At 44.2% G+C, this 144,179-nt stretch overlaps 2 protein-coding genes and 1 pseudogene across 8 annotated transcripts; all 3 read right to left on the bottom strand.

Moving 5' to 3' along the window:
* Window positions 1-4,397: 4,397 nt before the first annotated feature.
* CDCA4 (cell division cycle associated 4) lies at window positions 4,398-12,323 on the bottom strand. Of its 6 annotated transcripts, none has more exons than XM_051769997.1 (4): window positions 12,214-12,277; window positions 8,670-8,750; window positions 6,552-6,731; window positions 4,398-6,401 (listed from the first exon to the last, which is right to left on the bottom strand). In XM_051769997.1, the coding sequence occupies exons 3-4, from the start codon at window positions 6,618-6,620 to the stop codon at window positions 5,646-5,648; spliced, it is 825 nt and encodes a 274-aa protein (XP_051625957.1). In that variant the 5' UTR covers window positions 6,621-6,731; window positions 8,670-8,750; window positions 12,214-12,277; the 3' UTR covers window positions 4,398-5,645. The 6 variants fall into 6 exon arrangements, with proteins under 6 accessions (XP_051625957.1, XP_051625958.1, XP_051625956.1 ...); XM_051769998.1 differs by having other exon boundaries at window positions 6,552-6,728; window positions 12,214-12,247; XM_051769996.1 differs by lacking the exon at window positions 12,214-12,277 and adding an exon at window positions 11,365-11,408 and having other exon boundaries at window positions 6,552-6,728.
* A 2,246-nt stretch (window positions 12,324-14,569) lies between these two features.
* On the bottom strand, window positions 14,570-17,817 carry LOC127461796 (SHC SH2 domain-binding protein 1-like; annotated as a pseudogene).
* Window positions 17,818-28,444: 10,627 nt separating this feature from the next.
* On the bottom strand, window positions 28,445-105,932 carry GPR132 (G protein-coupled receptor 132). 2 transcript variants are annotated; one of them, XM_051769986.1, is made up of 2 exons: window positions 105,731-105,932; window positions 28,445-30,825 (listed from the first exon to the last, which is right to left on the bottom strand). In XM_051769986.1, the coding sequence occupies exon 2, from the start codon at window positions 30,799-30,801 to the stop codon at window positions 29,701-29,703; it is 1,101 nt and encodes a 366-aa protein (XP_051625946.1). In that variant the 5' UTR covers window positions 30,802-30,825; window positions 105,731-105,932; the 3' UTR covers window positions 28,445-29,700. The 2 variants fall into 2 exon arrangements, with proteins under 2 accessions (XP_051625946.1, XP_051625947.1); XM_051769987.1 differs by lacking the exon at window positions 105,731-105,932 and adding an exon at window positions 41,383-41,495.
* Between the last annotated feature and the right edge of the window lie 38,247 nt (window positions 105,933-144,179).

Genomic DNA, 144,179 nt, shown 5'->3' with positions numbered 1-144,179 from the left:
TCTTCTGATCACTCATCTCCACACTTAGAAGAATTCTAAAAATGTAGTGACTGTGAGATCTGCCAGATTTGGTTGAAATTAATTAGTTATTCTAAAGCTGAACGGCAGAATGATCCTGTATGCCGTGTTTCCACAGGGAAGTGAGAAAGGCACTAAAGCCTGGTTAGCTTTACCACCTCTTCTTGGTGGTAAAGCCTCTGTGAACAAACTAATCCTGCACTTACTCATGCTTTTTTAAAAAAAGAGCCATGACTCAAGATGGTTATTAAAACACCACCACCACCACCACCACCACCTTACTGAATATTTCTCAAGAGTAGTAAATCAGCCATTATTCTGTCAAAAGAATCACAATTTACAAGAAAAAGCACTTTCTCCCTATACCTTTCAAACAGAGACACAAAAGCAAACCACATTACTGAGCTTCAATTAAAACAAAAAACATTCAACAATTTTATCTTAAACTTGACAGCTCACTGGACACAAAACAATCCCAACACCCAGTTCTTTCCATATCTACCCTTTCCCTCAGTAATGATCTCAAATACAGAAAAGTGAGTTTGTTACAAGTACTGTTTTTTTTTCCCTCTAAGTATTGAACTCTTCTGGGTTTTCTTTGAAGGTTTGACTTTTTTTTTAGAACCATACCTGTTCTTCCCTTCAGAAGTCCTGTTTTGGAAGCTTGCAGAATCCCAATTTGAAGTTGCATTACATTTTCTTGATCTCCTCTTCAAAACTTGTCTGTAATTGGCACATGAAAAATATTATACACTGATCCTTTGTTGCAGCATTTTACTATTGCAGTACATACCTGCCCTTTCCACATGCTCCTAGGGGATTTTCAAATGCAGCAGACATGTGGATACAATTTTTTTTTTAATTCTGTTTTTGAAAGAAATCACGTATTCACCTGTATCTTCAATTACTCCTTCCTAAGAAGATGACAGTTGAAATTACTCAAATGTTTTTCCTGCAATGCAAAGCTGCCTCTAGCTTTAGGTTTTCCTGTTGACATGTTGGTCATGCATGAACATACCACAATAATTCTTCAGGTCATGAACCACTCATTTTGGGGGAATCTTGGTTAAGCAAAGGAGTAATTGTTTTTTTAATCAAGAGCTGCCATACAAACTTATGAAAATCATGTCAGATAATGAAATTTTAGTATTTTTCACTGTTTTTTTTTTTAAAAGAGGCACTACAAACATCTAAAGTAAGTCTCTTTGCTGACAACTTAAATTATTCAATGGGATTTCATCTCTTCACACAACTTCCTTGAAAAAAATAGGAAAATTTATCTTAACTGTCAACTTTGCAAGAGACACCAAAAGGAGTTCAGACAATCCTTGCAAAACCCTGAACAAGTCAGATTGACAAAAATGTGTATGTTCCCAAGATGTTTATTTCATTTCTTTGAAACTTGGTGGCTTTGTACTTTTAGTATTAGCCACAGAGTGTGAAATCACACTCATTTAAGAGTTGATGAGCAAACAAAATTTGTCATCATGTCATGGCTTTTTGCATATGGGACTATACATCCTAGACCTGAGACAGAAGCATACTTACACTTTGAACAGAAGTCACTATTGAAAGCATTTTTATTTGTCTTATCCTAGATGTCAGCAAATAAATGGATTTTTTTTCATTCCACCTTTTGACAGCTCTTTAGTTGTATGGGAATATGGAATAGTTTGCAGGACTGCAAAGCAGCCATAGACTCAAATCAATATTCCGAGGCACAAAAAATCCATAATGGTCTGGTAATTACAATATGAAGCTACACTCTCAGTCAATTTACAATAATGTCTTTTAAGATGCCTACTAAAGCAGCCCAGACATACCTGAGACTTCAAAAAAAGTCTAAGGACAGCTTTCAAAACAGGTAATTCCTGGTTAGTCTGAAGGCTCAGCTCACATGTGAATCCCTACTTTGTTCAAGGCTGGAACCCCTCACTGCTGCTTTCCCAATGCAGTCTGGTCAGGAAAGGTGCTTTTCATCCAAAGAAATTCCCTCTTCATTGACCAAATTTGTCCTTGAGGCAAATATGGCTCTCTTCATAGAGACAGTGACATCTTTTGCTAGACAGGCTCACAGATTAAAAGAAAACAACAAACACTAAGCAAACAGGGAAGCAATAGGCAGACAAGCCCTCGTTACTGCAGCCTGGATCCTCACACTTCTTGCACTTGCTGAACGCCAGAGCTACAGAACCTGGTATTTTCTGGCAAGGGAGAAAGAGAAATAAAACCACAGGCACAGAGGCAGAAGGAGACAGAGAAGGTAACTCGGTTACCTGAGGAAGAAGCAGATTTGATATTAGCTATGTGCTTGAAAGTTTGTTTTGTGCAAGTGTGCAGCCCAGTTACATCATGCAAACCAACAGCCTTGTTTCACACGTGGCATTGACTGCCATGCAAACTCCATGACGCTTTTCCCTAGAAGCACAAAAATGGCAGCAAAATATGTCAGAAGCCTTTCCTAATTTAACAGAGGCTAAATTATTTCCCATTTATATGCAGAAATTAAGGAAATCCCCAGCAGCAAGTATAACCTCTTACCATTTGTATTAACAGCTCACTAAGTAATTTAGAATTTACCATCTTACAGGCACTGTATCATTTTTGATGTCTCTCAGTACCTCAGAGGAACAAATAGAGGGGAAACATTGTATTAACCTTTAAGTGATGCATATTTAACCAGTACCTCTTTAGACTAGCAAACAAATTACAATGGCAGTTAGAAAATAAAGCTCTTTTTTTTAATTCCTTTTTTCCTCATTTTCTACCAGGAGAGGCAAAACACAAGCAGCTGAATTAGACTGAGACACGTTATTAGAGCAGCGGGGACACAAGCTGATTTTATACTGACTGGTCTCTGCAAAATCAGACCAGTTGTAGGCACACATCAGTACAGTGACTGTGCAAGTTTCAGCAACACCAATTCTTATACCTGCCAAGCCAAGATGTCAGGCTTGTAAAAGCACATATTTGGCGTAAGTTTTAAGAACGTAATAAAACAGGATACATATTTCTGTTTAAATGCTTAACTCCATAAAAGCATATTTACCCAATACCTTTCCCGTTAAACCACACAGTCTCTACAAATTGTTTTAATTAGGCACAGCTTCCCCAGTAAAGGAATGCACCCAGATAGATCCATTGTACAGTATAAAGGTATAGAGTCAGAAATACACACACGTGCATCTGACATATATAACAGTTATGAACAAATGATACTAATTCCTACCTGCAACATGCAGACAGTTCAGACTATTTAAAGACAGTTTAGAGTAGTTTCGGGGAACTTTCCAGAGAAACAGAAGATATTTAGTTATTCAATTTAACAATGATGTTCCCTTTATAAAACTGCCTGGCTTTCTGCTTTACCCTAAGGCATCTGCTGTCCAATTCAGTGGTTCACACGCAGAAAAGCATCAAGCAAAAATTACCTGCAGGTTTATAATTTTGGAGCAACCTTTACAACAAACACTACCAAATAAAGCAGACTGTTATTTCATTGGGAGGTATGACAGTTTGATCAACATTTGTAGACTCCTGAAGCAAGATGAACTACTGCAACACCCATCTCAATTGATTAAGACATGTAGCATAGGCTTTTCTTTGGTCCAGCTATATCGTATGGACTGAACTTGCAAGTGCCTATGTGGTATTTCGTCCTTTAATATGAAGTTATTAATCAAGCTTTAATTGAGGAAGCAAAGCTTAACTACTACAGTCACTACAGATTATGTTATGCCAAACTTAATACAAGAAACACTTTCAGATTCACTGAAGACTCACACCAAGTGTGTGGTTTCATGCAATGGAACCAATATTCATGTAACTATTGAGTTTGAAAAATTTAGCTAAATGCTCTAATTTTTCCTCAAAGCACATGATTCTAAAGCACTTGTTTAAAACATAAGCTCAGTGGTCTCCTTTTCTTGATGTGATACTCAAAGGTCCTTAACACCCCCTTGGTACTTCCCCCCCCACCCCCAGTTCCCTTTTCAGGGGTTTGAGGATCTGCCAAGGACAGTGCATAGTAGGGAAGGTCACTCATGGGAAGGCAGAGCTTGTCAGACACAGCAAGGTTTTCTCTTCATGTTCAGCAACTTGCTTGGTTCAGATCTACAGAAAACAACCGAGTCACTGGCAGATGTCTCCCCTGGCAGAGCCAGCGCTAACACATTCCAGAAACCAGTCCATCTTTTCCCCTTTTCTGCTCCCTGCTAGCTTGGGGCTTTTTCCCCAGCAGCAGCTTGTGATGGCAAACATTTGTTATTTTGTAACAAAACCATACTTGAATTATTCCTTTCCCCTAAAAAAGCCTCATAGGAAGAAGTCTTATTATATACATTCTAAACTGAGTGTGAAGAAAAGACCACCATCCCATGTTGTATTATCTTTTGTTATAAAAAAAAAAAGCCAAGAGGAAACCCTTGGTAAGAGTGGAGCATATTAATTATGACAAGACATCATGACATACCAGTGAGATTTAAAGGCCGCTAATAACACTTTTTGTAGTAATTAGTGCAAGATAGTTATCCCATATAAACAAATATTTGATGGTAGACTTCAGTGATAAACAATTCACTTGATGACATTTACATATAAATACACATAAATAAAAACCTACGTAATTTAGGTTTGTAGTTAACAAAAAGTATGGTCTGAAATGAATTAAATGTAATTGTATCTAGCTGGATCAAAGCTCTTCCTATAATGATACTCAAGTATGCGGGGTATGAAAAGCATAAATGTACAATTCTCAATTTAGTAAAGTACTACTCTATAAAACAGAATAATGAAAACAGCTCTTACATTTTAATGTAAAGTATAAAATCGTATATTTACATTTACATACACTTTACTGAACTACATTAGGTAGCTCATGGTAAAAAAACATCCCTTTTTGAAAATCTTGCAAAAAATACATCAACTGCAGATATGATCAAAAGTTACTAAGTTAGCAGCTGACATAACATCTGTAGTAAAAATATATTTTAGGAAAATACCTGGAAAGATCTAAACACCAGTAAACACTTTAAAACTATTTGTGAAGTAAAAATTGTAGCAAAACCCAGAAGAAGCTAGCAAGGGTAACAGGAACTATTGCATACTGCTCTTTAAGAGCCATGTAGAGACTTAGAACAGAAGCAGCAGATATGGTAGGAGTTTTGTGGTGTAACACACCACAAAGTGGAAACCGGAGGAAAATAGGAAACCAGTTATCCAACTTCTCTCTCGGTTTATTATCATTTTTATGGGGAGAAGTATAAGAAGATGACAGAGTTCCTCTCACTGAGCTTATCCTCCATCAAAGGCTAAAACAAATTGGTAAAAGGAACCCAATTTCAAGAGCCTCGGACCCCAAACTTAGAAACATTTACCGTATGTACTTACAGTTCAGTGGACGATAAATCAGATTATTACACTACAAGTTGCAGGTTAACTTTAAGAGTTAACACTATTTTGCAATATGAAGTGCTTCTTAATATATATATCTATATAATATATAGATATTTGTAAAATACTCGTGCAGATTTGATAGAACAAACTATGGAATCTTTTCTTCCCATTAACATTAAACTCTCAAGTCTTTTCTTTGCATTAACAGACCTTTACCTCCTACACAAGGAGTTTCAGGATTCAACAAGGATTTCCACAATATGATCAAGCTCATTAAGATCAGATTTACAATTAGAGTTAGAAGCTGTATTTGTTGGAGAAGAAAATGTTTCAAGCCCATCACAATGTCCCATTTTTGTGTTGCTCATCATGCCTGTTAACATAGTATCAAGATCATAGTAAGAATTGTCAACTTCTGAAAACAGATCTTCAACCGAATTAGGACTTTTATTCTCCAGTGTCTCAAATATTTGATCTAAAGATTTCTGAAAGTTTCCTTTATTTTCTTGTGGATTCTCCATTTCCCACACGTTGCTCTGCAGGTTTCTCGGAGCTTGCACTGAAGAGGCTGTTGACATAGTTTCTGAACTATCTTGTCCCTCGTCACCCTCAAAGTCTTTACTCAGAGTACCATAGCCTGGAACATGCTTTCCCTCAGCTTGTTCCCTAGATGAACGACAGAGGATATCTGTTGAAACAAGACGATCCAGGGATGTCTGCCCTGTACTCTGTGTATTTATCATCTGCCAAGTCCCATCCTGAGTCATTTCCTCTTGGATCTGACGTACCGTGTTGGCTATAAGTACCGAACGACAGAGGTTGGGTTCAACCAGCATGTGACACAGCTGAAGTTTAACCAAGGACATATCTAAAAGTGACTGCCTCTGAAGATTATAGGAAGGAATAGCCTTAATACCAGCCAGAGTCCCTTCAATATCTTCTTCACCATCAAAACATTTTCTCTTTAGTCCTCGAACAAACATTGTGTCCTGTTAAAAAAAACAAACAAATCTTGTACAACATCAACAGCTCAGGAGGGAGGGGAGAAGCAAAAAAAGACTAAAAAACAGAACAGCAAATTTTAATCTTAAATTTAAAAAGCAAATTCTTTAAAGATAGAAACATCAGAATTGTCATACCAGGTTATAGAAAGCCAGTGTGGTACAACATGGGTCAGGAACATATGGACTGGGTCCCAAAGACGGCATTCAGGAACCAGGGGTGAGCAGGTCCACAAGGCATGGCATTGGAGAGAGGCAGGGGCTCCCAGCTCCTGGCTCCCATGAAGCTCCACACTTGATGGAAGTCAGGAGCCGCTGCTTCGCACAGAAGCAAACATCTCAATGGCTGTATTTCACCTACTGGAGAGGCAGTGTCTCCTCGCTCCTCCCGAGTTTCTACTGGCATGCTTAACCTCTAATTTTGGAAATAAAAATACAGCCTGGCATACCATCTTTAAAAGATTTGACCCCTCCAGAACATTAACATGCCTAACAAAGCAACATGAAAGAAAATACTACGGGCAGCATTTGTGAAAAGATTAGCTTATTTTGGCTACACAGAGAGTAGTATCTAGATTTGTTCCATGTAACTTGAGACATTCAGCTGAGGTGCCCAAAGCAGTCCTTCCGGTTCCCTTACTCAGGTGAGGAGGTGAACTGCATAATTCCAATAAGAATTGTGCAAGTCCAATAAGGATAGTAACAGTCATCCTCCATATGGGCTACTATACTCCTTTCCCAGTTGACTTAAGACAGCAAAATTCCTGTATTCCTAGTTTAGGTTCACCAGCTAAAAATACACAGGCTGCATGCAGGCTTCTCATTATTCACATCTAAAAGTCACTTGCTGAACTTTCCAAGGTGTGCCTCTCAAGTACCAGCCTCAGCTCTTCTGAATTGCACTATTTTTGACAACAGTGCCTCATGCAAATATTGCAGCTGATCCTTGGAATACAAAGTAGCTTTTTTTTTTAATGCAGTAGGTATAATTTCTTCTAGTCTTATAAAAAAATCAGGCTGCAAATGAAAGCTGGTATCTGATCTTTCCATTTATGCTTCTTCGTTACTTCCCTTCTAAGTCTTCTGTCCTTAAAATTCCTGTTTGTCCAATATCTGGGGATTTTTTTTTAATGCAGTAACCCAAACAAAACACAGTTTTTCAACTAAAAGCTGATAAAACCAAAATACTATTGCAGTGTCTTTCTATATAATTCCCATTTCCCTTGATAAGCCCTAAACTCTGCCTTGCTTTTCTGGTTGCTACAGTATATTCCATGTATTTTCTGAGAGCTCTCTCTCAGCTTTTCAGAGTCACTAAAAATCCACCAAAGGGCAACAACACTGTTCTTTTCAAAATACATTACATGCTTATCTACTGTGAAAACCCGGGGATAGCACAGTAGCGAGATAAACACTTGGTTTGACTCCGTACAACACTTCTTACATTGCTGTACATATCCATGAAATAACCTTTTTTGGGATTTGCTGACTCTTAAAAGACTCCTTTCCACTGAAGGTACAAAACTCTTTAGAAATCTTAATGTGCAGAGACTACAACATAGAAGACATGAACTTGGTCTTATGGTTATTTTTCATTATTTCTTAAAAAGTTATCCACGGAATAACAATATATTAAACACTTTAGAAGTTTCTTTAAAAATTTTATCCTGTAACCTAACATATTTGCATAACTCTCATTAAATATAACCCGTGTTTCTGCCTGACAGTGCCTTTTCCAGATTTTTAGACATTCCTGCAAACTTCCTATCAGAGGATATCCTATTTATGTACAGCCACTCACCCTCCCCTCCATGTGAAACAACCTCTAGAAAGATCTTTTGGGACTATTAACAAACCATGTCATCAAACATTAAACACTGTGCAGAGTTTGCAGTTTCTTTTATTTCAACTTATATTCTTGTGAAGAGTAATTAAAACTTCAATTGAATGTTAACCTGGTTTACACACACCTAATGTTTGGCATTTAAATGCCTTCGAAGGCACACCAACAGAAAACAGAACACAGCAGAAAACTTGAAAACCTCAATACATCACTCACACACTTGGGCATGTAGGAGCAGAGGAAAAATGTTTATGGATTCTTAAAGGTAAACCTTTCACAGCATTCACTGGGGGTTTTTTATAACACTTGCTTCCAATTAGTCTTACACCATAAAGCCAGCTCTTTGTCGCCCTGTTCTTGCGACTGCAAAATACTGTGTTATGGTTTAATTTAAGAAACAAAAAATGACATACCAGTAACTGTGTTTGATGTAGTCCTTCCTCTTCTCCCATGCTACTGAGCAAGAGTCCATACAGCAAAAGTGAGAGCACCACCTACCAAGTATGGGGAAGTAGGATGTCAGGCAAGGACAGGAGATGAAGAACAAAATAGTTTTGCTTCGATATCTCTATCCTCATGTCATTCCTACAAACTTAAATAGTACTATTAAACCCAATTCACAGCTAGAACACAAATTTGGCCAACAATACACCCAAAATCTGCAGCAGAAGGAAACTGCCAGTTTAATTCCAAGTCCTAGGCTATTACCCTGACCTTTGGACCAGCCTCTCCCTTATCCCTACGCCTTTTGCCATTTAAAGAGCAAACAAAATCTTCAGCGCTCATCTGAAACACTGAAGTGAGCACAAAAGCTACTGAAAGCAAGTTACTTTTGTTACAAAATGATACATTTTTCACCTTGCTGTACAAAGCCGTGCATATCTCTGCAGCATCTAGAGAAAAAGAGCAGGCAGGCACAAACCCAAAACTGAAACACAGCTAAACCAGAGAGAATTTTCCTTTACCACCACAGAAACTTTATGACTAAGATTTACTTTGCAAGATGACAATAATGAAAGTAATGACAGCAACGAAATTGTTTTAACTATAAAGGTTGAGTTTTTAAAACACATTTAAGGCAAAATAAGATTTTATATATCAAACACAACTTCCAATCATATGCAACAATTCCCTTAATTACTGAATCCGAAAAGAATGCTGTTTCAACAGGCTACAAAAACTTTTATGATAAACTATGAAAACAATTCAGATACTTTTCTAGACATGTCTGTACAATACAAGACAGTTCCGTGTCTGCAACTGAAATGCATACCTAGAAAAGAAACAAGTAAAGAGGATGCACATGGATATCCCCTCTTGTTTTCTACTATGGGTAGTAACAAACAATTTTTCAAGGGTGTTTGCTCTCAATATTGGGAGGGAAGAAGGTGGCCGACAAAGGACTTGCGGGTGGGGGTGTAGAAAACATGTTTTTCCTCAAGAAGCTGCATAGTCATTAAAATACCACAATGGAAAAAAAACCCCACCTTTCAACATTCTCAAGCCAAAATCCTTTGACTTGACCCCAAATATTCAGATTAAATGCTGTTATATCATGGAAACTGTATTTCAACCAACTCATAGTTTCATTCTCTTTTATGGACTGAGCCCACAGCAACATTCAAAATAGTATCTCAAGGCATCTGAACTACAACTTCAGTCGGACACCACAATATCAAAACAATAAACTATTTTTTATTTCTGGCAAACACTTTATGACACTATAAAATGTCAGAAGTTTTTGCTCCCCAGGTATACTTTCAAAACACTCTATAAATGAAAAATTATCTCTTTGAGAGCCTGTATATGGTAACCATTTGAATCCCAAAATTTCTGCTTTCCTGTAGGGTAGCTGACATGGGCATAAACTTCGTTTAAAAAAAAAACCACCCAAACAAAAAACCACCCCACAATAACTACAGGTAAAAACAGTGCAGTCACGAGAAAAACAAACTGAAATATTTTCTGGTGCTATTTGGTTTATCTGACAATTTTCGGGGAACAGGCTTTGGCCGTTCGCCTCCCAGAATAGCGGACCAATACAGGAGGGGACAGTTTAAGGAGCTCTTGGTAAAAGAGCCATTACCATGTTGACAAACTAAATGACAGGAGATGCTGGCAGACCAGTCCAGTCTGTAACCTATTTACATACTAAAGAAGGAAAGTTTTCCCATGCAATATAATAATGGGCATGTGATTCCAGGTTCTTCCCTAGAGCAACTGCCAAACCACGTGGACCTCTGTTAGTATAAACTTATGAGAATATGTCCATCACAGCAATAATTTCTTTAGGTTCTGTTAACTGGCATACATATGTGCACCAGAACCCAAGTTCTCTGTAAAAGCACATTAACTTCATAGCCATTATCAGATGCAATTAAAACCTTGCACATAAATGACCTCCCGCAGGCTTCTCTGCGCTGTCTCCAACAAGCACTCATCTCAAGAGAATGCTGAATTTAAAACTTAATTAATTAAAATCTCAGTACGTTTTCCTATTGATTTATGTATTAAGGTACTCAAAAAGGCATTATCCATTGTGTAAAGACTGCTCCTGCTTCAGAGTCAAGGTGTTCAAAATCCCCCAATAATTTCAAGCATCTGCCTCTGCCCAAGAGGCAATGTCTGGACTAGTTACATCATCTCCCATCTTCCACTGCTATCCCAGTGTTATGAGCTCAAACTTGGTGTGTTAAACTAGACCTCTGTTTGAAACAGCTATTAAAAAAAAAAAAAAAAAGCTGTCAAGGAGACAACAGCCAGCTGCAGAATAACACACCAGGAAAAAGGAATTTTGGTGTTTGCTTTGTTTTTAATAGTAGCACAGGGAGCACAGTATTATGTAATTCATTACAAGTTTTGGTTTTAGGATTGACAAATTCCCAGTCTGCTTTACAAATAAGGTGCTTGAAATCTGATCCGACTCTTACTGGAGCATCAACTTAAGGCATTCCAGATTCACACTCAATTCAGACTCATATAGGGATATGCTGCCAAAGATACAGTTAAGTACTGAAGGGGAAAAGCTGCTTCCCGTTAGTTGGGGTAACAGAGAAGACAGGGAATTTTAGCAGTGCTCATTTTTAGGAGAAAGCAGACAAGACCTACCTAGGCCAGTGCTGGAGGTTCAGTGAAGCACAGTCTGCCTTCTGTACAGCTTTAAGTACAGTGATGATGGCTAGCAAGGGAAGACAAGAAGGGGCTATATCTCCCCTCTACCACTCTAATCCTCTCCACTCCAACACTGGCTTTTCTAAGAACCGTGGGAAGAAACCAAAGCTCTGTGTAATGGTGAAAAAGAGACAGAAAGAGAGCTACTACTCCTCTTTACACACGCACGTGGGCGCATATGGTGGTGTCGAGTTATAAGGTGGGATGCAGACACAGCAGAGGGCTAGCAGGGCTAGAAACATCCCTATTCGGACCGGGACAAAGGACCCTGTAAAGCTCTGGGGTCTGGTCCACCCCCGGGGCGTAGGGGGCTGGCTAGCAGGCACCTCTTCGGGGCACGAGGGATTCGCGAAGGGGCTCCAGCTCCCGAGGAAGGGCAGGGTGGGCAGCTGGGGCAAGAGCTCGCGGAAACATAGACGGGGCCGGGGTGCGCCGAGCGGGGGGAGCTCGGGAGAGCCGGGGGGAGAGGCGGGACCGGGGCGGGGAGCCGAAGGGGAGCTGCCCGGCGGTGGGAGGGCAGCGGGGGGCCCGGGGGTGGAGGCGGGGGCGACGCGGAAGCGCGGCTGGGGACGGGACCCAGCGGAGGAGGAGAGGGGAACGGGGAAGCGGGGGAACGGGGGAGCGGGGCTCTTGTCCCGCCTGCCCCGGCCCCTCAGCGCGCCCGGCGGTTACTCATCGCCGCGCGCTCCCGCCGCCATTTTGAATCGGCTCTGACCCCTCCGCGGGCTCCGCCGGCACCAGCCCCCCAAGGGCCCGACCCAGCCCAGCCCAGCCCGCCGTACTCACTCACAGCCTCGCCGCTGCTGTCGCCGCCGCTCGCGCAGGAACCCTCACCCCGCTCCCGCCTCACCGCCCGCTCCGCGCCTGAGGGACGGGCGGGGCCACCCAGCCCCGCCTCCCCACGCCCGCCATCTTATTGTCAAACCCCACAAAGGGACCCGCGGCCTCGGGGGCGGGCCTTCCCCGGCGGCCACGCCCACCAGGTGCGTAGCGACCGCTGCTATTGGCTACCGCCAAGCTACGCAGCCGCCGCTCAGCGCTGCGATTGGCCATAGAGCCCGTCTGTCCCGCCCCGGGCTCCGCCCCCGGAGGCGGTGGGGTTGCCATGGCGGCCGGGCCCTGCCCCTCGGCCCTGAGAGGTTGAGGGAGGCGGGGGCGGGGGCGAGGCGGGGCCGCCCCGATTTCAAACGGCGGCCAGGGCCCCGCGGCGTGTCTGGGCTCTCGGCCACGGGCTCCGGCGGGAACAGGTTCAGACCTGGCCGTGCTGCAGCCCGCGGGGAGCCGCGGGAGGGGGGCGTTGGCGGCCCCGGCGCTCCCCGCCGTCAGGCGCCGCTTCCTTCAGGGCTGGGGAGCCCCCGGCGCTGCTCCCCGCCGGAATGTCAGGGGGGCCTCAGGACTCCATCAGCAAGGCCTGTGGCGTTTCCTGTTCGGGCCCGGTCGCTCGGCCTCAGGTCTCAGTCAAGCCGGGAACCCGCGTCCTTGGGGAGGGGGCGACGCCTCGCACACCGCGGGGAGCCGCTGTCCGAACACCAGCCCGGGTGGCCAAGAAGGCCCCTGGCATCCTGGCTTGTATCAAAAATAGTGTGGCCAGCAGGACAAGGGCAATGTTCATCCCTCTGTCCACTTCTGGTTCCCTCCGTCCAGGAAGGACATTGAGGTACTGGAGCAGGCCCAGAGAAGGGCAATGGAGCTGTTGAAGGGTCTGGAGCACAAGTCTTAGGAGGAGCAGCTGAGGGAGCTGGGGGGTGTTTAGCCTGTGGAAAAGGAGGCTCTGGGGTGACCTTATCACTCTACAACTCCCTGACAGGAGATTGTACCTGGGTAGGGGTCGGTCTTTTCTCCCGTGTAAGCAGTGACAGCATGAGAGGACATAGCCTTAAACTGTGCTAGTGGAGGTTTCGATTGGACATTGGGAATAATCTCTTCACATCAAGAGTGATTAGACACTGGAACACGCTGCCCAGGGAGAGTCATGTCCCTGAAAGTGTTTAAGGAAATAGTGGACACGGCACTTAGCGCCAGGTCTGTTTGACATGGTGGCATTTGGTCATAGGTTGGTCTCGAGGATCTGTGAGGTCTTTTCCAACCTAATCGCTTCTGTGATTCTGTCCCCAGAGCTGCCGCTGCCCCGCTGAGCAAACCCCCCCTCCCCGAGCCCTGCGCGCCGCTCTGACCCCAGCCCGGTGCAGCTGCACATCTGCAACCACTTAGGCCGCCCCAGCGTCTCCCAGTCGCTCTCCCGGCAGAGCAGCTACGTGCCGGCTGCTCCAGAGCTGCCAGAGGGAAGGAGGGGGGGCTGGCCCAGCCTGCGGCGGCCGCAGAGGCGGCAGCTGCCGCCTCCCGCCCCCGGGGCGCGGCGGGGAGGAGAGGGAATGGAGAAAGGGTGGGATAGGCAGCGGGAGCGGGGACATCAGCGAGGCTTTGGAGCTGAGGTCTCGTAGAAAAGGCTGTGAAACGGCAGAGCTGTAGCTTGGTATGATAAAGCAGGAGGAAATAGCGTTTCCATGGCAAAGCAAGATCTGCCTTTGGGACGAGACAGGTTTCAAAGCGCAGTGTTTCCCCTTGTTTATTTACGGTTCCTGGCACTGCGCTTGTGGCATCCTGGTGCAAAAACATGATCAAAACTGTGCAGGAACAATGCCACAAAGAGATTCTCGTGCTCTGCCCAGCTCGTCATTGAATGTCCTGAGTTGGAAGGGATCCACAAGGATTTTCGAAGTGACAGCTCCTGGCCCTGCGCAGGACAACCCAAAGAATCACACCATGTGTCTGAGAGTGTTGTCCACATGCTTTTTGAACCCTGGTAGGTTTGGTGCTGTTGATTTTTAATGTTGGTAGTGTGATTTGTTTTGGGGTTTTCTTATATTTTATTTTTTCTTAGCCCCTGTCCTTTAATAAGGATTTCACTTGAGAAATAAAGGCATAACATCAAAACATGAAACATGGCTTTGGATCTGATGAATCGATTAAGATTCTCAACTACAACCAGTCTTAGCATTAGGCTTTCACTCGACTCAGGTATTTCTTTAAAAGTCTCTAAGTGACAAACATTTAGGTGTTTTCTACCATGATACCCAGACTTGCAGCAAGGAAGTGAAGTTTCCACATGCAATATATATACTCTTAACACATATTTGTCACTTTATAGTAACAGGACCACACCATATCCTTCATTATTATGGATCACATTATTGACCATGGTTTCCTTGGAAATATCATAATGTTCATCTAAGAAGCTCTTTGTAAGTATTCCCTCCTTGCAGCAGTGCATGCTGTTGTTTAACAGAGTGCATGCACTACCTGGATATATTTCCATACCAGGACCCTTGACACCACACAGATCTGAGTTTTTCATCAGTAGCTAGGCATTAGCCTAGCTGATCAGTTTACACTGTTATGCCTGTGGTTTCACATTGTAACACACAGCTCTCCAGGGTGGTTTTCCCATGTTGGAAATTGAAAATCCCCTCCATGACATCATGTTGCATTAACTTCAAACTAGAGATCCTTACAGTGGCTCCTGGACAGTCGAAACAGTGGTCTGCTTTTCCTTGTTTTTCTATCACAATATTTTCTGGCAGGCCTTAGCCTTTGAGTTCAACTAAACCAACACAGTGACCTGAACAGATGATGACTGTGTCTCCTTCATAACAAGCATTTACAGCTGACAACAGGTCATGGTGAAACTGTATTTCTAGGTTTTCCCCACGATCAGCTACAAGCCCAGAAGACACATGGTGTTCAAGGATGTCACAATGCAACCTCAGTCAAGGCTCAACACATCACACAAAGCAATCAAAGTCATCCTCCTCATCCCAGTCCTCCAGATGCACTGGTAGAAGAACCTGACGTGCTCTATAGCTTGTGCTGTCTGGTCAAGCTCTCCTGATTCATACACAATCCACAGCTCCTGCACTGGTACCTGACATCCCTTCAGCTTCAAGGGTTCCTGCATGTGCTCCAAGGCAAAGCTGCTGTCCTATGACTTGCACAGGACAGGCTCTCTGAGTTGCACAACTGCTTTAAGAGCTGAGTAGTTCACACCAAACACCCCAATAAGAACCTCAATCATGCCAGATTTCCTGCCATCCACACAGTTCAAGGACTTTTTCCAAGTACTCAGCTGTGAATTGTTTCACCCCAGAAGCTGTACAGTGTTAAGGAAGAGTTTGGACCCTGGGTTGGCAGAGGCAGAGTTTGTTGAGCTGGTGCCTCTGGAGAGGGACCCAGAACAAAGAAATCCAAGGGCCTTTATCCCTCAGAATCTCTGCACCTGATTCTTCCCGTGCTCCTTACTTGCCTAATAGTGTGGAGTTTTCCAACACCTCATTGGATTCTTTCTCCATGTCCATGTGGGCAGGCCATTAATTGTTCTTTTCTTCCAGCTTGGGGCCCTCCAGGGCTTCAACCTTATCTGAAGATAGTCTTTCTCTGTTTACTCCCCTGCTTAGCTCTTCATGCTTACAAACAATGCATTTAAAGTTCCCAGGCTTTGACCAGGGCCCACTCATGCTAAGCTGTAAGCAAGTTACAATTAAACTTAACCCTAGACTACTAATGTCTAAAATTCTATAAGTAAACTTAATTTAATCCCCAACATGCAGTCAGCCAAGATGTAATCCTGGCAAGATCTAAATCACTTGTGAAGCAAAAGATGATTGGTGTGAAAAATATCTGGAAAAAGCACATTCCCGTCTGGCACGGTCCTTCCTAAAAACAGTCCCTGGTTTGTCAGGACTGCCGCAGTCACTCCAGGAGTCATCGCTCCAGACACTGTCAGCATCTTCCTGGAGCAGACTTAGGGCTCCCCTTCAGTGCACTCAGGCAAGCCACCACCTCTCACAGCCAGCAGCAGGGCCTGACCATCCCCCCACAGTCCCCTGGCAGCCCTAGCTCGGCAGGAATTCAAAGAGGTGTTCCCACAACAAATCCTGCAAGAACCTTTGAGCCTCCATGGAGGCCCCTCTCGAGGCAGTATGAGGGCTGTTCCCTGGAGGATCACTGCTAGAAGAGTTCATTTGCTTGGCTCTTTGTAGTGATAGCATCATCTATACAGTAAGGTACTTAAGTCCCCTTTCCTTATCCCTCTTTTTTTTTTTTTCTCCTGATTAGCTACAATGACAGGATCTTGACTGTTTTGTTTGTGGGTTCCCCCCCCCCAGTAACCTCATGAAACAAGAGGATGTCTTATGGCTTAAGAACTACATCATCTATGTTTCTGATTAAACCAGTGAAAGAAAAATTGTGAAAGGCTCTCCATTTTCTTTGAAAAGTTGAGAAACTATTGATGTCTCATCAAGATATGATGAGATTTGATTATTCTCAGGAGAAAACAACTCTCACATCTCACATATGGGAGAAAAAACCTCGAAAACTCAAAATGGAAAAATCTGGACAGACCTATGCAAAACAAAATAGCCTGAAGTATTTACTAGAGAGCAAACAATCTCTGATAGAACTAGAGTTAAAAACAATTTAATTTAATTATAACCACAGTATAATAAAGAGAACAATCAAATTTTAGCTACACTCTAAAAGTTTTCACTCTCCTACTGGTTTCAGTAAATGAAATTTTAACACCACAGTTAAAAAGAACAGATGAAAACCTGGTAATTTCCCAAAGAGATTTTTATATATTGAGAAAGCTATCTCATCTGGGGAAACTTTTGCAGCTGAGATAATCTGCAAGCAAAAGGAAAACTGATGCCGAAGTTAAAGTTTGAGAGACAAAGCGCGGGGCTGTGCTGGACAGAGATGTCTACAAAACAACCTGTCAGGGGAAATGAAAAATGAAGAAAATAACTGCATACAAAGAAAAGCAAAGAAAGGAGGGAATTACTGGTTAGAAGAGTCCGGCAACTTTTAAATGGGAAGGTAATTCAGAGTATCGACCCAAAACTTCTAGACAACTGAGAAGCATTGCACCTAGTGAGACACTGCAGAGCAGCCTACCTGCTGATGAAATGAATAACACGGGGAACAGGGAAAATGATGCAAACCAGCTCAGTAGGTCTGTCCTGCGAAGTCAGGTCACCACTGACACCCAGTAAAACCTTCAGAGTGAGTGACAGTTCTAAAGGGATTTAAAAGCACTGGCAGCCTGTATGAAATATGAATGGGATGCTCTTCTTTGCCTGAAACAGGAGGTACAGGGCTGGTTTAACAGGAACAGGCATCGCCTTGACCTCTCCAAGCAGATCCTCAGCATGTGGTGGGGCTTCATTGAGCTGGAGGACTGTGTCGAGTGGAGCTGCTGCCCTCGGCCCCTTCCCTTGGCTGGGCAGCTGTTGGCTGGTGCTCCGCAGGGATGAAGGACGGGCCTGGCTCCAATCTGTGAGCGCTGCGTGTGCGCACAGGCTCCAGCCGCGCCGCCTCCTCGGAGCGGAGCATCAGCGGCTGCGGGAGCTGTGCTGGCAGCCAGCTCTGGCTCTCCCCATCCCACAGCCCGCCTGCGCTGCCGGGAGCCCTGGCCAGCCCCTTCCTCCGGCGGTGGCTGGTACAGGGTGGTGTGACCTGCGTGCCATGCTGGTTGGAAAGCAGCCACTGCTCCCTCCCTCCGTCCCAGCCCCCTTCCTTCCCTTCTGGACAAGTCTGTGCTGTGCTTGATGCGTCGGGAGCTTTGCTGCTCCTTTCTCAGGGCTGCTCAGCCCCTGCTGTGCTGGCCAGACTTTCGCACATCGGCTGTGACGAGAAGGCCGGTTTTGAGTTGGATAGTGTTTATAAAACCTCAGAAAGTAACACAAACTCAGTGTCCAGGAGCGGGGCTGAAACTGCGCTTTTGAAAGACAAAAAAAAAAAAAAAAAAAAAAAAAAAAAAAAAAAAAAAAGGAACCAGACATGACTCAGCCCTGAGCTGGAAGCTGTGAGCTGTCGTCAGCGCAGTGCTGTGCTCTGGCTGGCGACTCTAACTGGGAGACAAGGTGTGTTAGCTCAAGCTCTGTGCTTTACCGGCACAACTGCATGTGGTTTGGAAGAGTTTTTTGGCTGTGATCCCACTGGTTCAGAACGGGGACGGAGCTTGCTTGCCTCTGCCTGCTAAAGACAATGTGGACTTGCTCTGAGTCTGTATTGTTTCTCTCATAATTATTGTTTGATTAAAGCATTTTAAGATATGTTTGTCTTTTTAATTTGGCTCCAGTGTAGGGCAGAAGGCCTACTCCTAAATGTGCCATTTTTTTAAGCCCAACCTGGCAAATTCTGATTACCTCTCAGATAGGCAGCATTATGAAACAGTCCTGAGTGCTTCTGCAGGCAAGCACATTCCTGCAGCAGAGCTAGCCTAAAAAATCCGGAGGCAGATGGAAGAAAGGCTAAGGAGGGTAATTAAATGTGGCTGTTTCCTAAGAAATAAGCCTGTAGTAGCAGCTCAGCTGGGCCCCATAAGCCAGGTACAGGATACAACTTCACTGCAACCGCAGTGCACTAAATTTAAGAGAAAGCATGTTTGTCTTGTTACAGTGTGTTAATGTGTGGATCAACAGAGGTGGCTGGAAGTTCTGTTCAGCCTTCAGTGAGGGTAAGCTTCTCCTTTGCTGCTCTGAGCCTGGAAGGGCTCTTGCTCTTCCAGGAGGGGTTGGACAAAGAACAGCAGGCCTATAAAACAAACCAAAGCTCATAGTGAGCGAGTGAACATTTGCGGGCTAACTGTAGCCTGATGTTGGATGACAATGATGCTGGCATCAAATGTTAGTGGCCTACAAAATGAGAATAGCATAGTCAGAGCACTCATCACACCAGCTAATCCACACACCAGCTAATACATGTCTGAATATGGCAGTATTGGCTCAGCTGGGTGTTTGTGCTGGCGAGAAGCTAAAGAGCAGTAGCAGGCAGGTGATGGGAGGGGGTGTGTGGCTGTCAGCACAACAATGGCAAAGCAAATCCCTTCTTAGGCAGAAATCTGTCTGCCTCAGGCCACCAGCCTCAGGCCTTGGGTTTTATGGCTGTGGGTATCTGATCTATCTACTAGGAGACCAGGGGGATTAGGGGTGACATGAGCCAAGAAACGAGTTCTTTGTAAGAACTTGTACAGACTAAGATACTCTGTGAGCTAAAAGCAGGACTGTTGTGTTTACCCAAGCCAGCGAGTAACTTTATGGAACCCATAATAAATTGCTAAGAAGTGGTATTAGTATGTTTTGACTGCAGGAAATAGAGTGGAAACAGGACACAGGGAAGCTGTTAAGCTTGTTCTAGTCCACAAACTTTCTTAGCCTGCCTGGCTGACGTATTGTGTTGGAGTTAAAGATCCCTCATGTGCAGGTAGGTGCTGAAATCACTGACCATCAGTTTCCTCTTACAGTGGAAAGAACCTGAAAGGAAGAGTGCCCTCCTGTTACTCTATTTCTTTATGCTCCTAAACCAGCAGGATGTGACAATAAAAATTAAAAAAGTGTTTTCAGCAAGATTTAGAGTTGCCAGACAGTTCAGAGAAGGGATTCTACATGGTGGGTGAGATGCAAAGCTACGAAGGGGCTACAAAGCTACAAAACCAAAGGGGCTACGAAGTACACTTGGGAAATTCCATCTGTGACACCACAAATACTGTGTACGTGCCCTGGCAGGCAGAGGCCAAGAACTGGTGTTGTAGAGGGCGGGAGGAAGAAAGCCTGGATGATACCAAGTTAAGGGCAATGGGAACCTCCAGTGACAGAGCCCCATGCAGTGAACCAAACAGCAAAAATTTCCAGGTTATGTACCAGCAATGATCAAAGATGGATTTTAAAGTGCTGAACGATGTTTGGGGTTTTATTTTAAGGCTTCTAAGCCCTCTCCTGGATCATCATGGTAGTTCTGGTTTGTGTTTGTGAGGGACGAGATTGTTTTGTTGTTGCAAAAGTGCTTCCTTAAAAGGATTTTTAATAACTAGAGGAACACACCTACTTCTTAATAGGGCTTTTCTTTTAAACATACATTTTGGACACTCGAGTGCCATGTTATCTGGTGCTGCTTAAAATATGTGTTCCATATCTAAGCATAAATACCATAGGCTATGACAGTTGCTATAGCAACTAAGCATCTACTATTAAATAGCACCCACAGGCTCAAAACCCATGTGCAGCCTGTCACTACACGAGGTATTCCTTTCTTTGCAGCCAGCTAAGTACCATATTTTCACCTCGGGAGTTAGTCTGTTTCTGATGAATGTGTTTGTGCTGGGCATGTGAAGATCTTTTCTCCCCCACCAGCTCTACCTTCCTTTGAAACTGCAGATACTGTAAGAACAAAATAGCCTGAAGCAGTTGCAAGCTGAAGAAGTTAATGAATAATTCCTTTTTCATATATCCTTGAACATACATTAGAGAGTGGCTTTCAGATCTTTTAGGCCAGATTTGCAGCTTGCACCTTTACTGTTCTGCATCTTTTGATATTACAGTGTTTTGCTCTTGAAACCAGCCTTTTGGAAGGCACCGTGCTGTTCCTAGAAGCCGTATCCTTGAAAATTACAATACCAATGGGAAACTAATTTCTGCAGTCATGGCAAACTGGAGAGTTATAATTCAAAAGCACAGTTAAAGCTAACAAAACTTTTAAGATTATATAGGTCGGTTGTTTATTTTTAAGCTTGCCTTAAAGTTGGTAAGCATTTGGACCATGAAATCTAGGGGGGAAAAAGCAGAAGAATAAGGACACTGAGGTTAATATGCAGTAACAGTTCTGGTAGTTGAGACTTCAGTAACAAGCTGTTGACAGCATTAGTTGTTTTACATTTTCCAAACCAGAAATGTGATTTTCTTTAGATCCATCACAAATAGTAAGGAGAATAAAATTAAGCGTCAGTAAGAAAATTATGCTGGTTATAGAAGTTAATGCTTTATCTGCAAGTTAAAATGACCCTCTGTGCTCCTTGAAGAGTAGATGAAGGCTGTGATGACTTGTTGGAGTGTTTGGATTGTGTCCAAATTTTACTGGAGAGTTTGGTGAATCCATAGGTTAAATGGAAAATGTACTGTATCCACAAATTATTACTGATGTTGATTTGATGTTGACTTAGTAGAATTGCATAGTCTATAAGAAAAAATATGTCCTAAAATATAGTAGCAACATAGCAGTTATAATTTATTGAAGGTATCAGAAAATGTTCATAAGAATTAAGTAAACGAAGGCTTGAAAAGGCATATTAAAAATGTGAATTTTTTTTTAACACTATTTTTTCCTAAGAGAATAATTGCTAAAGCCTGTGTATGCCTTGTCTGGTTAAAGGGTTAACTCAATTAGAACCATGAGTATGAACACAGATAGCAGTCTGTGAGCTGGTCTTGTTCTCTGCTCTGATCCTGCACCTCGATGGGAATGACAGATTTGACTTTTGTAGCAATAAAGGAATGTTAACTCATGTCTTCTAGTGGTCTGTCAGTAGCCAGTGGTTTCCCAGCAATCATTTAACATGTCTAATGTTAATGGAATAATATTTTGGTTGGCATTATTTACAGATAGCACCAAATGCCAGTAGACTTGGGATAAAGTCACCAGAGCTGCAATGAGCAGTAGTGCAGGATGATGTGGAGAGTGGTTTGCTGAGGCAGGGAGGCAAAGTGGGGCTCATCAAAGAGTTGTTCAGAGTTTGCTGGGTGTTTAGATACTGCATGGGGCTCCTCAGCTGAATGTCTTAGATGATCTCTTTGCCTTCTGCCACTTACATGCTCTCCAGGGAATCACGGACAGATCCTGGCAACTTCCATCATCCTCCATTTTTTATTTTAGCGCAAGGGAATTCTCTCTCTCTTTTTCTCCCCATGACTTTCCTGCTTGTTTTCAATTCTGGTTTTTTGGGGTTTTTTTACTTCTTCTTTTTCAGCCTCTTTGTAGCCGTCATTTGGAAAAAGGTTGAGTGTTTTTGCCATATTTGGATAAATATTATAACCCCGTCTTGTGTCTGGCTCAGCAGCAATCAACAGCACACACACACACACACACACACACACAGACACACACATCTGTACGAACTGTTCTACCGAGCAGCACGAAGTCTTACAAACTTATGATTACAGGATGTGAACTTAAGAGATACGAGCGTTATTCATGTTTTTTCTTCTACTGTGAAGTTCCACCATGCCCAGCAGGAGAAATAGGGTAGAGTCTGGTGCCCTCTTGTGACTACACCAAACCCCTGGAAAAACATCATCCCGTGACTTGAGAGAGATCAGGACTTGAATTACGCTGGAAAACACAAAGAGATTTATCCGAAACAAAAGTCGGAATATAGAAAGGGGAAATTAACCTCTCCGTGTAATTTCTGAGATGAAACTTCTGCGTGGTTCACAATAGAGGCAGTAGACTTGCAACCCATACATGACTGTTATGTTGAATATTTCAGTGATATGTTGCTTTCAAAAAGCTTTTCTTCATGGTTGTCAGTTAGATATGATACTGAAGGATGGACAGGTCAGGATTATATATTAATATTGCTTTACATTGTATAATATACTCAAGCTACATTTCTACCTTAAAAAAACCCCAAATTCTCTAGATTCTGGGGGTTTGAAGTCATTATGATCTGAAACTATGGTCCAGCAAAAGAAGTTCAGATTCACATTTAATTTTTCACAACCTTCAGGGAGGAGGAGGAGGAGGAGGTCTGTTTTCACAGCTTTGGTTTAACTTCACGTTTATTTGTTTGTAATGAGTTTCAGTATCTCCAGAGTTTACAAAAAAAAAAAAAAAAAGATTATTTTCTGGGATTTTCCCTTGTACATTGTTATTTATCATCTTGGAATTTTACTGGTTCTAATATCTGAAACTGAATGCTAAGAAAACAAAAAGAAAAATATTTATTATAATTTCCAGCTTCTCCCTTCTCATGAGAGGGGAATATTTCTGGTCAGAAGAGGGAATGACTCATCCTTTAAAAAAGCAAGCAGGGTCCACTCAGCCTCTCATTAGGGAAAGCCCCGTGCTGAGTTACAAAATGACTTTTAATTCTGATTTTGTGGATACTGAAGTGGCCTTCTGACCTTTAGTTTCCCATCAAATCTTTATGACATTACAGTCTGCCTGTATCTGCTTCACACCCCTGTGTACAGAGGAAGTTCCCCATTCGCCCCTTTGTTTCTGATAGAAACTTGAGATTTGTTCTTGACCTGCCTGGAATCTCCTGACTTTTGTCGATGGGCCATTCCCACAGGTCAAGACAACAAGAAGTCAGTGATATCCCTGAGTTCCCTTGTTGTTTAATATACATTTTTCTTCCCTTTTGCATATTGCTGTGTCCAGTCCTGAGTTTAGTTTGAGGCTTGTGCGTTCCCTTAGGACAGAGCAGTCACTGCCAGCAGTGCAGTGAACTCTACCATTCCACTGAGAGCTGAGGACTGTCCATTTTCCTAAGTCTTATTTTAGGGAAGAGTTGAACAAAAGAATTAGAGGTAGACAGAAACTGTACATGCAACTAAATGGAGAATTGCAGGATTTTTTAATAACACCTCATTAAATATCCTTTATCAAACATATTGTCTAGCCACCTATAAATGTCAAGCATACAATAATAAAAACTAGCTGTAGTGGGTAGTGTGAGCCTAGTCTTCTCAACCATATGTAAGTAAGGCAACCACTTCCCCTAAATTAATCAAATAGATAAGCTCAAATAAATAAGAATAGTTCTGTTGTCTCAAGTGTATCAGACTCACATTGTCAGAGACTCATCCCAGAAATCTGGTGCTAAAAAAGTGCTTCCCAACCTATGAAAATAGTACCAGGAAGGGAAGAGCTAGAGAGGCAGAGTCCACTTGGATAGGTCTCCAAGAACTAAGGATGCTGAAGATTTTTCCTGGGGGCCTACTGTGTACAGTAGTGCAATAGCAAATGCCATTAGTGTTACTGATGTCTTCAGTACCTGTACCCAGAGGTGCTATGAGCCTTAAGAGCACTTGACCCTGATAGTTTCCAGTTTGGAAGTCAGCTCTGTAGATCAGTATCACTCTTATATTTTGGAAACAGCAAAACACCTCCAAACACCAAAACATCCCAGTGAAGAAAATCCCAGTGAAGAAAATCCCAGCAAAGTCCCCAAGGGTCTATTGCCCATGTTACCAGAAGGAGACACAAAGTTAAAATGAAAGTCTGCATATTTTTTTTTCTGGTGTCCCAGCATAAATAGAAGCAAATAAAGTACTTTGAATCTGACCCTGAAAGTGCTGACTCATTAGAATTTGTGCTTTAATACCTTATATTTACCTCCATGCTGTTCACTGCTCCATTGCAATAAGCTCTGAATATGCATACCACACACCTGCTCACTCTTTCTAGTATCTCCTGCAAGGGCTGGTATTTTAAACTGAGAAGCCAGACAATGCTCAAGGGAAGAAGTGTCACATTTTACAGATGGGGAACTGTGATACACGCTGCTGCATTTCTAAGTAGCTTTCTGAACATGGATATTTGCATATTTGAACAGAACATCTGCGACTTCAGGTTTAAAAGCCTTTTCAGGACTTTGTTTATCACACAGCACCTTTTTCCCACAGTATCTCTCTTCTCTTTGATTCTTCATTGCCCTCCACAAAATATCTCGAGACAGACCTTTGAACATAGAGGGGATGCTCTGTGATCAAGGGCTGAAATGCACAGGCCCTGTCACAGACTGAGACTACCAAACAGGATGGATCATTTCATGGTGTACTGAGAGCTGGCTCTTGTAGACAATATTCATGTGATATTTCATACAATTCTTACCACGTACCTTATCATCTCTCTTCAGCAGACTTTCTGTCTGTCTGTCTGTCTGCTTTTTGCTTCCTTACCTTAGAGCATTTCTTACGGGATGGAGTAAGAGAGTAAAATCCTAGCAGTTATCCATGATGTGAATTACAGATGATACATAATGAGTTGAGCATCCTACCCTCTCTTACCAATAGCTCATGATGGCAGCTACTAACATCTATTACCACGATATTAGTATTAGTCCCATTTGGGATAACAGAGTTCTCATTTTATGCTTCATATTCTTGTCACTTGAAGATTGAATCATGAGGCCATGCTACATCCCCCTGCTGCAAATATAAGCGCCCTCTCCTGTGCAAAGGTTCGTTTTGCAGGGAAAGAGGGAGTGCAGAGGAGTGAAAACCACCTCAGAAGGCAGAGGACTGGTAGGTATCACATCCTCTATGCATAAGCTGCAGAAGACATACTGGGAGATCCAACTTTGGGGATGCTGACAGCTGTATGCTTCCCTGCACACCAAGGAGGTTAAAAAAAGGATTGCATCTCTCTGATGCAATCCCTTCACCCTTATTTGCTGCCTTTGGTTTGTGCTGGTTTGAAAATAAGACAGGCATTCCAACCTGTCAGGGAACTTTGTCATCATTTCACTACATAGAGGAAGTTTCCTAAAAGACGTGTCCCACAGTGTGAGCTGTAGAATGACAATATGCTCACAAAGAAAAGCCATTAGATTTTGGATATTTTTGAAAGGCTGGCTACGAATTAGGTTTCATCACTCAGTACCCAACGAAGATTTGATATGGGGTTGCACATGAGAGCAGGAACTAAATGAGACCAGCTACAAGGTCACCAACTGCGGATGAAACTGTATCACACATAGAATCTGAGTTAATTCATATGGGGTTTTCCTCTTTTGTGTAACTATCCTCTTGAAGCAGAATTTAAGACAGAACATTATTTACAGAAAATTTAATACAGAAAGTATTTCTTAGTCAGAAATAGAGTTTTGTAAGTGACTTACCCCAAACATTTACATAAAAAGTTGCAGTCTTTAGAAACAGCAGAAATTGATGAATAAGCAAACAGATCAGATATATTGTCTGCAAAAACTAGTTTGGCCAGCTCTAGTTCATAGCCAGAAATTATTCACTTCACGCTTTACAGTCATACTTAAAATAATCAGCAATCCACTTATCTCTCAGGCACATTATGAATGTCTGAGACACATGTAAAAATAAAATAATGTTTTATTTATTCAGTAGCCCACTCTTCTTTAAATGATGGAAGTTATACTTGAGTAAATGCTGAATACAAAAGAAAGTGAAATTTTTTAATCTCAGCCCCGTACACCGATGAGCAGCTCACCTGCTCTGAGCCTTATGTGTGAATACCTGACCATGTAAAGACCAAACTGGGAGGCAGAGCCTAGATTTGGTTCTGTACACTCTCCAAGTCATCCTGTAGCTTGAGTTGAGTGAGTAGGTTGTGCACGGATCCGAATAGCTGTGTTGAGATTCAGATCTGATGTAGCAAGTGAACCTTTCTTCACAGCACGAAGCAGTCCCTGCAGGCCCACTGCAGGGTGATGTCTCTGCAAGAGGAAAGGGTGGAAAGACCCATGCAGTCAGTCCACCCCTTAGATCTACTCTGACATGGGTAGTGCCCTTTGCTGAGTCTCTTACACGTGTCCCAATGCTGAGACCTTTTCTTTGCCTGCGTGGCACAGTCAGATACTGTCTGACAAACCAGATCACATGCTTTAATTTATCAGATGAGAAACATCAAGTTTGTCCGATGGGATATTTTAGCAACACAAAATAACATTTCTATATGTCCTCTCTCAGCTGTAAAGCTGCTTTTCTGTTTATCCAAAGAAGTCAGGATTGGTGGTTCTTCCATGTGGATACATTGCTTGATACCTGGCCCCTAATACTTTCAGTAATCTGTCACAGAATTATTTGGAAAGCACCTCTGGAGATTATCTGGGTAAATTTCCAAGTTAGATCAGACTGCATGGGTCTTTGCCACTTCTGAGGCTTTTGGTTCAGAGTGTGTCTGAACAAAGAAATTCCAATTATTTTCTTTAAGAGAAGATGCATAATGATACAGTAATTTAGAACAGCATGTAGCTTCAGTGAGGCAAAAGAATTACAACTGTTGCATCAGATCCTGATAATCCCTGTCCCTTGCATCTATGGCACTGAGCTCTAATGTTGGTTCATAGAATTACAGAATATCCCAAGTGGGAAAGGACCCACAAGGATCATTAAGTCCAACTCCTGGCCCTGCGCAGGACCATCCCCAATAGTCACACCACATGCCTGAGAGCATTGCCCAAATGCTCCTTGAGTTCTGTCAGGCTTGGGGCCATGACCACTGTCCTGGGGAGCCTGTTCCAGTGCCCAGCCACCCTCTGGGTGAAGAACCTTTTTCTAATATCCAGCCTAAACCTCCCCTGACACAACTTCATGCTTTTGTCTCGGGTCCTATCGCTGGTCACCAGAGACAAGAGATCAGTACTTGCCCCTCTGCTTCCCATTGTGAGATCTCCCCTCATTCTCCTGTGGGCTGAACAGATCAAGTGACCTCAGTCACTCCTCCTACAACTTCCCCTCTAGACCCTTCACTGTCTCTGTAGCCCTCCTTTGGACACTCTGATAGCTTTATCTCCTTTTTGTATCGTGGATCTGAAAACTGCAACAAAGGGCTTGAGCTGAGGCCGCACAAATGCTGGGTAGAGCGGGACAATCACCTTTCTAGACACTCACTATTTATCAAAGGAAAAACATCAGAGAGATTTTCAAATTCACTGAGGTCAATATCTAATTTGCATCCATTTCAATCAGTTCAGAAGCCTGTTCCTCTGGTTTCTTCTAAATTCACTGATATTATTCATCAGAGTTTACATTTAGACTATGAAAATCCTGAGGCTGGGGCAGTTTCCATTTGCATCTTCAGAAATGTGTCACCAGTGTTGGGGCTGAATTCAGCTGCTGCTGAAAGTTTGATTTTCAGCAAAGTTACAGATATTCTGATATTCTGATCTCTTCTTGATACCTCAGAGAATTTGATTTCTGAGGTGTGTATGAAAATAGAAACACAGAATTTGTTGATTAGCATCTCAACAGAACTTCACATTTTTCCAATTTAGTATTATATGAGCTACTTTTGAGGAAAAAACATTTAATATGTAGATACCAGAGGAGCAATTAAATAATGGTAATAAAAAAAGAAATATGTAATAAATATAATGAATTGAAGAAATATCATTTTGGCACAATATTTCTTTCCAAACGAGTATAAGAATAAAACATAATATATAGAAATATCAATGGCAATTTTAATATATTAAAAAACAATGTATTTACATTAATATTAACATTGGCTAATACTAGTTCAATTAAAAACTATGAACAAATAACAGTTTTAAAATATCACAGAAATACAAAATTACAGATGAAACAAAATGATGCTGTGAAACACTTTACAAACTCGTACTCAGATTGACTCATGATCTTTGTCTGTTGGATCACATAAAAATATGAGGAAGCATTTATTGCCATATCTGTACAATTCTTAATTTTTAATATCTAGTTTGGAGGCCCAGGGAACTACTATCAGTAAGTTATTAATAGTAAGAGTGGTAGCATCAATAAGAAATTTGCTGCAGGGTGGTCTCCTGTGTGCACCTCCAGCATGTCCAAGGGAGTTCCCAGCTATGGGGAGAAAGGGCTGTGCTCTCCAGGCTGCCAGCCCTTCAATGTCAGTAAGGCAATTGGCTCTTTTATAGACAGTGTTAGCTTATTCAGAAATGAAACACAAGCTCAACAACTGTTCAGAGATGGCATAAAAGAGTCCCTGACTCCACTTGGAAATGTCTAAGTTTTCTACATGTGTCAGTGCATTCTAGGTTTGGCTGCAAAACAAGGAAAATTTACTAATTGTGAACCATCAAGCATTAGAATTGTACATTTTAAGAATTTCAGGACAGTGTGGGATCTTGACTAATGCAGCAGCAGTACTGTCATTCTGTGTTACCAGGCCACTGTTTTGCCCTCTAATTCCCCCAGAATGTGCAATGCATACAGAACTATGGGAAACATTTTCAAGGCTCTCGTTGAAAGACTTACTCATTCTTAATATTTTCCACTGGTTAACCACAAACAGTAACGGCAGAGTGCATTTATGAGACTCTGAACATGTTCCTCCTCAAGAAGCAAAAATGTCAACCATAGGAAAGACAAGTTGTTCTCCTCAGCAGTGGGTTGGTTTTTTTTTTTTTTTGCTCAGATGATAAAACTGATTTTACCTCATATGAGCAAAGGAATCAGTCAAAAAGATAAGCTTTTAAGATTTCAATTTGAGTCGAAGTAAATTACTTGTTTTATTCCATGTAATCCTTAGCAAAGCAATATTCTCACTGATGATACTGGTGTGCAAAGTTTATTGTAGGAGACAAACAGAAGAAATAAGAATTATTGCTCCTGTAGTGTCCTCGAGGAGTTGCTGACCCATGCAGGACATGCAAGATGATGTGAGCATGGAAATACTTGTGTCCTACAGTCTGCAGCCTGCAGCTGGCATTGGGAACTTCTTATTTGTTTCAACATCTACCTGCTAGCTGCCACCTTCTTGGTCTCTGCCACTAGTACAGGTCTTTTGAATGTTGGACGAATCTGTTAGTTCTTTGTTTTCTTCCCTTTGCCCTTCTTCCCCTGATTCTTCTTGTATTTTTGATTTTCTGCTCTCAGTCTTGTGATTAATGGATGAATTTAGCTTGGATGAGTTCAATCTCCATCTCCTCAGGCTCCTGTAACAATCTCTTCTGATGTTTTCACTAACCAGCACGTAGATGATTGGATCAGCAACACCATTTGCAGTGCCTAAACACAGAAACACTGTAAAAATTGAATATATCTTCCTTTCAAATGGACATGGACAATTCTGATTAAACATGAAGTGTATGGCTCTTATTATGAGTACCACATGGTAGGGAGCAAAGCAGATCAGGAAAATTACAATAATGGCAATAGCCAGATACTTCACTTTGGCTTTTTGGTGACAAGTCAAGCTGCTGCTACTTTTTGTAATTTGAAAAATTTTGTAGTTCGTGAAAATGAGGATTGTGAAGGGTATGGCAAATCCAAATAGGAATCTAGCAAAGCTGAAAGAAGCCAATTTTATGCCAAGGGGCACAGTCTCAAAGCAGGTTCTATTTGTGTGGTTTTGCTCATCTTCCACGTAAAATACTGGAGTGTGGATTACTGCAACCACAGCAAAAAGAAAACAGACTATTATGATGGCTTTTTTCTGTCCTCTTCTCCCCCTTGATTCCAGAGGATACACTAGTGCCACGTAACGATCCAGGGAAATGCAGCACAAAAGCAGAATGCTGATGTATATATTGCAGAAAAAGATGAATCCTGTTATTTTGCAAGCAGTGTCACCCATGGTCCATCTGTGCCTGTTTTGCACATAGATAATCCAGAGAGGCAAGGTACTTAAATACATCAGCTCACACAATGATAAACTGAAAATGTAGATGGCAATTATTTTATTCCTTTGGATTTGTACCAGTGTAAGCAGCGAAGTTAAGCAATTTGCTGGAAGGCCTATGGCAAAAACGATGCTGTAAACAGCAACCAGAAGTGGCTGGCTCTCTTCGTAGGGAATTCCTGGGCAAGTGGAGTTATCTTTTGTGTCTACACAGTCTTCCATTATTCTTGTTCCAGCTGGTGTTTCCTGAGAATGAGAAGACAAGGCGAAAAGTTAGCATTGTATCACTCAAAAATGTGTCAGTAAGGGTTATGGCCCCGTAGGTGCCCACTTGACATGTCAGGGGAGCAAGTGGGATGCTTGAGGAAGCATCTAAGACAAGTTTTCCTAGTCCTGCTGGTCTTCTGTGGGGACCCCCTGGGAGTCAGGTCTGATTTACTTCCAGGAAAAAGTGCTGGTTTTCACAATGAATTTCTTGACTACAAGAAATTTCATTTTAATATAAAGGGTGTCTGTCTAATTAAATGGGGTTTCATGGACTGTTCCTAAACCATGCCTCATAAATAAGACTGAGCTGCTGATCAATTACTAAAGACAATTCCCAGAGTAAATTGAGGGCCTTAGTCTTCAATTATTTTATTTTTTTTAACCGAGTAACAAAAAATGCAAACTGCAGAGATTTCAGAGGCAGACTTCCAAATGAAGGTAACATTTATTGTCTCATGTGGGGGAATCATCTAAAGTGGGTGATGGTAGTTCACAGAATCATAGAATCGTTAAGGTTGGAAAAGAGCTCTAAGATCATCGAGTCCAACTGTGCTGTTGTGTCAGAGACTACCTGGTATACAGCGACCAGAATCTGGCCACTGGTGTGTCCCTCCACACTTGCAACACAGTGGGTCAGGACTGTCTAATTCACACTTCTCTCCTCCCTCCTCTTAAAGAATAACAGCTGAAGAAGACAAATCTGTAGTACGATACTACACCCATAACAGAAAGTCAGTGAAACTGCCAACCACATCTGTTTGATACCTCTGGGAAACAACAGGAAATAAGGGCAGTTAGAGGATGTAGACAAGACCAAAGAGAAGAATATACATGTTTAAGAGATGGAGGCAAATAAATTTGATGCTCATTGAACAGGAGGGGTTACAAAAATCTCCACCTTTTCAAGATGACCATACACAAAAGCAGATGTGGCATTTGGGCTGTGTTAAGCAGTGCTAGGGGCAGCATTTCTTGCAAAGACACAGGATGATTTCCGTGCAGAAGTATTCTCCAAGGGAATAGAGAAATATGGAGGTGGGTGTGCCGTAATGGTGGTGTGTGCCCTTAAAAATTGTATTTTGCTCTATTTATGAGTTGAAGATGTCCACTGTATAACATTCTTGATAAAAAGAGGTCTTGTCTGGCTTAATATTTTGGGGATTCTCTTATGGGTGGACACCTACTCCAGGGTAACTAAATCCTGCTAACTCCACAAGGAGATGCGTTGGCAGAAACAGTCCCTTCAGACAGAGGAGGCGCATGAGCTTTCACAGTCCACATTATGTGTGTGCAATTTTTTTAACCCTGAGTTCATGCAGGGGGGAAGCTTTTAGCAGCCTCTAACATTTATTTATTGCTTGTTCGGGCCCATCTCAAGCAGACCAAGGGGAAGAAGTGCAGCGGGATTGTCTCCTGCATCTCTTCCCCTCCATGTGGGCAGGAGCAGTCCCTGGGGTGGCACAAAGCAGGTCAACCCTGAATGCTTAACAGGGCACCTGCCTTGCAAGATCCCTAGAGCTTGAAGGGCAATCAGGTCCCCTGACTTAGTTTGGTTACCAGATGATGAGAATAGTGTGAGAAAATGGACACAGGTTGCCTTGGGCTGCAAGACCTTCACAGCAGCACAGTGCTGGCCACAGCCACAGACACCAAGAGAGGATCTCCTGTCCCATGTTCAGAGATGTTCACTTCCATCAAGTACCCCGATGCAGTCAGTTTTGAATGAAGATGTCCTGGCAAGCAAGAGGGTAGAAGCCAGTGGTACCTGCCATCCCCAACACCACCAGCAGAATAAGCTGTTCCCTGAGCTGGGGATGTTTGAAAGGCACCTCCTCAGACAGAGGAACTGAGAAAGTGCTGTGAGCATAGAAGTACAGTGGAGGGTGTGACCCCCCCTGGGACTGCCTTCCACTTCCCCACAGTAAATCTTGCTCCACTCTTGTGTTGACAGGCTGGTGGTTGCTGCACTAATTGAACCAAAGTATCTTTCCAGAGGGTCATATCCCTCCACCTCTGAGAGCTGGACTGGAGTCTGGTGGGTATGTTGAAGCTCTCTCAAGGGGGATCTGAAGTTTTGTCCCTGGACACAAAACCATCCCTCTCCTATCTGCTAGTTCCCCATTCTAAAATCATATTTTAGTTGCTAAAAGCCCCAACATTTCTCATACCATGTGTCACTGCATCCAAAATCTCACATGGAGCTCAGCCTACAAAAGTAAGGTAGGTGAATATGAAGTTGTAGAGTAATTTAGGCATATTCATGCCTTCAAAAAAAGTTGGATCCAGTATTGTTCCATCTTAAGAATCAGTGTAGAAGAGAATCCTCACTGCTGTGTGGGGAAGACATCACAGTACTCAGCAGGGCTGCTGCCAGGTTGTGTGTCAGAGGGTGCAGCTACTTCCCCCCTTTCCTAGCAGTGAAAGTGAGAGCTGGTGTTAATTTACAAAAGCAGTGGTTGAGATTAAGGCTGGTGATGACTTGAGTTTTTTGCTGCCTCTGAGCATCTGCCACCCACGGTGTAGGAGGAGGGGTTTTCTCTGGGCCACCTCCCAAACTGCTGTGTAGAGGGGATAAAAAGGGTGTTTGATTTCAGAGTCCTCAGTGGTTCTCTGCCCAGACTTCACCTATGAACTGACATACAAGAGCTTGTCGACTCAGACGTGCCTGACCAATGTGAGAGCTGCTGTTCAGCTGCACACCACAGAGCTGCTCTACACCTGTGCACCACAGAGAGTCTTGGAGACCTCCCCTTCTATGATAAAGCACAGCAGGTGAATACAGCTCATGGGGCAGGAAGATGGGGACAGCCAGGGCAGGGTCATGGTAGAAGTCACACACCATCTCAGTTACTCATCAGCTTGTCTACTCAGAGCACCTTAACAAAAACACCTTCAGGACTGGTTGAGTTTCTCTCTCCTCCCCTCCCTCTGGGCTTTGCACAATTCTTTTGACTCTGTGTTTGTCTGAATATTCTCCTTTCTGCACGGCTTCTACCAGGGCAGCTGATGGTGCAGGGCAGGAAGGAAGTGGTAGAAGAGTTCTGTAGACACATGGTCCCAATGTTTGTTTCTCTTGCTTCTTTCCTTCACCTCCTTCCCTCCCACTCTGCTCCAAGTCTCCTTCCTATGCTCAGCACCTGGGAGAGAGCCTCAGGAAAGAGATGCCTGTGACTTTCTTAGCTGTCTGCATGGAGCATAGTTTTTTCCCTTGATGTTTGGCATATGGACTAATCCACAGGGCTGGGGCTGAACCCAAGAGACCTTCATCTTTATAAGACTGTCAGCTGCCAGGAGCAATGCCTTGGCTGGCACAGTGCAGCTGTAGGTGTGGATTTACGCTCGTAGAAAAAAACCCATGTGCTGAATGACTCTCCTGGAGCTCTGACCTGTCATCTTGGGAGCATGTATCCTTCCCAGCAGGAATGCTCTATGTCCCAGCCCCACATCAGGAACAAGGAGAAGAGACCATCCACTTCCTCCACTCCCTCACCTACTCTTGCCTCTCTGCCACTGGACACTGCACGCAGCCCCAGTTCTGAGCTTTACTTGTCTCTGCTAAGTTCTCCAAGCTTGCAGAGGGATTTCCTTCTCAAACTGAAGATCACGAAGCAGCACTCAGTAGATAATTTACGAAATTTCTCCCAGTGACATTGTGATGACCCACGGTTAAGGGGAAGAATACACCACTACAATCCACTCCTTGACTAAAGTCAACTTCTCTGGGCCTCTACACCCCCCTTCAACTGAATGCACATTGTTATCTTTTTCTCAGGCCTTTAGAGTTTACTGGATTCATACTTGATTCTGAGTTCTTGGCTTCCTCTGTGGTGTCTAGTCTAACCTGCATCTCAGATCTTAATTCAAATGAAAAATAATAATAATTACAGAGCTGAAAAATCCACACACCATTTTCTGCTAATAGTTGTGATGAGCAATTTTGATTAGAACAGCAGAACTTAAAAGATTTATCACATCCAACAATTTTCATGTATTTATAAAGGGTCAAGTGTAGCTGTGATGCCAAGGATGAATAATCTCCAAGAACACCTTTGTGAGATACAAGCTGCTCCAATGCATTAGGTTTCTTCACTGCTCAGAAGCTTTCAGTTGAGCTAAACCTCTCCAATGTAGCTGTTTTCACCTTTCTGTGACTTCCTTATCTGCTAGGTCTCACCAGCCATAGCTAGGTGTTGCACCAGGTCCTGGCCATGTTCCACATCAACAGCTCGACATATATTTATCATCACTCTGAGGCTTCTTGCTCCGTGAGACTCACTGCACGTGACAAACCGCAGTCAGCATGTGCATGTTTGTCACTTTCAGGACATGCAAAACATCTCATCTTCCCAGACAATCCACTCTGGCTCAGGAAGCACCTGAGCACAAATCACTGGGAGGTGGGGTAATCCACTAAGGAGGACGTGCTGCGTGTGTGCTCTTGATTTACAACCTTGCGTTTCTGATGTAACTGTGCTATGTTCACACCGTTAGTTGAATAGATAATTATGTTTCTTACTCCTAAAATGGAGTGCCTACATCCTCTAATGTATTGAGAACTTACGAAGAGAAAACCCTGGGAAAGGCCAGGAGATACCCAGTTATAAAGGGAATGGATGGAAGAGGCATGGCAAAGATGAAAACCCATTTTCTTGGGGTGTGGTGAGAAAGCAGCAGAAGTGTCCTGCTACAAACCCACCAAGCAGGGCCATGAAACCAGAGTGTGATTGACTGCCCTTTCCTCATCTCCTCTTTGATCCAGTCACCTTGCATTCCTCATGGCAAGTGGCCCGGATTTACCAGGAGGAATGGAGAGATGTTCTTTCTCTGGCTTTCCTAGGAAGTGGCAGATTTCAAATGCCAAACTGGTGTCTGGTCTAGAACAGATCTTCTATATTGTGGACAGGGACCAAAACATGGCATCAATGTGCAGGAGAGCCTGTGCAATGGTCATCTGTCCTCTCCTCTACCCAGCATCAGGGAGCATTGAACTATCCTACAGCAGTGCCTTACACACCTCGTGGGCAATGAAATCAGGAGCCTGGGATGCTGTGAGGATGTGGTTTCACATCACAGACACACCAGACTTACAACCTGTCTGTCATCTTTTTTTCTCCCTTCCTTTTTCATGACCAATAGCTCACCTGACCCTGCAGTGACCTGAGTGGTGGCTCCTGCTGCTCATTTGGGCCAGTTGCATTAATCCTCTCCCAAGAAAAGTCTTTTTAGTAACACTGAAGTGTAAAAAGGGAAGTGAAAACAAGCGGGAAATCAAAAGGCTTTATTTTGCCTATTTTTTTCTTTATTTGTCTATGAGCTGCTCATGTAAAACTGTTTAAATTTCCAACAGAGAAGTAGGAGTGATAAAAATAGCCCGTTTTAGAAAAAATAAAAAGGAAAATTACAGCTACCATTACAAAGAAGGGAGAAGTAAAAAAAAAAAAATAGTTGAACAGAGACTGGTTGAAAGTCTATGGATTAACTCACATGAGATGCAGAGGGACAGCAGAGAAAAAAACCAGTGAAATCCATAACATGAGTACAATTACATGAGCAAAGTGCTTTATTTCATAAAATTTTCTTTTTCTATTAGTTTTCTGATCATCCTCCTATGCCAAAGATTATTCTTAGAACTTAAAGTTTTGAGGTATTTATGTGATATTAAGAACAATTTAAAATAAGTGGAATGATGGTTAGGATTAAAATAAACCTTCTCTTCACACCTTCCTTCCTGTCCCCGATAGTTGTAGATGAAAACAACCTGTGTGTCTTAAAGCATAAATCAGCCTTCAGAGGAACAGAACCTGAGCTTCTCCTGAAGGGTTTTGTGTGCTTTCCTTGGTAGCAGGTGGTACTGGAACTATCTGACATGGGAGTATCTCCAGAGTGTCAGTCTGGCCACTCAAATCCAGTATTGAAAGACGTCAGCTCCCAGATGTGGCAGATATGCCACCTACAACACCCATCACCAGCAAAATCACTCCTTGTCTCAACCTGGGCTTCTCCTTTTTGTGCAGAACTTACATTACCTGCCTGTAAGCTTTATGAAGTATTACACATTTTCCAGCCCCTAGCTTTTGTGTCTCTTAACTTGAATACAAAATAATAAATTGCCGAGGATTATTTGCTCTGCTGTTCTTGAAAGTGGGAAAAATGTTTACGGTATCTTTGTGGATAAAAATAGATTGTAACCCATGAGCCCAGCAAGTCAGTGAACAGCTTTATTTTTTTTCCCATTATTAATAGACAAATTAATAGATGAAGTCACTCCTATAAGAAAATCTCACCATAAAAAAGGAAAACCAGCAATGGCTCCACTTAGTTACCCTGCTTTACTGAGACACACAAGGTAGTAGGACTTGAAGTTATATAATTTGAAATCTGAACATAAAAGTAAGTATTTTCAAAAACGTTGTTTCAAATTTGAATGTAATACATGAGTACATAATTTTCAAACTATATGGTTTCAAAACTCTGTAGAGAAAAAAGGCTGTTTTTAAATTACAGGTCTATACTGGGAATTCAGCCTGAGCACAACTCCATCTTAAAATACCTTTCCTCCACTGTGGTGAAGCAGGTAACCCCTCTCTTGACTAGTGCTGGTTGAAATGATTCATGGGGCATTTGTAGGCTGAAAATAACTACTGTAAGGAAGCAGCAAGACCTTGGGATTAGTTATACAGCCTTAATACTTAACTCTATACTCTCTTTTAACAAAAATAGAGATTTGTTAAACAGGAGAGGATATTAACCAATTGCCTTTCAGGAGGGGAGCTCAGCAATCATTTCTGATGAGAGGAAGAGGTTTGATTTGTCTCATGATACTCTGTTCATAGACGTGAACTTTTTGAAACTATAGATTTTTAAATGCCTCTGTGGAGGTGTTTTTACATAGATCCACTTCCCCCTTTCCACAACCTGCAAATCCCACAGTAGTAGTAAATGTGCTAGTTTGCTAAAATAAGCAGCCTTGGTATCAATAAGCGGAACTGTCATAATTCAAGGTTGACAAGGGACTCAGTTTAAAACAGTGATACTTCCCTAAACTGTGTGTCCTAGTGCCATGTTACACTACCCAGAGAGGGACTGCACAGGAGAGAGCATGCCAGGTGATTTGGAGAAAGATGTGTTAACAGAAGATCCTGATACAGGATTTAAAACTGTCTCATTAAACATATCTAAAAGCTGGTAAAACTACTCAAACGTCATACATTGCACATAGGGGAAGTTCACAGATGAAAAATAGACCCCAAAATCCACCCGTACCAATGGACTTTTTTCTCCAGTCTCATGATTCAAAGGCCGTGACTCATAATTTTGGGACTTTTGGACCTAGCAAAGTTTATCAGTCCTCCCTGAGACCATCAGAGAGCAGCTGTTTCAGGGCAGGTTTACTCCCTGATACCTACTAGCTTGTCTGGAAAGGGTCTTGGAGCCAGAGGAACAGTTTCATGGCCAGAAGGGCCACCAGGAACCCCAGAAAAGCTCTCATACATGTGAGGCTAAACTATAAAGCTTGTCAAGTCAAAAGGCTGAGGAAAGCACAGGTTTTGGAGCAGAGGCAGTGAAAGTGAGTAGGTGAGAGCAGCTCTGCTTCACACCCTCTTCCTCACACTTTCACACACAAAGCCATCAGGCACTCCTGTTCAATGACTTCCTAAAACTGTCACAGCTTAACTGGTAGCCTTGTTGATGGGAGCTATTTGTATATGGCTTCTGTTAATCAAGTGGCTCATTTGGAAACCCAACTGGCCAAACTTTCTTAATGACTCCTGCTGGAACTACAAAGTCTCCAAAAAGGAGGTGAGAAGTATGACTCCCACGAACAGCTGCTTTCTCCTGCACCAGAGTGCTCATGGATGCCAAAGCACAGCCAAATATCTGCAGATTTGGCAGTGAGGGCTTACACATGGATGAATACTGCTCTGGACTCCCAAAAGAGCAGGCTGGGGTGTTGGGGAGCAGGCTGTTTTAACAAGACAAGGAGCTAGAGCTGAGTGTGTCTAATTGCCAGATTTAAGGAAAATCTGACTTCAAGCAGAAGAACAAAGAAGCACCAAGACTTATGTCAAAACCCACAGGTCTACCCCTTAAAAAAGAGTGCTTTGTTATCCTTTAGACTTTAGGATTTCCCCAGCAGCTACTTAGGACATCTTCCTCCTTATTCTTGGCCTTTGGGCCTTCAAACAGGACACTCCTGCCAAAACTCTGGCACCTGCAATTAGAAACACACTAGGAGCCACAGAAAGCCCACACTAGAGCCATTTTCACCCTCCAAACTACCATGACTCAAAGTCGTCTCTGGGGCAGCAGCTGTTCACCTGGAGTTGCTGGAGATTTCTGTACTGAGGCCATACACCTCACCCTTCAGGGAATGCCAGCACATGGCCATGTGTGACACCTGGACCAATGCGAGGCATCAATAAAGGTCATCAAATCCTAAGCAAGCAGAGGACAACCACAGCCACTCTGTGGTAAAGAGAGGGACTTGTTCTGCAAGGAGGGCATCACCTCCAGAGTTGTGAAGATTGGATCTCATCACCTCGTAGGCAGGCAATGAGATCAGCACATGAGGCATGGCCATGCTGTGGCTTGTGGCATCCCTTGGCTGGCACTCAGCACCTCTGTGCTCCTGGCTCCACAGAGGTTATGGGAACTCTTTTGCTGCCACACAAGAACAGAGCAATGCTGTAGCAGAGTTGGGTAAAGAGTGTGAGTTTTAGTGATCATTCAGTTATCCTACCTTGCAGTATGCAGCTTTGCTTGTTTTAATTTGGCTGTATGGTGCCTGGCTAATGGCTCTGTTTGTTTCTCATGTATTGGTTTGTTTTTATTAAGGGTTGTGTCTACCCAAGCATGGTCCTGCATGCTGTTGGCCTGCCACTGTTGAGCCCAGGCTCTGTCCTCCATCCCTGACCTGTTCTCATCCTGCCAGCCTGTCGTCACCTGGGTCTGTCTTTCCCTGTATGTGGTCTCTGTACTGCCACGGTTCATTCCCACCTTTCACCATCCCACTGTTGCTTTTCCTCCCTCTGTCCCAAGTCAATCAGTGGTTTTCAGACCAGGAGATTCACAAATAGTAGCTCATACCTCTTCTGTCAAGTTCCCATGGAAGCCAGAGGATGCTGGCTCAGCAGCAAATGTCCAGTGCCACCAGGCAGTGACACTTGTAGAGAACGTTTATTCATAACCGAACACATCTAATCAAATTCCCAGATTCACAAGCTTCCCTTCATCCTGAACTGACACTTTCACTGCAACCATGACAGTCATAGGGGTCTCAGGATTTTCCTCCATTCCCAAAATATGTTTGTCTCTTCCATCTCTCTGAAATCCCCCAGTCAGAGCACGGCTTAACTGGATCGCAAAGAGTGAGCATGGACAGGGTGCCAGGAGCAGAAAAGTGCAAAGATAGTGTTGAGCTTTGACCTTGTGATAGTAGATTAATTCTCCCCCTGGGGGAGAATTCTCTCCCAATGTGTGGGAGCTGCTTTGACATGGGAGCTGCACTACTGTGGTAATATCACCAGTACTGAAGAGATTCCTGGGGAAAAACAAAGCAAAAAGATGCCCAAAATAATTTTATGATCTGCCAGACTTAAGTTCACTGACATATTGGTTGTCACAGAAGTCTAGCTAAGTTCCCCTCAACATTTTTTTACTTTTGTCTAAAGTGAATGTGTCTCAGCAGGTAAGATCTGCAAAGCCTTGTGATAACCACTGTGCCTTCTATACTCTAAACAATCCTATTTTTAACAGGGTGCTTAAAGATGGTATTTAACAGTGCTCTGAACTCAGACACATATATTTCCTCCTTGTCCATTTACCATGAAACTCAATTTCTTTGTTCCCTTTTGTCCTATGATTCAACGAATTGGGGAACCTCCATTTTCCTTCTCTGGCCTTTGGGTCTCCTCCTGTAGCTACCAACTCCCATACTGGCAGCAGGGTTTCCCCCTTAAGACCTTAGTCATACCAACAAAAACTGTGACGCTCAAAGATTCCCCTTTGCACCTACACACGTCTCTGATGTCCCTGTAAGCCAACTCACATCTGCTAAATCTGTAGTGTCTTGTCTGAATCCTCAGCTCTGATCTCTCCTGACTCTTTGTACATCTACCACAATGAGCACCTCATTCTTTGTTGGGGCACTTAGGGTCTACCCTGGAAATTATTGGTGTAAAAATCCCAGCTGCTGGATATTTCCCAGTGTCCTGACACTAGACAGCAGCACTATTTGTGTGATCGTGATGAGGCTCTAAGATCAATGGCTCCCTGAGAGGCATAGGAAATGCTGAACCTGAAAGAGCCATCTGCAGTTTCAGACAGAAATCTGTACAGAAGGGAGTGATCAATTCAAATTGTGAGATTTCTGTAAATGTAGAGTCCTGTGTACAGAACTGTGGAAAAGTTCTCAGAAGAAAACCAGTCTTGCCCATTAAATGCTAACAAGCAGAATAAGTAGGTTTCTTTCTTTCTCCCCCTGCCTCCTCCTGGCCACCCTAAACGCCACCCCCCCCCCCATCACAATGAGCTTACTGGAAGTTAAGGAGCTGCTGGTTTAGAGGCAGCAGCAGATCTAGATGGGATTATGGGAAGGGCAGGTTTAAAATAACACCAGATGCACTTTGGTCTTTGGCAAAGTAGTCAAATCCCAAATATTAACTCAGTCTTCATGTTTCTGAGTGCCAGAGATCAGCAGTACTGTGTGAATAAAAGATGGAGAAAAAGAGGGAATGTAGTATATCAAATTAGTCACTATAGACCAGCAGGTAAACTTCACAATTAAATGCCTGCCTTGCTTTTCCAGCAGAGTAAGGATGAGAGGAAAGGCTGGCTGTGAATTCTCCTCAAAAGAAACCCAGCATTCATATTTCTATTGTAATTCTGTATTCATGCCTCATGCACTGCAGTAATAGCTAAATCTAAACTCACAGCAACCTGTATCCTGCCAAAATCCTTCAATCCTAATCTGTCCCTGACTAGAACTAAAGTTGATTTGTAAGAGAAATGTGTTTTTTATAGGCAAGGGAATTCATAAGGAAGACAGGTAGGAAAGACTTCACAATCTGCAGAGAACTCTAGTTAATATAGACCCAACAACACTTTTTTGCTGTTATGTCAATCACAAGGAGATTTAGACTATGGTGAAACATCAACAGCATAAACCCACAGCATGGAGAAGCAGTGACCAAAACAGAACAAAGCAAAATCATGCTAAATAGAAGCAACGCCTTGTCTTGTGGACAGAACACTTACTTTTTTTTTCTTGGTTTGCAGAGGAGATGATGGGGTGCTCCAGCTCCTGCCGTACTCACAGGCTGCTCTGAAAAAACTTCAGGAAGTGTCTAACTTCCCCCACGTGCAGTCATAAGTGACGAGCTAAAAAGAAAGCACATAACTTCACCAGACTCTCCAACTGTGTCACTTTTAGTTGGGTGTGCACAGAAAGAGGCTGACCAGTGCTGTCAGGAGAGCAGCTAGGAGAAGAAGCCTTAAAAAGGAAAGTGTTTGCTGTCAAATTCTGTCGCTTGTACAGGGGTGGGAAGATGCTTTTGTGACTGCCAGACTCTATTTGGGCTCCCGTGCTGAGAGTGCACCTTAATCACTGTGCTGACGTGCCCTGGAGGGACCAGAGACCAATGAACTGCCCCAAACCCTCCTGACTCCTCAGGAGCAGGATGCCTGTGGTAGGTGCTTATTCCTTATTTGTAGAGTGGAGGTAATCACCTGGCTATGTGTGAAATGGCTAGGTATTGAAATAGGTGAAAGCCAGTATCAGAGCCCAATAGAAGGGATGGTGACAGGGAGGAGAGACTATTCTGGTGCCAGCAGCGCTAGAAAAGGCTGAAAATGAGATGGTGGTTTGAGCAGCTTCAAGAAGAAGTGTTCCTTTGCAGGAGTTCCTTATTAGCAAAGAGCATTGATACAAAGGAGCACATGATCTTTGCCAACTGCTCTAGCACAGGCTTTAAGTGAAGGAGGAAGAAGATCCTGATGTTACGTTGCCAGCCCAGACCTTGTTTGTGAGATCTGTTCCAGGTGTTTTTGCAGATGCTGTGTGTGACTCTGCGAAAGTCAGTTATGAACAGATTTATTACGTTTTCAGGCAACTTACCCATCAACTTCTACCAATTCCACTTGCAGTGAGATGCTTAAAGGACCCTGTGAGGGTCTGTCAGTGCTTGCAGGCTGCCGGGGGCTAAGGCAGAGCAGGGTGGAACTGGGTGGTAACCTAAGGCAAGCAGAGTACTGAAGTTACTTTTGATATCTGTATTGAAAACAAAACATTTCTGCTGAAAAAAATTAAAGAAATACTTAGAATGTACTTTCATTCTGGTCTGAAGAAGTTACTTTCGTTACATTTTGCTAGAGAGGGTCTCTGGGGATGAGTCTTTCTGTGAAGAGCAATTTATTCTCTGGATCCAGAAGGAACTGAGGAAGAAGAAGCTGAAGCCAGTTTCCATCTGCAGAGGAAAACAGGTGAAATTTCTGTCTGTATCAGCTCAACCTGACTGGGCATAGGGCTGGAACCAGTCTGTGCACACGTGGTTTCACCTTGGTCCTCCTCTGTGTAGAGAACAAACCCAAAGGAAAACAGAAAGAAGGACGGAATGACATTTCTGAGACGACTAGAGCTGATTTCCTCTGTAGGTGACCATTCTTCATTTAGAGATGTGGGTCAGAAAAGAGCAAAGTACTCTCAGACCTCAAGAACTGGAGTTTTCATAGAGACCAGTGGGCTACCCTAGGGTATTTTTGATGTCACAGTTCCCATTTGGATGTAGCCAACTGTGGAGTCAAATACCTGCCTGATTATTCTCTTACTGATGTAGGGTTTGGGATAGTCAGAGGCATGTGCATTTTCCAACTAAATTTCATAATGAAACACTGAAAATTGCATGGTCTTCCATAGGGAAATGGAAGATGACACCTCTCTGTGCCCTTGAATCTTCCAGTCAAACCTGAAAGGTGTTACTACTTAGAGTCACTGCTGCTTCATTCTTCTCTCAGTACAGCCACAGCCACCCACAACCATTGCCCTGCAAGCTGAAGACTGATGCCAAGATATCAAAAAAACTTTGACTAGATCTTCTGTGACTGAGACGAACACAGACTTAGAGCTTCCGTGGGTGGCAAAACTAAACCAAACAGACAAAGTAAGTTTAGTCTGTATTTGGTAGAGGTAATGCAAGCAGTACAGTAATATAAATTCTGGCCTACTACTCATATTGTAGTGATGTCATATCCAGGCAGTGAAAAAAGATCAGATAAAGAACCATTTATAGCAGAAGGCAGAAACCCTCTGGCCTCTGTCTAAATCCAATAGAAGTAAATGGATATGTTTCTTTTAGCTTCATTGAGTTTAGATTGAGCAGTTAAAGAATATTTCTTTCTACCATATAATTTCTGCATGCTATTCAGCCAATTGCCTTTGTGGTAGCATGTTTAAGCAAGTTAAGCTGCAGAGATGTCTTCTCTGCACTCTTGATCATTTTGCTATTGAGGCAGAGTGACTGTCCAAAGAATAAAAGAAAAAAAGAATCCATCCTTTTTTTAACTCAGTGCTGCATAACAGAGAACATTTGTGGGGATTTTCACAGCACTGTGATAGAGAAATTGCTTGTGCACCGTTGACCAGTAAACATAAATAACTGTGGAAGACTGCCAGGGCCCAATGGCTTTGAAAGACTTTCAGATTTGAGTTTTTCACTCACCCTTTTTTTCATTTAGAAACTATCAAGAGAAAAGCTGGTAGGATATTTCTCTCTTCCACTGCATATGAAAATGCTCTGTGTTAATGTTTTCTTCCCCTGGTTGTGACCAATAAGAACCCAGAAATGGAGAAAATTTCAGGTTATCTGCCTCTCCTACCTCCATCTGTAGCTGACACAGACTGATGGTTATATAAAAGCTCTGCAAAAGATTACCCAGGAAGACAATTTTGTACAGTTGTGCATCTTTTCCCAAGGCTCATTTTTCTTGGAAAATGGTAGAATATGGCTTTAAATTTGCAGCATGGGAAGTGCTCACATGGCTTTCTGGCTTCCTGTGCACACCCAGTTCACAGGAGGGAGTGCAGAAACTTTCTTGTTCTGCTGCTGGAAGCAAAACGTGGGAGTTTCAGCTGCTAAGATTTTTGATGCACTGGCTTTTCTACATGTGATGGGTGGGTAGACACAGTCAGATTCCTTCTGGTTAGTCAGGTTGCATAAACGCCTGTATCTCATGTCTGCACTGGAAAATTCTCTTGCTTTAAGTTTGCCTGGTTTTGTGAATGGCATGTGGAAATTTGGTCGTCCTCAGTTTTCACTGGTGCAGTGGTGTACTGTGTGCCTCAGGGGTGGAAATCCACAAAGTGACTGATCGTGCCCTTATTAAGGAAAGATTTCTCACTCCAAAAAGAAAAGCCCTATCACGTTTGGCAGTCCTACCCCTTCATTTATTGGGATTGATGTATTCCCTCCCAGGAGCTCCCTGGCAGAGTGCAGCTTGTTGCCACATGGCAAATGAGAGACCTTTGACTCTACTGACTTCTCTGGGACAACAATAGGTTTGTCCTCTGTGTGGTGAGAGTGAAGAGGTGCCAGTCTGTGCATTGGGGCCCTCGGGACGAGGTGGGGCACACAGAGTTTTTGGGAGATCCTGCTGCCAGTGTCACGGCCGAAGCTGAGACAGCGAATGTGCTGCAGCTCAGTGGATTTGTCTCCATGCTTTGAACTCCACCTCCAAACACGTGTATCTCCAAACATCCCACTCATGCCACACGTGCAGCCTGGGTTGCAGCCTTTTGACAGATATGTCTGGCTTTTTTTCTTGTAAAAACCCCACCTTATACTAGGAAACTCTAACACCCACAGGGGTAAGGAGGTTACAGTTGTTAGAGCAGGGGGAGGAAAAGGGTGCGGTTCAAAGAATACACATTTATAATTTTTTTTACTAATTCAAAGTAGCAGCAGTTCTAGGCCAACAGTTGAAGTTGGTTTAACCTTCACAAACTCGGAGGGAAGTTCAAGCTGGTTTTGCACCCTGTGCAAAGAGCTAATGTGGCTACCCAGAGCTCTTTGCGACTGCAGAGCTCTTATGTTTTTGTTTATTAGATCTGAGGTCAATGTAAAAATTGTGTCAACCATGTAAGGTCGAGGGCCACTATGGGCAAATGAACTCCAGCTCAGCCAGACCCAATACAACAATGTCATAAAATTTGTCCTCCCATTTGAAATCCCTAGGAAGTGGAGTGGCTGAAGGACTGGGAGCTGACATGCATAAAGTGTGTGCCTTGGACAAACCTGGGTTTTGGATCCACCAAATCCCATTCAAACACCATAAATCCAATTTTTTTTTTGTTTACTCCAGCTGTTTTGTGCTTAGCCACCATCATTTTTATCTGTAGCTAGGCTTGACCAAGCTGTGCAGCAGAGATTCAAAGGGTGTCTGGTGTTTATGTTGCATCTGCTCCTTCTGCTACTGTCAGGGACCCTCAATGCCAGCTCTCCATGGCAAAGATTCCAGCAGCCCACCTTGGAGAGCTGCAGCAAGCCCTGGGAGGGTGGGTGGCTTTAGGAAGCTGGTGCCCTGCTAGGGGAAGCTGCCACAGAGCTGGCATGTACTTGTGGGTTATCCCTGGCACGACTACACTGGGGCTCAGTGCCGAGGGGCACCTTAGAAAATGCTGCAGGCAGGAAAGCAGGAAACACTTTGCAGAACAGAGATAACATAGAAAATAATGTTATGTAAATGGTTTGATTTACTGATTTGCACGTACAGGGGCTGACATGTAAGCACACAGGAAAAGGAAACGGGACGGAGGAGGAGTGGGAGGAAAAAGGCAAGAAGACAACAAAACAGGCGGGCAGATTTCACTGGGGACAGGACTTAAGGTCCTGTTTTTTCTCCAGAGCATGATGTGTTGTGGAGGTCTGCAATCACAGATGGACACTGAGAATGTGAGTCCTTTGGTTCAAAAGAATGTCCTTATATATCAAAATGGGCGACTTGCATCATCTTGGGATTCTTCTGCACTGGGAATTCCCTCTTGTATACAGCTGGAATCACCCTGGGCAGGACAGTCCTTGCCTAGATCAAACTGGTCCCTGAGTCACTGATCTGAACTTCAGCAGCTCTGTGTGATGGAGAAGTCACAGAAGAAGTTGTCAGCCCTGTGCTCCATTTCTCAGCTTTTCTCAGAAGCCTCTTTTGCGAGAAGACTTCAGAGGTCTCAGTGATTTCATGTGAGGTGAACCCTCCCACGATATGAGCCTCAGCAAGCAGTGTGATACACACCTCCTGCCAGCAGCAGGCATCTCCATAAGACCATCAGGCAGAACCTCTCTGCACAATTGATTTTTGTGAGCCCTTGCCAGGCTTTTTGTTATTCCCTTGACTGCACCTCAGTGGGGGAGCTGACGGAGCTGTGCAGGCTCTCCTTTACAATTACTTGTTCCTTCATTTGGTCCACTTCCTTTGTGTCACTGACCTCCAGTGGAAAAACTGAGGCTCTTATGTGGGTATGATCTGTATGGATGACACTGTTCTGCAGCAGCCAGGCCGTGGAACCATCTCCTGCAGTTAGATGGTTACCTCTGATGTCTTTTTTGAGGCATCTTCTCTTGAATATTGAGGGATGCTGGTGGGTGTGAAAGACCCCTTCCAGTCTTTGCTAGAATCATAGAATAGAATCATTTGGGCTGGAAAAGACTGCTAACATCATCGAGTCCAACCATTACTACAGCACTCCCAAGGCCACCACTAAACTGTAGCCCCAAGTGCCACAATAAACATAGTTTTTGAACACTTTCAGCAAAATGTTTCAACAAAAAATGTATTGTTATAAGCAACTTAATGCTTCAGAGAAAGGAAAGTATCTGATGAAGGTACGATGTTCAGCCTTCGATTAAAGTGCAAGATTTAGTGGGGCACGTATCTTGAGATATTTGCTTCACCTTTTCTCAGATAAATTCCCTGATACAGTCTGAAAAAGGAAGTATGGCCTTCCTTGAGATTTCTAGGGTATATATACACCCCAAGGAAAAAAATCCAAGCTTTCCCCCCTCCTTTCCCACCAGTCTTTCAGATCCTCTTACTTTGTCATAAAGAGGGAACAAACAACAGAAAAATCTACTGGAAATCACCCTTGAAAATGCTGACTTTTGATCTCTAGCACAATTTTTTCAGTATAAGTATACCTTCCTATATATGTTGGTCTTTGTATAGACATCCAGAACTTTTGTTGGTGTTCAGCAGTTTCCGTTCACTTAAACGATTAATTTACAGCCTGGGAATGTGTTTTTGAAGATGCATTTGTGAACCAACCGTATTAATGGGAAAGATTCTTCAGCATTAAAAGGCATCCCTTCCATCACCTTTTCTCCTGACACTGGCAGCTTCAATCATTTGGTGAATAGAGCTACTCGTGGGAAGACAGACGGTGCAGCTTCACCTGGTGCAGACGCATTTTAACATGTGAAACTGAGGATGGGAAGTCTGTCTGCCCTGCAGTCTGCGGTGTGTGAGTGGAAGCAGGTGGACCTTGACACCACAAAGCTCTGTGTACTCCAGGTTATCCAGATGTGGGATGTTTTTGCATGAAACTTCAGTACAGGCAAACCTGCAGCCTTCAACATTTTAAGAAATGCAAATATTTGATAATTCTCCACCAGCTTTGGTGGAGTATGCTGTCAAAAAATGGGAAGGAAACAGATAACTCAGTTCTGGACTGATATTGTGGTCTCTTTTCATTAATCTAATCTCTTTCTGAGTTCTAGTTTTCTCTGTTTAAAAGACAGCTGTGATATATACTTACTTTGAAGATATTTTGAGATGAGGTGGCAAAAAGAGACCCAGGTATTATTACAAATTAAAAAAAAAAACAAACAACCCCCCAAACCCCTAGATATCTACATGTAATGAACATGCATGATACTCTCATAATTCTACAGGTCTAAATATCAGGACTGACCCGACTGAGCAAAAGTGTCGTGCTGTGTTGTGCCAACATCAACACTCAGGTCCCAGGCAAACAGGATCACTGGCAGGAGAGAGGCAGGTTACAGTCCAGCTGCATCCTGGAGCTCCAGCTTGTGGAATATATATAGCAGATATATGGGTGAAAATAAAACATGTCTTGTTAGGCTCCAAAGTAACAAAAAAAACCCCCACTAATACAAGAACACCCATAAAATCTGACTTCCATTGGTCTGCAATAGCCCTTTCTTGTCCCATCGTGACATCCTGGCACTGCCAGGAATAGGAGGAAAATGCTGAAAGGACAACAGAAGAAAGAAGATGGTCCAGAGACACAAGCAGTGTCTTTGCTCTGCTTTGTTTCAAGATGCCTGAGATGCCTATGTGTCAGTGAGGGCTCTGGGCAGTGATAAACAAGCTCATTTTTTTTCCAGAGAGGTGAACAGGAATATCTGCAGGTAGCTGCAGGAGCTGCCACTGGTATCCTACACGTTTTAGTTGCCCTAGAGAAACGTGACATTGTACAGCCAGGCAGTCTCTTTGCTCAGGACTTCTTTAAAGACCAGGAAAGCAGCTGCCATGGCAGAAGTGTTGGTCATCAGCCTCCGGTTACCCACCTCAGGCGATTCATGTTTCATACATTTTGCTTTGTTGAAAACAGCTGCCTGTACTCTCAGTCAGAGCCCCAGCAGACCCCTCAAAAGAGCTACCTGGGCCTGCCATTCCTATTGAGCCCAGTTTGCAGTAGTTTTTATTTGTGCCACTGCAGTGGACATGCTGCTGTATGGACCAGACCCCCTTTCTTACAGGCACTGCACAAAAGTAGCATAAAACTTGCTACTAGAATGCTGCAAGCTGCAGTTTTACACAGCATCTAAATTACTGTTGGAGCACCACCATGCACTTTTATTGGAAGGGGAAGGTCCATCCCTCTTTGAAAAACAAACAATAGGATGGGTTTTGTTGCCTTGAAATTTTACCTTAAAAAATAATTGATAAAATGGACACAGGGGATACCAGGCCTCTTTCCCTAAAAAGCTTCTTGACAATCCAGAGGCAGAAAAACAGGAGGAGAGAATGTAAGCTGCTGTACTATATATAAAAAGGTCACCTTCTGGTGTTTTCTGTTATTGTTCTGTGGTTCCCCTATAGTGTTTTTTTTGTAAAAAAATTATGAGCCTGTCATGGTAATCTACGATTTGTACACCTACTCCTAGCAATAACATTTTCTGTTAGGACACCATCTTCTATCTCCCTGTTAGAGGGTGTCTTAGTAGAAGCATCAGTGGTAGGACAACAAAACAATAAATAATCAGTTATAATGCCTAAATCCTTTTGAAAAATGGTAACAGCATGCTGATATTTGCTCTTCAAAGTCTAATCCATTATTTGGGAATGAAGAGGAGCAACCTCTGACAGTTTAAAACCTTATCAAGCTCAATCACAAAATCAAATTAAAAGCTGCGTTCAAATGTAACTTAATTTATGAAGTGAATTATTACTTCATTGAATAAGAAATTTAAAATAGTTTAAAATGAAAAATCAGATTCTATCAGCTCTCGGTCTTTCTTCGTAAACACCAGATTACAAGTAGTCCCTAATTCTATGTCTGCTACTGAATTTCAGTTTACTTTATTTTAGCATATTTGAATGGCGTTTGTTTATGGTATAACTAATGGGAAATTCCAGATGGAAAGGAGGAGTTAGTACATAAAAAGCCGGACTCTGAGCTTTTCTTCTAAGCTTTGGTTTTCTTCTGAGAATGAAAAAACAAACCAGCAACAATTCCCTTTTACCAGTGCTTTTTCATCTGGCTGTGTGGGTGGTATGTTGAAATAATAGTTTGGTGGAGATTAAAGAAAGTGTGACTGCTGTGTAACTTCTATCAGAAGGGGGAATCCCAGCTCTTTAAAGAGGGTGCACAACGAGACATGAGTAGTGTTATTATGGGGTTCAAAAGAAAAACCAGCCCAAACAACCCCCTTCTCATAAAACCTCCCTTAGATTTCCAGTGTGTGTGCAGAAGTGGGCCAGGTCTGTGACCGGGGAGATCTCTGCCAGTGTTGATGTGTGTGGCTGCTGGGTCTGGGCTCTGTGTTGAGTCTGAATCACCCTGGGTTAAAGCCCCCACTGCAGAGATGGGCAGCCGTGCTCTGGAGGTGCAGAGAATGGAGACCCCACCAGTCCCCTGACGTGTCTGGTCACTTCCAATGGTATTTCACCCCAGTTATCAAAGAGCACTGCTGAGAACTGTCTCCTTTCTTCCAGGCTGGACCCAGCAGAAGCCAGGGCTTTGTTTATACAAAAGTAATACACCTGTTTAATACATAAGGAACACACCTGTTTTAGCCTTCCCACCTAAAGTAAAGCAGTCTTTAGTTCCTGGTGTTTTCTTCCATATAAGTTCAAGGTACAAAAAAAGGCATAACTCCTGAGAGCCATTCTTAGTAGACACTTACTATGAATACCCTCTTTCTAGCCCGTATCTAACCCACAATCTGTTTCCTCTCCTCAGAAATCACATTTTTTATCACTGGTGTCCCTAGATACCTACAGTTGAGTCTTCCTACATGCCAGTGCTGAGCAGTAAAGCACCTCAGCAGTCTCACTTTTATCCCTGGTAAAATTATGGAGAATAATCTGGGAGTTGCTGAAAAACGCCTGGAAGACAGGACAGTCACTGATCACAGCCAGCGCAGGTTCATGAGGGGAAAGTCCTGCTTGACAAATTTAATTTCCTTTTATGACAAGGTAATCAGTCATAATAATAATCCTTGATCAAGGAAAGCCAGTTGATGTAATCTTTTTGGATTTCAGTAAAGTTTTTGATGCTGTCTCTCATGGGATCATTCTGGACAAAATGTCCAGCAAATACCTGGATAAAAACATACATATGACTCCCCAGCCAGTGGTGGGTACCAGTCTGTGCCTGTGAGTTCCTCTGAGGATTTTGGTTGCTCTGGAGAGAAGACACGATGAAGAGAAGAGGGGTGGAAGAGGGTGAGGCCTGTACCTCTCCCACCAAAAGCAGGCCAAGTCTATGGAAAATTACATCTACGTTTCGTAAGGAAAGTGATTGGGGAACTGACCCAGAGACTGGGGAACTCGGCTCTCAGAAGGAAGTCCCAGTCCCTGGTGCTGAGGCTATTTTTGTCTTTTGACAGACAACTGTAGTGGATCAAATGGAAAAACACTCCTGACAGCTGGGTCTGAAACACGCCTGCTGCCCATGCACCCTGCTAAAGGTCATGCTCAAGGCCAGACCTGTGCTGGCACAGCTAGGAGACTGTGCTGATAGCTAGAAACTCAAGAAACAAGTGGTGTTTTGTGAAAATATTTGTGCAATTAGCCTACACACAGTCACAGTAGACCGAGAAGTGATTTAATGTGATGGATAAAGCAAATAAAAGACCAAAGTGCAGAGTGAGTCCCGGACCTCACAGAGGATGGGGTTTGCTCTGGTCTTTGCAGATCACTGTTCCAGGTGGTTGGTTCATGGTTTCCTCTTTTCAGATTCCTTTGAAGAGTACACACATAGAAAGACAGACATGCAGACAACAGAAGACAGTAAGAGTGGCTTTACTGGGTAACCAAAGGTTTGCCTAGTTCAAGGTCCCATCTGAAGCAGTGGCTAAAAGCAGCCCCTGGGGAGAAGTGGTGTCCTGGGGGCAGCACACGGTGTCGTCTGCCCAAAGCTGCCCCGTGACTCCACAAGTCTACACATCAGAGACCATTTCATCAGGGATCTTTCTAGTGCTATGTATGAATGCGAAAAGATAAAATCGTTTTGCTACATCTCTGCCTGCTTATAACACCATATACACACACTCATGGACTTATTTCCTTTTCTCATAGGGCTGTACCGGGAGCCCATGCTGTGGTCATTCACTGGTATTCGAAATCTCTCACTTCTTCAGCTCTCATATCAGTTATGGAATCATTTTTAGTGTTTTACAGGACACAGCCTTGTTCCCTGGTACAGCATCTGATGCCTTGGAAAATCCTGAATCTGTCATGTCTGGGCTGGACTCATCAAAGCTGGAACTCAGTCTGGAAAATAATTCTTGTTCTTTGAAGGATGCCAGTCATCGTTTACTGCTCTCTCACCCTTAGCTCACAGCTGTTTGCATCTGTCTCTTCTATTTGGCTGTCCTTACCAGGTTCATCCTCTTTACCTTTTTGGACTATTGGTACACTATGAGCCCTTCTTTAAATGGAAGTGAGAGAGAGATCATGTCATCTCTTTCAGGAATGTTGATTAGCCATAGTCCTCATTTTAAATATTTTTTTCCTATTAGACCTTGTTTATGAGCCACTTGAAATTACTGAGCAAAAATGTCAATCAGCAACCCCATGTTACACCTGCACACAGTCTGACTTCTTTCTGAATGCAGACAAAAATCTATTAAATTCTCTCCTTTTTTACATTACCATTAATTTTACTACCTCTCTCTATTGATATGCTCACACTACTGTTAAGCTACTTTTGTCCTTAGTAGATTTTTTCCTCTGTTCTGGGGTGTTTCCAGAGAGTTCTAATTTCACTTACTAATTTCTCCCACATAGTTATTTCTATTTGATATTAACTGGCAACTGTTTCCCACTTTCACAGCTGTGATAGATCACTTTTCTGTTTCACATTTATTCCTTCACTTTGTCGCCAAACCAGGATGAGATTTTTTGCATGATCTGTTTGCACTCTTGACTTGGAAATCCCGTCTTTTTGACCATCTGATAAACCCTCATCAAAGGCCTGAACTTTCATTCAGATTTTTCTACCCACATTTTTTCTACCAGTGAATCTGGATAGTAATTTTCCTTTGAGTTAGAGAACTTACCTTTTTAATGCTGAGTGTTTAGGGCAGACATATAATCAGGCCACAATCATAATGTCTGGTATTCAGAGATCAACAAACTCTCTACCCAGCACTTGGTTCACCATGGCATGTTGTAAAGAATGATCTCACCGTGGCTGCATACCTCATGGGTTAGAGAATTCACCTGTATCACCAAAATGCTACTTTTTATTGGCTGCCTACATCTCTAGCTCATGCCTCCCACTTGAAATCCTCTGTGCATACAGAACTCTTCTTTCCACAAACTGGATGAGGATTTAATGAAGAGTGAGTTTAGGGAAAAACTCACCCTGCTTTTTGACTTTCTGACGTTGTTTGATGGTCTGATATACGGATCATTCCACAGATATTCTTCCTCTTCTGCTGAGCATCTTGTAAATCTGACTTTTCAGCCCCCAAGTCCATGGTGGTGCTATACAGAACTGCCCTGAGTCCGCCCTTCCTAATGAAGTTTTACTTCAGTGATCAGGAAAGCCATGTCACCAGGCTTCCGTGACATCAGCTGTGTCAAATTCCTTCACAAGTAACATAACTTTCTGTTCCTCTCATTTGTTACCAATTCTTTTAGCATGCATACAAATGACCACAAATTCTCATTTTTTCTCATTCAGTCCTGCCAAGTTGCTATCTGTGTGTGGAGTTGTGTGACACACTCTTTCTTGGCATTGTGTGTAGTGTTGCTGGTCTAACCAACCCTATATGGCACCCCTAAAAGTGTGGGGAACCTGCATGTGACAGTATTTTTTTCTGTTTCTGATGTTACCCCTCTTCCTCAAGGACAGGAGACAAGCAAAAGCAAATCTGTTGTGCTGGCCATGTACAGCTTATTGTTGTTCTGCTTTGCTTTGGTTCACCAGAATATCAGTCAAATCTTTTTTTGTGATCAGTCTGTTATTTCATGTCAGCTCTAGCTGGATGAAAACATGAAAGGCCTTAATGCTCATGAGAAAATCTTTAGTTTCAGGATGTTAGAAGATGAGTTTTGCTGATCTGTTGATATTCATGCGAACATCAACAAGTGAAACTGCTCGTGGATCACATCCCTCTTACAACAATGAAAAATGAAACATCATCTACAGTATCTGGGTTGAGGGAAGGTGGTTGTGAGACAAGCTGTTGTGGTGGGAATGTCAGAAAGAGGAAAGGAATAGAGTAAGAGACAGTAATTGCAAGTGAGTGTACATTTGAGAAAGTAAGAAACAGCATGAGCCAGACAGCTTCCCACTTTGAGAGCTGCTGCAGGATGTGGCAGGGCAGTGCAGTGCCCAGCAGCACAGTCCCAGCTCCTGTCTCCCAGCTCCCATCCCATTGCAGGGTGGCCAAGTCCACCCAGGACTCACCCAGGTGGAGGAAATGTCCTCGCTTCTGGCTGCAGATCCTAAAATGGGCTGGGAGAGCTACTGCAGGGCTTTAAGGAAGAGAACACAGGAGCTCCCCCCAGGAGAAAGGAGAGCATCTTGTGATGGCCTTGAGCTTTGTGGGGTTTTCCTCTGTCCCTGGGGCTGATGGCCCCATAATATCTTCCCACTGACTCAGAGAATTTCCTGAGACTATGCTGAGAACTCTCCCTTGCACAGATCAAAACTGGTTTGTGGTTGGTTTTTTTTTGAGCATCAAAAACGCAAAAGAAATTTTCTAGGTCCTCTCTGTCTGTCTGGGAAATGGAGTAAGTCACTGAGAAAGCATGTGTCAGAGGGGAACTGGGTTGCCTGTCTGTCTGCCTACTTGTCTGTCCCCAGGCAGGATGTCCTGGACGGTTGGAAAACTAGGTAGAGGTGCAAAATCCTAACAGCTACAGCCAGGGCTGTCACCACCTGGCCACCTCACCGGGGTCACAACTCCAGGTCCAAAAGGCTACATGAGAGGCAGTCTAAATGCAGCCCTGCTTTTGGAAGGAAAGATAACTTTTAATACTTAAAAGTAAAAATTCTATCTTTTACTTATTAAAAGTTTCACCTCTTTAGTGCTTTGCTGCTTTACTTCTTTACTGCTCATGGATAATCACTGCAGCCCCTCACAGATGTAGGTACCTTCTCTCCTCATGGACATGTATTTGCTTCCATGTGTCTGAAAGACAGAGCCTGGATTCTCACACGTGGAAGAGCACAACTGTGCCTGGGAAGCCACCTGGGAGGAAACCTCACACTGGGCCAGGAGCAGCTCGACAGAGTTACCTCCTGCTGATATCAAGCTGCTTTCAATTTTTTTCTTGGCTATTTATTAAATACCCTCAAATAAATACCCTTAAATACCCACGTCGAGATATTGTCCTTGTGTGACTGAAGGGATCTCACACACTTCCACACAGAGGACTCAGAGGTGGCACAGAAAAGCTGTCACAATGCAGTGATTTGAAGAGAACCTTTCAAATCTTATGCAGTCAGGATTTTGTCTTTTTCTTGAGTCACTCAATGTAAAACTATTCGAGTTACCCAGGGATAAAGAAAGTTATCAAAGAGTTTAAAAGAGGCGAATTCAGACATGCCTTGACTGTGCAGGCTGCACATCCAGCCTCTTTTCTTGTAGAAGGAATGTAGCTGTTTCCACATTGAAATAAAGAACATGACTAAGATGCAGTGTGTTTGAATAATAAAGCAACCCAGTCTGGGCCCCACTGAGTTTTAAAGCAAGACTGAGCTTGTAACATGTGGCTTCGAAGCCTCTGACTGATAGGTGATTTTTTGTCTGAACCTCTCAAACCATAGGAATTCAGGAATGGCCCAGGCTGACTACAAATTGTGGTTCTGCAGAATGTCATCCTCAAGGCATAGAATCATAGAATAGTTTGGGTTGGAAGAGACCTTAAAGATCATCTAGTTTAACCCCCCTTCCATGGGCAGGGACACCTCTTACTAGACCAGGTTGCTCAAAGTCCCATCCAGCCTGGCATGGGACATGACTCTGTTCTCACTGAGCCATCAGTCTGCTCCACTCCTCTCATGGTTGTACCTGGCTGGATGACCTTGGTCTTGGGAAATGCTCCGTCTTGGCAGGGAAAATGTCTGAGATTGCGAATACAACCATGCATCAGCTTCCCATGGTTTGTCCTAGACTTTTAGAGCTGGTAGGTGGTCTCATCTCACCCAAGATTTTGTAGAGACTTTGTTTTCCCCAACTCAGTCAATATATTTTTCCTAAACCACCAGCAGCACCACCACCATAAACGAATAAACAAATAGTCCTGCATCCCTAAAGCAGATCAATTATTCAGGGTTCTTCCTGGGTATAAAATCTTTGGAGCAGTGACATTTAGGAGGCTGTGGATCAGCTACTTTGCAGTGTCATGAAAATTTCATGCTGTCTTGGCAAGGAAGTTAGTGAGTCAGGCAAATGAGCTCTTTTGCTGTCTCCCTGACCTGGATACAGACATACACAGTTTCAGATTACTGCTGTGGGTGTATGGCTCAGAGAGGGAGAGACCCAAGTGCATTTAGACCTTTGACATCCAAGGGTCTGAGTTTCAGATGAGCAACACCCTTAGGGATGTTTTGAAAATTTCAGCCCTGGTGGCCCTAAAATAAAAATAAAATAAAATAAAATTAGAAAAAAAAAGAAAAAAAGAAAAAGAAAAAAAAAGCCTTACAGATGAGTTGTTGGTTTCTAAATGCAAAGGTTCAAGTCATGCACTGAACATCCACCTCAGAGTAACTTTATTGACCTGCTGGCACTCACTCCTCCTGCTCCTGGCCACTGCTGCTACAGCCAGCAGCACTGTCCCAAGGCAGTGTGTCTCACCTGGTCTGCAAAGTATGGCTGGAGGAGTGGGAACAGAAAATGTGTCAGCTAGTTGCTGCAGTTTTGAAGTTTAAAAAAAGCCAAGAGTGGGGGAAATGGAGGAAAAGAAAGAAGAAAAACCAAAGCAGGAGACCCAGCAGGCAGGTTTAGTGACAGCAGAACCTAATTAGTACAAAGGGAGAACCAGAATTTTTGACTCGCTTACAGCTTGGTTACACCAACTCCTCTCTACTGTGTTGCTTTATTTTCTGCAGCCCCGCCTGTGTTCCTGGCTGTCGCACTCCCACGCTCTCCTGCAAGGCATCAGGACCAGTTCATTCACCTCGAAAATCTTCTCTGCTTCTCCAACGAGCTTCTGCCAGCCCGGGGATGCTTCAGCCTTGAGCTGAAAGGCTCCTACCGGCTCTCGCCAGACGGTGTCACGCTAATCCCGCGGATGCTCTGCAGCCGGGAGTTTATCTCCCAGCCACAAGCACTGCAGAGGAGGGTGCTGTCCGTCCTGCTGCATCAATGCCTTCTCAAGCTCCGCTTTTTGTACCAATCACACAGCACAGAAGGTGCCATTAAGGCTTTAAAATTTAATGAGCTCTAATAAAACCTCTCCCCGTGATATACAACCCAAGCACAGGCTATGCTGTGGGAAGGTTGCATTTGTGTATGGCTTTATATCTTTCCCTTCGCTCTGTTTTATGTTCTCAATCACTTAAATAGCATTTCTGCATTTTTATGTTGCGGAGTTATTGCAGATTTAACTCCATAAGGATAGGTAGGTGTCTAATTGCCTCCTCTAATATGAGGCATCTGCCCCACCTAACTGTGGTGTTTGTATTCCTGACACCATGATAAATTCAAACCTGCCTAAATCTTGGCTTGGCTGAAATGATCATGCCTAAATCCTGCTTGATGACTTCCCAGGCCACGGAAAAAAATGGGAAATCCATCCTCTCTCCTGATTTGACGAAGAGTTCATCCTCTAAATTTACAGGGTGCAAGAAGCTCTATAAGTGGCTATATCCCATAAGCTTTCTAAGTGCACCAGTAATCTACACTGGAAACAGATGCCACTGGTCTAAGCCTTCTCTCAGGCTGTTGGAAACCCAGACTGAACTTCTATTTCCTATGGTTTATGCAGAGCCTCCCACGTCTTGAAAAAGTGCTGTGAGCATCCAACTGTTAGATCCTCCAGGGTCTGGTCTCAAAGTCTCCTGCTGAAGCTGTTCCATGTGGTATAAATAATTAAACATTCGTTGGACCAGAGAGAAGAAGTGAAAGATGGACTATCCAGCCCCAGAGTCAGGACACTCATGGATGTAATGTGGGAAAGTCAAGTTACAGGTTCCTGCTCCAGTGAACAGCTAACTAGCAGCACAAGCTGGACCAGCTCCAACAGGAGAGCCTGAGACCCCCCATTCCCAAGGCCATCCAAGGCCTGTTCGTTTGGGCATTTCCCTGAAACAGAGGAGAAAGAAAATCAAGAGCAACCTGAAAAATCTGGAAGCACCTAAACTGCTGATACAAGAGCTGAGATGTCTCTGTGGGAAGAACCTGAACTACCTCACATAGAGGCTGAGAGATGAGCTGGATGAGAAGGTTCCATCCAGCCCTGTGTCTGCCTCCAGCCTTGGCTGAAGGCAGCTTCTGATGAAAGAGAAAAAACACAGGGTAAATCTTTAATGACACCTCCCTAGGACACATGTTGGACCACCAGAAGTGATGATTTTCTCAAGTGGATAAAAACACCTGGTCACCTCTCCTGTGTTCTCCATAATTTATTGTTGTGCCTTACCCAGTTGGCTTATTTCCTATGAACTTAAGCCCCTTACTTTTCTTAGATGTACTGTTTTTCACCTGATGCTTTTCTTTAATGACCTGGTTGTGCAAGAGCATCTGAAGCGATTTTATTTAGTCTCAGATTGGTTTTGCTCATTTTTCAAAAAGAAAGGGGAAAGGAAAAAAGTGTTTCTTTTTGAAACAAGCTTCCATCAAAGGACCTCTCAATTCCCCAGTCTCTTGCACCAATTTTAAAGTGGAAGCAAGGTGTGGAAAGAGAGTCAGTATCTTCCCTCAGATATATTTAGACAGAAAGGTAAGTGTCCAGGTCTTGACTGGTCCTGGTCTGAAGAAGAAAACTCCGGGCTAAGTTTAGCAGCTTCTATTTCAGACCTGAAAAACTGTGGGAGTATCTGAATTTATCCAGATTAGTAGTTGAGCTAATGAAAAATATTTCTTTGCAGACCTTTCCCAAAGGATATCCTTAGATCATCTCAGCTGGCTGTGACACTCAGCCGAAGTGAGTGGAGCTGCACAGGTGTTAAAACTCAATAGTACACAGAAGACCAAGGCTCTCATGTAGGCTCCTTGTTAGGAGGGTTTTAAAGCACCTTTAAACATGTTTGCAATTCCCCCGACTTCAAGTCAAAGCTCCTTGCTTAACACATTAAAAGGTGGAATGACTTAGCTTTGGAAGCCCTGGAGACTTCAGGGAGAAGTCGTTTGACCTCCTTGTGCCTCAATCCATCCAGAACAGGAGAGTGAAAAATAAACAGCACCTCATCAAAAAAAGAAATAGACAGTGTGACTGACTTAAGCTTGCCTGGGTAAATAAATTACAAAGCCATAAAACTGCTTGAGGAGCTGCTTTGCACCTTTGAAACAACACCCACTTTAGGCAGTCTCTAAACACATCGCGCTGGGGGTGACACGGAGTAATCACCAAGGAGCTGTTACTGTTATCTACCTCTCAAGTCCCCATACATTCTTCCCAGGCTCGTGCCTGAGCTCAGGAGAAAGTACAAACCAGTGATGAGAGGTCCCAATAAACACCAAAAGAGACTGATTTACCTATGAGGTTTCCCAGCTGTTCTTGGCACACAAAAGCATCCCAAGCCCAAATTTATACCCACGTCCTTCTCCATAACCAGAGGACTCACCTTGATGGTTGAGCTACCTGGGGCATTTAGATGCTGCTGCTCTCAACCCTGTTTGCTGCAATGTCCTGTATTTCCTTGGTAAATAGCAGGCTGGCATGAATAGTCAGACTGGGTGATGTTGGAGTTACATTGATGATCCTTAGGGTTTCTTCCAACTCAGGATATTCTATGATTCTATAAATAAGGAGAAAAACAGCCAAGGACTGCTGGGAGAAGTGTCAGAGGAATGATCTGGGATCTTGAAGATTAAAAGAAATGGCCAACAAAACAAAGTTTGGTGCTAGTATGGGTCTATTTAAGCATTGAGGTGACAGAATTCATCTGAATGAAAGTCAGTGCCTCTATTTCAGCACCAAATCTGAATGCAGAGTGAAAAAGCCCCATGGCTGTAAAAGCAAAAACTGTCTCTAGAAATGTATTTGTAGGGAGTTCACCATGAATGGGGATTGTTACTAATATAACAGGAATCAAAATGGGGAAAGACTCCATAAACTGCACAGCCAGATGAACCATGATCCTCTGCCACACTACTACTTCCAAAGTAAACCAAATGCACAGCATCCCATCAAAAAGAGCAACCTTCAGCTCCTTGCCCAGTGCTGCATGGATTATCTGCCCTTGGATTACCTGCCTGTGACCTGAAATTCTCATCCTGCCCATTCCCTCACCCCTTGATAACCTCTGTCTTTGGGAATGCAACCTGCCATGGGTCACACGAAGAGATTACAGCCTAGACATTTAAGCTACATCAACACCTGTCCCCATGCTGTGTCCTAAAGACAGATGGGATGGCAGTAGGATGTTTCCTCCTGTGTGTAAACAGAAACCTTCCTGACAGATCATGGTCTCATCAAAGAGAAGGTGCAAACTTGCTTTTCAATAGTTGTAGAATCAGTGCTTAACTAACATGGGACTGGTGAGGAAAGATACAGTTTCTTGGCGTGGTCTTTCTACACTGCCTTTAAATTCTTGTGTAATTAAAAAGAAGCGAGGAAAAAAAACCCAAACCACAACAAGCACCACTTTTTACTGCTTGCCCTATGCTTAATGAAGTCCTAAAGATTAGAGAACTGCACAGACAAGACACCTGAGCATGGCAGACCGGAGTTTATGGGCTGTATCCAGCCTGCTGCTGGCACTGCACACAGTCAACTGCTGCATTATGTGGCTGCAGGAGATCTGTAAGTGATTCAGGTCACTTATTATCCAGGACAGTGAGGCTTTGGTACAGTGAGTGGAGAAAACAACCTTGGCACTTACATTAGGTACCCAAATGCCCTTTGTCTTGAGCAGGAGGTGTGATTTTGTGTGTGTTGTCAGCTCCCCTCCCTTCCCTTTAACCGTGTGAAAGGCTCTGTCACAAACAAATGCTGTGAGATTAGGATAGAGTTGTGTCTTTGTTTTTAAGTATCTAAGCAGATGTATCGTATCTCTGAGCAAGACGAGTTTGAGATGCATTTGAAAAGCAGCAAACTGGTAATCTCTGCTAGGCAGGATCGTTTGAAGGGCAATCACATTTATTATTTCATTTTACTGTTTAGTATTGCATTTGTTGTTCATCTTGAGGGGGGCATTTATTGAGGGAAGTGCAGCAAAAGCCCAGGATTCCAGACAGAGAGGGTAACTTAGATTTCCATGATACAAATATTCTCCTACATACAGTGCAGCGAAAGGAGCTGTTCACTCAGGATGAGTGAAAGTATTTTGTTGGCCTCCTCTCACGACAACTCATCTCGGGCCAGACCCTGTGGGCTCTTGCTCAGATGGGTTTCTTGATGCTATCAGTAACAGCAACATACCTGCAAATGTCTTAGAGGTACAAACCTTGGCCAAGACACCCCAGGAACCCGTGGAGTTACCCTGACACACACTCTGTTTTCCAGCTGGAGCTTTTTGAGTAATCTGGATGACTTTATGGGCAGATTTCCTCAGGCTTATACGTGCTGAGCTGTATTTAATGGGACATTTTGGAGAGTGAGAGGCTGTTCAGTCTGGGAAGGGACTTGGGACTGGCCGTGACTTGGAAATATCCTGTACAGTTAAGATCTGCACACTCCAGTGAGATAGTTAATGTGGTTAAAATCAAGGGGCTGTGCTAATTTACCTCAGCTGAAGCCTGCAGTTCATATGGCTTTTCAGTACTTCCTTCAAACTATTAATTCCACCGTTTAACTGCAAACAAACTGACTGATGGATCAGTTAAAGAAAAATCTACTGTAAAGGGTCAAGGATTTAACCTGTACTATCTCTATTACTCCCATGCAGATCTTTCAAACCAGTTATTTGCATATGTTAAAATCTAATTTGAATTGTTCCTCACATAGAACTAGGTAGGCTTTTTTTTTTTTAATGAGAGATGTAACTTCAGGGCACTATTACATTCTAATTAAAAATCAGTCAAAAGCACCCTTTTCTTAGTGTTTGTGCCTGCAGCAACACTTCCACTGTGGTATCAAAAGCTCAGTTCATTACTTCTTAATTAATTTTGCCTTGAGAAGCTCTAAGTTCTCAGAGGACTTGTTGGATTTTTAGAGTGTTGTCTACATAGCATTTGCTTGTACATAGTGGCCACGACATTCAGATCAGGAATCCTTACCCATGTAATCCAATTTGATACAATGGCTGCAGCTTGCCAGCTTTTGGGAATCTGAAAGACCCTTGAAGCTCACAGCACAGAGGATATCCTGCCTGGAGCTACTGGTCTTGTAGGGATTTTCCCATCTCCCTATTCCCAGTGTGCCTATTTTACAGTTGAAAAGGTTGTTTGGGTTGGTTTTTTTTTTTTGATGAAGAAGATCACGATGAATAAGGAAGTAGACTTGTTCCTGACCCCTAGGAAATCTTGTTTGGAAGTTCTTGAGTTGGCCAAGATTCTTTTTCTCTGCCAGACTCCCGAAGAAGTGCGTGTTTTTTTTTCAAGATAAGAATCCTGCAATCATGATCTCCCAGTGTGATTCATTTCCCCTCTTGGCCCGGCTGTGTGCGCACGTGTCTGAGGGTGGTGAGCCGGAGCTGACCAGTGCCCTGGGACAAAGAAAGGAAAAGAAGGGAAAGGGGTGGGGGAGAATAATCTACCCAGTCTCAGGGGACATTTTTCACTGGCGTAGGGCATTTTAACCTGAACAGCTTTTGTGATGAACAGAGTATAAAGGTGCTTGGGGTGGCTTGAACATCGGAGTATTCCCCGAACTCTACAAGACGAGTTTAACAGGAGAGTGTGAACCAAACCTGCAAATGACCCTCTGAGCTGGGCTGAGAGGGACATGTGTACCTGCTGCCTAAGCCAGGAGGGACCTGGATGGTATAAACTTTCATTAGGAACCTTTGTGTTAAGCCTAGTTTGCACAAGCAGACCCTGTAACTATCAAAGGCAATAGTTCAAATCTACCTTCATGTGCGTCCAAGTGTTCTTGCTTCAAGGCACAGAGTTAGATGGGTGTGACTGAGGGAGCTGTGGATGAAAAAACAGCATGAACTGGGAATGGGAAAGGCTTAAAATGAGATTCTGAGGCCATGTCAGCTTCCAGATTTCCTCTTGGACAAAGTGCACAGAGAATAGGGAAAAAAAAATTAAATATAGAAGGAAAAGAAACCTTGATGAGTGGATGAGGGTGAGATATTTTGGATGCTGGGGAAAGCCCCTTTCCTCAGATTATCCTCTCCTTTTCTTCATCAGCCTTTCAGAGAAAGCTCATCTCTTCTTTCCTCAGATGCTAATTTGGGGGTGGAACAGTGGCTGAATATTTTGCTCCTCCTCCCCTCTGCTGGGGATGGTGAGGGGGCTGAGCATGAAAATAAACGGGACATCTTAAGAGGGACCAGGTATAAATTTTCTGCTCAACTCTCTTTTTTCAGAGCCTGTCCACACTGGAGCCAGCAGAAGCAGACTTCAAGGCTCAGGTCCTGAGCCACACACCTTCCCTTTCTCTGTTGCCAGAGCCACACTTAACAGCAGGCTTTAAGGATGGATGGATGCATGGATGGACGAATGGCTCCACATCTAAATGGTCTTGTTTCTTGTTGTGGAGGCTGGAGAGATTGAAAAGCAATACCAAGTTTTGCTCATAAGCTGTAGAATTTGATGCTCCTGCTATGTCATGCTGCATCAACACAACAACAAGGAGCTACCCGTTGAGATAAACATCCAGCTGAGCTGAGAAAGCTGCAGCCCAGCCTGGGTCAGGCAGAGATGGTCATATTTTTTCTGTCTTCAGGAAAGAGTCAAAACCTCAACCTCTTCATGCAGTTGTAGATGTGCTGTCAGTATGTACCCTTCAGCTGTGGCCAGTGCTGTGTTCTGCCAACATGGGCATGTTAGTCCTAGAGAGAAGAAGCTGAAAGTCCCTTCAGTTTTTATTTTGAGGTTCATTCAATTTTGCCAACTTTTTGGTAGTGACAGGCATCAAACCTGACCCTAATGTGTCCCAAAGATATCTTAACTCAAATGTCAGAGACCACAGGGGCTGTGGAGCTTAGATAGAAGACAAGGGGAAGGAGGGACATGTTCTTACCTGAGATGTAGGAGCAAAGCTGGCCTGGCTTTCCATGGAGGAAAAATCACAGCAAGATTGGGCCAAGGCCATAGTGGTACAAAGATGGCAAATTTCAGGGGAAAACAGAGAGGCCCTTGCCTATTCCATGTGGCTGGATAGAACAATTTTTCCTGATGTGCTCCTGGATCTCACAGCTACTAGTAATAAGTTTATAAGGGGGTGCACAGAAGGGGCTGGGCAGAGTGTGAAAAGCCCATGGACTGTGTAGCCAATGAACCTGAGCAAGGTGTCTACCCTACACTCAGTATGCAGGAATAGCCTGACTTTCTGCCTCTGTGCCTTCCCAAACTGACTGTTCCTGCTTTGCACTGAGTGCTGATGAAAGAGCAAATACTCTCTGCTCAGGGAGTCTTAGAAGATGTTAGCTAAAATTTGGGGTGGGGAGGTGAGCAAGGCTGCAGGCTAGATTTAGCAGGATTCCCCTGTGTAGTTGAACCTTCAGGTTGAACCTTTTTTCTTTCTGCAGAGAACACCTCGCCATGGGGCTCTGGATGCAGTCTGTGCAAAGACCTCCTGGCAGGGAAAGCTGGCCACTTGTGAAAGACTTCCTAAGGGAAATGCTTGCATCCACTGAGGTTTAGCATACTGGAAAATGTACAAAAAGGAAAAATCTTTGTGCAGGACAGAGGATGGCCTGGATAAGATAAGATAAACACTCTTGTCAGGCTCTCAGAGCCTGTTTGCTTACATACACCACAGTGCATGGAGTGAGGGTATATTGGCAGCATCCTTCCAGCCTGTACCTCCTCACTTGCAGCTGTGCAGAAACCCATCAAGGAGACTGAGCCCAGCTGCAGAGCTGAGAATGCAAGTCGACCTTCTCCCTCACCTCCTGCTCCACTTCCAGTCCCTTTCCCTCTCCCACCTCCCCACCACCCCTTCCACTAGCTGCCACCAGTAAGAGCATGGTTCTTGGAGTACGTGCCTCTGACCACCCTGCCTCTATGTTGTTTCAATGCCGAGCACTCGGAGCTCTGGGATTACCAGGAGTAAGTTTCCAAGGAATTCATTTGTCACTACTTGCTAAATAAATGGAGTGTGATAAGAATCTGCATTCTGCTTCCATGAAAACCTATTGATGCCGTAGTTGGTGTCTCAGTAGTTTCTCACAAGAATGCATAAGTCTCTTATTCTTCTCCATAAAAGCCGGAAAGGGCTGCCTGGATCAGCTGGTGTGGTGAGTTCTTGGGAGGGAGCCTCTGAGCTTTCATTATCAGCAGTTGCCACGAAGTGTTGGACGGGGAGGGCTCAGCAGTACAGCAGGAAAAGGGTTTCATATCTGGATATAATCTTGTAGAAGTCTCTCCTTGGCCTGAAATTCTTGGCAACAGCCTTTCATCTGAATATTCTGAGACAACAAGGCAACAGGCTCTTGCTCTTTGGTAAAGCCAAACAAGTTTTTTATATTTCTGAAAAGCAATTGTGTATTTTTTAAAAACTCCATATGACGGGAATCATAAAAGGAATATATCTAGTCCCTTTTTATGATGGACATAAACCGATATATTCCACAGGTGACATCCTCAACAGTCTTCTTAGGGGACAGGTCTGACTCACATCTCCAGAGCACCTGAACACCAGATCTTTAGACACCTGACTGCTGCTGAAATCAGTGTGATTTAGTCAGCTGCTTAAATACCTTCTCAAATTAAGCCTGTGCTGCCTTGCATGCATTAATACATGTATTCTCATAAAATCTCTCTGAAACAGGACTGTATTTTAAGGTTTGGGGTACAGGGACAGAGCAGCATAAGGTCACATTTTATGCAGAGCCTGGAGTAAATCTCAGCAGATTGAAAACCTCACCCCTGCAATTTGTCCAAACTCTGAGAGAGAGTCTGGGGATAATATTCACATCTCCTTCCTCCAAACCTGGATTTTGCAGTGCCAAGCAGGCATCAGCTAGAGCTCATTAGCTCCAGTAGTCTTTTAATTTTTCTGTTATTACATACAGTCTTTCCATTATAGAAATATCAGGCACTGGAGAGGAAGGGAAAGATGTTTGTGCTTCAAATAGGTCTTCACAAAAGGACTAAAAAAAAAAAATCTCACAGAACACCCAAGATAACATTGTCATCTGTAATATTAGTAATGCACCCAAAATGGAAAACATTCTTTGTTGTGAAACTCTCAGGTTGCTGTTTTGTTTGCTCCTTATTAAGAGTTAATAAACAAAACTGTTTGGGTTAATTTCGTCATGTGTACTGCGAGTTGCTAAGGAACACGGCTCCACTCTGCCTGGAGTCTCTGTAGTGAGACAACTAAGAGAGGCATTGAAGTGCTACAAAATAAATGAGATGTTACAGTGTACCAGATCCTGGCTTGGCATTTGGAGCATGGACAATTTTTTTCCCCCTTTTTTTGTTTTAGGTGTAGAAAAACCAGAGATACAGAGCCCACCTGACGTAGCAGGGGCAAGGAGCAGGATCTGCTGTTGGCAGGTGGAAGCTGTGCAGCTCTGGCTGGGAGATGATGCCCCTTGCCAAACTCATCACTGGGCTGAGGGGGATGTGAAGCAGGTACCAAAGGGCCAAGGTGGGCAGTGAGGAAATTATCTTGGTTGTCACAAGGCTTATGCACAAGATTTTTGATCAGCAACAGGTGGAGGGGCTTGGTGTCTCTGGAGGTCCTATGTGGTGGCCCATCATAGCAAGGAAGGCAAATGGCATGCTGTGTGTGTCTGAGGTGATACAAGAGCTACAGTCCCACCACATTGCGCTGATGCTTTTCAAACAAAAGGCTCTCTGGATGTATTTTATCCCCTAGCAGGGCCAGGCAGGCCAGGCCAGGCTGGGAGAAGGGAAAAGCTGGATTAAATGGTGACCATGTGAGCTGCTTTGAGCCTGTCTGTCGTGGAGGGCTGGGGGAAAGGCGGTGATTTTGCCACAGCTGTCAGACAAATAGACTTCTCCTTAAAATGGTGATTATCACTGTCATATGAGAGTAAATTGAGAGTCATTTTCTACAGACAACTACAAAAAAAGGTACTGTGTGTAAGGTCTAATTTAATACTTAAAGTAACTAGCAGAGAACAAGACACTATTTTAATAGCAATAGAGATGTGGCATATTGCTGGGCTGGGAATTACCAGGGAACACTCTTAAAGGTTTTATCACATCTCTTTTGCTTAGTTTGCAGGCACTGTTCAGTTTTTGAAGAAATCCTAATTTGGATCAGAGAATTTCAATCTTTAAAAGTGGTATTAGCAGCAGAGTAGTTTATTTCTGCCTCAGTCTCCTCCCAGGACAGGTTTTTCTCACACAGTTTTTTTTGTGTTTGGGCTGAGGATCCTAAAAGAAGAATCACACATGTGTTGCTTAGGACCATTTCTGTTCCAGGACTGGAGATACAGTCTGAAAAAAGCAAATCATGTTAGAAAAGTCTTACATTGGTCCACTTACAGGGTGAGCCACAAATTTTCAGCAAATGTCACAGCTTTCAGAATTATTATTTCCATGCAAAGATTAGCGTGTTCAGCATACATTTTTTCAAATATGAATTTTCCCCTTGAATTCAGTGACTTTAAATAGTATCAATTATGCTGCCAATTAACCAAGGGTTAGAGGAGAGAAATGAAATACAGGAATACCAATCAGTTGAGACAGATGCTGGAGGAATGTGAGCACTGCAAGTTTAAAATTTTCAGGACTTCCCAGATTTCTCAGGGCTAAACTAATACTTGTCAGTATAGAAAAAAAAACCCCAAACAACCCACCCCAAAACTCCAAAACGTTCTGCTTTTGATGAAGTGTGGGTGATAACTGCTGGATTTAGGACTCAAATGACCACTTTCAGAGCACACCTGAAGCTATTTGCTTACAGCAGCCAGTCAGATATTCCCCAAGTGCCTGCAGACATGACAAGAGAGACCTCCTAGCACCTTCTGGGGTTATGGTTAAAAGCACCAGGTTGGCACTTCCTAAGACACTTTAAAGCATACATGGAGCTCATTTATGGCTTCTGCAAGCAGAGGTTGGGCAGGATGCATTTCAAACAGCTTACGTGTAGAACACATATAGATGATGCATATGCAGCCTGTTCTATTTTGCCCGCAGTGCCTGACATAGCCCTGTCTGACAATGAATCACACACATTCAAACAGCTCCAGCGAGCCACAGATTTAAACATGCAAGTGCCATTTCCTATTGTCCCCAGTCCAAGGGGTTGGTGGAACATCATGTTAAATAATAGGGCCGCTATTAATAAAGCTGGCGGGTCTGTACTCAGCACTGCTACATGACAAAACACATCTGTGAGGCTGAGGTTCTCATCTGCTGACACAGGCAGACAAACCTGGCCGTGCTGGAGCTGCTAACACGCTTCTCAGTCTCGCTGGAGACCCTCTAGAAACACTGAGATGATTAACACAAGACAGAACAATATGACTAATGCAAACCAGGAACCCACACTGCTTCTTGGAAATGCCGTTGTGTGCATTTCTGCTGGTGGAAGGGAGGCCAAGTCACTGGCACTGCACCAAGTGGTCACCTTTTTTGTATGAAATTTGCTCTGCCAAATGGATGTACCAAAGGGACACCTTCAGATCTCAGAGGGAGGGGAGATGGGGGGACACTTATTTTAAAGACAAGTGTCTTGGGAAAGTAGCAAACACAGCAGATTGAGGCAGTGAGGTGTCAGGGCATGGACAACAGACCTGCCATCTCCCAACAGGAGGAGGAAGCGTGAGTGACAAAAGGCAGTGCAGCCCAAGGGTTATTTGAGTGCTGCTTAGTCAGACGAAGGTGTCAGGTGGATTATAGATAGTTGTGATCGCACACTGCAGGAGTATTTTAAAATTAATTATATTCTGACCTGGAATGGGAGATTTGGTGTCATGGGTTTGCAAGGCTGAACTTCCCCAGACCAACCTATGCAAGTGATGGGCACCAGCTGGACCAGCCACCAGGAACCAGGAAAAAAGCCTTGGTGAGAAACTGAGGCTCAACTTCATTTCCCCTCACTGTAAGGACTTAACTGAGTGTCTGAGCACCACAGCTTCCTCCGAAGAGACGTATTTGGAGACACCTAATCCCTACCTGAGTTGTGCCATGGGGACATTTGTCTCTTTTGGGGTAGCTTTTTGGTGCTTGGCACTGTGGGAATGAATCCAGGACTGAGCAGCGCCTGGGACCACACCAGGAAGGATCATCTCCTCCTCGGGGGCACAGTCTCTCCCCTGGCTGTTGTCCTCTGCCACTTTCTACCCCTCTTGACTTTCACTGCATCCTGACCTTGGTCTTTGCTGGAAATCCTTCAAAGTCTCTCTCCCAGAATGCAGACTGAGGACTGAGCCTTTGAAACTCTGACATTTCAAAATCAGTTTTTCCTTCTACACACATCACGAAGAGCATCAGTAGCTGCCATATCCTTCTCATTATTTGCTTCCCAAGAAAATGGGAATGCTGGTCTGATTCTTCACTCCATCCTCATCTCTGCTTCCCACTGTGAGTGATCCCACTCATCTGGTGCAGATGGGTCATGCTGGCAAAAATCCATTTAAATTATGGCTTGAATTATACTTTAAGTGGCATGAAGGCCTCTCGAGGGTCCTTCTGAGACCAATTGAGTTTCAATTCATTGAGAGAGAAGTTTCTTTCTGAGCAAATGAGAGAATTGAATGGGTCTGTGCTCTGCTACGTGGCTGGGGTTGATATGGCAACAAAGGTTCTAAAAATGATGGGACGCAAATTATATTCTCCTGTGTTATAAATAGCTGTGTCAAGTTGTTATGGAAACTGTCAAGTAAACTGGGTTAAGAAGGGCTACTTTTTCTGCTCTCTTTTGCCAAGGCTTTCTGAAACAGTCTGTACCAGAACAGTACGAGAAACTACAAATACTGGGCAACGCATTGATCAGGGAGTCTCTGCAAATGAGGTGGGATGGCAGCACTTTCTCCATGCTCCTCAGAGGCTGGGACTTCAAATGACATGCTGTACCTGCTCTGTTCCCACAAAGGTGAAAATCACGACCTGGGCTCACCAGAATCCCCTCCTGGAGACCTGGGGCTTGATGCTCTGTGACGACACATTGTGTGGGTACGTTTTTTACCTGAAGTCCCCAAGAAAACACTCAGGTGGGTGACTGCCAGATGGAGTTATGGTCACAGCTGTGCATACAGTAAAGCACATTTGGGACAGGCAGGTGGAAGAAGCTTCCACCAAGATTAAAAGTGTAGTTCAGTGGGTTTTGAAACCAATGTACCAGCTGTGAACTGGAGGGGGCATCATATAGCCTTTGATGGGAAAATAAAAAAGGTGAAAATCAAAGCAAAAATGTTGAATTGCACCTTGGGCACTAATGTTTTGTCTTAAAGATATTCCAAGAGCAGACAGACCCAAAACATGCAAATACTTTCTGAAGAATCCTTCTATTCTTCAGCTGAAAGATTGCTTTGACGTCTTGTTTTCAACCCCAGCGCCTTTTGTGAGCTGCACAGAGGCATCACTTAGGTTAACCTCCCCTTATGAGATGCCCACTGTGTTGTATTGTCAGATGGGTGATTTTGAGATAATACACTTGTTCTTGATTCATTTTAGTTCCTCAGGAATTTTCCAGTAATGAAGAGCAACTTGATACCTTTGAAAGATACCAGGCAGGTAAATGAACCACTCACCTATTAGTGCTGTCCTGTTATTGTCACTGCATCTGTCCAAGGCCATGATTCAAGCAATACAACTGCCTATGGCCCTTATCTCTGTTTCCAACGATTCAGTTATCTGGCATCTATCCCTCTCAACACAATCAAGATTAGAGTCAGAGGGAATGAGGTTGTTGAAAGGTTTGCCTTTCATATTTCCAAAGACATGATAGCAAAGAGAATTTTTAAAGGGTATTCCTGTGCTGATGTACAGTGGGTATTCAATTCCTATAAAAAGCTCTCTGTCATACATTCAATACACCTTTCCAGGGCTTAGCAGTCAGTATGTGGAGTTATGCCACAAGGGGTTAGTGGAATGTACTTTGTTCCTGTGTATAAATAGTTGGCTTTTAATAATGAGCATTCAAAAGTATGCAGAAGCGAACAGGATGTTAAGGCTGAGAAATCCTTTTCCTCTGGAGCTGTGCAAAAAAAAAAAAAATTATATAAAAATTCACACATACAGAGGAAAGAAAGTAAAGCACAGCAAATTGGCTTGGTGCCAGCATTACAAAAAGGGGCAAAAAAAAAAAGGACAAGAAAAGTTCACCTTTGTCTCTGGGAGCAAATTTTTGCCTTTATCCCTTCAGTGAAGAAAAATTGCCATTTGCCTGGCAAAAGAATAGAATGTATGCACAATGGGGCAAGGCTGCAACACAGGGGTCAAACGGTAAAAACCGTGCCCTGCAAATCATTCTTGAAAGCTGAATAAGTTGCACCACACTCATTCTGGGATGTAGCTCCCATGGAGAAGAACCTGACCCAGATCCTGTCCGTGAGGACAGTACTGCAGAGTGGTTGTAGGACGGAGAGGATTCCTCCAGCTGCTTGGTGCTTGTTTGTGAGGCAAGAGATATTGCTTGTGTCACACTTAGGGAGAACCACAGTCAGGGGCAAGGAGGGCTCTCGTGAGGTCCATTTGAGGGGTGTAAGAATGGTGGCCAGTCCCTCTGCACCCCAGGTGTCCATCTGCCTCTGCCATTTCAATTGTAAAGACCTCAGATGATGGACTGTTTCTCCCTGTGGGCCTGGCACAACTAGGGCATGTTTCTGGTAGTGATCTCTGATTCCTATAGGGTATAAAAGTACAAATAAGTAATGAAGATTGATAAGGAACAGATGTAATGGAGATGGGCAGCAGTAAAAAGACCTGACAGATTAGTAATGCAAATATTTCTACTGAGTGGTAAATCTTTCAGAAGGAAAGATGAGAGGATCAAAAAGGAGAAGGAATCAAGCACGCAGCTCAGAGAAAGAAAGGCTCCTGGTAAATGGCTCCCAGCCAAGAAGATGTTCAGGCAAAGAAATGGAGAGAAATATCCTATCATGGGGGCAGCAGTGCAGGGTGTTTCAATATGTGATTTATAGGATAGAATTGGGGATCTAAAGAAATGCATAGAGGAAGTATCACTCTTTTAATTTTTGTCCTCCTGAGATGACTACAGTCCCGGCAGGGAACAGGGGAAACTTTTCTACCTGCAGCACATCTGCCAGGTTTATGGTAACCCCATCAGGAATTTCAGAGGCTGGAGGCTGTCCCCTGTCACCTGAAGCAGGATTCCTTCACCCCTCTGCTGCCTTGTGAACACCAGACTTGTAGGACAGGAGCAGAGCCAAGGCAAAGGGCCCATATGAAATAGCGTATCTACTGATTTTTCTTGCATTTCTGCTGATTTGGTAAAGGATCCAGGACAACATTGGGACCCAAACTTTTTTCAGTGGCATTCTACAACTTCATAAACTTCATATTCATCTACCTTACTTTTACAGGTTGAGCTACATGTGGGGTTGTGGGTGCAGAAGAAACGCTGGGGTTTTTTAGCACTTAAAACATGATTTTAGAATGGGAACTGGCAAAAAGGAGTAGGATGGTTTTATGGTTCTGAGACTGGATGAACCAAGACTGACTCAACAGTTTTTGACTGGGGATCTTCTTTCAGGGGTTGAGCTGGGCTGATTACGGGAAGCACCCGAAGGACTATGTCCAAAAGATGGAAAATTAAAAGCTCTGCCTACCAAGGTTTAAAGTTTCTATTTTGAAGGTGTCTCATAGCCTGAGACTTATTCCTGACTATAAAAATGGGGAAGGCTATTAAAATTGATGCCACACCTCCAAATGAGGACAACTAAATACCAAGAAGAAGCAGAGCTACAGAATTGAACTGAACATTCACATTTCCTGTGGGGTTTTTTCAGGCTGTTTTAAGGGAGATTGCAATGGAAGAGGAACTTGGTGACAATTTCTCAGAAGTCATATAACTCTTGTGGGTAAAAGAAACAAACAAAACACCCCCTGCATCTCAGGGCACTGTGCAGTGATTTTCCAGTCCTTTCCAATTGCTTCACATTGCGTGGGCTGAGCAGTGATTGGAAGCTCTTACATTTTAATGCCAAGTTTCAGAAAGATCTTTCTCGATGTCTACTCCACCTTTGTTTCCTCTTTTCTTTGTGGTTTGGGTCCACCCAGGCTCAGAAGTCAAAGAAAAGTGGATGAGCTGATTCATTAGACTTTGCACTTGAATGGTTTCAGACATTTTTCATTCATTCCAATCCTCCTTGGAGGCATTCAGAACATTTTTGCCTTCCCCCCCAGCCTTACATGTATATACATTGTACTATCAGATAGGGTAATAATAAGCATTAAAAAAGGAGTGTGCTTGTTCACGTCTTCTGGGTGATGTAAGACAAAACTGTAGCCCTCAGGTCAGCTCTCAAAAATTGTGCAGCCACACAGAGACTGCCCATAGCAGCATCTCTCCTGCTCCCTGAGCCCTATCCATTTCTCAGTTTCATGTTCTTCCTTGTACCATTATTTATCCCTGGGATCAGGATGCATGTCCCAGTTTCCTACTGATTTTATTCCCGTTCAGCCCATCTCATTTTAGCTCTTTTTCTGAACCAAATCTGTTGTCAACTATGTTCTCAGGCATGTGGTCATCCCTGGAAATGTGATCTTCTATCCCATAAACCTAGGGAAAGTTGGCCCTAGAGAACAGACCCACGGTCCTTGCTGTTTCCTTGCCTAATGGGAGCTAAAAACTCCTTGTTGAGTCCTCCCAGGAGATACCATACCTCTCAGAAATACCCTCCCCTTTTTTCTTTTTCCCAACAGTGGAAATGCTTTACATACTTTGCAGATGTGTAAGGCTGTTACGTAAAGCATCACATGAAGGCAAGGGCTCTTGCAAATAATAAAACTTGCAGGCTAGTTGAAACCAGCCCCCTTATTTCATTTTCCTTAACGAAATGTAAATCTACACCCACACAAACTATGCGCGCTCGGAGCAAAACAGTATTCCACATTCTGCGGCCGGGAGGGAGCCAGCCCTGTGGAGGGGCAGCTGCCTCACCACACTCCCTCTCCCCTGAGCTTGTGCTTCATTTCCACACCAAATTTGATCAGCCTGGGCATCGGCATGGGTGCTGGCAGAGGCACTGAGTTAAGGAAGTGGCTTACCTGTCCATAACTCATCAGACAGCCTTCCTTGGGGATCTGCCCAACCCCGTGGGCTTTGCAGATGTGGACTGGAAAGTGCTCGGTCTGTTTTCCTTCAAAGTCTTTCATGTGTCCAGGCAAACTTCCCAGGCATACATGGGCACGAGTGCAAGAGCAGGAGAGTGGTGTCTGTCCAGCCAATGTTCATCCTGGACCTTTTCCATCTGAGGAACCTGAGTCTTGTGCCCTCTTCTCTCCTACTTGGGGCTGGAGTTGTCCCACTTTCACACTAACTTGCTTTTCCACCACCTGTGTGTCTGGTTTAAATAAAGATAATAACCCTACTTTCCACCACCCCCTCCAAAAAAGAAAAAGCATAGCAATTTGGAGCAACATCTTAGTGGGCATCTCAAAATTACCACCACAAAATCACTGCCAAAGAAGGGACGGGGCAACCTACAGGATGAGACATTTCTCAATATGATATCCAGGAAACTGTTTAACATTACTAGCTTCAATCAAATTAATTATCTATTATTCAATTAAAAATAAGGAAGTAAAGAGACAAAACCTTATTTGATTTCTTTCTGTCATCAGCCTATGTAATCTGCAGTTTAATGAAGCTGATGGGTTGTCTTCACATGAATAAAGAATTTGTCCTCAGGCCACCTACTCCAGTCATCACTGGGGGATGGGAAATCTCAGTTCCATTAACAAAGGAGAAGTCCAAAGGTGCTGCTCTGCAGATGAGACAGGACAATTCCCCATTGCTATTAAAGCGCCTTAACTGGAACAGGCACATTTGGGCTTGCAGAGGGACAACACAGTCCATTTTCCAAGAAAAACTACTTCCTTTTCTCACATATATTTTGTGACAATTCATTTCCACTCCTCTTCCCAGAGGTGACCTGTTTTATATGCAGTCATTTCATAATTTGCTGTCAGGCCTCAGGAACTGCACTATGGACACAGAGAGATGCTCATGAAAAAATCTTTCCACTGAGCATGGATGTGTTGGCTCAAACCTGGTATCTGGGAAAACTGCACAGAAACCCTGAGCCTTCTCTGTGGAGAACCTGGAAGAGGAACTCAGGTTGCCTGCAAGTTGCTTCTCTGCTTCTCCAACTTCTGGACAACAACTCAGGGCCGGGCTTAGTTTCCTTGAAATTATGCTCCTTGGGACAATATTAGAAAGCTTCACCTGCATGGTTTTGCCCCCCATAATCTCCTGCCGTGTCCCTTTCTCCAACAGAATTAAAAAGCATGATTTGAACTGCATCTCTATGTTTCCTGCACCTACACACAATATTTCTGGTCCAGTTGGAGAAGATGAAGTTCAACATATGGTCAGTTAAATTAGACTTGAAAAAGACAGCCAGTGGGAACAGGAAAGATAAGGAAAGGCTCTACTGAATATGGTATGCCAGGTTATCCCAGGTAATCCAGATGCTGATGGAGCTGGTGGTGGCTGTTGCAGTCTCTCTGCCCTACTACACACAGAAGCAGGTAGCCAGGGGTCACCAGTTCCAAGAGTCTCTTCATCATTTTTATCTCACTTCTGAGTCTGACATCCACTTGCACGTTCAATGAATGTGCACACACACATTTCATTGCACACTTGGTGTTTGTGCCATTTCCCTGTGCTTTTAACTCACCACCAGTCACGTGGACCATCCTGCAGCAGACACTCTGGTTTGTGGAGGTTCTTGGGGCAAAAAAGTGATCCTAAATCCTTCAGGATGCTAAAGTGAAACTGCAGCATTAACAGACTCCCTGGTGTGGCATCCCCAGCCTCCATGGGGATCCATGCTCTCAGCTACCTTTGTCAGCCTTATATAATGTTACAGCTGCAGCTCGTGTGACACTGACACCTTTGTGTGACTGTGAGGCTTTTGTACATCAGCCAAAATGCAACGCTAAACCAATCAGTGTGATAAGCACCTGCCTGCTCACACACTGCTTATTCCAAAAGTGGGGGGTTTATGCTATTGATAAAAGAAATAAAAACTTTACTCACAGTATCCTGGAATGCCCAAACAAGGAACAATATAATCTTACAGCAATCCTAGAGAACTGGATAAAGGGATGCACTCAAACAAAGAAGATGTAAACTAAGCTCTTTATACCCAAACAAGATAAAATAAAGAACAAACGTAACAGGTTTTGGTGGTGGAACACAATGATGCTGTACCTGCTCAAGAACTGAGGTCAAGATGACAATGAAGACCCGGAAAGACCAAAGAAGGACTTCCAATAGGGGTGTGACTATGTAAACAAACTAACGAATATGTATTAAGTAAGTAAGAATACCTGATGAATATGTGAACAGTAGGTGTAATAAAAAGCCCTGTCCATCTGTCATGTGGTATGTTCCATTAGAGGAGCTGTCCTCCGAACATCCAGCATGCTGAATAAAGAAGAATGCCCTTTTTAACATCTACAAATTGGTGTTTAGAAGTTTGTTTCTGCCACTTGTCAATATCACTATTTCTTAAGTCACTGGAAGTGTTAGTTTGAGGCTGGGCTAAGTCAGAGGGCAGGTGGGCTCATCCTAGGGCTGGTGTGCTGGTCTGTTGGTTGTACAGCTCTGGAACACACTGGGCTCTGTGAGCACTCAGTGGAGAAACCCCACTCACCAGCCAGGAGCTTTGTACTGGTGGATGGAGGGAGACAGTCACTGCAGTACTTGTGCCTCCTACACCTGCACCATGTCCTGCTCCAACCCAGCTGGCACAAGCAGTGAGATCCAATGTTTTTGGTGAGATATTGCAGAAAGGGGATGCAGGAGCTGTGGTGACTCAGGCAAGATGCTCTGGTGGAATTTGAAAGCCTCTTTCCCTTGGCAGAAGCCTCCCTTGCCACCGTCCCTCCCAGAGCCTGAGAAGTGCTTCCACTCGGACCTTCAGGATGAACCTCACATGACATAGTTAGAGCTGTAGGAGGGATCAGGCTTTTCTTCTCCCTCACCCAAAATAGAACAGAAATAAGGCAGAACAAAGAAATCGGAGGTGTGGAGGGGGGTTGCTTGTCAGTCAAGGCTCCAAGTCTGAGGCAAGAGGTCAGAGGATTCCTGTGAAGCAGTCAGAAATCACAGGAGCAGATGATAAACTAGCCAAGGTTCCTTTAAATCAGCATCTGGCAGTGCAGGGCTGTCCCAGCCAGAGCTCTGGAGTTTGAAGCACTGTGCAAATAAAGATAACAGTGACACGACATCCTGTTAGGAAGCTCGCTAATTGGGCGAGGAGCAATCAGGATGAAGTGCTGTGAGTGTTGGAAATGCCATCAGTGAAGGTGGCTGTTGCCTCAGGGAGGTGGCATCTCCCTGTGCCCCTTGGAGTGGGACAAGTCCCAACTTGCACTGTGACCTTCCTGAGTGTCTGGTGTGCGGCTGAGGGGGGGCTCAGGAGTGGCGCCAGGCTTGGGGTCACTGCAGGAGGTGAAGGGACACATCTGGGTGAAGAATAGCCCCAGTTTTAGAGATTCCTACTGTCCAGGGACAAATCCCCTTCCCTACAGCCTGTTGTTATGGATAGTGGTGGCAGTGGCTGGGTCTGCAGACTCCTTCGCACGTCCGCCACTGTGCACAGCATCTCATCTCTTTTCCTGATTCAGAAAATAGCCTGTAATTCATGGAAATAGGTGTTTAGTCACAAGCTCAGCTCTCTTAGTCTTTTCTGGCAGCTACTGAAATGTAGCTGGCAGGTTCCTCTGTATGGCAGTCAACAGAAACTCTGGTTTTAAGTCACACATCTGAGAAACCATTTCCTCAGTTTTTAACAAGAAAGGGAAGGTTGGTTAAAGCTATCCACCAAGAACTGTAGCTCCAAATGCCTTGTGCCCTAGGTGACTCCAGTTATCCAGCTCCAGCATCAGCCCCTGGCCAAGCCTCATCCCCAAATTGAGGCACCCCAAGCAACAGAACAGAGCAAGGTTTACACAATATTCCTACTTGATTCCAGTTTGGTGTGACTGTGACTGGCTCCTCTAGCACTCACCTGACTGGTAATTTTGGCCTAAAGCATGTGACTCCAGTTATCTTCTCTGAATTAAGACATGCATTGCAAAATTTAACGTTTTTTTTCTGTACAGCCTAGAAAAGCATATTTTTGACTGAGTATGACTTGACACCTTTCTGGAAAGCATGACTGCTTGTCTTTTAGTTTGCCCAATGGGAAATGTAAATTACGAGTAAGCCAGCATGACATATCAAATTCAGCTCCCCGAGTAGAGCATATTAAAATGCCATTTTTACATCCCAAATTATATTTCATTATGCAGTTACAATTTTGACAGGAGCAGTGTGCAGAATGCATTTCATATGCTAACTAAAACAGACTTTTTTTTGCTAATTTGCTGAAAAAATATTATGGTATATCTAGGGCATAATGTTTCTGGAGTGAAAAGAACAGCAGCATCACGGATGTAGTCTGTGATCTTTGTTTTGGGTGCCGATCGTAATTGTACACTCTGCTCAAGATGAAATGACAGACATTTCACCTACTATTGCTAAAGAACCATCCCCCATTAAGATTTTTTTGTCTAATTTTAAAAATTCACACACAAAATTGTATAAAAACACTTGTTTATCTATCTAAGATGCAGTTGGATTAGAGGATCACTGTAGGTCCCTTCAACTGAACGCTTGTATTCTACAAAAACAATTTGCTGATTCAACAGGTCATAGAAAATAACCCATTTTTCCAAATGGGTTTTAAAATCCTTATTTCTTTCAAGAAAGAGAAGAAAAGCCGAACCTAGGGTTATAGCTTACTCTAAACTTTATCTAAAATCTGTCTGTAGAGGTGGAGATGGGGTTTAGCACAGGGTCTGCAGAGCAGAGACCATTTCTCTTAACGCACATTGACAAATATGAGAGACTGTAATAATTTTATTTTCTTAACTGGTCTCATGGTCTATGTTGTTTACTCACTGAGGGAGGGAGGGGTATAAAGTGTCATCACACCTCTTGCTATGGTCAGCAATAGGACAAGCTGTGACAGCAGGGAATGTCATCTACCTTGTGATGTTGCTTTCTGTGTGCCAATCAGCTCAGCTGGAATTGGGTATAAGCTGCATCCAGATCCAGCAAATGCCACTTCCTGCCACCATCAGGAGCCAAATTAGGAGTCAGGTTGTGCTTCAGGTGTCTCACAGACTTTTGCTTTTAATACTGCTGCCTAGACCCTACTGTTGTTTAGGGCTGGCTACAGCCCTCTCCTAAATGGGTTCCCTATGTACTCTGTCCCTAGGAATTCTCCTGCAGTTTGGCCTGAAGACACTCCACCAGGAGCTCATGTGCCTGGTTTGGGTGTTCACTGAGCACTTCATTCCTTCTGCTATTACCTCCTGCTCCTGGTTTTTAGGCAGCCTTTAGACACCGATCAAAGATCTGTTTAAATAGTCGTATTACATTAATAGGTGACCGATGGGGATGGTGCACAGTGTGCAGGGGTACCAGGCACGTGACAAGGCTCTGAGCACTCTGTGCCCAGAGGCTCCCTCCTCCCGGGCAGCAGTGCAGCACCTCTTGGCAGCTCTGCATTCGTTTTGGCTCGTGCCAGGCCGGCAAAGCATGATAAGAGATAATTAGTGATTAAATTGCAACCTTTTATCTCGGCAAATGACAGCTGCTTCCTCGTAGGCTGCCTACGTTGACAAGGAGTATTCAGGACAAGCCGAACAAATCTGTTTGCTTTGATCCTGAATAAAAACCCGGGAGAAGCTTCCCAGTCCTAAGGCGAGGTGGAGGATGGCAGGCTCTGGCGGCTTCAGCTCTGCAGCCTCTGGGAGCCTCCTGTGAGAAGTTTTGCTGGAAATGGATGCATCCCTCCGACCATCTCCTTGTCCGGGGCTGCACGGCAGCAGAGGGCAGTAGCTCAACATGATGCTTCCTCCACTGCAGATGCCTTCTCTTCGTCTCATGGCATCTTTTCCTACAGGTTTTTGCAGCCTCCAGGTAGCTGTGCATGCTATTAATGTCAATCATGACTTTTTAAATAAAGCTGGGTGTCCTCTGCAAGGAAGGAGGAGGGCTTGCCTGTACCCCCAGCCTCTTGTGAGGCACCCACGGGCAGCACTGAGTGCCTGCAGCTGACTCATTGACTGCCTTGTTGCCTCCCCATCAGCCCAGGAGGTGGAGGTGGCACAAGGGAATTAAGGCACCCTGTGGGATGTGTAGGTGGAGCAAGCATCCTGAAAATTGAGACTGAAGAATCAGGATGGCTGTTGTGTCTCATTAGGCTCTCCTCTGCAATGGATTTTGATCCCACAGGAGAAACCAGCAGTTTCTCTGCGTGGTGCAAGTAAGGGTTTCAGTAATACCCATGTGGTGGCCATAAGTCCTTGGTCAGTACCAGATAGTGCAGAGTCCTGGATGTCAGTCTTTGGGAATAAAACCAGCTCCACTTTATTCAAGGGTAGTTTCTGATCTAATGCAGAGCACCCAGGCCTTGCCTCAGCAGCATAAAAAAGTCCCTATTCTCAGTCTTATTCCTTGTGGGTATGACAGTGGCCCTGAAGCCAAAGACACACAGGACACAGTCTCATCTAGAAAAATAGGCAGAGGCACAAAAATACGATTCTTTCTAAAATATGATTCCTTCCTCAAAAGCCTTTTCAGAAGCTTCAGAAACCCCAGCAAAGAGAAGGGAAATAAATCATGGAAACCTGTGATGAACCCCACCCTGAGCATACCAGTGTACACACTGCTGAGGTAGAGAGCAATAAAACCGAGGCACATGCAGCAACATGGCAGGCGGGTGCTCACAGCCACATTTTACACAATCCAGTGCAGGTATGCGAGTTATTGCCGAGTGCCCTCCTTCCTCGCCGAGACGCAGCCCCAGAGCTGCACAAACACGCCCAGGGAGCTGCAGGTTATATCTTTGCCTGCTTTGGCAAGCTCAGCTCAGCCATTAGGTGAGTGAAAGCTCTGCCTCACCGCAGGTCCCGGGAGCTACAGCTGGCCCAGGCAGTGCCTGCTCCGTGTGTGCCGCTGCGTAGGCTGGTTTCCCAATGCAGCTCCGTGAGCCGTAGCTCACCCCTACCCCTCCTTGGCTCCTGCAAGGCCACGCTGCAGGGAGGGTGCTGGCTGCAGCTTTGTGCGGGAGAAAGAGTCATGAAGGGAGACAGGGGTCTCCAGCACAGAGCAAATCTGCTGGAGCAGCACATTTCCCTTGCCCCTGAGGTGCCTGGATGCTCTCCAGACCCAAGCAGACCCCCAGAAGGGCTGGCACTTGTTAACCCCACCATGTCACAGAATCACAGAATGATTAAGGCTGGAAAAGACCTCTAAGATTATTGAGTACAACCATTAACCCAGCACTACCAAGTCCACCAGTAAACCATGTCTTTAAAGCACCACATCTACATGCTTTTTGAACACATCCAAGGATGGTGATTTCATTCAGGGCTGGAGAAATAAAATATTTTTGCTGCAGGCTCCCAAGCACCTGGTTTTTCTGTGTCTGTGAATGTCTTTACTGTGTGCCCTGCCACTGGTCTGCACACTGAACCTATAACCTTGCACCAGACCTTGGTCTTTCCTGCCTGCTGCCCTCCAGGGAGCAAACACAACAGGAAGGAGAAGGCCATCACGCTGGAGTGCTTCCTTCTTGCTGCTGCAGGGGAACACCCGGCATCAGACCCATCCCTGGGACAGACTTCCTTGCCCTGCAATACCCTCTGCAGGCAGGTCCATACACTTTGCATCCAGACTTTCTGACTGCAGTCACTGTATGCACCACATAGACAAACCTAATGGGAGTCACCCAGAGTAGGGTTTTGTAAAGTGTTCAGGCTGGATCAGATTTGAAAGGATATTAGCACATTATAAATCAGTACATTTCCCATCTGTTTTCTTCATTTCTGTGGAAAAAGAAGATCCATACAGCACCTTGATGTTCCAGACACAGTTTAAGTACCATCAGGATTTGTTAAAGGACTTTTTTTACAATGTCTAAATCACCAGAAGTAAATGGGTTCCTGTCAGACTTATTGTCTTAAAGAGTTTCTTGTCCACTTCTTGGACCCCAGCATGAACAATACTCAGCTCTGGATGCTCAGCCCTGAACCCACTGAAATCAATCAAATTATTTAGGATCACCTCAGGCAACTTTTCCCTCCCTTGCAGGAGGATGTCACGGCTCTTCTCAGTGTCAGAGGGCCACAAAAGTGAAGTGGTGTGACTAAGAGCAGACATGAGCTCAGTGGCAGAGACTCCACTTCCTTTGTGTCAGGAAGAGATCATCCAAAAGTTCCTAGAGCTGAGGTCTGGCTCTTGATCTCTGGTCAGAGGGTTGGAGACTTCAATCTCCCTGGTGTTGAAGCAGCCCATGACACAGACCTGCAGCAGAACCATCTGGATTGACAGTCTTACGGTGATGACTGCAAGGACAGTCTTGGAAGAGAAAACCAGCAGTCCCAGCTGCCAGCAGTGCTTATCAGAGCTGAAGAAGGCACTGATCATGAAGATTTAAAGAGGAAGATTTGCAATTAACTTGCTGTTAATAATCTCCAGGCACTACCTGTTGCTTGCTCTGTAGATGGCAGCACAAGGAAACCAACCAGCTTCATGAACTCCGTGCAAGGCAAGTACATAGGTCTGTCATTAACAGGGTCGGTGGAGGGGGTTATTTCACCTGAGACTTGAACCACTTTCAATTTTTAACAGCAATGGGTTAGGAAAACAAGAAAGAAGCCACGGCTGCAAACAAGTAGTAAAAGTAACTTGTAAAGGAGAGGTCCTGTGTCACGGGGAGATAGCCTCCAGCTCATAAAACCCTCTGATGGTTACCACTTAACTGCTCAAGAGAAGAAAGCCACCTGATTTGATTTATTAGGAGTCTGTGTTCTTTTGAGCACAAACCTGACTTTTATTCTGTGTTTAAATAGCAAATAGGGACTCCTTGTCTCAATCACCGAATGCTTTTGCAAAAGAGGCTGGCATGGCAAAATTTATCAAAACAGAGCATGTTCTAAACTGCTTGGAATTTCCATTTGAAAAATGTGAATAGCTAATAGTTCTCAATCAGCTCCTCTGTGTATCTGCCCTGAAATCATTTGGTTGTGATAAAGCTTGACTTTGCAATTTAAAACCATAAATACTCCCTCCAGGGCTTTTGCTTCTCTTCCACAGGGTGCACTGGAGAGGGAGCCTGGAGGGACCTTCATCTCATGAACTCCCAGGGCTGCTATTTCTGAGCACCGATTTCCTACTTGGGATGTAGATCTTGACCTCCATGCCCCTGGCCGACTGGTTTGCATAAACAAAGAGCATCGCAAAGAAGTCAAAGCCGGATGTACCTACAGCAAATAAATCTCTTCCTCTCTGACAAACAGAGAATGAATTGACCTCTTGCACGTCATGTCTGGTTGTCTGACCAAAACTGTCACTCACAACTTTCCCTCTGGAAGCCTTGGATGAGACAAGGGATAAAAGGGACATAAAAGTGACATCAGTAAGACTAAAACAATGAATGACAGGATTTCCTCTACCATCTCCATTACTTGATTCCTACATGTTTTCCAGTAATGGCTGCTCAAATCCAGACAGTGTCTGTGTCCATTTGACTCACACACAGCGAACTAATAAACCATCGCCTGTCACTCCTGTCCCAGCCCCACTTTTGCATTCATTTTCTGGAAACAGTCCAGCGAACAAGTTCACCAGCCTGAACATTTGGGCTGGAGTGAATTTTAAAACAAACATCTGGGATCTCTGCAAACAGGAAATTCACCACACTTCTGGGTTGGGACGTTTGTAGCTGAGAAGTGGGTGCTTTCTGCTCTCCGGATGTGAGATTCCTGGGAGACGCCCTGAAATCCACACATCCAATCAAGCCCTCACAGTTCTCCTCAAATTTCAGGTGGTGAATCCTAGAAGCACAATGCTAGCAGTCATATCACAAATTACAGCTGGAATTATATCCTGAGTCATGGGAAATTAATCTGTGAGTGCTGGACATTGCTCCTAGATAATTTGGCCATGCCCAGACTAGGGGAGGGACATAAACTCCAAGGCAGAGCTTGTGTCCTTTCCAGCCTCATGGAGGGAGTCATTCCCTGGTGAACTGGGGAGACAGGATGGGGAATCACGCATGGCCAGCATGTCCTGGCACAGTCCCATGTGGGCTTTCTGAGCAGTGACGTGGCTGCATCCATTGCCTGGATGATTTAGAGCAAGGTACTCGGTCAGTTTTGCTAACAATGTGACATACAACAAAATGTCACAGACAATTCCATCCCAGCAAGATTTTCAGCCGCCGCCACAGAGAGCCATGTTTTCTGGCATACACCATCTGGCCCTATTGGTCCTGCAAGTGTTTATGCCAGTGAAGGATCTGACCCAGTAATCTTTGCAAGAAATATATATATACACATACACACACATATACACACATCTCCAGTTTGCAGGGTCAATATACAGGACAGCCTGTAATGACAAGCACCCTCACGAAACAGCAGTGTGAGATTACTTAGAGTACAAGTGTTGCCCCTTGGATACCAACTGAGGCATTGAGACCCTTTCCCAGCCTTCCAGTTACCTGTGAGATGTGAAAATACAGGGTGACATCATCCCCATGAACACCCCACAAGACTAACCAACTGCTGCTGAAGCCTCCTTCCAGACCTCCCTGGGAATGGGGAAACTGAGGCAGCAGCTGCTGCAGGGAAGACTGTGGCAGCTTGGTCTGTCTAGGACCCTTCCCTATCCCTTTCACACTGAGTTGGTCCAAGAGATGCCAAACACTGGGACAGTGGGGCTGGGCTCCTGGATGCACCCTGAGCTCCCTTCTCATCTGGGCTGACCTACTGCGCTGGTGTAAATCCAGACTAATTTGAGCACTGTCTTTTCCTGTGGGAATGATGCCTGGAATGCACATCTGTATAATTTTTGTCCTTTTTAAAGCCCTGGCAGATTCCAAGGATGTTGTGAAGAAACAGCATGTCGGGCAGGAACTCTGCACCATTGACCAAAGCAAAGAGAGGATGGGCATGCCTGCTGGGAGACACTGAGTTGTCTCCATTTTTCAGTGCAGCCTGGAAACAGGGGCTCTTTTCTCAGACTCCAGAAGTTAAACTGGGAACTCCACCCAATGCTCTGAAGTGCACATATGGAAAAACTCTGCACCTACTTTTGGAAAGTGTATGTTTTCTGAAACAAAAAACCAAAAAAAAAAACCCAAATGGATTGTGATTCAATCACAAAGAAGGCAAAGGGGCAAGTTATTTTCTGGTGTCCCAGTTGCTATATATCTAAGAGGAATGTAGCCCATGCATTTATTTCTACCATTCCCACTCTCCTTGTGCTTCAAGGAAGGGCTAATATCCTTCCTTTGGAAAAACCATGTGCTAAGCAAACCAAAGCTATACTCCCTGCAGTGCCCAACATGTTCCTGCAGTAATTTTGGAAAGAAGAAGGGTGCAGGATGCTGTTGAACTCTTCACAGGCCATTCCTCTGTTTTGGATATGAATGCATGAGGCTGAGCCCTGCACAGTGGCCAGCTCGGTCCAGACCTGGCTGTTACGTACAGGAGACCTACAGGCTGCAGTCAGTTCCCTGGAAAGGACCCAGATGCATAATTTGGGGTCTGCATGTTCTTCCCCACTTGCAGCCTGGTCCCACTCCTGCCCTTCAGCCCCTGCTTGGACTCACTGAAATGGAGGGGGAGAAGAGGAGGAGGAAGGGAAAAATATAAAGGAATGATGAAGGCTCCACTCTAATTCCAGCTCAGCTACATCAGCAACCTTCTGTTTTTGTGGATCTTGCATTTGAATATTCATCCTACCATCATGGAGGTTTCTAGTAGGACACAACAGTGAACAGGCTGGGGGACAGAAAGTCCCCCTTTGCCTCCATTCAGACAGCTCAGTGCTCCACGAAGACTTTTCCTGGCAGCTGTGATCACTGGGAAAGGGTTAGGAAGGCTTCAGATGGTAGGGAAGTGCTTCACTCGTTTGTTTTTTGGTTTGGATGTTGTTTTAAGAGCAGCACCCTCTCTTGTTCTGCTGCCCCAGAGGCCAACTCCCAGTGCTGGCCTCGGGTTTACTCTGCCAGAAAGGCTTGGAGTATACACCCTCAGGCATCACCTGTTTATCTACACAACACTTCTGTGGGAAGGGAAGTGCTGTTAGCCCTTAAAAAAATAAATTAACATAGAGTGACTGACAGACAGATGAAGGCTTGGAACCCCAAATGGATGCAAATAAAAATCAAAAGAAAGTGAGGAACAGGGCTGCATGATTTTCCCAGGGGTGGCACAGGTAGGACATGATTCCTCACAGCCCAGTGGTCCCTGGTAGATATGCCAGTCCCCAGGCTACCCTCTGTCCCTGCAGTGAAGCTCTTGGAAAAGAACTCTGAGAAGAGCAGTGGGCAGGCAGGCAGGAGGGGCCAGGCGTTCTCCTGTGTATCTTAGGATGCAGCTCAGCTGGTATCATATCGTGCTGGGCTAGAAATCACATTTGCCTGAGTTCCCAAGATAAAGCAGCATATAATATCTCGGTAATTTTCCATCCATCCATTCAGTCTCATACACTCAGCATTTACTATCATCAACTTTATTGTCTCTTCCAATGCAAACAGCCCTGCAGCGCAGCCTTTATCTTCCCTGCCTTATCTCCAGGCTTCCAGGCTGGGGGAGCCCTCTGGAAAAAGTGAGATTTTTCTCAAAGAGAAACATGATTGCAGGCAGTTTACTTCAGATAGGCCCTACTACTTCTCACCCCTGTAGTGGGGAGGCAACCCCATTAGGAGCCCATATATTAAGTGGAATACTTCACCGGCTGGGGAAAAACCCATCCTGCTACTGAAAATGAGGGAGAGTCGCATGGCTCCAGGCAGCAGAAACCAGGGAAGCTGTGTGGCCTGGCAAAATGGACCCTTCTCAGCGTTGCCAGGTATTTATTCTGAGCAGTAAAGGACACCTCACATTTTTTCCAGATAAAACTAGACTCCAGTTCATATGGAGACAGGAAACATTTCTGAAAGATGCAAAGAAGAGAAGGAGAAGCTCCTCCAAACCATTGCTGGTGTCCATGAGGGTTCAGGGGAGGATGGCAGGCACTGCAAGCAAGAATCATGGAGTGGGATGATCATGGCACAGTGTTCATACAGCTCTGCATGCTGGAAATTCTACCCACTCAGTTCAGTTTCTTTAAAAAGTCATTCAGAAGAATTTGGAGAAGCTGAAAGAAGCCTTGACTTGAAAGAGGAAGTGCGGATTGAAATCCTAAATGCTTTCAATACTCTAAGTCCACATGTGAAGCATGATTTAAATCAAGATATGTGTTGCCTAACTCAAATGATTGCAGTGACTGTTACATTAACCTCTCTGGCACTGGAGAGAAGATCACATCCCACTAATACCAGCTCTAAACAACGAAATACATGCCAGCTGAAAAGTTAACACGCAACTGGCATCATCTTTGTTTTCTATCCAGCCTGTGCCAAGATACTCCTTTCTTATGAAGACTTGATCCAGTTCAATTTAGAAAAAAAGAAAAAAAAGTAAAAATCCCCAATTCTCTGAGTCTGAATCCCAACACTTGGCAAGCTGCACCCTGGCGAGTACTTCTCTAAGCAGGACACGTCTTGTTTGCTGGAAAAGCTTAAAACCCAACACCTCAGGGTGCATTATTGCAGGAACTTTTTATCACGAGGAAGCAGTTTCCTGAAATCACACGGTGAAAAGGGTGTGGGAAGGTATGGAGTTTTTCTTCCATCCTACCCTGGTGAAAATATCTTCTGCAGAAGCAAGATTACTTGCATGTGAGTTAGACTCATGCCTCAGCCCTCTTGTTCTGTGGGCACGTAGCATCAGGAACCACAGCTGAAATATGGCCTGTCTCAAGGCCAGCAGAAGTGAGCCATCTGGTACCCTGGTGTAAGGAACTCTTTAACCAGCTCCTATGTTTGGAACGGCCAGGATTAAGCAGAGCTTGAAGACTGAGTACATCCTCAAGGTCTAGAGTGCAGCAGGTCCTCTAGGAATGGATCCCATGAGAACAGAGATGCCATAATACAATGCCAAGAGGATCTATATAAATATATCATTTCCAGTGATTCACTCTTCCCACAGATTCTTGTCTATACCATGTTATTATTAGTGTTATAAGCAATTTGTGGGTGAGACGGTGTTTTACCAAGGACAATATCTGTGATTCAACACTTTCTCCCATCCTGCTAGTTTGAGAGCATGTAAAAGAGACATTTGGATAGAAGATATGTTTCGTAGTTCCTCCACATGCTGGAGGGTGTGATTGCCGAATTCTCACTTCCCTGACCCAAACCTTTTTGCTTATCTGTGCTGTGGCTCTGCCTAGAAGCTCCAGCTGAAACTCAGGTGGTGGTTGTGCTGGGTGCTGTACACAAACATGCTCCAGATGACACCCTGGCAGGAACAAGCACCAGGTTAATGCATATTTGCAAACTCTTCCTCTCTCTTTATCACACCACCCCCCACACACCAATTTTTTTTTGAGTAAACATCCCCGTTGCTTGTTCTCCACACTCCCAAACAAGAATTACGGAAATTGCCTGACTGTGTGGCTCTGGATGAAGCTGTTGCTCTGAACAAGTACAGACAGACAGAGCGATTGCCATAGCAACAGAAGTTATGTGTGAAATCCCTGGGAACTGGTCCTCCTCCTCCTCCTCCCCCGCCCATTCAGGTCCCTTTTCAGATTTCTTTCCTCCTTTTTTTTTTTTTTTGCTCCCAAGGTGCCAGTGTCAATTCATTCCTTGTGCTGAACACCTAGGGAGATGCTTTTAAAACAGCCCACTGGGTTACAACAGCCTGCCACCAATTACTGCGGCGGCAGGACAACTTTGTGGAGCATCATATTGGAAAAATGCATCCTGCTGGGTCTTGGGAAAGTCTTAACAAGGCGAATTGAAAGAGGGTAGATAGTGGGAGGGCTGCTGTCTGCATTTAGGACCTCAAGGGCATATACCAAATTCATTCCTGATCAAATCTGTGCTGAACTATTTACTTTTTGAGACGCTAAGTCAACAGATGTGCATCAAAACAAATTAAAACCATTTAATGTCAAGCTGCTAATGGCTGGAACCACACGAAATAATGCAGGTTATTAGCCCCATAATAAGGAGCTCATTAAAATGGGAATTAGCAATCAGGTTACTTAGGAGTTCCATTAGGAGAAACACAAGCAACAGAAAAACCACTGAATATTTGCCAGTTGCTGGGTGCAAGACACTGTGAAGATCGATGGCCAAGGAGATGTGTCCAACTGGTGTAGACTGGCAGCATTGCCAAGGGCTGCCACACAACCAAACTGCCTTAAACCACAGCAGGATAAAGTTCAAATGTCTCATGAACTCAACTCAGACCTTAATGAAGAGTATTTTATGCAGGAAGTGCTGGAAGCTTCATTGGTGGTCAGGGTTAAGGATGCCAGTGCTACCACTCACATTTGAGATTGGATTGACATTTGGCTTCCCTTGGCAAGCAATGCTTCCTTCAGGTCAAAAGGGGCATATTTAAATGCCCTTTGGACATGACAATTAGCCCAAAAGTTACCAAAAGCCTTTTATATTGTAATCTCTGACAAGAGAGACATTTAATTGGACTAGAGCTATTTAATTGGACTAGTGCAAGGCCTGACCTTGCACTTAGACATCCTCAAACTGCTTTGGAGAAGAGTTTTACTATTCTTGTGTGTGCCCTGCATTTTACTATTTCACACAGCTCTGCAGCTTTAACTTATTCTTCCCAGGTACTGGCATTTTTATGTCACCTGGAGGGAGCTCACAGCTTCTCAGAACTTTCCTTCCTTTATATACGTAAAAATATATTTTCCCCAGTACGCTGAAAATGGCATGGACAGAAGAGACCTTTAAGTTTTATTTTGTTCACGTATAAAACTAGCACAATAACGTCCTCATGTCAAAATCCTCATTTCCCAAATGGCATCCTTCTTGCTTTCCCATTCACACTTGAGTGGATTTCAGATATCACCAGGCAATCTTAAAAGCAGCAAGTGCACTGCCTAGCAGACAAGCTGAGGGTATGGAAAGACAAAGACAGAAATGTGCTTCAGCTTTGTTTCACTCACACTCTTAACTCTCCCAAACCCCAAACTTGAGCTGAATGCGTCCAAAACAGGCTGTTAGACATATCAAGAATGGCTTAAGAATGACTTCAGAAAAATGCTTTAAAAAAATAATCCAAATTTTCCCTTCTGAAGGCAGAGAAAGTCCCAGAGTGTCAGGTGCTTCTCAAGATGGGAGAAGAAAGAAATAAGATGCTCCAGGAAAGGCTGGGGTGATGCCTGAGTTCATCAGGAGGGGTCTGTGACAGACATGGTTTCCTGAAGCTCTCGGAAAGCATCCAAAAGGGGCATGTTTTCCTCAGGAAAGGAGCCAGCATTGACCCTGGGAGGACAACAGCTGTGATAAGCCCCTTCTGTGGCACAGCTGAAGCTCTGTACCTCAGGGGCCACACCATCCAGGGATATCAATTACTGCCAACCTAAATGCCAGTCTTCCCACAAGGATTGAACTTCTGGCAGAAGTTACATTTAGTCAATTAAGTCACCTTCCACTTCAGCAACACCCATCTTTATCCACGCTTCACCTTCATCACCCGACATTTGCTTTATGCTCTTGTTCAATCCTTCTGGTTTTATTGAAGTAGCCAGTTATTATCCATGTTTCCTGTTAATAAATGCATTAAGGAACAGCTCAACAGTTAAACTGAGTGCATTCCCTGTAGTGCAGACTGTGGCTGACTGTGGGGCCAAAGTGCATCTGCAGGCTCCTGAAGCACAAGAGAACTGCTCCCACACAGCTGTACTGGGCTCTCCCCTCAAAGCAATGAGGAATCTCTGCAGTGCCAAGCTCGGTGGCATGTCAGGATACACCCCACTGTGAGTTTACACTGCACTGCCTTGTTCTGGGGTAAGTTTAGCTGGTAAGTGGAATGCCACTCCTGCACCTTGCACACATTTGGGAAAGCTCTGTTCCAGCCTCTGCTTAGTCCAGCTTGCAGTCCCCACTGAGAGACCTGCTTAGGATGCTCAGTTTCACTCATGGTACCAGCAACCACCCCAAAGACACCTGGGGAAAATGAACCCAGGATGGGGGAGAACATATAGGAGTTAGCTACTCCATCACAAAACATCGTTAGTCCCTGACTGCCCCCTCCAACATCCCCTAGGGAACATCAGGGTGTGGAGATGAGAGACCTCACAAGGGACCATCAGCATGTGACAACTCCAGGCAAGTAAAAAGCCCTGCCAAATCATGGTTTTACATGGGATCATGAGAGCAATGTGTATGTACTTCTCTTTGACACAACTGGCAAGAATACTGGCACTTCAAGGGGAAGAATTATATGAGCATATCAGTAATATCTTCATGCGGTCCAAGGTGAACACTTGAAAGTTTTTTAATAGGCAAAACTGCTTTGAACAGTCAGCAAATCAAGGTCATCTCATTCAACAAAATGACAAAGAATAGCAAAATGTTAAATCAGTATGGTCATATATTTACAGTGAATAATTTAAGCAGCACGAGAGTTGAAGCCAAAAAGATTTTCTTCAGGGCTTTGAATTTAGCTCTGTTTTCAGAACCACTTAAAATGGTAAATTATGTTCTTCTATCCCACCAGTCTCACAGAAAATCAGTCTCTCCCATGATGACTTTGCAAGGAATATTTGCTTTTAAAGATTGAGTGGGGACAGGTTCTGTTCTCTTTTGTCTTCCCCAAGATGCTAACTTTTGCCCATATGCTTACTGAGGACAGAAACCGAGATTAAACAGGTTTTACTAGCATTGTTCAAGAAAGCATTAAAAAGATGTTAAGTATATTTAAAACTAGAACTGTGCTGTCATCTCAGCTGGTATAGACTGACATATTTCCAATGGCATAATGGATCTATGCCAAATTACATCAGCTGGCCACAGCATAAGATGTTGAAACCAACTGGAAAAACTCATCTGATATTTAAAAGCAACATATGGGAGCAGCAGAGACTTCAGGAAGATACTTCATTTGGGATATTTTGAAAACAAAATGTATCCTACAGTAGTGGGGAAGGAGGTGTATTAGCTTGCATCTATGTCCTTTGGACAGTAATTATAATTTAAATGTAATTAATATTGCTCCATGTCATAACACTCATTGTCCTGGTCTTTTGGGGTAAATGAGAAAAAAGTCAATGATGCATTGTCACATCACAGAGTCACAGAATCATGGAATATTCTGAGTAGAGACACCCAAGGATCATGGAGTCCAACCCTTAAATGGGGATCAAACCCATGACCTTGGTGTTATTAGCACCATGAGCTAAATGAATGAACAGAAATGCTGTCCCTCTCAGGACTTGTTTGTGTAACTCAAATGCTACTGTTCATAAAGAATATGTACAAAATATTGTATAGAATGTGTACAAAATATGTGCATTGTAGAGGGACTGTTTACAAGGGCATGTAGTGACATGACAAGGGAGAACGGATTCCAACTGAAAGAGAGAAGGTTTAGATTAGACATTAGGAAAAAAGTCTTCCCTGTGAGGGTGGTGAGGCAGCAGGGTGGTGAGACACTGGAACAGGTTGCCCGGAGAAGGTGTGGATATCTCATACCTGGGAGCGTTCAAGGCCAGGCTGGATGGGGCTTGGAGCAACCTGGTCTACTGGAAGGTGTTCCTGCCCATGGCAAGGGGGTTGGAACTGAATGGTCTTTAAGGTCCCTTCCAACCCAAACCATTCTGTGATTTTATGATACTATGATTCTATGAAAATGTAGAGACTCAGATAACCACCAAATGTGAAGAAACTAGGATTCTGCAGGCACAGAGGCTATTCTTGGCAAAGAGCTGTGAATGGTCCTATCCACCTGAAGGAGAGAATGTGTTCAGCATACCCATATTCAGCAAAGTAACCTCAAGAAGACGTGAGTATAACTTGGACTACTCTCTGAGCCAGGATCTGTCTCACCTTTGGTTTACACAAGAGTCCCACCTGCAAGCTTTTCGATGCTCAAATGCACAAATGGTGCTGTTTGTAGAACAGACACCATGAAAGGATGACACAGGGAAACATGGGAAAAGAGCCTACTTTCTCACTCTCCTTGGCAGCAGGTTGAAGAGCACAGTGCATATTTTGTGGTGATTCAGCATTTGACTACCTAAAAAAAAGTCAATATTTGCTACTCTGTTTCCCTTACGTCTTTTTAATCCTTTAAAGAAGCTGAAGTGATGAAAGCATTATTGTAAGGACTGGTCTCATCTATAAATGAAAAATAAAACTGATTTTTCTCATCAAATGTGAGCCTGATATTGCTGCAGGTTTTATGAAAGAGAATTAATTTCGTTCCCATGAAAAATTCAGATGAGGCATGATGTTAAAAGGTATTTTGTCAATGGAAATAATGTTGAGGTAGTTCAAAGTTTGGCATAGCTTCCCCAACTTGGTGTAAAATCTCATGCTTTATGAATATACTCAGCTCCACACATTGAGCCCATCACAGACCTACTCCGAAACCCACAAGTTCCTTGTCAGGTCACTTAAAACTGTTAAGAACAGAAACAGAAAGTGATATGTGTAAAGCATAAATCAAAAGTGGCATCACTACTGCCAAGAACTCTTGGTTTGCAAGCACTGACACCTCTCTTTCCATCCCATTGATTAAAACAAACTCATGCACGAGTTTAAACTTTCCTATTAGCTGGTGAGAGGGGACGGAGGGGAATTCATCTCAAAGATGTCTACAACTCAACCCCTGCAGAAGGCTGGATACAAAGGCACAGAAAATACCTGGGCAGGGACTTTAGGCTTCTGTTCATGGACTTGAAATCTGTGTATGACCTTGTGGGGATGGTTTGGGTGGAAGGACCAGATCACTGCCAGACTGCTCCTTGGTAACTGTACAAACTCCAGGGCAGTTGATCACACCCAACCTCACAGGTGCAGGGGTGCTTATGTGTGAACCCCTTTGCACTCTGGCAGAGCATATTTTTCTTACCAAACTGTCACATTGTGACAAATGGGAAAACCCTGGGAAGGGTTAATTGCCCTGCCTGGTTGGCAACACTGGTGATTCTTCCTGTTCTTACAATGACCATGGAAGAGTCATGTGAAGAATTGCTCTGCGGTTGTTTCTCCAAAGATTATGCTACCTAACACAGATTAAGCTCCCAAATTTCATGCATCTGAGGTTGTATAAGATGATTTCAGGACTGGATGTGGCCCTCGGTATCCTCAGCCACTTTGGAAATCAAGCCAAACAAACCCAACCGTGCAGCAGAATCTTTTCACCACTATCACAACTCCGACTCAGGCCCACAGCACACTAATTCTGTGCTCTTAGCCTTAGAAGGGTAAAAAAGCATTAAAGTTTAAAGGCAAATCACATACATTTTGTACAACAAGATGACTCGTTTATACCATAATGTTTTGATTTCCTCAGGAAAACTAGGACAATTAAAGGCAGGAAGGAAGATCATAAATTTGAAAGAAGTTTAGGGGATCACCACTCACCTGAATAGGAAGTTTAAAATACTCTATCATTGACTCACCATGATTTGGAAACAGTGTAGCTTACTCTTTCTTGCAAAACGTAGAATAGATATTATAATTATGAATTAAAATAGACTTATGGTAATCTGTACCTAAACAGATAAAATACCTACATTAGTTTTAATTACATGTGTTATCCTTTCATGGTGTAGACACACAGTGAATAATAGCTAGTTCTGGGAGCCATTATGTGAAAATGAAGAGTTAGTCTTCAGCCTTTCAGTCAAAATACACTCTCTATCACAAGACTTGGCCATTTACAAAACCACTCAGCCTCTAACACATCGTCCATATCAGACAGATAAATATAACTCTTTAAACCAGAGACAGATACATGTAATATTTAGTTAGCCATGCTCTGTAAGAGTTGTTTTCTGTAATAGTCTTCCTTTGTATAAAAGAATGTAGTGGGAGAGCTGAAATTAGTATAAATATCAATAATGTATATGTCCTTAATCAAGATGAAGCACTCCACTGTGCAGGAAGTTGTGCATTTTTATACTAAATCTTCTCCCCATCTCCCACCATTATTTAATAGATAAAATAGATGAAATGTGGAAAAGGGTACTATTAGTCTTATCTCCTGATAGGGAACTATTATACATAAGGGTAGGAGGATTAAGTAACTTGGGTTATGGGAAGCTGGGCTGGGACTAGGAACTGACCCTGGACTACTCATCCTACCTTCTCAATCACGAGCCTGCCCTTCCTCTCATTTAGTAACAGCAAAGTGACGTGCAATTTGAAGATTAGACAATGTAACGTTTCCTTTGAAAATATAAAAATTAATTTTGGGACCTTGATTACTAGTCCCAAATCCAACAATTGTTCCTATATCTGCATATTCCCATTGCGATTGTTTCTCTGAAACAATACTTATGCAAGCACCACATTGTCCAGTCAGAATAGCAGCCCTGGTGCCTTGGGATGCCCCTTAAAAACTCTTTTCAACAGCTCATAGCTCCTGCACACGCGTGGCCTTTCCCCAGTAACCAGGCTCAAAAGGCAGCTAACTCAGCCAGCATTTGAGCAAGATGGTACCTCACTATGGTTCACTCTGTGCAGCCAAAACACGCTTCTGAAATGGGCACGGTAACCACAGATGAGCAGATCCCAAATATTTTGATAGACAGAGCCCCATAAAACATGAAGTCGGAAACTCGGCAGCCCACGGACGGCCATGACTTCGGCGGCTGCTCCAACCTGTGTCTAAGCAGCGACCCACATGAGTCAAGTGGTGGGAGTGAACTTCTCATCCCCTTCCTTCAGAGCTTCCGTTGGTGTTGCTACAGTCACTGTTACGGGCACCCGAGTGGTGCCGTACGATTACAATGCTCTGTCACCCTCCCAAACGTGTGGGCGGATTTCATATCACTTAGCAGAGTGAAAGCCTTTCCGTGGAGAAGAATTGCCAGGAATTCCTTAGCCTGCTGTGAGCAATACTGCCGGAGCAGCGAGGTGAAGAGCTGCCACTTGTGGTGAAGATCAGATAAGAACGAGGAGTGTCTCTGCTGGGTGCAAATTCAAGAGCAGAGGGCCTGCTGCAGGCACATCCTGCCAGGGGCTTCTGAAAGCCCTGTGTTAATAAAGGCTTGGAGGTGATGTGTGTGAAAACAAAGAAGAATTTGCTATCTGGCCATGCACATTTTGAGATTTCTGGAACATAACTCCACTGGGAATCCCAGCCAGAAGCTGGTGGGCAGACAACTCAGAGAAACGGGAGCATAGGTGGAACCAGTGGTCCAGCGGTTTTGTAAGGAAATCACTGAAATTCTCAATAAGTCCTCTCATCTTCTTCCAGATTGGTGGTCCACAGAGAAAAGAGAGACCCTGAGAGATGATAGACAAAACTAGGATTCAGGTGTAGCATTAATCTCTTGTCTATGGTGAAAGCCTAGGTGAGGTTGTGAGCTAACAGGAGTTGAGTCCTTGATGTGTGGCAGTGTAGCATGTCTTTCTCCCAGTTCCCACAACAGAGAACCGTGGCACTACCATAGGGATATCAAGAAGAAGGTGAGATTTATCTCTCCATTGGCCCACATTAATTAGTCTCCAAGAAAGAGGAATAAATAGCACCACTACAAAGGACATCTGCAATCCTTCTTCTGGGACTGGGCCTCTCCCTGTGATAATTTATGTCCTTTTCTTTACCACTTGATGTTTGCCTTGCCAAAGCCTGTTTGTACACATCTGGAGTTATCTAACCCCGTGACACTGGGATTTTCCACCTCTTCTGCAGCAACATTCCTTCCACTCACTATGACACTTTTACCCCAGTATTCAAGCTCTGATGATTTTGCTTTCATTTGCACATCTACTGGCTCAAGGAGCATTGCCAAAAGTGTGACTGTAAACATGCTGTGATCTCAGAGGCAGCAAGATGGTGACTCCATGGAGGTGGAGAACCAAACACCAGACCAGAGTATATGGTGGTTTTAAACTCTATTCTTCCAAACAATGCAGACCTTTCCAAGCCAGTCCCACTGGAGATCCTGTGAAGTTTCAGACCATTACCCCATTCCCCTGTCCAAGTTTGGCCATGTATACAGCCCCACCACTGCTCTCTGATGAGCCCTGGTTCTCCCTCCCACTCAGCAGCATTCTTTCATGTTAAGGTTTGTCTCTATATCAAACTATATCCTGCTACCTTCCTTTTTTTTTTTTTCAGGCTATTTATGTGTTTATTTCCTTTGATCTTCCTAGTAAATAGGTCGTTCCTTCCACCCTCTTGTCTATACCAGTTAATCTATAATATTACCTGTTTGCCTGCACTCTTTTCAGTAGGCCCTGCCTCAAGTGGTATTCCTATTAGCACTTCAAAAGCAGATTGATCTGGGTGTTTTTAATGAATTATCAGCTGTAGCTTTCTATCAACATTAGCAGCCAAGGAGCTCTCCTGGATTACTCCTCTCCACAGCCTCTGGGGTTTCTGCTTTGACCTCTCCTCAGTGAGCAATGTTGCCCTGTGGATGTTTCTGCACTTAGATTTGTTCAATTTCTTGCTATTCCCACTATGTCCCACTCTTCATTTATTGAAGTCCCTTTAGGATAGTGCTTCTAATAAATGATTTGCAATTCACACTCCAGCTGAGTGTTATCTTTGGATTTGATTGATGTATTTTTCTTCTCCTTCCTCGATGCTACTGCAGATGAATATAATGTCCAACACAGCAGGAGTCCCTGAGGAGCCCAACATGGCAATATTTAAAAGCATGCTCCACTTTCTATTGTAGGGGCTGATTTTAATCTCCTTCATTGTTATTCTCTGTATCCACCCTACATCTTTCTTGTAATGCTTTGGGCCCAGTCCAACCACTGTTAAAGTCAACTGTGTCTGCATGGAATCCTTTAGAGATGGATCAGGATCTACATGAATACCATGTCTGAAGAAACTGAGTAAAATTACTTACTGAAACCAAGGAGCTTTCTGCAGAAGAGTTATCTGTACAACCAGCTGTCTTGTCTGTGAGTGAAACCCTTACAGGTAAATTTTCTGACTGACTCAAGGGATTGTATCCCTTCTTCCTCCCACCAGCATATTCCACTACTGTGTATACTCATCCCACATGATGGATAAGCAGCTGCTTATCCTTCACTCTCCCCACCCAAACTTCCCACCCCCCGTGATTTTCCTCCTCCCATCAACACCGTGAGTATAATCTGCCTGTAAGGTCTGTCACTCAGGTGCAACTGCTTTTCTTGATGTGACCTCTCTATGTATGTGACACATTTCTGGTTTTTTCCTCCTGCAGAACAACTACCAGTAGTTTCTGAGTATTAGAGACCAAGTTTCACCTGGAAAGGATGTCAAGTTAATTGATCTGTAATTCCCCTTTTGGAAAAGGAGCGTGATGTTTTCCCTCTGCCAGTCACCAGGGCTCCCTCAGTTCTCCAGGAGCACTTGAATATAATGGATAATGGGCCTAAGAGTTTTTCAGCTAATTCCTTTAATACCCTTGGGTATGTACCATCTGGCCCTCTGTGCCGATTTGAACGCATTGTGCTCTTAATATTTCTTTGCTGTTTCTTTAATGATTTTGCTAACATTTAGCTCTCAGCTTCTTGGCTTTCATTTGACTGCTCATTGCACACAATATTTTAAAGGAATTTTGGAAAACTGAAATAGGTTATTTTTTCTCAACTCACTTTTTAAATTAACCTTTCATCAGGAAGCATTGTGTCTCAAAAGTCTGAGCTGCAATTATTGTTTTTCACCCAATCCAAGCAAGACAGCACCTACAGAATATTTGCTGTTATTTGAAAGAGAAAGGCATGCAAGAAAATTTTTTCTTAGTCAGAAACTCTATATTCAAGTCTTGTCTTCTCAATACTGGTAGGGAATTTTCCCTTCTTCCTGTTACATCCTATTTTCTCTCTCTTCAAGTGCGTTTATGTGACCCTGCTTACATCCTTCAGATACTTGTAGACTCAAGTCTGCTATTTTCTTATCTCTTTGCCAGCTTATATTTAAGCATCAGTTTATCTTCATGAATCAAACCCACACCAAATGATCTGATCATGTCTCTACTCTTCTTTGGGGCCTCTGATTTTACAGTGTTTGGCATTGAGATTCCAAGAAATCAACAGCAGCCTTCCAGCTGTATCCAAGCCAGGCAGGTTAGCTGATGCCCGCTGAGCATGGCAGGGTCTTTCACAATGCCAGCTGGCTGCCAAAACTTCCATGTACATTTTCCTCCTATATCACCTCCCAGCCTCTTCTTAACGTGGCTGCTTCTGAGTGTCCTTCAGGGATACTTTTTCCTGCGTGCCTATATTATTCCATGTTTCATGTTGCTGTATCCTGGCCTCATTGCTAATCTCTGTAGGTGCCACAGGGTTAGTTCTCTGCTCAATAACATTCCAAACTCCTCCCATTTTAGCATCAACACCATCTTGCTGTACTGTGCATTTTCCCTGCCTACTTATATGTGACTTGTTTTCATTTTTCTCCAAAATTTTCTTTCTATTCTCCAGCATTCTTCCCAGAACATTTTTTTCTTTAAAATGGTGTGTATAGGATTTCCTTTTCCTTTTTTTAAAACAAACAAAAATTTTTTTGCCTCCTTTCTACATAGGCATATTAGACACAACAGGTTTATACCTGTCTGCCTCTAATACAGTCTCCTTGAAATAGGTACAGAAGACAATGGGTCTTCCCACATGCTGAAAGATATAGTAAAAGGTAAGTAAAATTCATTAGATGAAACAGCAAGTAGGCAACACAACCACCAGGGTATGGTTGCAGGATGGTATTGGCTTGTATGTGAATCATTTCCTGTACAATCCATTGAGGTTGGAAGGATACAGTCTCCTTCCTTCTTCCTTTTAGGTGGCACTAAATGAGAAAGTTCCTGTCTTAGGTCAGACTCACCAAAAGGACTATACTGGAGCTGCTCTGCACTTCTGACTTTCCTCAGCTCCTGTACAGATGGAGCAGGAGCAGGTCAGTTCAGCCTCCTGAATGCTGCCACCTTTGATGACATTGATGCTGTTAGTTAAGGCTATTCCCAAGGACGCTCTCAGGACCCAGCTGGCCTCTCTCCTGCATGGCACAGGCCCTGAGCATAGCCACAGAATGCCTTGGAGGGGCACACCAACCCCACATCCCTCCTCAGCCCCAGCACTCAGGGTCCTGGCAAAGACCTGGGGAGTCCCCAGGCCCCTCTGCACAACATTAGCAAGGAGACCCTTGGTCAGCAGACAGCTTGAAAGGCCTTCAGTCTTCTCCAGAGGTTGCTTCCATTGTCATACGGACATTCTCTTCAAGCCAGGTAGTTGTGGTTGCCTTCCCTTCACTCTGACTTTGGAAAATTGTCACACCATGGACTCCAGCACTCCATTCCTTTGGCACATCCAGCGAAGCTGTGTCTGGATATGGACTAGCCCATGCCTGTCAAAATGCTGGATGGGAAGCAGAGCAGGATAGGACATCCGATAACTTTCCTGAGCCTTCAGGCTTCAGAGGAGAAATGACCCCCTTTTTTTGCAGAGACAATAAACAAAAGACTGCATTAAAAGCTTTGTTTGCAGGAGATCATGAGGATTTCAGTGATACCATACTCCCTGCAGGAGGAGGGATTAAGAGTGTTACGGAACAGATTTACAAGCCCTGGAGAGAGTAAGTATCCGACGGAAATCTTTGGCAATCTCCTTCCCTTCCTCCTCGGAGTCTCACCCTGGCTTCTGGTAACACTTAGAAGAAAACCACCAGCTCTTGCTTATTTTAATGTGTTCTCTATTTTACCCTGAACCCAAATGAAACATCAAAGGTTTGGCTCAAGCACTTGCAAGTAAAAATAGCTCTAAAGCCAATATATTTAAGGCCCTTGTATGATATCTCTGAAATAACTCATCCTAAGCCCATGAGAGGGGAATGGTGTTGTTTGTTGAAGGAATGTGTGTGGTGCTGATAGTGGGCAGTACTGACATGTAAAGAGCAACGAGTGATACTGCAAAACAGAAGGAAGGTGAGAAAAGGGGTATGAAGACTGCATTACACCGTACTGTGGAAAAAGAGCAAAAAATATTTAAGATAAAAGCCAGTTGCAAGATGCCTTTATTTTCTTTCCAATCTGATCCTTCTCTTCCCTTCTTAGAAAATTAAATTTGAATGTGTCTTTCTTAGTACACAAGAGAATGGTGAATCTTGGTACATTCTTGTTACACAGGGGCATGACCCTCTCTCCTCCATAAAGTACTTTGTTTATAACCATCCAGGACTCATTTATTCTCTGTGATGTGCCTGTTTTTGAAGTAAGATGAATCAAGGCTATGGAGGTATCAGGTACATCCCATGTAGTCCCTTCATCTCCATTGCATTGTATTTCAATAAAACACTATGCTTTCTGTTCTCTGTCACTATAGACTTCTGTCTTAAATTCCTTTGTTTCATAGGTAAATAATATTTTCTCTTTCCATCTTCTAGTAAGAAGGTGCATGTTCCTCTGCAGTCATTAATCCATGCTGCCTTTGCATTTGCACTTTCTCACTGAAACTTGGGCAAGGATAACTTGAGCCACTGTGATACCAATACCAGCTGGGATTTTCTGGAACAGATCAGTGCAAGTCCTGTCTTCCTCGCATCTGATGTTTTTCATCCCCATTTTTCAGCAAATGGTTCCCAAACGCAACATTTCTAATTAGTCTTTCTCGGATACGATGGAGGGGTGCCACAGGGTATTCCACAGACTCCTGCCTTTCCTGGCAGACAATTCATGAAATTACTTTAGTCATGAAAGAGGCTTTCTTTACTATGGTGGTACTCAAAAGAAGTTGGAAAGTATACTGGATTTTGAGAATACACGTCCTTCAAAGGCTGCTACATAGACAAACCCACTGAAGTGAGTATATCCCTATGGCTCACCAGTGAGGAACATGAACATGGACATATGGAGCAGATGCAGGTTTCAAACCACTGACTGTGAGCAGTGCAGTTGAGAGTCCCATTAGCTGAACCAGAGAAGAGCACAATAATGGGTCAAAAATGGACAAATACAAAAAGAGCAAAACAGTCTTATGTCCTGCAGCTCTCAAAACCGCTCTATTAACATGAGGGCTTGCTGCAGTTTTTTCATCAGGATGAACAAGATAAAAAGGGCTTGTTGGTGTTGGATGCTGAGGCAGTGTTTAAGACATCCCTGACTCACAGCTCACAAGCTGGGACTCGTTTTGCAAGTTCAGCCTCTGTTCAGATAGGATCAGGGAATGTCTCTGGGCTGGATTGCGAAGGAAGCAGTCTTGCCAAATATGCTCTGCCCACAGCACCGTCCAGACCCGTCAGATGATATTTCTCCTAACTTTACTAATGTATGCTTGGCCCCAATTCCACGCTACCTGAGGCTACAGCCATAATAAAAACACGGCACACATGCTGTGGGTGGGTGCATGCAGCTGGTGGGAGTTCAGGCACGTGAAAATGAAAAACACAACTCTTTCTTAATTGCAGCCTAGAAATCAAGAAATAATGTTGCTCTGGTTCCTTTCGTTCTCCCTCTCTCAGTGGCACACCCTCACCCATAGCCCTGTCAGATTTCAGAGAAAGTCACAGCAGGTTTCCTCTATACACAGGTTGGTCCATACCCTGGGCAATGCTTGGGTTTTCAGGCAGCAGTGGGCTTGTAATGCCACACACAGCTTGTGTTCAGGTGTGGCTCCTATGGTAGGATCATCCCACGTACCCACCTTGTGGGTTACACTGGGGGATGGTGTGTTAGTGATCTAATCCCTACCTGAGGATGAAACCATCAGGCTGCAGTCAAGCAGGACATACAGTTCTGGAATGGAGTGAAAGAATCCTGGTCACACATTTGTCTCCTGCCCATGAACTGCTTCCACAAACCCTTTTCGCAGAGGTGGGCTGGACTGCAGCTCTGGGCTGTGTGAAAATCTCACTTAGCAGCTCCTGGGTTTAGAAAAGTTGGACTTCTTTGAGCGATAAACCCTCCCGAATGTGCAACTTGTAGCAACATCACTGCTGTGTCTGTAGAAAAGACATTAAAACAGAGGCCCAAGAAAAGGAATGGGCTTGTTGAGGAAAAGAAAAGCTAGCCCTAGGACCTGTGGGATTTGTTAGGGAGGGGACGTGAGGAACCTGTGGACTTTAACCAAGAAATAGTGCTGAGTCTGGGATCACGCCTCAGGTGGTTCCTGGGCCAGGTGTGCTGCCTCAGTGGGAGTGTTTGCCCTTGGGGCACACTCCTCCAGCTACCAGTACTGACCCTCACCCTGAAAGGGATAGGGGAGAGAGGAACTCCTTGATGCAGCTCTTGTTTCTGCTCTTAGGGTGTAAACACAGGCTCTAGAGGGATACTCCATGAAGGGGCCAGAACATGTTGAGGTACTAATACCATCCTCATCACTGAAACCAGCCAGCTGCTCTTGAGCTCCCTGCCGTATCATCCCACTAGCATGTAGTCCTGATAGTTTCAAGCTTCTGACAATAGTCTGAATCCCTAATTGTGAGCTTATAGAGAGCATTGCAGATATCAGAAATATTTTCAGTCTAAAAATTTGCATTCATCACAAGTAGCACAGTGTATTTGTTTTGATTTTCAACAACAGCATTTTCTGTTTATTGGCAGCACTTTTTGCTGGGTGATGTTTAGCAGCTCCACCTGCTGATGCCCAACTCTGCAGGATGATATGCAAGTAAGATGATGCAAGAAATAGAAAATGGTCACTTCCTTCTTCCACTTCTGATTCGTTTCACACACTTGGTACATTGGTGATTGTTTTTTTCACTGGTCTGTGCTGTCATTTGTCTCAGATGCCTCAAAAACACTTGCCCAAGCAATGCAGTCACATCAGAAGAAGCCTCTTTTCCTTGCTCTCTCCGGGGGAATCTCCACCCCTCTCTGGGCAAAACACATGAGATGCTAAGCCTTAAAATTTATGGAGTCTGATTTAAAAGCCAGGATGTCTCCTGGTCTCAAGGGAAGGGAAATGACCCTTGGCTTATTTTGCAGTCACTCCTTTTTGGAGAAGGAAGTGCTAATAAGCGCTCACTTGAGGCACAACAGCTTAGTACAAATGAAGGCCAAAAAGCAGACACGTAATTACCGTGACTGGGACAGAGGAGCCAAGAAGAACACGTGAGAAGTTTCCCTTGTGAGCAGAGCTCTGGGAGCGAGACAGACCAGCAGTCACAGTAATGTCTGAGGGAGGAGCTACCAAACATCCAGGACTGCCCCTGGGGTCCTGCTTCCCTTCCCAAGGCAGCTCAGTTGCAGCTGGGTGCTGGGGATGGGTCCATGGTTGCAGCACGAGAGAGGAGACAGAAAGGAGAGGCAGCACAGGGAAAAGGAAATGCCTAAAAAACATCCCAGACATTGGTAGGAGTTAGACATGGAGACAGTCCATTGCACACCCTGCGGATACACAAGCACTTGAGCAGTTTGAGAACAGCTCTGAAACCCCATCACACTCACTCAGGGGAAACCTCATGTGGGATTTCAAAGCACAGCATCACCAGGCTCTCAGGAGCCCTCCTGGAACAGCGTCAGGCCACTTGCTCCCACTACACCCAGAACCTTCTTCTCGAGATGAGCCTTCCCACAGCCTCCCTGGTGGGGACACCTCCTTGGCTGTGACACTCTGAGTTGCCCACCCCAGTTCCTGCTCCGTACACCCCAAAAGTGACCACATTCCAGGCCCCATGGGGCACTACACACAAAGCAACATGGACCCAACACATGATGCAGCTGAAAGCCAGAAGGGGCCATTAGTTTGTCTTACCTGGCTTGGCAATCACAGACCGTCAGATTTCACCTGAGTACTGCATCTGGTGACTTGGTTAGGCAAAATGTCCTGATCCTCTCGAGGCTATAGGGTCTGGGAATAGAACAGACTGATCCTGCTGTAGTCTGATGCCTCAACAGTGGCAGAGAAGAGCTTCAGTGAGCTGTGCCTCCATGATACCAGCAGGCAGCCAGCAACTCACTGCTGTAGAGGAAGGCAAAATGAAGCCTTGCTCTCTGGTCCGAGGAAAAAAATGGTTTTGACCCTTAAAAGCTGTATTCACTTTGACCCTCAACAAGTTAGAGCCAAGAGTCAAAAGGGGATGTGGTAACACTGCCTTCATAACTGTTACACCACTTTTCGTGTTGCACTTCCACTTATTGCCCAAGTACAGTCCACAACTTTTCTGGCCAGGATTTGCCAGTTTTATACTGAATAAAAGCTCAGTGTGATAGTGTATAACATCCTTATTTGTGACTGTTAATAGTTCTCAGGCCATGTGTAAAATGAACATAAGTAATTTCTAAAAGACTAGGTGCACACAAAATAGACAACAAACCTAGGAGTCCTGGACAAAAAAATTACTTTGGTTTTCTCATTTCTATGGCCTTTGCTTGCTGTTAAATACTACAAGGTCTCAGAAGGGGATTTCGTCATGTATGTATGTAAAAACACATTCCCCCCCGATCTCACAGAGATGATGCCCCTCTGTAGTGTCATCTTACAAGAGTGAGGGAATGGCAGTACCTCAGCCTCTCCCCAACCATCAACAGAGGTGATTATCCTGCTGTATTGATAAATTCAAGAAAGATGCTAAGGGACTTGAATGCATCTGGAGGAGGATAACAAAGCTGGTGAAAAGACTGGAAGGAATGTCCTGTGAGGAGCTGAGGACTTTGGGCTTGTCTGTTTTGGAGAAAAGGAGGCTGAGGAGTGACCTCATTGCTCTCTGCAGTTCCTTGAGAAGGGGAAGTGGAGAGAGAGGTGCTGATCTCTTCGCCGTGGGACCAAGTGATTGGATGCATGGGAATGGTTCAGAGCTGCTCCAGGAGAAGTTCAGACACAACAAAATATTTCTTTATTAAGAGGGTGGTCAAACACTGGATCAGGATTCCACAGACATGGTCGATGCCCCCAGCCTGTCAGTGTTTAAAGAGGTATTTGTACAATGCCCTTAACAACATGGATTAATTTCGGTCAGCCCTGCAGGGGTCAGGCAGTTGGACTGGATGATCATTTCTATTCTATTTCCTTTGCAAGAGACCTTTTCCCTTAGCACTCAGCTTCTGCTTGTCTTCCACACAGGCCATAAAGTCCTGCTTCTCTGGGGGACAGGTTGCTCAGAGTCCACAGGAAAGAGCTGCTTGGTGAATGTGGTTTGGTGAGTACAACCCACCAGTTCAGCCCCCTATGCTCGTGCTCTGTCCGGGGGCAATGGCATCTGGCCATTTCCAGTAAGCCCAGCATCCTTTCACTGGCTGCTTCTGGGAACTCCCCGCTGAATCACCCAGTCCTCTGCAGACGCACATGCACTTCCTACTGCTTCTCTCTGGAAAAACCAATCTGTGTGCACCCTCTTACAGCATGTCATGTCTGCTGGCAATGCAGGCAGGTATCAGCAAGGCAGAAGTGTATTTCCAGGAACACTGCAATTTTCAGGTCTGTTCCTTTTTGCTGCCATATTGGAAACTGGAAGCATACTAAACCTTCAGAGGGAGGTGGTAAATGAGCAAAAAATATACTCTTAGTATGCGTCTACTCCTGGAGGAGCCATGAGCTTGTATTCCTCTTATATCCTGAAGACAGAGCCACATATGTGATAACCATATTGAGGACAATTGCAGCTGGCCTTTTTCTCCACAACATCCAGGAAGAGGGAGAGCAGGAGTTGGATTCAGAGTGAAGAGTACTCCCCACACCATGCAGCCTTGCCCAGTTGTACATACTGACTTCACTGAAGAGTATTCCCAGTAGCTGGATCAGAGCACATCGTGCAGAAAAACATCCTTTCTTGCTGCAACAAAGTGGGAAGGTGAAATGTCAGTGGACTCCCTACTGCGAGGGTGGTTTTGCCAGACATCGTGTTGTTTGCTCATGTTTCACCTTCACTAGCAAGACTCAAAAGCATCTCCACTTCCCCTTGTTCAGTTCTCTTCACAGTGGAATCACCCACTCGCAGTGATGTCTGACAAGCAAAAGGAATCCTGGTCCTCAATCCCAAATCTCATTTTCCAGCTACATCCCCACTTCACTGATCCTCCTTTACACCCTCCAGTGCCTTCACATCCTCTTGCTGCCCTAGCACAACCCATTCCAGTATCAAATGCAAGATTGCTTTCCTGACTGAGCGTCACTCCACCCTCCATCCCTCTGTGAAAGAGCTAGACTTTTCTTGTCACCCCACTGCATAGAAAGCATCTCTAGACGTTGTTGGCACCACTTCCCAGAGCAGTCTCCCATCCTGTAGGCAGACTTGGGGTTTGCTTGAGATGGAGAGCTTGCAGCCATGCCAGGCTTTCCAGGTAGCATTTGCCAGAGCATATGTAGTTTAAGCGAACAGAAATGTAAAGAACAGCATGACTATCCCCACCCCTTGCTAGCCAAGTTCTGCACATGTTCCCCAGTAAAATTCCCAAACGAGGTCAAGGCATTTAACTCATCATCATCACAGTGTTCCCTCCCAGACCGAAGGGTGTCCAGATAGATGACAAACACTCTATCTAGGTAATACAGATGACCAAAATCCGCCACTGCAGCACAGCTGCTTTGGACTGGAACACAGCTGTTTTCCCAAGCTAGGAGTGTTACACAATCATTGCCTAGAAAGGAGGAAATCAACAAAACTTCCCTAGTTTTAAATCGCAGCAGAAAATTAAGTAAATAAAAAGTGGGCTTGGCCAATGACACTCAGACTCCAACAGCTGGGAATGAGAGATCCTGGTGGTTCTAGTGGCCACAAGCCACCAGGAAATTAAAAGTAACTTTCTACTTGGAAGGCTGGAGGCCAACAACACCATGGCCTCTACCAGCACTGAATTAGTCCTAGGTTGACCCAACCTGACAGCACTTCCTGCAACATCTGGATATTCTTTGGATGTCTCTGCCAAGTTGCAGCTTGTTCCAAGTCTGTTGAGTTCATGCAACCTGAAAACAGACATCTGCCTGGGAACTGGCAGCATCCAAGGCAAGAACTGTGCTGAGAGCTTGGTTATCCCTTTGCCAGCAATCACTGGGCATCTGCACAGCCCGGGCACAGGTCATTGGGGGTGGTCCAGATTTCACTGGCAACAGCAGCCACACTGCTGTGTGGCCATGGCAAGGCTGCTCGGGGACAGCCAGGTCCTGTCCCCATCCCTGACAGCTCTGCCCAGGGTGGTGGCATGCACAGAGCAGCCTGCCTTCAAGCAAGCTCCAACAGGATCCGCTGGCAGGGAGGGATTCGCCCTCCGTTACACAAGCTGACGGCGCAGGATGGTGAGTCACGGCACCTGGGAGGGCAGCTGAGTGAACAAGGCTCCCTGAGAGAGATACACCTCTGTCTCTCCCAAACTGTTCCCTACAGTGCCTTGGGCTATGCTTGCCCACAGGTGCTAAACTCCAGAAGAATATTCCCCATCTCTTGTGCAACCTTCCAACCAAGCAGGGTGCTTTTCTATGGATCCACCTAAAATTTTGGTGCCCCATGGTTTATGGGGCATCTGCACTGTAACAAAACAACAGATTTGGTTTGATAAAAAAGTCATCCTCTATCAGGAAGGTCCTACAGGATGCAAGGATGCATAAGGACACAAGGAAATGCCGCAGTCCTTGGAGGTGCCCCCAGCAGTGGGTCACGGCTGACGGAGCTGATTGGGGTGTCCAGGCTGGCGGTGGCACGGTGGGTGACAGGCATTACAGGTGTTTCCTCAGCAGCTCAGATGCCTGGACTGAGCTGAATTTTTGAAGAAGAAAGCAAAGCCCTGGTGCAGTGCTTTCGTGCACGTGGAGGGTGTGCCCTGGAGCCAGAGTGTCTGGGACAGCCGCGGTCAGAGGAAGCTGCTGCGGCTGCTCGCGGAGGAGGAAGTCGGTGTCCCCAGGCTGGAGGCACAGCGAGTGCTGGTTTTTGCTGGAGAGCAGGGGAGGTGGCGGGGGGAGTTGGAGAAGGGAGTCCAGCCTAAGAAAAGAGCACGGAAGGAAAAGGCTTGCAAAGTGCACTGCTGATGCGGACGCGGAGGAGAGGGCTGGGAAAGGAGCTTGGCCCTACAGAGAAGAGGACGCAGCTTTTGTGAGATGTGGGAGAAAGGGCTGAGGTTTTGAGATGGAGGGAGTGGAAGGAGCTGGGGCACTCCAGGCAGACACAGAAGGGTAAGGTGGAGAACTGCTTCCAAGTGGAAAATAATTCAGGAAATGGTGGCTGGAACTGGAGAGTGAAAACCCAGTGGACTAGGAGATACAGAGAAGGTCAATAGTGACCAAAAGTCATCATTCAGAGCTGCCATAAAGGCCCAGGCTGAAATGTGTGTGAAATGAGAGGCATCCTGGAGCAGCCAAGGTGAATAAAAAACAAAACTTTGCCCTCAGGTATATGTAGCAAACATGCAATCCTTCTTGTCTTGTAGACTCACGGCTTCATTTCGCCATCGTTTTTGTTTTGCTCACCTAAAACCCTTAAGCTTTACCTGGCACCATTTAAATCCGATGAAAGGGAGCAGAAGAGCAGGGAATGGGCACATGTTTTTTTTCTGGAAAATCCCCAAGTGCCTGTACACAAGCAGAGAGCAGACCAAAGTCACACAGTCCGGCCCAGGCTGGAAACATCCAGCAGTACATGGGGCATGTCACCAGCATGTGCTGCAGGCATCTCCTCCACTGCGTGAATAAGTCAAGCCAGCAAATATTGGCTTACACAGGCCCCAAGGGCAATGGCAACTAGCCATGGGGCAATGCCAGGGCAGGATTTCTAGGGAGCTGGGGCAGGAGAAGAGGTCTGCTGTGTTGCAGCCACACAGGACAGCTCCCCATAAAGGAGTCAGGTAATGGTGCTTTCTGGGTGTGGGTTTTGCCAGTCAGCTCTGCTAAACTAGATCCAAGTGTGCATGTCCAAAGCAGGGCAACGAAGCTGGGGAAGGGTCTGGAGCACAAGTCTGATGAGGGGCTACTGAGGAAGCTGGGTTGTTTAGCCTGGAGAAAAAGAGACTCAGGGGAACCTTATCGCTGTCTACAACTACTTGAAAGGAAGTAGTAGCCAGGTGGGGTTCGGCCTCTTGTCCCAGGTAAAAAGTGATGAACAAGAGGAAACAGCCTAAAGTTGAGTGTGGGGAGGTTTAGATTGGATACTAGGAAAAACTTCTTAACTGAAAGGATGGTCAAGCACTGGAACAGGCTGCCTGGGGAAATGGTTGAGTTACCATCCCTGGAGGTATTTAAAAGATGTGTAGATGTGGCTCTCAGTGACATGGTTTAGTGGTAGACTTAACAGTGCTGGGTTAACGGTTGGACTCGATGATCTTAGAGGTCTTTTGCAACCTTAATGATTCTAAGATTCTAAGTGCTTCCTGCCCAGCCCGGCCCAGGACTAAAAGCTGTGTATGTTATTATGTCCTAACACCTATACGTCTTTGAATATGCCCTGGAGATGTCCTAATCAACTACTGATTGAGCAAAGTCCTTACCCAAGGGCAGTGAAGCATTTAGCAACAGCCTACAGTGCAGCTGGCAACACCAAGTCTTTGATCCCCAGTTCATGGCTGTCCCTTGGTTTATGCTGCTCTGTCCCTGGCAATCGCTGCCATCAAGGGGTTTGCAGAAATCAGGATGGGAGATCACTGATGCTGAAGCTCAGAGGTGTCAGGACTGATCTGCAGAACTGCTGTGTTTGGCTCAAACTGGCTGGAGTTCAGCAGAGATGTGTAAGTGAAAGAAGTGTGTCTTGCTGATGTGGTTCATAACTCCTGGGCTGTGGAGTTATGAACTTTCCATGTTGGCATGTGATGTGTACCCAGCAAGTCTTTAAAACAAGTAACTCCAAGAACAAAGAGGCAGAGCTGAGCTGCCCAGGGCTGCACGTCTTGTGACTGGAGACTCTGGAGTCTAATAAAACACAAGATGTGGCTGCGGCTGGGCCATTACAACATCTTCTGTAGATACCTTTTGTGCCTTCTGTGGTTGAGGTCCTTTTGCTGGCTTCCCCTGCAAGTTAATGAGGTTTCTCTCTCCTTAAAGCAGAGACAAGTATTCACGGAAAAAATATGAGTGCAGCATATCTGAGCGCCCTCCCCTTCTGCCAAGTGTTTGTTGCCAGCAGCCAAAATGATCAAAAGTTGACCACATTTGCAAATCTTGACTAAAGAAACTGCATGAAACAAAGCTACAAAATTGTAACTACTTTTTAGTTGAGCTTTACTAAGGAGTGGCATGTATTGTGGCTAGCTCATACAGAATTTGGATGTATCAAATATTTCTAAAATTATATGGCACTCTGTTGTGTGTTATTATATGCCTATTTGGGGTTTTTACCTGCAACAGCCCTAACAATTAAGTCTGTATAATTCTTGCTAAACCACCCTGCAAGGTCAGAACTATGGTCTGTGCTTCAGCAAAGAGTAGAGCTGAGGTCTGTGAAGAACAACTTGCCAAGCTGGAAAACAAGTATCACCTGCATTCTCCCATCACACATGGGACAACAGGCAATGGTTTTCCCCACCAGCGTTTTTCCTGAGTGTCTGCAATATTTGTACTGAATACTGGCAGCCTGTGAAAGGAAGTGACAATGTCACAGGCACTAAAGTAATTTGTAATAGCCATAGAAAGTGTCCAAAAATGGCTTCCTGCAAACGAGATCTAAGTTCACTATTTCTGCTCCTGATGAGCAGCACCTTTGGCAGTTCTGGATGTCTTCTTGTGACTGGTAGTGTGTTAATATTAACTGCAAATACCAAAAGCTTTGCAAGTTCTGCTGCCTTGGATGGAAAAGCAAAGTATATCCCGTCTTGTTTCATGATTCAGCTCTGTAATTGGTGGTTTCAGTTCTGATGGCAAAAATCACCATGGTAGTAGAGATGCAGAAATAGTAAGCTGTTGTTCAGATTCCCAGCCTGATCTTTACTGTCCAAGTTGTAAACCTGAAACTTGGTCAAAATAAAAGCTGTATCATCTTTCTTAGCAGGCAGGGAATTTATAGAGCACAATATACGATTACCCTACAACATATATTCCTTTCTTTAGTAAGAGTAAGTCTGTCACTAAAACCTTCCATTAAATATGGAAAATTTCATTTAAAGGGATTAAGTATGTGTCATACAAAAATACCAGCAAATGCATATATGTATATGTAGAAATATGTATATGTGTGTGTATATACATATATACACACGTCTACATATATACACAACTAAAAGCACACATTTTAAGCATGAGATAAGAGTGTGGACAGGAAATACCTCAAATGGAGACATGAAAACCTGAACCATGTTTTCTCTTACAGCAGCCTTTGCTCAGGGAGCTTGACAGTAAGGTCTAGAAATGAAAGTGATGCTGACTATGCCCAGAAAGGGATTTCTATACCTATAGACTCAATGCACAGGACTGTCAGTGAGCACCTACATGTGTTGGACATCTATAGATCTAAAAATATTGTCAGATTTTGCACAGGTGCAATAGAGAACTGTAGAAATGAACAGCAAGCTACCCAAAAAAACTTGTTCTGTGTCATTCAAGGAAGGTTGCATAGACACTTGGTAAGTAAGCACATTCCCAAGGAAATGGCATATTCCTGAAGATGTTTGGAGCCAGGAGAGACTGAGGTGTAGGGTGATGTAACCCCACCAGCTTGGATCTGGAAGCTGCACTGGGCCAGTACATCCATTTCTGTGTTTGACCCCATTGCAACATGCTTGGTTTGATCTGCACCCACCCTTACCAGTTCTGCATTACCAGTGAGAGTGCTTATTCACTGGAACAAACTGGGCAGGGAGTTGTTAGCATCTGCCTCTTTGGTCTGGCTGGAAGCTTTGCTGTAGCCTCAACATAAGTCACAGGCCTCAGCTTGGGGCTCGCTGGATGAAATACCGTGACCTGTAGCATTCAGGAGTTGGCCTAGGTGACCTAAGGGTCCCCTTTGGCCTCACGCTCTATGAATACTCCTGCAAGACCAACTGCCTTAATCCCTCACCAAAGAGATGGGGGGATACTGATCTTCCCTCGTAAGACTTTCCATCTCTGTTACGGCGCACAGTCTTAAGCAGCTCACGTTCACCCATATGGCCAAGCACATACTTTGCATTTGTCTTCTGCTCTGGTGTTAATGATCCTACCAGATGCATCCACATACGACTGCAGGAAATTCACCCAGCATGTGCAGTTTTGGAATAGTGCACCGAGTAAGAGATACCATCTTTCAGAGGGTGACTGTATTCACTCATTCCAGCAAATTTTGGAGAACAAAAGAAATAGGTGAATTCTCTTCTTCCTTGCAAAGTTTCCTGCTACTGACACAAGTGTTTCTTCAAACAAAGGATTTTCCCCCTCCTCAGATGTCCTCAGACACTGAATTTGTAGTATCTGATAACACACATTTCCATAGCAACAAATAGTGATGACCCAAACACAGGATTATGTGACTTCACTCAGAGTTGAGCAGAATATTAACAAGGATACTGATAGCTAATACTTTCCATTCTGTGGCACCTCCCTGCAGAGGATTTCAGGGAGCTTTACGCACATCATCCCCAATTTACAGATGGAGAAATGAAGAGGAGAAGTAAGTGACCTATTCTGAGATCAAGAAAAGAGGCTGGGCTCAGAGTGCCCAGGAGGGAGGGAAGGAGAAAAAGAGTCACAAACGCCAGGTCTTCTGGACTCCAAGCAGCAATGGAGCTGACAAGGTCATGCTCTGCCCTGTTCACGAGAGCTGCTTTCTTTGGGATAATATGTGAACCTGGCTGCTTCCCATCCCCTCTCTCTGTCCCCTCAGAGGGTTCTCTGACATAAAATGGCATCTGTAGGTCCAGCTGCCTTCTGTTAGCATTGAATGGGCTGGCGTTACCCCTGCCTAACAATCCCCAAAGGCTTGGAGGTTTCCTTCACTCAAAGCGATTTACTTGAGGTGGTGGGAAGGCAGAGGCAGTTTGCAAATACAGGCTGCCTGGCCTCAGACCTGAAATACATGAAATGCAAGTCCAGGAGTTTAAACTTCAGCAAAGGGACATGAAAGATGCAACTGGATGAGCAAGCACCATACAATGCTCTACTGGAGTCAAGGGAGGAGGGAGAGAGATGCCAGTGTCTGAACTTGCACAATACATCATGGAAAACAACCTGTATCTCACTGACGGCAAGTTGAAAAGACTGTTGCATCTTCAGAAAATCAAGGAGTCTTTGAATTTCAAAAGAAATTTAATGAAAATGATAAAAGCAAGCACATTGCTATCTCTCCTCCCTCAGATAATTGGGTGTAAATACCAGCTTCTTTTCATGCACCAAACCTTTTATCTGTAATTATAATTGGCTTCATCCAGATCCACTGGTATCCCATGCAAAGAGAGTTCTGATGGTGTAATAAAATGCCATGCGATTATTTATTTATTATCATAATACATGTCAGAACAACTTCCAGAGATTTGTCTGGATTTGGAAATGAAACTCTGAGAGGCTGCTCTTGCTGAAGCCCAAGAAGAGGTCCTTTAGCAGGTCTCTGTGATACCATGCTGTTGTGGTTGTCTGTTCCCTTTGTTTGAAGAATGGGGGGAATTAATTCAATGAAGCACTTGGGCATGAATTTGCCTCCAAGTATTGTAGAAAATACCTTTAGAAACTTGGAGAAGTTAACCACATGCTTAAATCATGCTTGAAATAAGCTGAGGTTTTCTTTTGGTTTGCTGTGAGTTTCAGAAAACCAATAAAGCTTTAAAAGAACAGACCAATAAAACATTCTCTTTCAGTCCTAATAATCTGTTTCACCTGGGACTACTTGAGGTCTTCTTTTACTGGAAATTAAAAGGATAATTTGGAGAGAAAGGGACCAGAGTTGCAGACGTTTTTGTAAGTGTGGGTAGGATAGGGAAGCAGGGACTGGATGCTACCTGCATGCCACAGCCCAGTGAGTAGGATGCCCACCTACTGAACGGGAATCCCCTTTTGCTGTACTGGGAGAGCACAGTCTTGGTTCTTCCTTCCATCCCTTTGGGTGAGGGCCCAAGCACCTATTTTGCAGAGCGCTGATTGGATGAAACCTGGTTTTAGGGTGTCTATAAGGAAGTTGTAGCTTGCAAGGAAGTTGTCAGATATCCCTGTGATGTGACCTCTAACCTGAAGCATATAAGTGGTTTCTTATGTCACTAACACTGAACCAGATATAATGGGAGAAGGACTTTTCAGATCTCCAGATGCATCATGTATTACAAGAGCACCTGAGAAAAGTGTCCTGTCCTCAGTCTGCATCTTCTCACGAGAAATAAGCCTCCCATCACCTTTTCTACTTCCCAGTTGAGATAAGTTTGGGCTTAAAAAAAAAAAAAAAGTACTTTGTGACTCTCAGGGCCTTTTAGAGGGAACTAATAATATTCTGTGACAAAAGACTTGACTGGGTTTAGGGTGGAATTTCTGAGTGGCAGACCTTGCTGAGGATTTGAGGTAACCTCATATCCAGTTGCTGTCCTGGTTTAGGAAATGCTGTCTATGTATAACAAAAAAAGGTGTAGTGTAAACCAACCGAGTGTTAAAGTTCTAAGCGAGCTCATAAATTAACATCCACTATGAAAGAAAATACGTGTGTGTTACTGCACAGTTATTATACATCTCTGCTGGAGAACAGCTGCAAAATCCCCGAGCAGCTACCGGAGCCACGGGCTCCACTGCACAACTCAGAGAGATTTTAACTATGGCTCATATACCCTCTAGAGAGACAAACTGGGCTTTGGAGGAAAAAACCAACAAAACCAAGCCAAACGCACAGAAAACCAGTCTTACCTTGGACTTTCTGCATGCAACTTGAGCAGTCAGCCTGTCGAAGGGTAACTCCAAAGCACATTTTCTTGCAGCTTGTTCTAAAGAGGAGATATTTACTATTTTTGAATGACGGAGGGTGTTGATAGAATTCATATTTGTGAAACTGATGGAAAGTAAATTTCTCTTTTGCTCCTGTGGCTGGAGCAAAGTGGACACAAAGTGCTGTGTCCAGATCCTGTCACATTTGTACCTGGATGCTAAAAAGCCTGGATGCTAATTCAGGGATTGTAGCATTTTACATGGCAATTTTTTTCCTGTCAGCTCTATGGTACCTGTTGCCTGCCATGCTCTTCCTACTAGTGCTAGCTTAAAAAAAAAAGAGGGAAAGGGGATTTTGTATCAGCCACTGAGCTACGTAAAAACCGTGGAGCAAAGCAGAGCATCTTCCAAATAAATTAGGCCCAGTGGTTAGAAGTGGCTTGGAAGCCAAAGTGTGTGAGGTTGATGCCAAAAACAAGCTGCAGTGCATCCTGCTGAAGTCCAGAGGGATTGTTGTACCCCGAGCTAATTGCAGTGGCCTTGCAAACACCCACCACCACCAGCAGACATGTTACAAAGCAAGAGGCCTATCAGGAAACCCAAGTGTATCCCTCAATCCTCTGATACATCCAGATACGTGGACCAAAGAAACCGTCTGGATTTCTGGACAAATGTTGCCCACATCCCCTTGGATTCCAGTGGGGGCCCACAGGAGTCCCCAGTGCAATTGGACCCTGCTGGCAGACCTGTTGCTCATTGTTTTCTTCGAGTAAAAAGCAGGATATGACGGGCTGAATTTTGCCCTGAATTTTGTGGATAGGATGACTCAGAGACTGGGATATTTCAGGGGGAAAAGAGATCAGGCTGTGTGCTTACTGGGCCAAGGAAGTTCTCTGCAGTGAGGAAGCTGATGCAAATAGCCCTTGCTGTGAGGGACCCAGCAGAGCCTGAGCTCGGTTGCAGGGGCAGCCAGATACTTCTCCTCCTCACCATGTCACTGCAGACATTGCTTCAGTTAAGTTGGTGAAGAAGCACTGCAGGGGAAGTGACTTCGATGTTTCCTGCAGGAAAGTATATATAGACCAGCCCGTGTCTTGTGCTTTACACACATGGCCAAGTCAGGGTGGATATTACACTCAATCACACAAGAGTTGTAACACAGTGGACCTGTGTGTGACTGAGAGAGGGACCAGATTCTCAGATGCTTCCTTCCCCACCCTGCCAGAGTAGTGGCATGCACATACCTTGCTTCTTCTCCTTCCTAAAGGGCATGGCCATTTCCAGCTCCCAGCAGCGCTCTCCAAGGGCCCAGCTCTGGGCTGACTACCATACACCAGGCTTCATTTCCACCACTTGCATTATATACAATATTCGTTCTTACTTACTAGGTTTGGGGTTTTTTTTGTGACATGGAAGGAAAAATGACTTCGGAAATCCCAGACCATTAGACCTTCAGAAAGGAAAGTGGTCAATTTCTTTGCAAGTTGCCTAAGCCCTTAAGAAAAACTTAGAAGGAGAGGACTATGAAAAGAGGATGAGAATTGAATAAAAAAAGAAGGTGTTTCCAAATGAAACAAAGAAAATTCAATATCTTGCTTGATCTTTTCATCATCATCTTCAACCTCTCATATCCTTCTTCTACACCACATCCCTACACAGCATGTGTTTGCATTTAGCTGGGCCAAAACTATTGGTAAATTCCACCTGTTTTCATGAAAAGCATCCAGTTCTCCAAAACTGCATTTGTGGGTTTGTCGAATGGGCTGTTTTGCGCAGGAACCCCATCCTAACCTCTAACACTTAAGTCAGCAGGAAGCTATAGGTACCTCTTTTTTTCCTAAAGTGGTTATTAAAACCCTTTTCCACCAAATCCTCCTGGGAGTAGAGATTAAGGAAAGGCTCAAACATGGGCTGAGCTGTGACATCACTATTGCTCAGTGGGGAGGCTTGTCCCCAAGGTAACTCGCACTGGAAAAGTTTGTTTGCCATAAAAGTAAACACTACTATAGTAACCTGCCCTGTGCAGAACAGCCCATGCCAGCAAATCTAATAATTCATTGCATTCACAGAAGTAACTGCAGGGCAGATGCACCCAAACTGCTTTTAAATGACTCACTTTTGAGCAGCATGTTGCTCAGTGCACGCTCTTGTTCGAGGCTTAATCCCACTGTCTCCAGTTCTTGCCTGCACTCTGCCCCAAACAGTTCCAGCTGCCCTTGTCTTTCCCATTATTTCCTGACCCAGTCTGCAATGAATCCCAATTTCATACTTGGAGCCTTCACCAAGGCTCTGTATTTTTCTTACCTTATGGTCAGAGTCACTCTCATTACTCTTACCTTGTACCAGGCCTCTCCCTCTGACATGCTTTTCCTCTTCACCTCCTGCTGCCACTTTATTGCCTCTTTCATCTGCCTGGACCAAGCACCCACCATCTCCTCAGACTCTAGAGAAAGCATCTTTGCCCAACCAGGACAAAAGTCCTCCAATCCCCTCTGCTAAGGGCTCCCTGCCTCTCTATCTGTGTCACATCAGTCATCTCCTCACACAGTTCTTGGGAGTTCTTGCTGCAGGGTATTGGAAGGTTCAGGCATCTTCATGAAGTCAATTGAATTGAATCAAAAGGATTGAGATTATTTTTTACTCTCTCCTCCTGATTTCAGAATCACCTTTGCTGTCTTTTAGGTATCTCTAAGAAGCAGATGAGCTCTGAGGAAAGCTGCAGGGTCTGTGAACATGTTCAGTAGTAGACAGTCCACTTTTACTGATCATCTTACACAGACCAAGTCTGTACAGCTTTTAAGGCATCCCTCCACATGTATCCATAAACCCAGTCCTCAGCCATTCAAATTAGGGACCACAGAGAGGCAACCAATTACCTCCCTACCTCATGCACACAAAAAGTACCACTACGTTAGGACACCTCATAAATAAAACATATGTCAGAAGTTTTCCTTGCATTGAACACAGTAAACAAAAGCATTCAGTCCTGTTTGAGTGAGGAGACGTGTGTGCCAAGCAGTGCTGCAGGAAATCATGTTTATGCCTGCACAGAAATTGCTCAAGATCATTGTGTCCTTGTGAAACTATTACCTTTGTCCCTTCCCTCTCTCCCCTAACTCCACCATGGCCAAGTCCTGGGAGAGCCAAGGCTCTTTGGCCACAGGGTGGAAACCATGGAAGTGCAGCACATGCCTGGATGCCACTGTCTGTTTGCTCAGTGACTCTGAGCACTCTTCTTATTCCTCCTCCTTCCTGGTTATTCTTTGTCTCCTCTCATTTTTTCCCATGCCCAGATCACAGTGGGAGCTCCCTCCTCCTCTGAAAGGCTGGAGAAATCCCCAGGAGCAGAACATAGCCTTTGGGAGAAGGCAGGGAGCTGCACTCCAGTCCCACCCAGTAGCCACTTGGCAGGGCAGCTGAGAGGGTGACTGAGGACAATTTGCTCCTGACATCAGCTCCTAATAAATTATGGCAGGAGTAAGGAGGGAAGTGGGGAGATTTCTGGAGATGCCATCCCTTTGTGTGCACCTGGAGCAGGCCACGGCTCAGAGGCAGATCACAGCCCCTGGGGCTCTGCTGTCACAGAGCAAGCTGAGGAGTCCTGACTCTGTCTTCTGTGGAGGTCAGAGCAGCAACACAGGTCTTCTGCTGGAAAACATCTTCTCCCACAGTGCCTGGAAATCTTCATCCAAAGTGCATGTTGTGGGAGGGCATTGCTGCACCTGGGCCAGGATATATCATGCCTGGAAAGGGTCCAAAAGGCAGGACAGTGGTGAAGACAAGTACAAGGGAAGTGTTTTAACTCTTCATAGAAATGAGCTCCAAGGTGCATTGCTGTACATCCTCTGTACAAGGAAGGGAAAGACACTGATTTTCAGGGTCTGCTATTTTTGGGAAATGAGTGTGGACTCACTTCTGTGGTCTTCCATCCTCAGTTTCTGAGTTTTGCTTCTTCTGCTGTGATCAACCATCATGAGGAGTGTATAGAAAGGGTTGATGAAAACACTAAGTGCAACAGTTGACCCTATTTTAAAGTATTAGCACAAAAATCCTGTCCAAACCATGTATGTTCTTGCATACTAACCTCTAGCAACCTGAAGCAGGACCACAGCTGGATCCAGTCCAGTTCGAAAGCTCAGAACATCACTGACCAATAGCAATGTCTGGGAAGAGATGAAGATGGATGTGACAGACAGAAATCTGACTTCTCTCTCTAATTCTATTTATTGGAAATGAAAGCAGCCTCAATTTTGGTTTTGTTGATGTTGTTTTTTGTTTTGGTTTGGTTTGGTTGGTTGGTTTGGTTTGGTTTTTCTTGGTTTTTTTTTAGTTGTTTTTTTTTTTTTGCTCCTGAATTTGGCAATCCACAGAAGGGTTGGGATGATACTGAGCATCATCATTTCTCCTCTGTATCTAATGTATTGCTGAACAACTGTTTTGCAACAAACCTATTCGGAGTAGAGATATCACAAGTCAGGACCTCTTCTTACCAAGGAGAGACTTGTCCATGCACACAGAAGAGCTGGAGCCAAGCCAAACCCTTGGCAGGGCTAACAAATCCGGTGATGTGCCTCTGGGAAGAGGACACTTTGCTCGAGAGGAGCAGGTGATCAAATACTGAAGAGTTCATGAAAATGAAGAGGATGCTTTCATTATTATTTGGAGGGAGCAGTGATGATAATCACTTCCTCTGTTCACTTCATGGCAGAGAGCAAACATTTGCCACCAATTTATCACTTGCACAGAAACAGAGGCTGGTGTGAAGTGAGAGGGCATCACCTTTCCCTGGACTGACTGTGGGAACAGTGTGAGCTGTCACACACCTCTTTCAGTTGAAGCCACTTCATATTCCAGCTGCCAAACCCTTGCAGTTTCGTAGCCCCACTTGCAAAACTTGGAATTATCACTCCTTGGGTAATTAGGTTGATCTCAAAGAATGTATATAAATAACACACCTGAGTAAATGAAAAATTACAGCCTGTGCTGTGTCTGTTACATCCTTTGGCAATGCCCTACAATGATAACTTGCAATGATAACTACAATGATAACTTGCTGTCTCTGATCAAGAGAAAATACTGTAACTAACTTAGAAGCAGTATTTGCCTACAAGGACCTGCTGGACATCAGGTATGTATTTTGCTCTCTAATTATTTAATATTTAAATATGGGGCTAGGCAGAGAGATGTTAGTGGAAGTAAGACAAATTGTTTCTATTAGAATTTGGAAGACTTGTAAAATTGAGCAGAAAAGTTGTTGAAACATCCTGTTCCACCTTTCTTAGAATAAAGTAATTTATATTTTCCACCATGGAACAGATTATTATTTTGATATCCTACTGTAACATAGATCATAATGTAAGAAAACAGTCATAAAATATAGTACAAAATGGAAACATTGAAAACCAAAAATTAATCAGATCAATAGATTTAATTTAAATCAGGAACCATACCTCATGTTTGTTTGTATGCTTTTTCTCAAAGGTTTCCCTTACAGTAGTTTTGAAGTTTCAGGTTTTCAACCCCAATCTGAACAAAGACAAACTCTGGAAATCTTCCTGAGGTGGAACATCAACATTCAGTTGATGGACCTTCCAAGATTTATTTTGCTGACCCAACACACATTACCAGGAAACACAGCACAGCTATATCAGATACAGAGCTCCTGCCATTAGTATATACACAGCCATATCTGGGGTCTCTGCCAACACAGCCATTCCAGCACAGCCTCTGAAGGAGGAACACGGCTTCCATCACTGCTTGTCCTGTCTGTTCCTGTTTAGCTTCATATTTCCACACTGGCTCAAAAATGTGCATTTATCTAAAATAAAATTTGAGCTTTGGATTTCACTTGGCTTGTGAAATTTGGTCCTACCCACTTTTATTTTGTTTGATTTTTTATATACTTACATATGCACATACATACATGTGTACTCACCTATACACAGAAACATAAAACGTTAAAGGCAGAATATAAGCTTTTTCTAATGTTTTCCAGATGGTTTTCAGACCCAACAGCTAAGATCCTTTTTTTTTGTTGTTTCTGAAGTACTAAGAGGATAAATATTACCATTTAAAAAATAAACTTCCTCAAAATTGTCCTTTCTGTTCTGAAAGACCATCTTGTTCTTTGGGTGATTTATGATATCAAACCGTAACTACACGTGTATTGTTCAGAGTGTTCAGCAAACAAGACATGAGTGTTTGAAATACTTCAGGGCAGGAAGACGCACAAAACATTAAAACAGTCTCCCAGTTCTTGTATGGGCACTTAAAATTCAGTGTCTTCTTTCCTGTTAATTCATCTCATGCTGTCATTGCCTCTTCATTTCTACATAAACGAGCATTGGCAGGCCAGCTAAGCAAGGCATTTGCTGTGCAGAGACCAAAATCAGCTTAAGCTGAGTACATTCCTACTTTTTACAGTGTTAGACCATGGGCCAGGTGGGCCAAAATTGTTTGGTTATTTTTTTCTTTTTAAGTGAACTTGGTGCCCAGAAAAGAAATTCTGCCAGATTATTGCAGGCTTCCCATAGCATGGCTGGCAATGTGGGAACACAGGTCAGGTAAAATGCAAGAGCATGATGAGTGTTAGGAAATTGGTGTACCATGACCACGGAAACCACCTTTTGGTGGCAGGGTTGGGCCAGCTCTTCCCCTGGCTCGTTATATCCCTGGGGTTCCCATCAGAGTGAGGGCACCATAGACCTGCTGCCTGAGGAAAACCAGTGTTTCTGTTTCAAGGGGCTGGGACTGGAAAGTCTCCAGAGAGATGAGCAAAGAAATTAGCCTTAAAAGGCATGAGACCCGAGAGTATTATGGGAATCCTGAAGGCCACAGCCTGAGGGTTCCTGGGCAAGAGGGAGAGCAAACCCATCCTCCTGCAAGACCACATGCATTAGGGAGAAAGAGAGCCAGTGGGGAGGAGAGGAAACAAAGAGAGGAGTAAAAGGAAGAGCTGGTAACTTGGTTAGAGAACCAAGGAACAATTTGTGCTGGGAGGCATCTCTGGAGACAACTCAGTCCAACTTTGAGCTGGACAAAGATCAATTTGCTCAGGGACTTGTCTAGTCCAGTCTTGAGGATCTCCGAGAATGGGAAATCCCACAGCCTCTCCGGATGACTTGTGCTGTATTTGACCATCGTCATGGTAAAAAATTTTTTGGCCTTATGTCTCACTGGAATTTTCCATGTTCCAACTTGTGACATTATAGGGCACATTCCTGCTTGCACCTTTTGTTTATGAATCTGTGTAATCCTTTGGCCCTGCTGGCACTCCTTGCCTCCACAGTCTACTAAAGCAACAAACTCCCCAAGCTGACTACCAGCTGGCCCAAAGGCTAATCCTGATGGTCCAACCCAAGGATGACCTTGAGCTGGTGGTGGGGAGATGGACAACAGATGACTCCCTCTTCATACACCTTCTCCCTCCGTTAAGACTAATTTTTCCATCATAACCTATTTTCTAGGCTGGGAATTAGAGACTAACAGTTCCACAAACATTTGATTTGCCTGAAGAATATTGTAAAGCTTATTAATTTCATCAGTGACTAATTTGCATAAATTTGTTCAACCAGCACTACAATGGCTCTTTCTGGCCAAGTCTGAGTGAGTTACACATCTAATATTATATATCTCATATACATTTTGTGTGTATTATCTACATGCACATGTATTCACACATACATTCATCACCTTGATGCACGCTTTCATGTCAGGTATGTGAATTATTTTGTTTATATGAAACAGAGTTCCCTCCCTGTGCCAGGATTAAGAAGATCTGTGTTCTTTTCCTGGCTCTCCTTGGGATCCCATGTGATCTGGCCAAGTCATTTCATGTCTCTGTGCCTCTGCCTCACATCTGGAGAACAGGGGCAGTGCTTCAGAAGAAAGTGTGGTTCACTCTCATTGGAGCTGCATCCCAGAGATGCTGAGCAGGAAGAGTGGGGACGTGTCATTATCTGCAGAACAATGGCAATTCTGACATTCCTAATGCCATGGCAATATGAATATTCAAAATAACAGGGCCTTTGTTAGAAATCCTGATTAATCAGTGATTAATATCTCTGTCATTTCCTGTAAGCTTAGAATAACCTGTGCTATGCTCTAATCTGAAGAAAAGGGAAAGAGAGAGGGGAAAAAGATAGTGCTTGAGCATATTAGTACGTGGACTTCAATCGTGTCTATGAACAAAGGCAGGAGACTCAATTATGAACAAACACAGGTTCCCAGTCTGGCCTTATTCCTGTGACATTTATGCTGCTCAGGTTCATGTACTTAACACTCAGCTCCAGGAACCCTCCCTGATTCTCAAGTACTGCTGGTGTAAAGTGTCAAATCCACCAAACTCCAGGATAACAATTACGCACTGCAGCTATTTTCATCTTTCTCCTATGGACATGCCGTGCCCCTCTGCTGATCCAAAACTCTCCTCTGAGCCACAGGGAGCACGGAAGACCCACGTTATACCTTGTCATCACACCTGTCCCTAATTAAGCTGTTTCAACAAGAATGCATCTTTGAAGGACATGCACGTATTTCAGTGGAAAATTAAATTATTAAGCACAGTGTTTGGAATGTTTCTACTTCACTGGAACATCTGAAGTTAGCTTTACCATCAAAGAGAGCAGATCATGTAATTGCACTCAAACAGTGTGGCCACGGTACATCTCCAGCACACCTTCTCACCCCATTATGTGGCTCAGACAGAAGAATTTTGCCCTCAAATTCTTGTTATGCACACATATAATGCATATTTTCTTGCTTGACAAAGCTGAACTGTATACAGTTTCTCCACAATGAATTACATCTCCAGGATTTAACTACAAAGGCCCCTTTAGAAACTATAAATGCAACATAGACCCCAAAGAACAAATCCTCCACTTTCATCAAGGCAAAGCACAGAAACCACTTAACTATGGCAAAACATGGGCCAAAGCACTAGCAACACCTCCTCAGAAGGGGTCTAGATCTTAACAGACAGACACGTCCTCTTCAACCAAGGACCTAAGAAAAGAATCTAGTTCAGTATCTGGAATAATCAAATGGAAGAGCTGGGGCACAAATTTCATTCATACCTAAGCTCTGTAAATTAAGATGGATCTGAAGATGTGTGTTTCTAAGAGGACACTTAAGCAAAGATAAGCAGCTAAGTACTCACAGCTTTGCTTGTGTCAATGTTATCTGTAGATACTCTTTTTCCACAACACTCTGAGTGACTTTTTAATGTATAGATAGTGTGTTCCTTAAGTGTAGCCTATATACATGCACTGTGAATTGCTCTACCGCTAATAATGTACATTTTGTAGCTTAATAAAAATATTATTCTTTTCTGGATTCTTCTTTCTGATTTTGTTTGATGAAGCCTCTTTAAACATGCTGAATGGAGTATTTTAGCAATGGCTTTTCCATTACTGCTGCACTAGACTGCCCTGTCTGCTGAGAAAGGTGGTGCCCCTGTTTTGGTAGCAGGGAGGGAAGTTTCTTGCCAGAAATCTCACACTTGCAATTCTTAAAAAGGTCAGGGATGGGGACTAAATTTTAAACAGATGCAGATTTTGTTTCCCTGTTAAAACCAGCCAGATGCTTCTGGGTTCTCCAAGCCAGGAATGTCCTGGTGTCTGAGGGAAATTCTGATGTCCTGGTTGCTCATGATTTTCTTCATGAGGAATCACTATCAGCAATGGCCAAAGTTAAAGTTTTTACTCCCAGTTCACTCTTTTTCCATCTTCCTCCACCAGTCTTGGCAAAATCTCCATCTACCCTGTCCTTAGTGCTCTCCTGATCATGTCTCCTTCCACTTTTACTGTATGATCCTGGCTCTGCCACTTGCTCTTCTGCAAACTCATCCTTCAAGCCCATCCCTGCTCCAGGTTTCCACACTGTTGCTCTTTCCTCATTTACAGTGAAAAATGCTGCCAGAACCACCTCCTCCCTAATCCCTTTTGGCCACCTCCTTTCAAAGGGTGACAACCAGTGGGCTGGGAAGGAAGAACGGGATCGTGGCCCCAGGACTCGATGGTAGTGGGATGGGGTGTGCTCACACTGCAGCTGGGGAGTGGGGGCATCAACATGTTTCAGGACTCTTGATTATGGCACTGGAGATATTTTAGTCCACCCCTGGGAAAGGGTGGACATAGCTCATAGCAGAGACAAGGTCTGGCAGTCTCCTTCTGTAGCAAGGTTGTCCTGTTCCAAGTATTAAATCTCACTTGCAAGGGATTCAAGGGTGTTGCTCCTTTGTCTCAGTGTTGTCTCAGTGTCTGCACCCAAGTGCCAGCTTGTAGCATTGACTATTTTCCCCTTATGTGATGCTAGTCGAATGGCTTTTGAAAACATAGGCTAAACAAATCTATATCTATCTATATCTATACCCATACCTATGTACCTACATCTATGTATCATGCTCGAACAATCTTAAGTATTGCAGCAACAAAACCAGCAGTAGACCTTTTCTTTCTAATCTAATCATATTGCTTCTAGCATCTGAAAACTTAAACAAGATCAGCAGTAAGCCCTGTATAAAGAAGAATATACAGAGGGATATTTACTTGTTCAAGGAATTTACAGGCAAAGTACAGAAGAAGGGAAATGCGCACTGCAGTGATGGGAAATTGAGAAATGGGAGAAATGCAGGCACTTATCAAGGTCATGCAGGAAGCTTGTGGCAGAGCATGGTATAGACTGCTCAATATTCAGGCACCAGCCCAGGCCTTTGCCAAGCAACTATCCAACTTTTTAAAATATTCATGGAAGAAAGGCAGGCTTGTGCAATGCTCCACAAAGAAGTCAGAACAAATAAGGAGTCATTACCCTACAGTAGGGTACACTGCAGAAACTGAATTTGAGGGGCTATTATCTGCTGGTAAAAAGTTGTAGACATTGCCAAATACTAATTTTAAAATTTTCTGGTCTAAAGTGCTTAGAAAAAGTGAAAAATCTTATTCTCAACCTTAAGCATTGCAGCACATTCTGTCCGGTGTAGTTAAACTGGCCGTGTCTGCAATCCAGGATTTATATGTCACTGTTTTATCAGATTTCCAGAGACATATAATGTCTCCTGCTGCTGCCAGTAAAACCAGATGCAGAAGTATCCCTGTGTGTTTATTTAGCACAAGATTGTTAATGGCTGGGAGTAGCATACACTGGGGTGTGGCTTCCATGTCTTGCACACAGAAATCAGCACTAAGAGACCAGAATTAAAACAGACTGAAGCAGAAGTGCAACCAGTTGACCTTGGCGCCAGCAGAGTGGGAAAAACGTTATGAAAACCTGGACACAGGAGCCAGGTCAAGGCTGATTTTTACCCCTTGAAATTCAAAGGTACTTGATATGAAACATTCATATAAGTAAGTTCTTTGCTTTCCGTTTCCTTAAGGAAACAAACTTCCAGGCTGCAGGCAGTCCTTTTCATCTCAGCTTGAAGGGAAGAAAGAAAATCCTGGGTTGGTCTTTTCAGTAAAGAACTTTTTGCATAACTGCATTAAGACAAAACAAGATGCTATTATAGATTAAAGTAAAGACTTCTGTTAAGCAGGAGGTTAAACAAGCCTTTAAACACAGCTCCTGCTTCATGTGCTAATCCTGATTTCCTGACAGGTTGGAGGTACAGTTTTTTCCTCTGGTTCTACTTGACTCAGTTTGAGCCTGAGCATCCCTGGTTGAAAACCAGTCTGGCACCTGCAGCATTAACTTTGGGCAAAAAGGAGGTTTTGCTCCAAGATGCCTTTGGTGGAAAAAGTATCATCTTGGTGGTGTTATCTCCTCTCTCACCCTTGCAAAGCTCTTCATCAACAAAAGGCAATGCACCCTGAATTTTCCTGCAGCTCACAACACAGAGGACTGAAACATTCATAACAGAAGGCTCATCCTTATCCCATTTACAGCATTTTGCTCCGCTTAAGTGTTAGGCAGCCACATGCCCAGGAAAGTCTTTGGCTGGGAGAAATGGTGTGGTTGTGCCTCACCACAACAGCACAACAGTTCCAGCCTTGCTGAGGACTCAGACTGGGGTTAAAGCAACAGTGGGAGTCGAAAGACCAGTTCCAGAGCAGGATGAAGGCAGGAGAGCAGCTGGTCCACCAAGGGGAAAAAAAAAAAAGTAAAAACTTCTTTGCTGAGGAAATTCCCGTGTCCAACAAATGCAGCATCCTTACCAGTGTTAAAGTCACCTTTAAAGCAATAAAACTCCTCACTCTGCCTCTGAAGAAGCAGCAGCAATCTCTGATAAGTGGGAAGGGAGGAGAAGAGCATTTTAAGTTCTCATGGTTCCTTGGCTCACACCAACACTGTTTGATTAACTAGGAGGAAGATTTATGTGCTATAAAGTGCTCTGGGGAGGCTGCTGATGCCAAAGCTCTGCACCTGGGTTTTGAAAGGCTTTCTAAAGTTATGAGAATATCTGTGTATTCTCATCTAGGATGAGAAAGTCCCACTGAAAACAAAAATGACTACTGCTTTTTGGCAGGACAGCAGAGTGCATTTTCACCTAGGAGGTAGATTTGCAAAGATACCAACAACAATTAAATGACCTGGTCCCACAGCAGTTGGATGTGAGCTAGCATTTCATGGCCATTTACCCCTGGGGAGAGGTGTCCCCTTACCCCTGATTAGTCTGGATTTTTCCATACAAGGAACATTAAGGAAATATCCCATTAAATGATTTCAGGGGTTTTTTTTATTCCTAAATTATTCTACCCAGTATAATCCCATGGAAACTTGTTTCAGAAGACAAAGGAGTTCAGTGTCTCTTAATGGTTATTGGAGTCACATTCCTGTGCGAAATCTGCCTCTAATATGGTTACTTGGGAATGAGCACGCCAGCAGGATGAGCAGTGTAAGCCGGGGATGTTATCAGCCTCTCAACAGACTTGGGAATTGATTTTCATCAAGTATTGTTTAAAACTATTGTGCTGAGCGTTGAAATTGGCCTGTTTTACAAATAATTATGCTGTGGTGATGATGTTTTCAACCCCTCTTAAAAGCCATCAACAGTCTGCAATATCTGGGTGTTGTGCAGGCTTTGTCTGGAAATGACATCCAGTCTGCGTGACTCCTGCGAGCTCTGACCGAGAGGAGGCTGTTCAAGGGGACGTGTTAACTCTGATTCCCACTGAGCAAGGTTTCTTTCAGAAGTGTGCTGCTGCTTATCACCAACTAATGCCACATGTGGGCAGAGTCCTCATTTGATTTGATTCCCATTTCACGGTTGAGCATCGTGGACTAGGATCAACTTTACAGCCTGTGAGAGCTGTGGCGACTTAAGACTACCAACAAATGGGATGGTAGAGGAGAAAAGCAAATGGAGAAGAAAAAGCAGGAAGAAAACAGCCTTGATGAAGGGAAGCTGAAGCAAACAGGATGCCTGGGCTCATCTCACCTCTGCAACCACAGAGGCCAAGATTTTAACAAATTCTGGAGATCAGTGGCCTTGGGCAGAGAGAGGGAAGGGGGAAGATGATACTTTAAATGGAAAAGACACAGCCCACAGAATTTCTTTGCCCTCCTGGTGACCTGTCTGATGCCATGACTTCATGCTGGTGTTCAGGGGTGTGACCTTAGCAGACCATGCCTGGATGGCCATGAGGCACAGCCACTTCCTCTCAGGGAGGACAGGGCCCCTGGGCTCATCCCCCTGCACTCCAGGAGTGAGGATGGCACCCAAGGAGGTGGTGATTGAGTGGCAGAATACTGGGACAGGAAGAGGGTTTGAGGTGTGATCAGATGCCTTGGAAGCAGTTAAGGTCTTTAAATCTGGGGGGGGAAAAAACCCTGCTTTTCAAAATCCTTTGGGGTCTCACTTCTGGCCCTGCAGTGTTGGAGGCATTCCCTACATCATTACAACAAATCCTGAATAGCAACTAGCAAGACTTTAATCTTCTAACCTTTTTGTGTTGAGGTGCTGCCATTACTTGCTACTGACCCCTCAGACAGACAGACAGGCAGCAGTGCCCTCTGTACTCCCACCTCTGTACTCATGCCAAGCCCTTCAACCACACAAGGTACAAGCACAGAGTTTGCATTCAGTCTTTGAAGCAAAAACAGTATCTCCAGGGCTTCACATGGATTAGGTCATTAGATCTCTCCTGTTGGATAGGAGCTCCCTGAAGGAATGCAAGGAAGTAAACACTGTTTCATTCAACTTTGAAAGAAGTCAAGAGCCATGTATTTAACTCCCACTTGATCCTTCCAATTACTCAACCTGGTTCCAATCTAGAGGGGGTCAAGGAAGACAGAAGGTATGGTTCTGCATGCCTATTTGAAGACACCTTCAGCTCAAACCAGGTGGTATTTGACTGACGAGTGGCTTGTCCACAAGAGCCCTCACCATCTGGCTTGTTTCTGGGTGTCCAGGCTCCCTGGGACTCTATGTTCATGTGAACAATGAGTACATAAATTCTCCAAATGTCAGGCACTTCCTGGCACTTGCATGTACTGGATGCCTTGTACTCGCTGCTCACTGCACAAGCTCACTGCTAGATGATGCCTATGCCTTTGGAAATGCCTGCAGCCATCTCCAGCCTGTTATCTGCAGGCCTTGTGGTGACCTCACCTGCAAGCTTTTCATGGCATGATAGAGGAGAAAGGTAAACCAGGTTTACCTTCATAGGCTCCAGACTTTTGCAAGTTCTCCCTGTAGGAGCTGAGATAATTTGGCAGCAGGATCACAAAGGTTGGTAGACCCCATGAAAAAATCAGTCTTGATGTGATGGCACTGGAACTTCTGTTTTGTTTTCTTTCCAAAGGGATTCTCCAGCACAGAGATTGTTCAACAGTCTCTGGAGGCATCACCTGTCTTCTTTCAGAGGCTGAAGAAAGGATAATTTTTTTATATGTCTTATGGTGTTGTAGGTATACCTAAAGACCAGTTTTACAGATAAGTGGTCCATCTCATTTTGAAATGCAAAATGGGTAACTATACATGCAGAAGGACTTTTCCAGATTCATACATAACCAGCTGCTAAGTCAGAGTGATCCAATCCAGCACTATCCCATAACCATGAAGTCTGAGGAGTTACATGTGCTTTAAGAGGAGATATGGAAAAGAGACTTATATGGAAAAGAAACATTTCGGATGGTAAGTTGACGGAGCCTGTAGTGTAGTTTGGGCCTGTGATATTCCTCTTCAGTTAACATGCTAGCCATAAGATTATATCTACATCCACACACACACTTATGGATATGTATGTGTATTAATTAGTCTGCAACTGGCCTGTAAATAGAGGCCTAAAAATGAGACATAGAGCATACTGAGAAGTGCAAGGATTTTATCTGGAGGCTTATTTGTAAAATGTTGACATTTAAATGAAATGTACTTCTTATTTTTTGTAATCTGGATGCCCAGCTAGGGGAAAATTGTAGTGATGCTGCTGATGGAGCTCCAGCAGCACAGATCAGCAGAGAAGCCAGCCCATGCAGAACAATATGAACATCAATTCCTCTTGTTCCCTTGTGAAAACTGGTGTGATTCCTCGCTCTAATGAAGTGGCAAACCTGTCTTCCAGGATTCCAGCTGGCATGGTATAAGTCTGTACATTATTCTCCATTGATGGTGATTTATGAAATTTCACAAGAGGGGGTTTAACTGGTGCTAAAGAGCTTGATTTCTTGATCCTCAGACCAAATCTCCATGTATGCAGAGAAGGCAGGCTATAAATAATTCCTGTAATGTTTTATCAACGATTCAAAGAAGCAAGTATCATCTGTTAACTTTATTTGCAATTGGTACATGCAGCTAAGGGAAACAAATGAACTGCTGCTGAATTAATTCGCAGCCCATCCCAAAACTTTTTTGCACTTTGTCTGGAAAGTTTCCAGGCAGCAGAGCAGCTGGCATGCAAAAAGTGGGTGGCTTCCTGGGAAAGGGGGTTGGCCTTTTTTTTTTAATAGAATTTATTTACAGAAATACCCACCTTCAATGAGATTTAATTCTGCCAACCTGCCTGGAGTAGTCCTTTTCAAAGAGAATGTGTCGATTCGGACCGGCCTTTGTTTATCCTTGATGAACAGCTATGAACCTGTGAGAAGATGCAGCCCATTCATTCCTCTCAGTATTCTCCTTAGGGCAAGAAAACCTCCTGGAAGCGTCCACCTCTCTCATCTGCCACAGATAGGACTAAAGCAATTCCTCTAAACTGAGCACTGAAGTTTTTCATGATCCCTGGGAGAGTGGGCAGACAGTGTGACACTATTGGGGGTTGCTGGTGGCTGAAGCTGTGGACTCTTTGTGTACCTCTCCCACAGGCTAGTGGGATCTCTGCTGGGCTGCAGGCAGTTCCTGTCTAGGGAAGAGCTTTGTAAATAATCTTCCCTCTTTTCTAGGAATGTGCCCAAGTTCTTATGCCAGTTGCCCCACTGTGTTTGCGTTGAGAGAGAAAAAAACAAAAAGGATTTTCTGAAATGCTCCTTCTCAAGAAAAACACTTCTCCCAAAAATGCAGCTACAAAAATTCTCCGTCATCTCTTCTGCACAAATTTTTTTGCTGTTGCTTGTCTGGGTCAGGCCCCCCATCACACGTGCTGCAGGATATGCAGGATGTGGCCCGGAGCCCTCCAGCTTCCATGGCCCTGAGCTCACTCTTGTTCCAGTGGCAATAAAAACACTGCTAATAAGGATAATGACTGCAGAGCTGTAAGAGTATATCTGATGTTTTCATAAGTGATGTAACTTTTCTTGATATGGAGATACCTTTCAAACCCCTTCAGCTATACTTTTTATTACACTTAATTTTCTTTTATCTTTTTTTGTTTTTCTTTAAATGCACTTCTGATTCTGGTATAAAACAGCTGACATGCACATAGACAGACAAGTTTCCACAAGCAATTAAAACTTTGGGTGCAGACACCCGTGCCCCGTGATATTTCTTTTGAGGAAGGGAAGAAACACAATGGGAAAGAAACTGTTTAAACTTTTAAAACAGCAACAATGAAAGTTTAAAGTAATTTCCTAGAAGAGAAAATAATTAAGAGCCAAATCACTGCATTAAGTACAATATAAAACCTTCATCGGTAATAAAAATCCAACCGAATATCTTGAAAACCCTGGAATGCTAAACAGACCCTCAGCTGTGTGGGGATGAAGGTGGCACGGGAGGGAAAAAGGCACACTTGCCACACCTGGTCCTTGCCCAGTGCCACGGAGCATGGTGATGTTGCTGTTGAGGCTGCTCAGAAGTGTGTTAGGTTAAAGGGTGATCCTGGTTGCAGTGGCTGGAGCAGCTCCACTAACTTTGGCTAGAAATGCTACTCAAAGATTTTGTCATGCTTGTGGATGGTGGGAGTTTGGCCCATTTGCCCTAGAGCCACCCTCACAGGAAGGCCTTTCCTCCTTCCTCCCAGGAGCATGTACTGCATCACTGCAACACATCTCCTGCTGCTGCTGGAGAAGCCAGGGGAAAATTGCACGTGTGATTAAGGCCTGTTGTTTTTATGGATGTTCATAAGACACCACTTTCTGTGATCACAGGAATTCAAAGCTTAGTCAAAGTATTGGAACTAAAATGCTTTCACTGAGACCTTTTGCTTTCAAAAACGGGGGGGAAAAAAAAAGCAAAATCCTTATTCTTTCACCTATAGAAAGAAATGTGCTCCTGAGCAGTTGTTGGAGGATGTATCCTCTGCACACAGGGCAGTATCCCTTCTCATTCCAACTCAGGGGCTGCTCTAGCACTAACAAGGTGGCTCCATGTCACCCTGGAACGAAGGAGAGCCAGCTTGGAGCTGTAGCCTGCCAAGGTGTCCACCAGTAAGGCTGCTCTTGGGTATGTACCTCTAAGCCTCCTCAGGGACACACCACACAGATTTCCAGAGCCCCTGGGGATTACACCCTCTGTTTGGCACCACTGCTGGTGCTTGCAGGAAGCTCTCGAGACAGCGTGGGCAGGGAGGGAAGGCATGGCCACCACGGATGAGGCTGGAAAGGTGCCCCGGCACGCCGGGTCTGGGCATGCTGCCAACCCGCCAGGCGGGGGCTCATCGGGGGCTATGGGGGCTGGCTGGGGAACCCCATGGGAAGTGCTACAACAGCACACCAGGGCAGACCAAAGCAACCCCACATTCAACTCCCGCCTCTTCTTGGATGAGGGATACTTAAAATCTGACTTTTCACCTGGTTCAGTCAGGGCAGAGCCTGGGCATGGCAGTAATTGCAAAGAGCCAAACAGAGGCAGCCCACATCCCTGCCTTGCCAGGGGACCCTGTGACCCTCCCTTGGCCATCACATCACTCCTCACCAGTGCGTGGGATTGCTACGAGAGCATCGCTTGGATCTCACCCAGAGCAGCCAAATCTGCGCCCTGAGGGAGCTCATTCCTCCTGCACCCTGTGCTCCAGCCAGCTGAGTAACCCTGCAGGAATCAGGCACCGGGGTGTCGGCAGAGCTGCCGGGCACGCGTCGGTGCCCCGCCAGCACCACGGTGTGCAGGGCCCCTCCCCGTCACCCAAAAGCCGCAGGGAGTGTGTCCCCACCGGAGCCAAGAGCGAATACCAGAGACATGAATCCTGTCCTAACAGCTCATGGTTTGCAGAGCTTAATTAAAATGATAAAGCTGCTGCAAGGCTGGGCAGGCTCGCTGGCACGTGGCTGGCGGCGGCGGCGGGCGAGCGGCTCGGCTGGTTCCTCACTGCCAAGGCGTTCAAGCTGGGGAAGGTCTGCTCTGTGCCCGCTCCTCTGCTGCTCATGTTGCTCCTGATGTCTTGGGAAGCAGCTCATCTCCAAGGGTCAGAGAGGGATTCACCTGGTGCTCAGGTCCCATCCTGGCCCAGAGCTTGGCTGAGAAGCCATGGTGGGCTTAGCCCTGTTTCTGTGCACACTCAGACGCTCACACACCTATTTGAAGACCCACTGTGGTCTGCACCAAGGGACACCATTGCTATTTTTCTTTTCACCTTAGGGTTGGCCAACCTTTGATGTTGCAGGTTCAGGCAGTTGTTGGGAAGGGCAAAGCACTTGAGGGATTTTCCTGTTTCCACCCCCCACCAGGAGGGATTCACTTGATCTCCCTGTCGTTTAGAAGAGCCTTGAGATCCACTTCTTCTCTTCAACTGATCCCACCTTCTACCCACATAGAGGTACCACCCTTACACACTGTGTCTCTGGTCCCTCAGGAGAGACCTGTCCTTGGCTTCCACGGCCAGAGGCAGTTCCTCTGAAGTCTGATGGCTCTGCTACACCACAGCCTAAACTGACAGCCTGCTGCATGCACAAATAACTTCTGTCCGCACAAAATTCCCTCAAAGTAGTCCCAAGAGTGAGAAACTTTCCACAGATCTGGTTGGACATCACCACCAGGCAAAGGTGCTCCTCTTCCATCTTTCTCACAAGAGCTTTCCTCGCATCTCCCCATCCACAGTTATTTGTGGGTTTAGGAAATTAGGAATAAATCCTGTAGGAAGCATGTTAATGCAGCTGGAATATCTCTGTGATCCCTCCTCTCTTTGCTATCCTGTTATGTAGTGGCAACCACAAGTCCCTTTGTTGTCTGTCTGTAGGACTAAATGTTATTAAAATGCAAGTGGTTTGTAAAGGGCCTGAATTCTTACTCATTTTGTATCTGGATCCTTTGCTGTTCTTAAAAATTGTCTGCTTTTCTAATATCCAGCAAGATGTCATGGAACCACAAAAGCCTAAGACATACACATTTATGTTTCCTGGAGCTTTCTGGCTGCTACAGTGCCCTCAGATATTCTTGCTGCTTTTCCTCCTCAGGGGTACAGCTGAGCTGCTTCAGGGACAAATATTCCAACTACAGGCAAAGCAGAGAGCTCTCAGAGGTGGGTGTTAACACTTAGCTTGTAGCTCCAGCTTTCCCAGTGCTCCTTTCGAGGTGTCCAGGCGGCAGATGTAATCCCCTCTGCTTCCCTTGCTGTCCACAGGTCTCACAGCTCTCTGAGGCCACATCACTGTCACCTCCCAGTAAAAAGGGAAACATCTGAATGACACCTCTGCAATGGGAGAGCAGGAATGGAGATGTGATGGGTGTGTGCAACACCCCGAGTACACTGGATAGCATGAGTGGTCACCAAAAACCCGCCAGGAGATGAACTAAGGATAGGATTGCAAAGCTGCTGGTTGAGCAGAGCAGCCAAGTGACTCATTCTTCATCCCCTGCTCAGCTGTTAGAGGACATCCCTGCATCATCAGCCTCTGCTCTGCCACAGATGAGTTGGAATACTGTGGATATATCACTTGTACCTATGGGACAGCAGTAGGATCTACATCAAGCACTCTTGCAATGAATGTCCCATCCTGTGCAAGTAAATCACATTTCTCAATGGCAGAAGAGAGAAAGTAAAAATGGTGTCAAAGACAACCAACCTGCTTTCATGGAGGAGGGAACCCTGAGAATTAGTTCCTCGGTCATAACTACTTCTGCAAACAGGCATCAGGTAAAAGCCCCTACCATTTATTGGTAATATTCTGTCCTGCCGTATTTTTCAATTAACTTTTTCTATAGCTGGGAATAACAGTGTCAGAACTGAATGAACAAAGTATCTGACTGGGAATGGGGCATCAGGAGAGCCAGTCTCAATTTTATCCTGTTTATCCTTCCACACTTTGTCTGTCTTGTCTGTCCAGACTACAAGTGCTTTGGGACAGGCACCATCTTCCAAAATTTGTTTGCAACAATTCCCCTGAGAGGGCACTGACGAACATAGTAAGTGCTTAGTGCATCATAAAATTATTTAGCAAATAACAGGCAGTTGTGAGTCACTGCCCTGTAACACCGTGCCTGGTTTTTGGTAAGTATTTTTATACACAACTAAGAGTTGTAAGGATCTATACCCCATCTTCAAAAGGAGGGACCTCAGGGTCTTGACTCACGTGGAGTTAAAAATGCAATGGCTGAGGCAGGCACGTGTCCTGCTTCTTTTGGATGAGGGACATAAAGAGTACAGCTGGGAGCAGTCCCTGTCTTCAACTGTCCCATTATATGGTGGCAACCACAAGTCCCTGAGCTCCCATTACTTCAATCTTTTGAGTCCTTTCTGAAAACACAGCTTAATTTCTTGACACTTAAGAATTTACTGGTCTCTTGGTGTTAAAATATGTTTATTTTGTTGTGTTTGTTTCGCCTTGGTTATTTTCTCTGGCCTCTGAGGAGGACTTTGTCTTTTATGGTCTTGTTTCATGATATAAAAAGGTTTGCTGAGGAACAGCTATGAATCAGCTTTGGTCTGCAGAGCACTTGAGAAGCACCCAGCTGTGGGGACAGCTTCATCTGTGGTCACTTTGTCAGGGAGGTATCCCATTGCCCCTTCTTTTCTTTACCTGTTGCTCAGCTTTCTTCACTCATTCAACTACCTGCTGCTTTCTCTTTGTTTTCCTACAGTACCAGCTGGCCTTGTATGACCACCAAGGAAGTCCAGCTGGTACAGTCATATCAGGTTTGGTGCTCCTGACCCAAGCAGAGGAGAGTTCACATGGCTGAGGATGTGTCTCCTCACCTCCAAGCCCATCCACCCTTGCACTGCTTTGGCTGATAGTCAGACTTCGTGACAGCTCAGGGGAAAAGCTTGGGCAGTCCTGGCACATGCACATCCCAGGAAGTTGGCTGAGGCCCAGGTGTTGGAAAGCCTATGCATGCACAGCTGATCTGTGAGTTTTTTGTGCCCAAGAGCCATTTCTGTACCTGACAATGTTGGTGGGTCTCAAGCTCCAGCCCTCAGGTCTCTTTTCCATTTTCTGTTTCAGCAGCGCAAGTAAAACTGCTGCGAGGTGAGACTGCAGCCAGAGGGAGTATAAAGTGGGGGATATGGTTTGTCTTGGTGAACATGAAGATCTGATAAGTGTGGCAGCTGGATCAGCCAGATGTTTCACCGGGTTCAAGGCATCACTTGAAGAGGTGAGATATGGAACCAGCACGTTCCTTCTCTCATCAAAGAGCTTTACATGTACACCCACAGATAAGGGAATAATTTTAAGCATTTATCTGTGATAATGACCAATTAAACCAATCACCAGATTTTGTGCCCTCCCCCAAGAACTGCATTGAAATGAGGATGTCTGTGTGACTGCACCAGCAGGGGGAAAAATTAGAAACTGGAAATGCACAGAAACATATGTTACAGTGAAAAAATGGGGGATATTCAGAGGGGGACTGTGTCCAGGAGAAAGCAAACGCTTCTTAGATCAGACCAATTCTTTGTCCTGTACATATCCATGCAATCCAAACAGCATCACAACCTGACTGACAGGGCTCTGTTTCTGTGTGGTACCCCTGCAAAAACCCTTTGCAGACAAAACCAGAGCTCCCAGGCCATCAAGTACATTTTATTCTAGTGAAGAAGAGAGGGTTGCTCGTCCTGGGTCCCAATGCATTCCTCCTGCCACTTCTCCTTAAAAGGCATCACCCACCTGGCCCAATTACGAACATGAACTAAGCAGCCTCACACTCACCCTTGCGTAGCAACTGCTGGATAGTGACAGATTTTCAGGGAATTGGTGGTTATCTGATACATAGTTGAGCAGCCACGTTCAAGGCTATAATTGATCCTTGCTCTCTTTTCTTTGCCACAAGCCCACCTGCTAACTGCAGCTCTTTCCATCAGGTTGTCCTCTAAAAAAAACAAGAAGGGATTAATCTTGTAGCGTAGCTCAAATTACACAGCAGTTATTTGGCAGAATAATATCTGTGCACTGAGCTAAAGAACCAACCTGGGAGTAAAAAATCAAACAGGGCTGTTCTCTTAATGTTTAAAACCTAGAGACGAGGCTCAACTGGTGCCACAGTGTAACAGGCGACACAGAGGGCAGATTTGCATTTTTATTTTCATTTTCAAGGGGTTCGCTTGTGCTGTGACATGTGCTCCAGGCTAATGCTGCTTTACCTTAAACTGCTCCCCTTGGGTGAATTTAACACCTAACAACTCTCATGTTATTCCAGCTGTAGGCAAAATGTGTGGCACTGTGCTTTTTATTTGAAAAATAAAGGCACACTGGTGCAAATAAATGAGACTGGAATCACTGATGCTGTGGATTATTTGCAGCTTGGGAAGTACACGAGGTTGAAAAAATACCTCATTTATGGGCGGGTCGCTGTGGAGGTTAAGACCTGAAATAGAGTCATTAACCATGTCCTATAGCTATGTTTGGTAATGTTTCTTAAATTTATTCTTTCTACAGAGATAAAATCACTGTTTTCTTTTCTCCTTTTTCTGGTTTTATGATCACAGAATACATTAACATATATTCATTTTTTTTTCACTTTTATAGTTCCCTTTGCAAGTTTATGAACATGAATTTAACACGGAGGCACTTGGAGACAGAAAGATATCGAGTTACCAGCTTAGAGGAGAGGAAAAAGACCTGGATGCAGATAGCAGGGAGGGAGACAGTGGCTGGAGGCAGCTGAGAATACCGGGAAAGTCATGGAGGATCCGACATGCTTCACAAAACTGCCTGGATCTGCTGGTCACCAGTAGGCGATCCTGAACTCCGACATCAACACCAAGGGAAATATTTTGGGGAAGAAATGATCATGAAAGCATGGCCTGGGAGTCATAATCACTGCTTGACTGCCAGTTCTAGCAAACCCTGATGTCAGGGCAACACAACCAGGGGGAAAATCCTCCTTGGCTTTGGCTTGGGCCACGCTGCCACTCCGTGCCTCTGTCTCCCCACCCGCAGAATCCCTCTTTTCACAGGTCTGTCTGAGCATCTCAGTGAATGCTCACAAGGGGGAACAAGCCTTCAATAATGGTGGCCCATCTACTTCACAAGAATTGTGCTTTTAGAAGAAGAAAGTGCTTCTTTTTTACAGCCTTACCAACAAATTCACTGTCAAAAGACCTGTTTGTTGGACAGGAGCTCGCAAACATTAAAGCCTGACCTCAGCCATGATTACATGGGACACTGGTGCAGTTAATATCACAGCAGTTCACAGCAATTGGGAAGTAAATTAAACCTCTCTTTGCAGAAGGGGCTGTGCATTCATTTGCCCCTATAAGGTGGGGACGTATCGATTTCACAGCTGGGGTAATTTCCAACTTAATGAATTACTACTAAAATGAGAAGAAATAAGGTTTCTCCCACTCATTGCCCACGAAGGCTGGGGCTCAGCTGGCGAGCCAGGATCTCTGGGAGATGCTGTTATACAGAGCACTACTCCAGGGGACCGTGCTCCAAATTCTGAGCTTGAACACCTTATCAAACCACTTACAGCCCACACCTCAGGACCGTGGGAGCACCCTGCAGCAGGATCACCTCCCTGCAGTGGCACATGAAAACAGCTCTGCACACAGCTGAGGGAGCCAGGCCCTCGGAAGGGGCAGAGGGACTGGACAGGCTTTAGGTAGCAGAGCAGCCCCATGGAATCAAAATCCACATGGCATCTGTAGCATTTATTCCTTAGCCATCATCTGTGAATTATTTGGATTTTTTTAATCTAATGTTGTCTTTTTCTTCCCTCCCCTCCCTGCCCCCAACTTTATTAAGTAATTTATGCATGTGTGGATAGATTGACATTTAATAGGATGCTGGAAAAATGGAATTAAAAACTTCAGGAAGGAAAATCAGGTGGAAAATTAAATTTGATCTTTTAATTGAGACAAATAGGGAGAAATGAAGAGATGTCAAGTGATGATGTGGGGCTGACAGGGAAGTAGAGATAGAAGCACTTAAATATCATATGAAGTTATACAGATTTGCTTTTCTTAAGAAAAAAAAAGAAAATATTAGAACTTCCTTCAAGTTGTAGATAATTTTCTGATAAATTTAATACCTGGTTTGGCTTTATTGTTTTTTTGTAGACAATACACCAGGTTTCCAGATAAAATATGTTTCTGATCCATGTGTCGGGTTCCCCTGTTGTCATTACAACATCTGCCCCAACACAGAACGCATCTGCTCCCTGGTCAATGACAGATCTGCTCATAGATGCTTAGAGATTGTTCTTGCTTAAAACATTCTCTCACCTTTCCTAAAGTATCCAACTACATCCTGGGAAAGCTTAGAGAAATAATGGTTATAATTTTACTAAATCTGGTTTGTATTTTTTTTGCTTAAAATTCCCTTTTCATCCTAAATTTGGAATTCATGTGAAAAGTTTTGGGTTTTCCTAAATATAATATTTCTAAAAAAAAAAAAAGAAAAAAAATCTCAGTTTCTAACAAGTGGAGACTTTTGGTTTTCTGCTTTTTTTCCTTTCAAATAACAGCATGTCTTTGCTTTATCCTCCCTTTTGTCCTTTTAAGTCCAGTATTATGCAGTTATTGGAAAGTCACAGATGACAGGGCTCGTCACCTTCTTTCTCTGCTTCCTTAGTGTAGATGTCTAGTGAAAGCTAAGCTAAGCCTTTTGCCCCTTCCTAGAGAGCGTGGGATAAACTGCCAGCTGGGTCTCTCCCTGCCCGCTGTAAAATGAGCCCAGAAGCCCAGCTCGAGTGAGCAGCTCCCTCTCAAATGGCTAAAATTGCGTCAGATGATTTGCACCCAGAGTGACGGGGGAGAGAAATGAGACACGGGCGAGCAGATGATTGTAAGAAAGCTGGAGAGAAAACGCAGATTATCATAAAATCTATGTGACGTTGAGTGACAAGTGAGGAACAAAGGGACTTGGAATGAAGAGTAAAAAAGGAGAAAATAAGTAAGAGAACTGCAATTTCAAGCATTTTAATAGATCAATATCAATAGTTTAAATTATTGATTTTTTTTTCAGTACAAAACTTATGATTTCTCATAGGTCTAAATTCTTCATTTTTGGATTCACTTCTAGGGTTTTTTTTCCCAACCTCTGATATACATTGCAAAATAAATGAAACCTCTGTATCTAGAAGAATAGATTCTGGCAGCACAAACAACTTCCTCTCTCTTTCTCTGCTTCTCTTTTCCAGCTTCAGCTGTTATCATCTGCCTTCACACACGTTATGTGCTGCTTTCCCTGGTTCCAGATGGCCAGAGAGAAGACAGTCAGCCAACAGAGTGCAGGCACTGCAGAATAGCCCCACCAGTCTCTGGGAGTGACAATTCATTTTCCCCTTTCTGGGATCATCCTGTTACAGGTTTCCTGACTATGATAGCTGATGGAGTAACTGATGCACTGGACCTTATACTAGCAATTGTATGGATAAGCCTGTTCAGCTGCTTATTCCTGCCACCCCCTATCCTTGCAGTATGGAGCATGGCCCCATGTGCTTCAATCTTCCCAGAGCTTCCCTCCAGGGCATGCAATACACAACCTCCACTTCAAATGTTCTGACAGGATGACCTCAGTGCTACTGCAGAGACTTTGAGATGGAAAAATAGGTAAAAAATATTCATGTTGGAGGGTCATTACATGGGCCTAACAAGGATCCAGTCCTAAATACTATGGAGCATGGACACAGTCAATTTGTGTAATTTGGTGCCACAGAAAGGCCCTCTGTCTTGCTTTAGGTAGCAGTGTATTTGGGCCAGTCCTGGGCTTCCCTTTGGGAAGGAGCACCTTGTGTTAGTCTCTGCTCATGCACTTATGGTCCAACCCAATATACTATTTTTTTAAGCTTCTTGTGTGATGGGAGTCTTAAGGGAGAACTGCTAATCCTTGCATGACCTTGCATATGGGTCAGGTCTGGACAGTGGTTGGAGCTGGAGGGAGGGCAACAAAGAATTCACATGAAAACTCTGATCCAAGCAGTGAGGCACTGTGATAGATGGGAATAGAACAGCCCCAGGAAGGGTTGTCCTGCAACACAAGACAGATAAGTGCTTGTACCACTGGTACTCCGTGGTCCATCTGGGCAGCAGTTGCTTACCTGCATCTTCTCTTTTTGAGTGGTACCTTAGAAGCCCAGGAGTTTTCTGTCACGGGACACTGAATGTGTCAAGCACATCTAATAGAGCCCTTCAAGTGAACAGCCTTTCAAGACCAACCTCCATTTTCAAAGGTAACCTTTATGAGTTTTCATAGAAATCATAGAATGGCCTGGGTTGGAAGGAACCTTAAAGATCATCTCGTTCCAACCCCTCTGCCATGGGCAGGGACACCTTCCACTAGATCAGGTTGCTCCAAGCCCCATCCAACCTGGCACTGAACACTTTTAGGGATGGAACATCTGTAACTTCTCTGAGCAACCTGTTCCAGTGCCTTACCACTCTCACAGCAAAGAATTTCTTCCTAAAGTCTAATCTAAACCTGCTCTATGCCAGTTTGAAGTCATTGCCTCTTGTCCTATCATGATACACCCTTGTAAAAACTCCCTCTCCAGCCTTCTTGTAGCCCCCTTAGGTACTGGAAGGCTGCTATCGTTGTAATCACAGTTTCATTGGTTCCCATTCTTGGTTTTCCGAAGGCTGTGGCAGATTTTCAGGAAGTTGCACCATTTTAAAGGGTCACTGGATGAAAGGTCCAACTTGTAGGTCTATATTCAAGTCTTGAAGACTAAGTACAAAGCAGACTCCTAGGCCCATATGGGGAATGTGAGCAAGTGGGACATGACTTCAGGTTGTGCCAACAAAAACAAAAATTCCCTAACAGCGTTATGACTTGCCATCTTTCAAAGTACTATGAATTT

Source organism: Manacus candei, unplaced genomic scaffold (assembly GCF_025592945.1).
Source record: "Manacus candei isolate 608988 ecotype Guabito, Panama unplaced genomic scaffold, ASM2559294v1 h1tg000113l, whole genome shotgun sequence".
In the NCBI taxonomy this organism is placed as follows: Eukaryota; Metazoa; Chordata; class Aves; order Passeriformes; family Pipridae; genus Manacus; species Manacus candei.
The sequence above is the reverse complement of the archived record's forward strand: the minus strand, read 5'-3'. Positions and strand labels throughout refer to the sequence as shown.

Bases quoted from the DNA above. Each gene is read 5' to 3' on its own strand.
- CDCA4 (XM_051769997.1), bottom strand. From the start codon at position 6,620: ATGCCGTCTTTGGGACCCAGTCCATATGTTCCTGACCCATGTTGTACC. The intron at 6,402-6,551 runs GTATGACAATTC...TTTTTTTAACAG, and splicing joins CACTGGCTTTCTATAACCTG to GACACAATGTTTGTTCGAGG.
- GPR132 (XM_051769986.1), bottom strand. From the start codon at position 30,801: ATGGAAGACTGTGTAGACACAAAAGATAACTCCACTTGCCCAGGAATT.